This window comes from Ailuropoda melanoleuca, chromosome 8 (assembly GCF_002007445.2).
Source record: "Ailuropoda melanoleuca isolate Jingjing chromosome 8, ASM200744v2, whole genome shotgun sequence".
Classification (NCBI taxonomy): domain Eukaryota; kingdom Metazoa; phylum Chordata; class Mammalia; order Carnivora; family Ursidae; genus Ailuropoda; species Ailuropoda melanoleuca.
This window is the reverse complement of record NC_048225.1, coordinates 67,297,960-67,442,138: the sequence shown is the minus strand read 5'-3', so window position 1 is coordinate 67,442,138 and position 144,179 is coordinate 67,297,960. Positions and strand designations below refer to the sequence as shown.

Sequence of the window (144,179 nt, the reverse complement as noted above, 5' to 3'; positions counted from 1 at the left end):
CTTCGGGCCGCGCCGGAGCCCCGCCCGGCGGGAACGCGCCCGCTGCCTCCATTTTGCCTGCTCGGTGGGGACGTGAGGGGACGAGGGGGGGACCGGCCTCGGGCTCGCGGGCGCACCCTCCGCGCCTGCAGCCTCCGAAACGCGCGCCCGTGGGGGGCTGGGCGGAGCACCCGCGCGCGGCAGCGTGAGGAGGGCCGGAGAGCAGCTCGGAGGCGGCGGCGCGGGGCCGCGGGCGCGCCAGCCGAACCCTGGCCTGCCACGTTGAGCGGTGGCCCCTTGACGTTGTGTCAGTGCCGCACCGAGTCCCGGGCCCCTTCCTCGGCCGCTCAAAAGTAACAGCTCGTGTGTGCGTGCACTCACTGGCACACTCGCGGCAAAAACCCATCACACCGTCGAGGTAAACATCCTAGAAACGAAAGTATATCGCGTCCTTGTTTCCTTTCTGGGGAGCCGCAAACACCAGGTCACGTGTCACTTTTCCTCCGCCTGCAGCCAAGTGTAATCAACTTAACATTTACAAGTGCAGAAACCGGCCCCGAGGTAGTCAGTCACTTGTGGGCTAAAATCACGGAAAATCAGCGGAGAAACCGTGGAAACCGTGCCAAAGATCTACCTTTGGATAAGAGTAATGCTAGTTGATTTATTTATAGGGCTGTTAGGAGAGTCGGAAGTGTGTTCTAGATGTTTCCTTTACTAAGGTGGCCTAATTTTTTATTGTGCTGCTTTAAAAATAAAAGGTGCATCCGAAGGGAGTGATTACTTTTTTTTTTAAAGACTAATTTTAAAGGGTTTTATTTTTATTTTTTTAAGTTTATTTATTTTTGTTTTTTTTAGTAGTCTGTACACCCAGTGTGGGGCTCGAATTCTCAAGACAGGAGATCAAGAGTCACATGCTCTTCGGACTGAGCCAACCAGGCGCCGCTTTAAGACAAATTTCAAAACTTCCCCAGAAAACCAAATGATATACTTATTTACATAAAAATGGAAAAATCATTAGCATATAAATTAACATGTTAATTATGGATATATATTTTTTTAAGATTGATTAGGTCAGCACGAGAGAATGGATCATGTTGCAAATACAGTTTTTTCTTTATTTTCTTAAAAATAGAGCTTTTCTGATTTTTCAGTTTTCAAAAATACTTTTCTGTTTAGAATAAAGTCAGAGGAAGAAAGTTCTGTTCATAACTATAGAAGAAGTAATGACAAAAGCTGGATGTCATTCTTTCCGCTGGCGTATATTTAATGCCTATGGAAGGTGTTCTGATTAGTTGAGAATCAAAGGACTCAAAGGTGAAAAAGACAATCTCCTTTCAAGAAAGGTGAGATCAGTAAAGGAGATAAGACATGCAGGGAGGGGAGAGAACTGTAAGCTGGGCCCAGCAGCCTGTGTGCCAGACCTCTTTCCAGGTGTGTTATATCCCCTCCTGGTCTGTGGACACCAGTCCGAGCCTCCCAGGGAGCTTATCAGAAATGAAGAATCTCAGTCCCTGCCCCTGACCTGCAGAACCTGTCTGCATTTTAACAGATCTGTAGGTGATCCAGATGCACATGAAAGTTTGAGAGGCAGTGTTATGTGGTATATTTTATTTATTCTTAACAGTTTTATGAGTTGATTATAATTGCAGTTGGTAGGACATGATGAAATAACGCCATGTTGCCTGAGGGTAAACTAGCAACTCATTTGGCATTTATCATCTTTGTATGAACATAACTGCACTCCCGTATTTGATTCTCAGCTCTGAAGGTCGAAAAATTACACCTAACCAGTTCATCAGAATCAATCAAGATTTGGGGTTCCACTCAAGATAACTAATTAATTATGAATTCTGTAGGGGGTATGTTGATAACTTAACCGGAAAGCTGATCTCAGCAGTATTTTATTTTATGAGAATTAAGCTTTTGGGGAGGATGAATTTATATTTCAAAATGTCCTTGATGAGCATGGAATCACACAAAAGAAAGGACAGTTTTGGAGGATATATCCAGTACCCTGTAACCTTTAAGAGGAAAGGGACCATTTTCTTTTTTTTCTTTTTAAATTTTTTATTTACATTTAATTTGGTTAACATATAGTGTATTATTAGTTTCAGGGGTAGAGTTTAGTGATTCATCAGTTTCATATAACACCCAATACTCATTAGATATAATGAGCCCTCCTTAATGCCCATCACGTAGTTACCCCATCCTCTCACCCACCTCCCCTCCAGGAACCCTCAATTTGTTCCCTACAGTTAAGCGTCTCTTATGGCTTGCCTCTCTCTGTTTTTTCTTATTTTATTTTTAATTCCCTTCCCCTATGTTCATCTGTTTTACTTCTTGAATTCCACATATGAGTGAAATCATAGGGTATCTGTCTTTCTCTGACTTATTTGGCTTAGCATAATACCCTGTAGTTCCATCCATGTTGTTGCAAATGGCAAGATTTCATTCTTTTTGATGGCTCAGTAATAATCCATTGTATATATATACCACATCTTTATCTAGTCATCTGTCGATGGATATATGGGCTCGTTCATATGTTGGCTGTTGTGGACGTTGCTGCTATAAGGAAGGGGACCATTTTCTGATCTGTTACACTCGGTGTCTTGAGGTGGTGCCCAGCACATGGTAGGAACTCAATATTTACTGAATCCAGAATATTTGAATTAATTAAAGATGTTTATGTTTTAGCCAAAACATTACTTGCTGTTTCCTAAAAATCTATTCTATACCCAAAAGTACATATACTATTTTTAGTGTTCCCCCCCCCCCCCCACTCATTCCTACAGGTAAGCAATAAGCTTCTGTTATTTCTGGCTCAACAAACATCTTTTTTAAAAAGATTTGTTCATTTCAGAGAGAGAGAAAGAGAGAGGGGAGGGGCAGAGAGAATCTCAATTTATAGAGATGGAATGCCTATGGAAGGTGTTCTGATTAGTTGAGAATCAAAGGACTCAAAGGTGAAAAAGACAATCTCCTTTCAAGAAAGGAGGATGTGGGACGCTGGGCGCAGTCCCACGACCCATGAGATCGTGACCTGAGCTGATACCAAGAGTCGGTCGCTCAACTGACTGAGCCATCCAGGTGCCCCTCAACAAGCATTTTTTGAGAGCCGAAGTATTCACTGGCCTGTCTTTAAAAACAACAACTACAAAAATCCCCTTTGTAGAAACATACATTTATTTTATTTTATTTTTTAAAGATTTTATTTATTTATTTGAGACAGAGAGCACAAGCGGGCAGGAGGGTCCGAGGGAGAAGGAGAAGCAGACTCCCTGCTGAGCAGGGAGCCTAATGGACTCCATCCCGGAACCATGAGATCATGACCTGAGCTGAAGGCAGACGCTTAACTGACTGAGCGACACAGGTACCCCCCCTTTTTAAAAAAGATTTTCATATATTTTAAATAGTTCATCTTTAATCTTGAGATTTTTTTAAAGTTATAAAGGAAGATTAAGCTTCTGGATTTATATCTAGCTCTTCAACATTTAGGGAGTAATCTTGGTGAAAGTACTGAGAACATTGTTAACAAAAATTAGCTATGACAGGCTATTATGTTCTATTTATAATAGTTTCCAAAAGATTATATACACTGAAGTTGTTCTATTCCTTTGTAGCATTTTTGTGCTTTAACATAATTTATTTTTTCCTAGGGACGAGTGGGTGGCTCAGTCAGTTAAGCATCTTCCTTTGGCTCAGGTCATGGTCCCAGGGTCCTGGGATTGAGTCCTGCATCAGGCTCCTTGCTCAGCGGGAAGCCTGCTGCTCCCTCTGCTGCTCCCCCTGCTTGTGCTCTCTCTTTCACTCTCTCTGACAAATAAATAAATAAAATCTTTAAAAAATATTTATTTTTTCTTAGATTAAAAAATGCATATAGCTTTGTTAGCTAACAAAGAAAAGGAATTTAAATTTTAGAATCAAGTTAATTTTAAAAAAGTTAATTTTGTTTTACTGAAAGAATGTTTGAAATGGGGTAGCAAAAATTGTTTTTGAAGTTCTATGATTTCTCTCAAGTTTGCTCAGCCAGAACATTTTTTTCCTTTTCTTTCTGTTTTGTTTTGTTTAAATAGAGAATCAGTGTAATTGTTGGTTCTTTGAATCTTTTAATCTCATTGTTTCTATCTCTTTGAGAATTTTACATAGGACTGCAAAGAACTTCTGTTTGTAATTAGAATCATGTCTAGGAAACAAACTGCTTAGGAGTAAAGTCCTCTAACTTTTGGCAGGCCAAGGAGCTTTGGAAAGTATGTCAGTTTTTTTAGTAAGCCTCAGATACTTAAAGCTTGTTTTAGGATTTACTATTTTTGTGTAAAAATATTGTTTGTTTCTTTGCATTGCTTGGTAAAGTGCCTCCAATTCAACTATCAACTCCTAACTGGAGAGGTTTTACAAGTTTTTGTTTGTTTATTTCCTTGTATTGTGCCATTCTTTTGAAAAACCAACATTTGAAAAGGTAAGGTAAAAAACAAACTATAGGTGGATATTACTTGTTAGAAAGGGAGCTGTGGGTAGTACAGAGTATACTATGGAGTAGTAGAAAAGTGGAGGAAGACCTCAGTTTCCCCAGGCTCTGATCTTAGCCAAGATGCTAGACCTTAGGAGCCTCCAGTTCCTCAAATGTAAAGTGGGAATTATTTTACCTACTTCATAATGTTGTTATAATGGAGATGGTGTCATCTTACCCATCTTTATATCCCCAGCACCCACCGTGATGCCTCGCAGTAAAGAAATGCTGAATAAATAGGAAGGAAAGTGCTTAGCACATTCTAGGAAATAAGTAGCTATTAGTATATGTGTGGCATGGGATCTAGGAGTGAAGAAAAACTTAAATCTAAGTCTTATTAATTATTGATCACATATGATGCCTTCATGCCTATTTTGGGGGCCATTTAATAGTTTTCTCCCTAGATGGTTAACAGTCTAGGCAGAGACTAACTGAAGAAGAAAGCTAACTTACACTTAATTTACTTCCTCTAATTCAAAATAAAATTTGGAGAAAAACTGGACTGAAATTTGTCTTTGTACTTACCTATAAAAATCCATCAAGAAAATCCATACTTTAAAAAAGTTAAGTGGACAGTGAGACAGCACTTCACACCCATTAGGACGGCTACGATAAAAAATAAGTGTCAGCAAGGTGTGGAGAAATTGGAGCCCTCGTGTGCTGTTGACGGGCGTGTAAAATGGTACAGCTGCTGTGGATGATAGTACGGCAGTTCCTCAGAAATTCAGATATTGAATTACCACATGATCCAGCAACTCTACATCTGGCTTTATACCCCAAATAATGGAAAGCAGGGACTTGAATAACTGTTTGTACACCCATGTTTGTAGCAGCATTATTCACAGTAGCCAAAAGGTAGGAGCAGCTCAAGTGCCTGTCAGTGGATGAATGGTTAAACGAAATGCAGTATAATCACACACTGCAATAGTATTCATCTTTAAAACAGAAACAGATTCTGACTTAATGCTACCACAAGGCCGAATCTTGAAGATACTATCGTAAGTGAATTTAGCCAGTCACAGAAAGATGAGTACTGTATGATTCTCCTTACATGAGATACCTAGAGTAGTCAGATTCATAGGAACAGAGAGTAGAATCGTGGTTCCAGAGAGAAGGGGGAAAGGGAAGTTGTTATTTAAGAGGAATAGAGTTTCAGTTTTTGCAGGATGAAAAGAGTTCTAGAGATGGGTTGCACAACAATGTGAATGTAACACTGCTGAACTGTGCAGTGGTTAAGACGGTTAACTTTTTATGTCTGTCTGACCACAATTTAAAACAGATCAAATGGAAATGTTGAGTACATCCAAAAATGAAAAAAAAAAATTGGCACTTTTTTTTGGAAGGCAATTTGGAAATTCATGTTAAAAAATGATATCCACATGCTTTTAAAAAATATACTCCTGGGTATTTGTTCTTAGAAATATATTCTGAAAAAAAAGTGAGAAGTAAAAAATAATTATTTTAAAGTTATTTATAAATTTGAAAATATGGATAAAATCTACTTGTCCAACAAATGGGGGATGCAAAATAAGTTGTTAGATATTGATTTATTGAACTGTAGCCTTTTAAAACAATATATAAAAATTAGATGTGTAAATGGGTAAAGATTATAGGAGAACACAGGAGATGATATCAGGGTGGTTAGATTTTCAGGGGCATTCATTTTTAAAAGTCTCACTATTTAATTTATTTATATGTTTAGAAAGATTTTATTTATTTTATTTTATCTATTTATTTGAGAGAGAGAGAGAGCCAAAGCAGGGGGGAGAGGGAGAAGCAGGCTCTGCAATGAGCGCGGAGCCGAGGTGGGGCTCTATCCTACTACCAGATCACAACGTGGGTGGAAATCAAGAGTCTGGACGCTCCACCCTAAAGTCTCACTATTTTAGTGTAATTGCTACAAAAGCTTTAAAATCCTAAATATCCTAGATATTTTATCTTCTAGATATAAACTATTTTTATATTTTAAAATCTGTACCCTAACTATGAATTATGCTTACCTGTTTATGAACACGTTTACCACATCCTGTACTTGACAATGCTTTGTAAACCTCTAGTATGGATTTTATAGATATTAAAAGTGTAATAAAATAATTTATTTTTTAAATGCAGCAATGAATTTGGACTCTAAAACCTGGGCTTGAATTTGGATCCTGCTTTTTTCAGATTTTGCTTGGGTGTCACTTAATTTCTCTGAACTTCAGTTCAAAGAGTTCCCAGTCTAATGAGCGCTTAACTCTGAAGTGGGCACTGGACTAAATGTTTTTACATGAATTAAGTCATTTAATCCTTCCAACAAACCTATGTGGTAGATGCCTTTATTAATATCCTTTCTACAAATGAAGAAACGGGCTCAGTGTCAGCCACAGCAGGTAAGAGTTTGGAAGTCATCACTTCTATTACTACAAACTGGAAGAAACACTTGGTAATTTTGGCAAATTCCTGGAGGCTGCGTGAAATACCCTAAGAGTGAGAAACTCCCTGGAAGCCTGTAGTCCTAGGAGATGCCTCACACTTTCTTGGGTTTTGCTTCCAGGAAACCTACCAGGTCATCTGGTAAAGAGCCAAGAAAGACCCCTTGTTGCTCTAGCAGGGGGAAGGGGAAGGTAAACATTTTGAAATCTCCTGGGAGCCTTCTGCATAACAAAGACCTTCTCTCTGGGTGGAGAAGACTTTACCAGAGCTTTGTACTCCCTGCCTATGTTTAACCAAGTCCAGTCCCCTGGAGCATTCCTATCTCATCTGAGGGGGCTGGGAGAAGCTAAAAAACACTTGTGAAGGTTACGGCCCAGAGACAAGCCCAGTAGAAGACTGAAGTGAAATTAGGAGCTAGGATGCTTCCCTTCACTTACACTTTACCACCACGTCACAGAGTTGTACTACAGTGATAGTGGATTATAGCTGGAACGTGTGGCACACACTGAGGAGGGGTCCTCAGAGGAATCTGGCACCTACAGCTACAGCAAACATTAAGCACAGTCCTATTCTTAGCCAAATTGTTATGAAGTCTCTTGACTGTCTTAGTTCCTATTACTTGAGTGTTAAGTCTGACTTTCAACGAAAAATTAGAAGGCGTGCAAAAAGCAAAAACACCATCTGAGATCAAGTAAGCATCAAAACTAAACTCAGATCCGTGATACATATCTTGGAATTATCAGATTGAGATTTAAAAGAGCTATGATTAATATGTTGAGGGCTCTAATGGAAAAAGTAGACAACATTCAAGAAAAAATGGGTAGTGTAAGCAGAGACATGGAAACTCTATGAAAGAATCAAAGGGAAATGTTAGAAATCCAGTGCCACAAACAGAAGAATACCTTTGATGGGTCCATCAGTAGACTCAACGTATCTGAAGAAAGAATGATAGAACTCGATGATTTCAATAGAAACTTCCCAAACTGAAATGCAAAGAGAAAAAGAATGAAAAAAAAACAGCATCCGAGAGCTGTGGGACAATTTTGAAAGGTGTAAAACACATAATTGGAATACCAGAAGAAAAAGAATGAAAGAATGGAGAAGATATTTGTAGTGGTAATGGACAAGTTTTTCCCCAAACGCCCCGAGACACCAAAGCAGATCCAGAAAGTTAAGAGAACACCAAGCAGGGTAAATACCAAAAAATCTATGCCTAAGCATATCCTAGTCAAACTGCAGAAAACCAAAGACAACAAGAAAATCTTGAAAGAAGCCAGAGGAAAACAATCACCTTACCTGGACTTTGTGAGAAACCATGTAAGCCAGGTGAGAGTGGAGTGAAATAGTTGAAGTGTTGAAAGATAAGACCAGGTTATTTTTTAAATAATATTGAATAAGATACCATCCAGGGTCCCTAGCTATGTGGTGAAGCAAGGGCTCCATTCAAGTCTGACTCCAAAGCCAATGTCCTTAGCCTCTGTGCCTCACATAGAGAAGTAAAGTGGAAATTTATATAAGGAAGAAAATTTAAAAATTAAATAAAATTTACCCATTGTCTCATTATCTAGAGCAGTACTCAAACTTCAGTCAGCATCAGAATCACCGGAGGGTTTGTTAAAACATAGATTGCTAAGCCCCCAGGTTACAATTTCTAAACCAGTAGGTCTGGGGTGGGAGTATGAGAATTTGCATTTCTAACAAGTTACCATAGGATGGGGATGCTGTTAAAAACCATTGATCCGCAATCTAGAATAAAGTTTGCGATTTTAATGTATTTCCAGATTTTTTTTCTTGGCAGATTTGTTTTTCATTTGTTTCATGTAGTTGATAGTTGTATATAGTTTTATATCCAGCTTTTTCACTTACTATTATAAGCACTTTCCCATGTCATAAGTGTCTCTCAAACACATCATTTATAATAGCTGCATTCATCATTATTTATGGAATATATTTAGGTAAGCTTTTCCTGACTGTTGGATATTTAGATTGTTAACAAATTTTCTGTGCTATAAATAATGCTGCAGTCGTTGTTGGTCTACAGAGATCTTTTGACCCAGCTTTGATCCCCATCCTTTACTCCCCTTTGAAAAAATAATTTTCACTTAATCTCACCTCTTTTGGTTCTTACTAGGTACTAACAGAGGGTAATCTAATTTCTAAATTCTGAGTACCTTGTTGTGACCCTTTTATACTAATTCTTTTTCTTTTTTTTGTATTCTAAGGCACATAATTGCCAGAGTTTATGATCAGTGTAAGATACATTTTTGCTTATTTGTCTATCCTTTTATAGTAGAAACTCCATGAATTCAAGAGACTTCGTTTTTACTGCTGAATCCCTGGAATTAAGGACATGTGGAGGATGTAGTAGTCACTGAAAATATTTGTTGAATGAATGGATGAACCAGGAGTAACACTTAGAGTGAGGAAATTTAATGTTACCCTTCATAGTTTCATTATGGGTAAATGTATTTTTCAGTTAACCTTTAAAAAACATTGAAAATAGCTCAGAGCTACCCCCATTATGTTGGGAGAGGCACTCAGACTGGAAACACATATTTACTCTAACCTCATAAAAACTAGAATGACACTTCCACTTCACCATGGTGATCAAGCACACATGCTTATTTTTATCCTCCTTGAAACTCCACTAGAATGACAGTAAAGGAATTAAAAGGCATAGACCTACAAGGGTAGGGAGAGTGGGTAAGGAGATAATAGCAGTTTGTAAAAAGACATTGGGAGAAGAGAATAAAAAGAGATTAGGAGAGGACATAATAAATTATTAAATGGATGGACGAGTGGCCACTAGCCTAGCAGAACAAAAAGAAAGAAAAGTAAGTCTTAGAGGAAGGAACCAAAAAGGAACAAACCAAGTGGAGCTGTACTACCCTGGGGAGGCTCAGAACTGGCAGCAGCAACCGTCGCTGAAGGCATGTATGGGGCTAATTATGGGACATTTGGATTGAAGTCCTAGGCAAGTGGTTGGATCTCCCATCCCAGGGAATAACTAGGTGATCACTTCCCTCCGACTCATGCAGGGGGCACTCTGATTATTACTATTTTTTTTAAAGAGGTGGGGGAGGAGGAGAGAGAAAATCTTGAGCTGGTTCCCTGCTCAGCACGGAGCTGGGCATGGGGACTGATCTCATGACCTGAACAGAAATCAAGAGTCAGATACTGAACCAACTGGGCCACCCAAGTGTCCCTCTCTGGTGACTTCAAATCAGAGAGACAGGATTTAGGGATGCCAGCACTGTGGATGGTAGGGAGTGATGTGCCGTCATTATTAGCATTACCATCTTTGATATAGTAGCTGAAATATTATTAAAGTTTGTATGAAATTCAGTTATGGTCACATTGATTAAATCTTCTGAGTAGGATCCAAAATAATTAGCCTGAGTGGTTGTATGTCAAGTAGGTTGTCTAAGAGATGGGGGTTTGAAATTCTCAGATTTGCACTGATGATTACATTATAAAATAGTTGAAGTACTAAAAACTTCAAAAGAAAAGTGAAAGGGGATCCAGAGATTAAAAAAACCTCAAGTGAAATCAAGATAGAATGAAATTTCATATGAACTGGGATATAATCAAATGAGAGGGAAGGTGTCTCAAATATGACCTCAGTGTCAATGACTTTGAACAGTTAACACTTTGGCTGCCTACTTCCATGGCCAAACTGGAGACTGCCGTAACCTAGAATTGTGGCACCTCTGACATCTTAAATTCAGATATTTCATTCTTGGGTGGTATCTTAGTCAATATTGATTATTTAAAAAATAATTTTGTAATTTTTTGAAATAATTCAAACTTTGTGAAATAATTTCAAATTCACAGAAAAATTGCAAAAATAGCAGAGATTTCCTACATTCCCTTTACCCAAATTCACGAATTTCAACATTTTGCCTCATTTTTATCATTCTCTTGCTCATATATAATAATGTATTCTATAATATACATGGTAATATTATGTATATGATAACGTTATATACACGTATATTTTTTACTTGAAGCTGTAGAGAATATGTTACGTACCATTGTGAAACTTTATCCCTTGATACTTTGGTGTCTATTTGGTGTATACCTATAGAAAGGTTGTCTCTTCTGTAAAATCTCCACCAAGTTTAACCTAGAGACAGTCTTTTATTCTACAGTCCACATCCCGATTTTGTCTGTTGCCCCAGCTGTTGAGAGCGCCTGCGCTAGCATTGCCCGCCTGCCGCAGGTTTCGGTCCAGATCACGTACTGCACTGAGTGTCTGGCCTCTCGTCTCTCATCTCCAGCAGCCCATCAGTCTTTCTTTGTCCATCGGGGCCCGATTGCTTCAGAAAGGCTTTGAGTCATCTGCATGACTTCATGATCTCGTCTCTCTAATCCCCACCTCCCTATTCACTCTGCAAACCTTTCCACTTCGTATAGGGCAGAGAAGATATAAGCCATAAGATAGAAATCCTCTCAATTTTCCTGACACATACACATTTATCTGTACCTACCGGATTGTGTAAGCCTCTGAAATGGTTTCCTTGTTTTCATTTCCCATCCTGAAAATCTGGTGATCTGGTTATGAATCCTCTAACCTAAAACCCTGTACTGTTTTCCCATTGCCTTAGGACAGACAACACTAACAGAGCAGACCAGGATGCTTTGTTTCTCCAGGTCCGTTTCTGATCACATGCCTGGCACTGGCCTCCATGCATCCGACCCTTCGTCATAATGAACAGTTTGCTGTTCCCATCATGGCAGTGGTGGGCCTGTGCACGTAATGTTTCGTCATCGTGGGCTTCATTTAATAAATTGTGTTGCTTCACCTGACTCATGATCTCAGCTCAGGTCTTGATCTCAGGGCCATGAGTTCAAGCCTGGTGTCAGGCTCCACCCTGGGTATGGAACTTTCTTAAACAAATGGGGCATCTGGGTGGCTCAGTTGCTTGATTTTGGCTCAGGTTGTGGTCTCTGGGTCATGGGATTAAGCCCTGAGTCGGGCTCTGTGCTCAGTGGGGAGTCTGCTTGAGATTCTCTCTCTCTCTCTCTCTCCCTCTCCTTGCCCGGCTTGCTGTCTCTCTGTCTCTCTCAAAATGAATGGATAAATCTTTAAAAACAAACAAAACCATAAAGTCTGTAGTAAATCTTTACTGATTCAAATTCCAGCTCTGCCACTTAAGAGCTGGGTTACTTCAGGGTCAGTACTGATCTGTTCTAATTTCTTCACACGTCAACTGAGTATAGTGGAACCTGTTTCATATGGTGGCAAAGCACGTAGCAGACAGCTTCATGTGTAGTAAGAGCTGTATACATATTACCAATCATTACGTGCTGTGTCAGGCACTGCTCTACATTCGGGGAAGAATTAGATGTGGGCCTTGACCCTTTTAGAGATGATATTACTGTAAAGAAGAGAACCATAGTAACATAATTATTTAACTGCATTTGGGATAAATACTTCAAAAAAGTTCAGGGTTCCAGAAGAGGGACACTTAATTTTTTCTTCAGGGGCTTTGAGCGTGACACTCCCTCTTACTGGTTTTCAGCAAAAGGAATGCAAATTCAAAAGGCCAAAGCAATGAAGGAGGCTGGCTTATTAGCGGCGTTGAATGAGGGCCAGGGTAGCTGGAATGGAGTGACGTGGTGAGGAGTGATGGGAACTGAGGTTTGCAGAATAGGCCCAGGCCAGGCCTATTTGATGACCAGGTTGAAGGGGGGTGGGTGCTGATCTCTGTTAAAGAGGAAAAGGAAGCCATCAAAGTATTTTAAACAGGGAGATAATATATTTGGTTTATGTTTTTAAAAGGTCATTTGCTGGGGCGCCTGGGTGGCTCAGTCAGTTCGGTGTCTGCCTTCGGCTCAAGTCACGATCCCAGGGTGCTGGGGTGGAGCCCCGTGTGGGGCTCCCTGCTCAGCGGGGCATCTGCTTCTCCCTCTCCCTCTGCTCCTCCCCCCCCGCATGTGCTCTCTCTATCTCTCTCAAATAAATGAATAAAATCTTTAAAAAAATAAGGTGAAAAAAAGACATTTGCTAAATGAAAGCACACACGAAAGGTGGATGAGGAATAAAAGCAGTATGGCAGTTTTAAGGCAGGTGTTTTAGTGGTACAATGTCTTTGGATCAAGTTGATTATAAAATAAGAATTCAGTAAGAACTACTCCCTCCCCTCCTCAAAAAAAAAAAAAAGACAAATTGGGTTCTTGACTTTTTAAAAACAGAGTATCTCTGGAATAGGTACTGGCAGTACCTGAGACAAACAGAATAATAATGTTATTTGTACTTCTCGTTAATTAACCTTAGGGGCATTTCTTTACCTTCTTTGCTGTGTGTTTTACACAGTTCTCATGGCAGGGATTCCTCTTGGGACTTATTATTTCATGTTAATTTCTGTAGGTGGGGCTTTCAGCACCTTGTTAAATATTTAAATATGTATAAGACATCTTAGGTTTGGGGAAGAACTAAGCTGTACTATTTGTTTATAACTCTACTTGATAGAGATGCCTGGCTGGCTAAGTCATTAGTGTGTGTGACTCTTGATCTTGGGGTCGTGAGTTCAAGCCCCACTGAAGAACAAACAAAATACTCCAGTCTATAACCTTCAGTGATGTGACTTTTATTTTGGTTATGACAGCTCCTTCTGTATTTATTATCATTAGTTTCTTCTTTTGAAATTAAATGTAACTTTTTTGTTTGTTTGTTTTTTCTTTCTTTGGTTTGATTTTAATTTTGGTACGATAGCTAATTTTTAGCCTTTGCATTCCCATTGCTGAAAAGCAAATATAATGTCAAATTGTTAGCTTTGGTAGTGTCTAATATGGAATTTTTAAAATTAATTTTTAAATTTTAATTCCAGTATAGTTAATATACAGTGTTATATTAGCTTCAGATACACAGTATAGTGATTCAACACTTCCTACATCACCCTGTGCTCGCCAAGACAAGTGCACTCCTTAATCCCCATCACCTGTTTCCCCCATCCCCCCTCACCTCCCCTCTGGTGGGCAGAAGTGTGTTCTCTATAGTTAGGAGTCTGTTTCTTGATTTCTCTCTCTCTCTTGTTTTTCCTTTGCTTATTTGTTTTGTTTCTTAAATTCTACATATGAGTGAAATCATATGGTATTTGTCTTTTTCTGACTTATTTCGCTTAGCATCATACTCTCTAGCTCCCTCTATGTTGTTGCAAGTATCATGCTTTTTAATGGCTGAATAATATTCCATTATATTTATATGCCACTTCTTTATTCATTTATCGATGGACACTTGAGCTACTTCTGTAGTTTGGCTATTATAAATAATGCTGCAGTAAACATAGGGGTACATGTATCCCTTTGAATTAGTGTTTCTGTTTTTTTTGGGTAAATACCCAGTAGTGTGATTACTGCATTATAGGGTAGTTCTATTTATTAACTTTTAAAGAACCTCCATACTGTTTTCCAGAGTGGCTGCACCAGTTTGCATTCCCACCAACAGAGTATGAGAGTTCCTTTTGTTCCACATCCTCACCAACACCTGTTGTTTCTTGTGTTGTTGATTTTAGCTATTCTGACAGAAGTGAGGTGATATCTCATTGTAGTTTTGATTTGGATTTCTGTGATGATGAGTGATGTTGAGTATCTTTTCATGTGTCTCTTGGCCATCTGGATGTCTTCTTTGGAGAAATGTTTGTTCATGTCTTCTGCCCATATTTAATTGGATTCTATTTTTGGGGTATTGAGTGGTATCAGTTCTTTATATATTTTGGATACTAATCCTTTATCAGATATGTCATTTGCAAATATCTTCTCCCAGTCACTAGGTTGTCTTTTAGTTTTGTTGATTGCTTCCTTCATGGTGCAGAAACTTTTTATTTTGATGAAGTCCTAATAGTTCATTTTTGCTTTTATTTTCCTTGCCTCAGGAGGCATATCTAGAAAAATGTTGCTACAGCCAATGCCAGAGAGATTACTGCCTGTGTTCTCTAATAGGATTTTTATGGTTTCTAGGTTTTATGGTTTACATTTAGGTCCTTGATCCATTCTGAGTTTATTTTTGTGTATGGTGTAAGAAGGTCCAGTTTCATTCTTTTGCAATTGGCTGTCCAGTTTGCCCAACAGTTTGTCAAAGAGACTGTCTTTTTCCCATTGAATATTCTTTCCTCCTTTGTTGAAGATTAGTTGACCATATAATTGTGGGTTTATTTCTGGGCTGTCTCTTCTATTCCATTGATCTATGTGTCTGTTTTTGTGCCAGTACCATACCATTTTGATAACTACAGCTTTGTAACATAACTTTAAATCTCAGATTGTGATATCTCCAGTTTTGTTTTTCTTTTTCAAGATTGCTTTTGCAATTTGGGATCTTTTGTGGTTCCATACAAATTTTAGGACAGTTTGTTCTAGTTCTGTGAAAAATGCTGTTGGTATTTTGATAGGGATTGCATTAAATACATAGATTGTTTTGGGTAGCCTAGACATTTTAACGATTGTTTTTCCAATCCATGAGCATGGAATGTCTTTCCATTTCTTTGTGTCATCTTTAATTTCCTTCATCACTGTTTTATAGTTTTCAGAGTACAAGTCTTTTGCCTCTTTGGTTACGTTTGTTCCTAGGTATCTTACTGGTTTGGGTGCATTATAAATGGGATTGTTTTCTTAATTTCTCTTTCTACTGCTTTTTTGGTAGTGTATAGAAACTCAGCAGATTTCTGCACATTGATCTCATAGCCCACAACTTTAGTGAATTCATTTATGAATTCTAGTAGTTTTTTGGTGGATCTTTAGGGTTTTCTTTATATATAGTATCATGTCATTTGCAAATAACGAAAGTTTTACTTTTCCCTTACCAGTTTGGATGCCTTTTGTTTATTTTTGTTGGTAGCACCTAATACGGGATTAAAGAGAAAAAGGAATTACTATATAATGATGTAACTTGCCTCTACCTGGAATATCACCAAATAAAGTGCATTTTATATTATATTGATATATTAATTTAGTTACATTTCTTTTATAATAAATAAGTCTTCTGTATGTTTATGTAACCTAATGGAGTAGGAACAACTAAAAAATGTAAAAAATATATTTTTAAAGGAGTATCAAATATACTTTTATTTAATATTTTAAGAAAGATGTTTTATTTAACCTAATATAAGAATTATGGTATTAAAATATATATAGTATTATATAGTAATTACTATAATAATATGTAGTATTACAGTGAAATTTCAACAGATTCCAGTATTGTTTATGACTTCATGGAAACTAATGCCAGTAATTCTGAGTGAAATTGAATTTTTGCCAATTTTCTCTTTCTATGTATGTTTCATGTGAATGAATAATAGAAAACTAGTTTCTCTCAATTAAGGAATTGAACTAATTTACAATTGCACCAAAACCCGTAAGATACCTAGGAATAAAGCTAACCAAAGAGGTATAGGATCTGTACTCTAAAAACTACAGAACACTTATGAAGGAAATTGAGGAAGACACAAAGAGATGGAAAGAATTCCATGCCCATGGATTGGAAGAATAAACATTGTTGGGTTTTTTTAAGATTTTATTTATTTATTTGAGGTGGAGAGCGAGAGCAGAGGGGAGGGGCAGAGAGAGAGGGAGAAGCAGGCTCCTCGCTGAGCAGGGAGCCTGATGCAGCTTGATCCCAGGACCCTGGGATCATGACCTTAGCCACTGGGATCATGACCTGAGCTGAAGGCAGATGCTTAACTGAGCCACCCAGGCAACCTAAGAATAAACATTGTTAAAATGTCTGTGCTACCCGGAGCAATCTACACATTCAGTGCAATCCCTATCAAAATACCATCGACATTTTTCACAGAGCAGAAACAATCCTAAAATTTGTATGGAACCAGAAAGACCCTGAATAGCCCTGGGAATGTTGAAAAAGAAAACCAAAGCTGGGGCATCACAATGCCTTACTTCAAGCTATATTAAAAAGCTGTGATCATCAAGACAACATGGTACTGGCACAAAAACAGAAACATAGATCAATGAAACAGAATAGAGAGCCCAGAAATGGACTCTTAACCCTGTGACCAACTAATCTTCGACAAAGCAGGAAAACATATTCAGAGGAAAAAAATCCCTTCTAAATGGTGCTGGAAAAATTGACAGCTACATGCAGAAGAATAAAACTGAACGATTCTCTTACACCATGCACAAAGATAAACTCAAAATGGATAAGAGACCTAAATGTGAGATAGGAACCCATCAAAATCCTAGAGGAGAACACAGGCAATAACCTGTTCGACCTTGGCTGCAGCAACTTCTTGCTACACACGTCTCCTAAGACAAGGGAACCAAAAACAAAAATGAACTATTGGGACTTCCTCAAGATAACAAGCTTCTGCACAGCAAAGGAAACAGTCAACAGAACTAAAAGGCAACCTAAGGAATGGGAGAAGATCTTTGCAGATGACATATCAGATAAAGGGCTGGTATCCAAGATCTGTAAGAAACTTAACAAACTCAACACCCAAAAAACAAATAATCCAGTCAAGAAATGGGCAGAACACATGAACAGACATTTCTCCAAAGAAGACATACAAATGGCCAACAGACACATGAAAAAATGCTCCTTATCACTTGTTGTCAGGGAAATACAAATCAAAACCACAATGAGATACCACCTTATACCAGTTAGAATGGCTAAAGGAAGCAACAAGTGTTGGCAAGGATGTGGAGAAAGGGGAACCCTCTTACACTGTTGGTGGGAATGCAAGTTGGCACAGCCACTCTGGAAAACAGTGTGGAGGTTTCTCAAGAAATTAAAAAGTTCATAGCAGCAATGTCCACAATAGCCAAGCTGTGGAAGGAGCCTAGATGTCCTCCAACAGATGAATGGATAAAGAAGGTGTAGTTCATACATACAATGAAATATTACTCAGTCATCAGAAAGGATGAATACCTACCATTTACATTGATGTGGATACAACTGGAGGATGTTATGTCAATTATGTATTAAGTCAATTAGAGAATTTATTAAGTCAATATATTAAGTCAATTAGAGAAAGGCAATTATCATAAAATTTCACTCATGTGGACATAAGAAATAATGCAGAGGATCATAGGGAAAGGGAGGGAAAACTGAATGGGAAGAAATCAGAGAGGGAGACAAACAATGGGAGACTCTTGACTCTGGGAAACAAACTGATGTTGCAAAAGGGGAGGTGGTGGGGGGATGGGGTAACTGGGTGATGGGCATTAAGGAGGCATGTGATGTGATGAGTACTGGGTGTTATATGCAACCGATGAATCATTGAACACTACATCTGAAACTAATGATGTACTATAAGTGGGCAAATTGAATTTAAATAAAGAAAAAAGAAAACTTAGTTTCTCTCAATCAAATCTTTTTCTGAGATACTAAGCAACTTCCCCAAATTAGAAAAACTTAGGAATGGTAATGGGTAACTTTGACTGAATATTAAGTAGAGTTCTGATAGTACCTTTAGAAATGACCTTGTGAAATATATATTCTTGATATTGTCCTTTTTACAGGTGAGAAAAACAGACTATCTGAGCAGTTAGGTAACTTTTTCAAAAGGTGACAGTGCTAATAAGTGGTGGATCTGTTCTTTAAACCCAGTCTGGCTCTAGAGTATGATCTTAACCACACCGTGCTGCGATTTAGAAATGGTGGCAAAGCTTGTTCAAAGTAAGATGTTAACAAAGTTTTTTTTAAATTAACTATAGCCTATACTTTATTCAAATTTCTTTAATTTTTACCTGATGTCCTTTTTCTGTTCCAGGATACCTTTTGGGATACAATGTTACATTTAGTTGTCTCCTCAGGCTCCTCTTGGTTGTGGCAGTTTCTCAGACCCTTCTTGTTTTTGATGACCATTTTGACAGTTTTGAGGATTAGTGGTCCACTATTTTGTAGAATGCCCCTCTGTTGGAATTTGAATGATGTTTTTTCATGATTAAACCAAGGTTATGGGATTTGGGGAGGAAGACCACAGAGGTGAAGTGCCATTTCCCTAACATTCCATCAAGGGTACAGGCTCTCAGTTTATGTCACTGTTGACGTGTTGCTGGATCATTTGGCTGAGCTAAGTGTTTGCCAGGTTTTTCCACTGTAACGATACTCTTTTTCCCTCTTTCCCATACTGTAGTCTTTGGAAGGAAGTCACTATGCAAAGCTCATCCTTAAGGAATGGGGAGTTATGCTCTGCCTCCTTGAGGGTAGAGAATTTACATAAATTATTTGGAATCGCTCTGTGCAAGATATTTGTCTCTTCTATTTATTTGTTTACTTGATAATTTATATATGTCAGTATAGACTCATGGATATTTATTTTATACCCTGGGTTATAATCCAGTACTACTTTATTTTGTTGCTCACATTGTCCCAGTTTTGGCTATTGGGAGCTCTTTCAGCTGGCTCCTGTTTCCCTTTAATATAGCACCATCAATGTAATTTTTTTTTAAGATTTATTTATTTATTTGAGAGAGAGAGCCAACGGAGGAAGGGGCAGAGGGAGAGGGAGAGGGAGTATCTCAAGCTGACTCTCCACTGAGCACAGAGCCCAACGCGGGGCTCGATTCCAGGACCCTGAGATCATGACCTGAGCTGAAATTAAGAGTCAGATGCTGAACCGACTGAACCACCCAGCCACCCCTGTAATTTGTTTTTTTGAAGTATTTCCTTATTTTCTGGCAATAAGATACTCTGGGCTCATCCTTTATATTTCTTGCCCTAGTATTAGGACCAGCCATTTCTCAAAGAGCCCTAGTTCCTTTTTTTGGAGAATGGTACTAGAAACCGAGATCTGGGAGGTAGGCTTGCTCACTGCTACTGGAATGTTACTGCTTCTAGGTGCTCCCTGCTGACAGATCAATAAAATACGTGTTCCCACTAACCTGTGTATATACATGTATCTATAAAGATTTATCTGTGTAGCCATCAGTATCGACATTTAGCTGAACGTGAGTTCATAATGGCATCTCCAGCTCCAATCCCATGGATCATTCCAATCTACCATTGTTTATCAGTAAATTTCCACTTTTGCAGTGAGAAACCTGGCTCCCGCCACACACCTAACATTTACTGTATTGTTCAGTTCCAGTATACATGTATAGCTGGGTCAGAATTGTTAACTGACACCCCTGTGGGAAACAACATTATCAACTAGAGCACAGTCTTATGTGCAGTTCCTTTTGCTCTTAGTCTTACATATCCCATCATTTCCAAAGTTACTTAGGTCAGCATTTTCCCTCCCCCTTTTCCTTCAGTGAGATAGTTTCATACATTTGTCATACAGGTAGTTTCCTGGGACTTGGCACTGCCTTGACCTCCTAAATGATTTTCATTTTAATTGGCATACCTTAAGGTTCACTCTTTGTTCTATGGGTTTTGACTAATGCAATGCCATGCATCTACTGGAGGTAGTATTATACAGAATAGTTTCACCACCCTAAAAAATTCCATCACTTATTCCGTTACCTTCTTCTTCTTCATGCCCTTGACAGCTACTCGTCTTTTTCCTGCCTCTATTGTGTTGATTTTCCAGAATGTCATGTTATTAGAATTATACAGTATGTAGCCTTTCCAGACTGGCTTTTAGCAATATTTAGTGTTTCAACATGTCTTTTCAGGGCTCGATAGCTCTTTTTTATCTCTGAATATTGTAGTGCATGGATGGGCTACAGTTTATCTATTCACCTATTGAAGGACATCTTAGTTGCTTCCAATTTTTGGCAATTATAAGTAAAGCTTCTGTAAACATTCAAGTGCAGGTTTTTGTGAGGACGAAAGTTTCAACTCACGTGGGTAAATATCAAGGAGTATGACTGATGGGTCATGTATGTTAAGACTATGTTAACCATTGTAAGAAATTGCCAAGCTGTCTTCCAAAGTGGCTACACCGCTTTGCATTGTCACAGGCAATGATGAGATTTCCAGTTGCTGCACACCTTTGCCAGCATTTGATTTTACCAGTTTTTTGGATTTTAGCTATTCTAATAGGTGAGTAATGGTATTGCATTGTTGTTTTAATTTTCAGTTCCTTAAAGACATATGATGTTGAACTTCTTTTCATGTTTGTTTGCCATCTGTCTATCTTCTTCGGTGAGGGATCCGTTGAGAACTTTTGCCCGTTCCCTACCCCAGCTTTAGTGAGGTATAGTTGACAAAATGATAAGACATTTAAAGTGTGCCTTGAGATGATTTGATATATGTATACATTGTGAAAGGATATTTCTCATCTAGTCAGTGATCACCATCACCCCCTTACATATGTGTGTGTCCATCTGTCTGTCTGTGTGTACATGTGGTGAGAACGCCTGTTTTTTCCCCAAAGAGTTATTAATTTATTAGAGAGAGAGAGAGAGCACGAAAGAGAACGTGCTGAGGGACAGAGGGAGAGAAATCCTCAAGCAGACCCCCTGCTGTGCGTGGAGCCCCATGCAGGGGTTGATGCCAGGACAGACATGACCTGAGCCAAAATCAAGAGTCAGATGCCTAACTGACTGAACCACCCTGAGAATGCCTGTTTTTAACCTTTGGTTGTTAGTTTCCTTCTTGTTGAGTTAATAAAATAATTTTTAATGGAGAAAAGTATTAGTCTTCCTGATTATCGTTCTGATTGCCTCTATTGAGAGCTTGTTTACTATGAACCAACTTTATGATTGGTTCCTTTTTTAAAGTGATAATCCTTTTATATACATTATTACATTTATTTTCATAACAATTCTATGAGGTATTCTCACTTTACAGGTGAAAAAATAGGCTAAAAGAAGACAGGGCCTGTTTGGTCAGCATTATCCTGTTACCTGCTATTTAAACTTAATGTTCCAAATTTCTAGAAAATTATGTAAACGTTTTAACATTGATTTAAAATCAGTAAACAAGAATCCATAAGGGAACTGTGTTTTTCTTCACTTTTGGTGCTTTTCAAGTCTTTTTCATGTAGTTTATAGGGAAAAAAGGGGGGGATTTTTTTTTCTGGTTTTCATGGTGCAGAAAGGAAAGAAAGTTATGAAAATTGACTTTCTGATCTGATTAATTCAAGAAGAAAATTGGTTGGTTTTCATAGAAGGCCTTTCACATTTTTGTGACTGTGTGTTTCAAACCACAGAAAAAACAGAGATAGGAAGAACTGATGGGGAGCTGAAAACTGCAATAAGCTTTCTTCTAAACCATAAAATGTAGTTGACAGACATCTTTTTATAGACACGTCTGTGATTGCACACTTTTTTTAGGCTTGAAAATTTTTTCATCGAGGAAAACCTTTCTGTAAAATTTATAAAAGCTGTTTACAATAAAATAGCACACTATAACAAGACAGAAACCTACCCAGCTCACTTTGGAACTCTGTTGGACCACATTTCCATAAAAGAGTAGACAACAGCCACAGTAGAGTACAATGAAGGCTTTGTGTAGTGAGGAGAAGTTTTTAAATACTACTTCCAAAGTAATTTTTCAAACCTTGAATTCTTTATAAAATTGAGAAAGTGACAAATGCAGATGAGAGAGGGAAGGAAAAGGAAAACTAACCTGATTTAGCAAAATTTGTTAAACAACTAGGATTACAGAAATCAAGGAATGAGTTTGACACAGTCCTCATATTAGTTAATGGTTACCATGCAACGAATTACCCCCAAACCCAGAAGCTTAAGCCACCAAACACTTACCATTTCACACAGTTTCCAGATGTAGCTTTAGCGGGTGATTCTGGCTCAGATTTTCTTACAAGTCTGGGGCTCGCTGACATGGCTGTTGGCAGGAGGCCTCAGTTCCTTAATGGTTGTTGGCCAGAGGCCTCAATTTATTGATATACAGGACTCTCCATAAGCCTTTTGAGTGTCCTTATAACCTCGCATCTGGCAGAGAGAATTGTCTGAGGGACAGGGAGACAGAGGTCAAGCCTGAAGCCACAATTTCTTGTATAACCCAATTTCAGAAGTGACATACCATTATTTTTGCCATATTTTTTTGGTGACATGAACTAACACTGATATGATATTGGAGGTGACTGCATAGTAGTGTGAGTAGCAGGAGGTTGGAGTCATTGGGAGCCATTCCGGAGGCTAGCCAGCACAGTCTTCCCTCAGGCTCCCGATGAGCCGCATCCCTCCCACATGGAGCATACACGCGCCCGCTTCCAAGGACCCCCAAAGTCCCATCGCGTTACAGCATGAGAGAGAAGTCCAGAATGTCATGTCTAAATGGAGTCTTAGGTATGGTGAGGCTCCTTGGCGGTGGCTCCTGAAGTGTTGCCTCTGGAGTGGATTCTCTCGAGCCGTAGACCTGTGAACTAGAGACAGCGATCGGGCCCTTCCCCCCAACATGCAGTGGCAGCGTAGGTAAAGGATAACCTCCACAGACACTTCTACAAAAAGGGGGGGAAATGGGAGGCACACAGGAGTTACTGGTGCATAAAAGCCAGCAGGACAAATGGTGGAAGGTTCTTGACCAGGACCTGGTTCGACTGTTCACAAATGATTCTAGGTGGTTTTTAGCTCTATTGTCTGGGCTCTGTCTACCCTCTCTCTCCTTTCTGAGGAATAGTACAGGTTTTCAGGGGAGTACTTTTCTTTTCTTTTTTTCTTTTTTTTAAAGATTTTATTTTTTTATTCGACAGAGATAGAGACAGCCAGTGAGAGAGGGAACACAAGCAGGGGGAGTGGGAGAGGAAGAAGCAGGCTCACAGCAGAGGAGCCCGATGTGGGGCTCGATCCCATAACGCCGGGATCACGCCCTGAGCCAAAGGCAGGCGCTTAACTGCTGTGCCACCCAGGCGCCCCATGGGGAGTACTTTTCTAAACCGATTTCCTGCTTACAGAACTTTGGGGAGTCCAAAGACTTTTTTCGTTTTGGACTGTCTGTCCTCTGTCAGTCCAAGATGAAGGTGTTTCTGGAAATATAATAATCTTAGAATCTTCATGGGTCTCCTATGAATCTTGTCCTTTAGACAAAAGCCCATACCCAACTTTATTTGAAACAAGCCATTCTCTCCGTTGGGCCTTTGCTGACATAGCCGAGAAACATGAAACCCTACTGTTTTATCAAAACCGTCTGTGGGACACGCCCTTGAACTCTTGAATTTTTTTTTGCCATTTTGAAGGGTGCCTCGAGACACTATGTTTGATCTTTCTGAGGTCTTTTTTTTTTATTTTTATTTTTTTTAAAGATTTTATTTATTTATTTGACAGAGATAGAGACAGCCAGCGAGAGAGGGAACACAAGCAGGGGGAGTGGGAGAGGAAGAAGCAGGCTCATAGCAGAGAAGCCTGATTGTGGGGCTCGATCCCAGAACGCCGGGATCACGCCCTGAGCCGAAGGCAGAAGCTTAACCGCTGTGCCACCCAGGCGCCCTGATCTTTCTGAGGTCTTAACAAAGGATTTTATAGCCAAATACTCTGTTTCATGGTTAGACTGTGTTTTCCTGGCAGTGCCCCAAATTCGATCTTTGCCCAGAAGCCATTTCTTATCTTAGCATCTATTGCCATCTGGAGAGGCAGGGAATTTTCGCAACTAGAAATTCCTGGCTCCTTTTTATTTAACAGGCTTTCCTTTGGGTTATCGTCTTCCTCTTGCATTTTATTACACGCAGCCAGAAAGAACCAGGGAGCACCTTCAATACTTTTCCTAGAGATCCTTTTATCTAGACCACTAAGTTTATTAGCCGTGTTTTCTACTTTCCATGTTAATAGGAATTTTTCTGCAATTCATAAAAAAGGTCCCCCTTTGTAGTTGCCAGTGTGATTTTCCTCATTTTCCTTTAAGCTCTAACAGCCTACTCCAAGGCCAGCACTACCTGACTCCAGAGCCTCTCTTGAATTTTTAGGATTTGTTTTGTAGCATCTCACTTGCAGGTACCAAAATTCTGTATCATCTATTACTGTTTTCTATTAATTATTAGAGATAGAGATAGAAGGGAACAGAGAGAGACAGAGAGACAGAGAGAGAGATAGACAGTGAGACAAAAGCCTAACACTAAAAGTGATGTACCACTGCTTTGCCGTTTTCTATTGTCACAAGATGAGCCCCAGGATAATGGGAAAGGTTGTTTGGCCTGTTCCTCCTGCCTTTAGGAATTCCATAGTCCAGTGAGGATTTATCAGTGCCTACAGGTTCCAGGCATCGTGTGAGACTATCACATGCTGTTCATCTTGTATATACACCCCTGAAAGGAGCTGCTTCCTCCAGTTGAAGCTTAAAGAGATCAAATAGCTTGTTTGAGAACTCATCAGAGAACATAGATTTGAACCTAAGTTTGGGGGAACAAAAAGACTTGGGAGCCTGGGCCTTGGGTAAGAGAGTGGATAAATATTCCATAGGATTATTGTTTTTGTTTTTAAGCATGAATTTTCTTTAGTATACTTTTGTTCAGCAGTGGCTTTGTGACTTCTGTTTCATGTGTGGACATCTTTGGCCAATTATATTTTCTTGTAATTCCTTCTCCACGTAGCTCTGACCTTCTTTACATGTCCTTTTTCATCCTTCTACCGATTTTCTTCTCGTCACTTTCCATGGAGTCCTTTGGAACTTCAGATTTAGTCTGCCGTGAACAGTCCTCTTTACAAATCCTCTTTTTCTAGAACATTTCCCACACCTCTTTTTCTTATTTAACCCTGGCTTTCCTTCCGGAACATCACTTCTTTTGGTGCCATCTTGAGTAAGGGCTATTCATTCTCCCCTGTCTTTTTGTCTTCATATAATAAGTTGAATCGGCCCACGTCTACTTCCAAATTACTGCTCTTCCATTCTTTTATTTTTAATTAATTAATTATTTTATTTTGAGAGAGAGAGAGTGCAAATGGAGAGAGGGGCAGAGGGAGAGGGAGAGAGAGAATCTCAAGCAGGCTCCACGCCCAGTGCAGAGCCCAATGCGGGGCTCGATCCCAAGAACCTGAGATCATGACCTGAGCAGAAACCAAGAGTCTGACGCTTAACTGGCTGAGCCACCCAGGCGCCCCTGCTCTTTCATTCTTATATAACAATTATTTTCCTTTGAAATTTATCCCATCTTACTCACCTCTCTTTGTCACTGTCATTTATCATCTCTCTCTAACTTGCTCTTTGTTGATCAGAGTCTTTGGTACTTCCTGAACAGTTTTCTCTTCATCCCAAATTCCTGGTACCATCATTCTGGGTGAGTTCAGTGACCGGCTAGACCGCTCATCCAGCACACTAGTTTCATAATCCCTTGTCCTTTTCAACCTCAGTGACCTTACTTCCCACTCCTTTTCAACATCCTGTTCTTCTGGCTAAATCTAACAAGCCACATTGAAATCTTTGCTCTTTCTCTCTGTCGACTGACTACAATCTCCTAGATTTCCAGTGGTGCTCTGCTTCCTTCCATATAAAATACTTGCTATTGGGGGCACTTGGGTGGCTCAGTTGGTTGGTTATGTGTTTGACTCTTGATTTTGGCTGAGGTCATGATCTCAGGCTCATGAGATCAAGCCCCATGTTGGGCTCTGTGCTGGGCATGGAGCCTGCAAAAGATTGTCTCTCTCACTCTTCCTTTGCCCCTCCCCCCTCTAAAAAAATAAATAAAACACATGCTATTGAGTCTTACCAAGACCTCTAGTTTCCTTGATCCTTCTCCTCTCTTTCCCACTCCCAGTTTATCAAACAAAACTGATTCTACCTAATGTAAGAAGAAAAGGAATTTATTAGACAATAGCAGGGAGCTCACAAAACAGGCAAGAACCCAGAAGGTTCAGCGTCCTGTACTACAGCTAAAGTAATGATATAAGGACAGTCTAGTTACTATGCCACTGCTGGTACCACTGCCCCTGGACCACTGCTACTAAATTCTTGCTGTTATTGCTTCCATCAGCCCCATAGGTAATTTAAAAATTGTCCCTCATTTTTGTATTAGCTCCTTAAGATTCAAAATCTTGCACAAGAACATCTGATTGGCTGAGCCTGCTTCACATGCCTGTTGCACCAGAAGACTGAGAGAGGGAAGATCTTGCCTCTTCAGCTTACTGAGTGAGAGGACATTGCATTCTGCTAACATACCCAACAGAGATTCCATCCAAATAGAAGAGTATTTGGATCCTGAGTGCCAAAAAATGAAGAAAGAAAATAAGAGGAAGGAGAAGAGGAGAGGCGGAAAAAAAAGGAGGAAAGGGAAGAGGAGGAGGAAAAAGAGGAAGGAGCGGCATCCATGGTGTCTCCTTTAGCCCCCTGCTGGCTTGGGGATGGGGGGCCGTGTGGTTAAAGCTGTCTGTTCCAACGTCAGCCTCCTTAGTCTCAGTAGATGATCTTGCTTTGTATTTCAAAAATGGTAGCCATAAGGCCCAACCCCTCAACTTGTTGCTTCTACCTTAAACCACACTCTCCTTTCCTGCTGTCCTTTTTATTTTAATAAAAGAGCTAGCTGTTCCTGCTCTTGTTCAAGGCTAATTTTCTCATTTGTATTCATGATCTCATTCACTCTTGTCTTCTCCAGGACTTTTCTTCATTAATTAAGCCTTCCTTCTCTCTCTCTCTCTCTCTTTTAATTTCTTTAAAGTAATCTCTACACTCAAACTGGGGCTCAGACCCATGACCCCAAGGTCAAGAGTCAGACGCTGCACCAACTGAGCCAGCCAGATGCCCCCCTTCTCCTTGTTAAGATTACTTATTAATATCTCTTTTATACCAGACATTGTTGAATACTAGAGATATAAAGATGAATTTGATACAGTTTTGACGGATTTAGTATTTAATAGGGAAAAATAGACACAAAGAATTGGTTGTAGAACAATTATTTAATCATAATCAGAATTATTTGTGTAGTTTGTTTACTTTCTGGTTGTCCATTAGGTTGTTAACATACCTTTGTTTTCTGCTGTGTCTTCAGTGCCTGGTACATAGTTGGTGCTCAGTAAATACTATTGCACGAATGATGAGAAGGAAGCATGGGGTGCTCGGAATCGCAGAGGGGGGTGGTTGGCCCAGTCTAGAGAATGAAAGAAGGAAGGTTGGGTGTGGGAGGGGGAGGACGGATGCTCGGTGTGGAGGAACTGCAGGAACAGCATCTTCAAGGTTTAAGGTCAGCAGGGAAAAAAATGAGGTGAGCCTACCAGGCAGAGACGGGAGCAGGAACAGGGGAGGGAATGAGGAGAAGGTGGGTGGCTTGAGCAGTTAGGTGTTAAACAGTTATTAACAGTGAACATTTATGGAGTATTTACATACATATTCTAAGTATTTTATATGTATTTTCTCATTTAAATACAGTTCTGTGAGTAAGATATTATTCCCATTGTAGAGAAGAAAAATAACTTCAGTTCTTAGGGAAACTAAATAACTTGCATAAGGCCACCTAACCTGTAAAGGTTAAAACAGGGATTTATTTTGGGTTCTTTCTGGCTCCAAAGCCTGGTGTTCCTTAAAACTACCCTGTTATGCGAATGTAGTGGTTCTTAAACTTGGCCACTCGTCAAATCCCCCAAGGAACTTTGTAAAAATGCAGATTCCTGGCTCTACCCAGGATACTGAATCCAAATTTCCAGGGGCAGAGCTTATAGATACATACTGTTACCAAGCTCTTGGATGCTTGCCGTACAACTGGCCCGGTCCTGGTTCTCTCATCCCTGAGAATCACCGCATGTGGTGTCCAGAGCCAGGTCATTGATTAGACCGTGGAGATCCAGTATTCCTAAGGGTCGTTGACTTCATCCTGCAGGTAATGGGGGAGTTTCTGAAGGGTGTTAGCTGGAAAGTGCTGTGCTCAGATACACATTTTTGCATACCACTTTGGCAACAATGAGAAGGATGAAGTTGAAGGTACAAGATTGCAAGCAATAAAGAACATTTATCTTTAGATTTCTGCCTTCACTGATTCCTTCTTTTTTGCCCACAAACATTCTCAAATCTCTATGCATGTTTTTCTCATAGTCCTGCCAGTCTGTCAATTATATGAGTTTCCTCTTTTTCCTTGTTAAATTCTTTAAAGAAACAGCTGTATTCAATGCCAGGTTTCAGTCAGGTCAAAGAATACTACTGCGTACGTTCTTTGTTACTGCCTCACCCTTAGCAAGCCAGCTTCCACTCCATTGTCCTATGCTTTCTCCAGGGTCATCTTTCATTCAGTAAATACTTACTGAATGTTATTTGCAAGCATGGTCCTTTCTCAGATTTTGGGTTGAAATGATTATACCTGGGATCTAAGAAAGCGATCTAAAGGACTAGAGAGAATGTGCCAGCGGCGGAGTAATCCGTCAACAAAGTGTCATGTGCCAGCCTGTTCCAGGGCCAGTAGCATGAGCAGATGGACCACACGCAATTGTAAGTCAGAGGAACCTCCATCTGAAGATAGATGAAGGGTCTGATGCAAGATTACTTTAGTTTTGGATAGGCTGAGTTTGAGGGGGTGGGATTTGTAGGACAAATATGGGACTATCACTTGGGTGAGAAAGGGCTTAAAGCTAGACAAACAGATGTGGTAGGTCGCAACATGAAGTGGTAAGACTCGGTGCGTTCTGCGTTAAATTCATGAAATGTTTTTATAATAATTTGTATCTTTGTAGTTGTGTATATCTTGAAACAAAATCTTCTGCTAAAGATGGCAAATATATCATGAGTGGTTTAGTTTATCTTGATGTGCTAGGGTTCAAAATGACACAAGGATTCAACTTGACTTTTAGATTTTGATCATAATCGGATGAGAATCTCCCAAATGGTTGCATTTTAGTAGAATAAAAAAGTACTCTTTTTCTTGTATATTTTGTGTACTCCTTCCCCTCATTTTCTGTTTTCAATTCAAGCTGTATGTCCCTCATTTTATTATTTCTGTTCACGCTATTTTTCTTTTTATTGCTTTATTCCCCACTAAGTTTTCTCAATAAGGAATGAAAATCAACCTATTTTGTTTGTTAAAGTTTTGCATCAAATTTTTACTGCTTTTGGTTTGTTTGTTTGTTTGTTGTCGTTATTGTTTTGAAATGTTTCCTGAAGTTGAGTAAGCGGAAATGTAATCGGACTTGTTTGCAAACCTTCATGTCTGGGTAGAACTCTTCAGTATCGTTGCACGACTATAATTTTTAAGACCCTATGAGGGGAACATATTGAAAATAGGCCATAAAACTGGCCATAGTTGGGGCAGTAGTATCTTCAGTAGGAAACAAAAATTTAAGATGCCCACGTCCTATTGTATTATGTGCCATGTATTTAACGTAAAGTTAAACAATTCTTTGTGCCTTTTTTTTTACAACTATATACAAGTATTAGGAAACTTATAAACATTTCAAAGATTCAGAGCTTTTTATGAAGAATTACGTATATATCAGTCTTAAATGTCAACTCTATTATATGATATTTATAATCCAAGCAGTTTTTCAAAGCAATGAGAAGTAGCATAATGCAGTTAAAAGAATAGAATCGTTGAAGCCACAGACTGTGCTTGACTCTTCAATTTCCCACTTACTAGGTATTTGTCAAGTCACTTATCTGACTTTCTAAGCCTCAGTAACCTCATCTGTGAGGTAAGGATATTAATGGCTAGTCCAGGTGATTTTTGTGAGAAATAATAATAGCAGCTCCCATCTGAAAAGCATTCCTATGTGCCAGGGTCACTGCATACATTGTTTCTCTTAATCCTCAAAACAACCTTGCAAGGTAACTGCTAGTATTATCATTGTTATTATTATCCCAACATCATAGAAGAGGCAACTAAGACTTAGGGAGATTTGGTAATTTGCTAAAACTACCAAAATTACCAAATTTGGTCATTTGCTAAGAGTTTGAGTATTCAAGGCGCCTGGGTGGCCCAGTCAGTTAAGCATCTGACTCTTGATCTCAACTCAGGTCTTGATCTCAGTCGTGAGTTCAAGCCCCGAGTTGGGCTCCATGCTGGGCATGGTGCCTGCTTAAAAAAAAGAGTTTGAGGAGTCAATCTGGTTTTTTTTGGGGGGGGGGAATTCAGACAGTTTTGTCTGACTTCAGAACTTTAGCTTTTTTTTTTTTTTTTAAAGATTTTATTTATTTATGTGACAGACAGCCAGCGAGAGAGGGAACACAGCAGGGGAGTGGGAGAGGAAGAAGCAGGCTCCCAGCCGAGGAGCCTGATGTGGGACTTGATCCCGGAACGCTGGGATCACGCCCTGAGCCGAAGGCAGGCGCTTAACGACTGTGCCACCCAGGTGCCCCCGAACTTTAGCTTGTAAATGAAGTCATCCCAGATGTCACACTTAACCTTGTTTGTGGCATACAGTACAAGTATTAAATTGGTTTGTTCAGACGTTTCCCACACCTGTCCTGGAAATGAAGCTGATACGCCCATCTTTCCAATCTTAGGATACAAAGTAAAGGTGATCTCCGAGTTACAAGTTCCCAATTAACATAATAAAAATAGCTTATGTTTTAAAGTTATGGCCAAGCACTACACGCCAGACACTTTACACATAATATTTCATGCTCGCAGGGGCCCTCTAGTATAGGTAACTATCACCATCATCATTTGACTGTTCGGAGACACGGGCACCGAGACGTTGAGGAACTTGCACAGGGTCACGCAGCAACTGGCAAAGCTGGGGTCTGAGCCGTGAGTCCAGCATGTGGGCCACATTATTTCTATATGTGTCGGAGAGCACAGTGCCTAGTGGCTGCTCAACAAATATTTATTAATTGCGTAAAGGAATGAATTAAGTTACTAATGCATGAAGCAAGCATGACCTCTCCTTTACCCTTCTCACACCAGGCCTTCCGATAGTAACTAACTTACTGGTACCACCATCTGAAATGATCCGAGCTACTGTTCCTTCCCCATGATGCTCTTCCTTCTTTCCACTCAAGAATTACATAATTGCTGTATCCAAGTTCTCACGTTTGGCTAATACCGTGGTGTGGGTTTCTGGTTACGGAGCCTTGGAGAATGAGGCTGGGAACTTGCCCTGGGCTGTTGTGGGCAGTGCTTCTGTGTCCCTCTGGTTTATTCATTTGCTTTCTTATCATTTGCACTAAGCANTCATTCATATAACATTTTATCGAGCACTAAGCACTTGGTGTGTGTCTGCTTTGATGCTTATGACGCTGTATATCCTAGTGATACGAGAGTGTTGAGAACAGGTGAGGCCTCTGACTTCATTGAATTTCTGGTGTAATGGGGGTGGGGGAAAGAAACAGTCAAGAAATTAGAACGTTTTGGGAAGCAGAGGGTGGGGTGGGGATGTGTTCATCCTGTCCTCAGGACCACTGTAAGAAATCCCCTGATGATCTCTGTCTCCGCCTGAGTTACCTTCACAGCAGCAAGAGTGATCTTCCTTGATTGTGAATGTAGCTAGATACTCCCTGCTTTATAAATCTTCAGTTGATATCTGTTGCCATTAGGATAAAATCCAAATTCCTTTAATGTGCCTCACACAAAAAAAGACCCCTTGCCTACCTTGCATTCTGTCTTATAGCTATATATCAATATAAGGATATTTAGGAGCTCAAACTTGAACTTCTCCTCATGTTTTTTAGTTTCTTTTTTGAAACTGCATTGTAGTACAATTTTGCTTTTTGTCATTTTGAATTATTTTTTAAGGAAGAGAAAAAACTGATAAAGTTAATGTAAAGGATATAATTTTTTTAAAGATTTATTTTAGAGAGGGAGAGAAGGAGAGAGAGAGCATGTGAGCTGGGGGAGGAGCAGAGGGAGAGGAAGAAAGAGAAAGAATCCCCAAGCAGACTCCCCACTGAGTGCCAAGCCCCATGTGGGGCTCCATCCCAGGACCTTGAGATCATGGCCGGAGCCAAAATCAGGAGCTGGCTGCTTAACTGACTGGGCCACCCAGGGTCCTATAAAGGGTGTAATCTTTAAAAGCACACCTAAGAAGTAGTACGTCGTAAGCACCCCCCCAAGAATGCAGAAGAATGGGGGGGGTACACAATAATCAAAGAGTGTTCCTGTTTATTAACACTCTCAAAAAATACTTATTTTACCAAAATAGGGAAACCTTCAGTCAGTATACAGTATACTTAAAAATTTATAAGATTGTTTGAAATGAGGCCTGTATCGTGGTAGTTTCTTTCCTGGAAACTTGTTAACTGGAATTTCTGGTATAATTTCACCATCTGACCATCTTGTAAAAGTGCTTATTTCCACATATGGTCATTCCGTTTTTTGCTATATGGGCATTCTATAAAAGGTAACATTTTCTAGAACACCTGCTGAACATGACATTTCTGTGAAATTTAATATGTTATTGCTAATATTTTCCCCCAAGCTTGGCAAAATTGCATACACCTTACTGAAAACTTACATATTCATTTCAGCTGTATTTAATTTTTGAGATAACACTTTTGATACTGAATTAGATGTAACCATGAATAAATAGAATTACTTGGGTTATCAACCAGTCATTTTCTCATATATGTGAGGGTTATAGTTTAAACATGTTCTGTGGCAAGAAGTTGATTATTTCTAGAGCACATTTATTAATTATGGCTTTATTTCTATTAACATGTTATAACTTAAGAGTTAAGTATAAATAAGACTGTGCTTTGTGAAGAGGGACTGAATATGGATTTTTAAGCATTTGTTAAGACTTCAGTAAACACATTCTTCATTAATGGTGCTTATAGTTGTTAATACAGTGTTTCTTAGGAACAAAAAGAAGTGATCAGTCTTTAAAGTAGAGAACAATAAAGCAAACCCCAATCCATGACCACAGAAGCGTGTTTCAGAGGGGATCCTTTCATGGGTTTGAAAGGGCTGACTGACTCTAACTTCTCTTTCAACTTAGATCCTGCGGTTTTTAATTGCTCTTTTTCTCTACTGACGTAACTATGTCGTCCACCAAGCACTTCATGGAAATTTCTCAAGGTGTGCATAAAATCTTAATCTGTTGTGTGTTAACCAATAACTAATGAAGGTATAATGGACCACAGTTAGTACCAATTTATAATAATTTACATATATACAAGGAGAGAAAAGCACTTAGATGACCAAAAGGCTTTTAAAAATTACTGATAACACATTTGATCACTCTAATAAACTTATAGATAAAAAATATATTTTTTAAAATAGAATAACTTCCGCAAGTATCTCATTTGTTATAGTCTAATACTCCTCAAGATTTTTTCTAGATAAAAGCTATTTTTTCATGAAATATTTAAAAATCAGATGCATTTTTGATTGTTATTTTGAAATGTTGCTTTGAGCAGTGTAAGTTGCCAAATACATTTTGCAAACGTTCACGTCCATTACTGGAAAGACATATTGTTATACTTTATTTGAATAGTTTATATTTTTACTGACAACAAGGGAATTTTTTAAAGCTTTCATTAAGTTAACATAAAATATTAATAGGTTAATATAGCTTTCTGACATGTTATCATGGTATTTTAGCCAAATACAAGGAGATAGGTCTTATATTTTGGCAAGAATGTACACAATCAGGGTGCATGTGTGGCTCAGTCAGTTAAGCATCTGTCTTCAGCTCAGGTCATGATCCCAGGGTCCTGGGATTGAGCCCCACATAGGGCTCCCTGCTCAGTGGGGAGTCTGCTTCTCACTCTCCCTCTGCCTGTTGTTCCTCCTGCTTGTGGTCTCTCTCTTCTGTCAAATAAATAAATAAAATCTTAAAAAAAAAAAGAATATACAGAATTAGACTTTTTTCTTTTTATGATGAAAAATGTAGTTAAAGAAGTCAGGGATAGTTAAAAAGAAAAACAGAAACACCAGCCAGAAAAAGGCACAAAGGGGAACGCAGTGCTTTAGTTTGCTTTTGGCTTATTGGTTGGCTTAACTACCTGGAACTTTGTCAGGTATTGAACTGATTTTGCGATTCTGGGGTTAATCCTCTTTATTCATAGTGTACAATCCCTTTTATATGTGGCTGGATTTGGTACGCCAGTATCGTGTTGAAGATTTTTGTGTTTATACTTATAAGGGATATTGATCTGTAGTTTTCTTCTGATGTCTTTCTTTGCTTGAATCAGGGCAATTTTGACCTCATAATAAATGATTTGGAAGTGTTTCCTCCTCTTCATTTTTGGAAGAGTTTGTAAAGGTTCCAGGTTAATTCTTCCTTAATCTATGCACTTTAGATGTGGCACCATATATATGTTTGCATTTTAAGCTTACAATTTGCAGCATATGGCACAAAAATGTATTCTACGTGATAAGTACCACGGTGAAGACAGGGTCTACAATATGGTGTGTAACTTTGTCTTTCAGTGTTGGAAAGGTAGAGTAGAATGCACATAAAGAATTCTGATGAGATTATTTCTCCCAAGTTACTGATTCAGCAGGGTAGCTAAGAACCTCTTACTAAGCCATCATACAGCAGTTTTTATTCAGAGCTAATATCTTTTGGCTGCACGTATATTAACAGATGATGGAAGGGTGTGAAATAATGGCACCGTATTTATCAGATAGTATTTTGGAAAACTCTTCTCTATCTCTCCTGTACTAAGGCTTTTGAGAATATTTCTGCCACTAAATTACTGCAATCCACAAGGGTTTTCTGGTTAATAGTTAAGCAGTCTGGTGTGGGAAGGTTAAGATTGGGAAAGGGAATTATCATAGACAGGGTTGAGAAACTTTGGGTTATTAATGCTTGAAAATAAGCATTATATGACTACAGTTTTTAAAAATACCACTACAAAATTTTAAGCAAACATTTTCATGTTGGGATTACTTGCCAGGGAAGTAAATGTCTGGAAATCTACCATTGAACTGCTAAGATGCTGCCAAATAAAATGTTTATTTTACAGGGATGCGTTTGATTTAATGCCAGTGTGTGTATTGCCATAATGAAATGGATTGCTTGGCCACTCGTCCCTAACAATAGGTAAAAAGTTGAACACATTGATAGATTAACAACTCTTCTTGCATCTGTGAGAGAGGAGCAGACACAGGGCAAACTGCTGCTCCCAAGATTGGAAAGACTGACAGGTGAATACAGAGAGTCATGGCTTAAGACTCCAGGGCAGAGACTCATAAGTAGAAACTGCTGTGGACACAAATCCTGGGTAGGAAAACCTGCACTGTAATTGATGGACTACTGGAGGTACAATGTGGACAAGTCATAGGGACACCCCACACTTTTATGAGTTTCACCTCCAGCAGCTTGACCAGGTTCCTATAGTAAATATCAGAGAAAAATCCCCTTATGCTTTCAGAAAGAGGGGGGAAAAAGAAACCATTTTGAAATACTCCAGAGCACTCTCAGACTTCCTGCTTCCAAAACTGTGAGAAAGACATTTCTGTTGTTTCTAAGCCACCCTGTCTGTGGTATTTTGTTTTGAAGCCCAGACTAAGACAACTAGACAAGAAAAGAAAAATAAAAGGTATACGGATTGGGAAGGAAGAAATAAAATGGATTGCCTTCATACATAAAATGTATTATTGGGATTCTTCTGAAGCAATTGGCATATTTTTATTTTTCATTTTTCAATAACTTTTTTGTTTTTTTTTAGACATACACACTACTCATTAGAATAAGGGAAATGTTTCCTTCTATAATTATCTTCTCTAAAAATTATAATATCCTTTTCTTTTTTATAACAGCTTTACTGATATACAATTCACATGCATACAATTCATTTTTTTGAAGTATGCATCCAGTGGTTGTTAGTCTATTCATAGGTGTATGCAGTTATCCCCACTGTCTTTTTTATTTTATTTTATTTTATTTTATTTTATTTTATTTTATTTTATTAAATTTTTTTGAGAGAGAGCGTGCAGGCGTGCATGCATGCACACGCACAAGCCGGGGGAGGGGCAGAAGGAGACTCTGAAGCGGCCTCCACATCCAGTGTGGGGCCGACTTGGAACTCGATCTCAACCCTGAGATCATGACCTGAGCTGAAACCAAGTGTTGGGTGCTTAACTGACTTAGGCACCCAGGCGCCCCACCACTGTCAATTTTAGAACAATTTCATTAGAGAGGTTAATTATTTAACTTTCATTCTTATAACTTTTTTTAAAGCCGTTTTAACCATTTTCATGTGCATAGTTCAGTGGCATTAGATACATGCACGGTGCTGTGCAACCATCACCACTGTCTATTCCCAGAACTTTTCATTGTCCCAAACAGAAACTCCCCAATTAGATAATAATTTCCCATTCTTCCCAGCTCCTGGCAACCACCACTCTATTTTATGTCTCTATGAGTTTGACCATTCCAGGTAATTCATGGAAGTGGGATCATTCATTATTTGTCCTTCTGGACCTGGCCTATTTTACTTGGCTTAATGCCTTTAAGATTCATCCATGTCGTAGCATGTCAGAATTTCCTTCCTTTTTAAGGTGAAGTAATATTCCACATGTGTGTGAGTGTGTGTGCGTGTGTGTGTAAACACATTTTGTTTATGCATTCTTCTATCAGTGGACATTCGGGTTGTTTCCACCTTTGAGCTATTGTGAATAATGCTGCTATGAATATTGGCAACGAGTATCTGCTCGAGTTACTGCTTTTGGTTCTTTTGCATATATATCCAGAAGCAGAATTGCTGGATCATATGGTAGTTTGATTTTCAATTTTTTGAGGAACTTCCATACTATTTTCCACAGTGGCTATACCATTTTACATTCCCGCCAGTAATAGATAAGGGTTCTATTTTTTTCCACATCCTCACCAGTACTTGTTATTTTTCGTTTTTATGATAATAGCCATTCTCATGGGTGTGAAGTATCTCTTTGTGGTTTTGATTTGCATTTATCTAATGACTAGTGATATCGAGCATCTTCTCATGCACTTACGAGCCATTTGTATAACTTCTTTTGAGAAATGTCTATTCAACTTTTTCGCATTTTTAAAAATTGGATTGTTTGTTTTTGTTGTTTGGTTATAGGGGTACTTTATACAGTATGAATGTTAATCCCTTGTCAGATATATGCTTTCCAAATGTTTTCTCCCATTCTGTGGGTTTTCTTTCCCTCTCTTGATCGCATCTTTGATGCACAAAAGTTTTAACTTCAATGACATCCAGCTTATGAATTTTTTTGGTTGTTGCCTATGACTTTGGGGATCATATCCATTGCCAAATCCAATATGATGAAGATTTTTCACTGTTTTCTCTAAAGGTTTTATAGTTCGAGCTCTTATATTTAGGTCTTTGATTCCTTTTGATTAATTTTTGTATGGTGCAAGGATCCAACTTCACTCTTTTGTATATGGATAACCAGGTTTCCCAGTACTATTTATTGAAAAGACTGTCCTTTCTTCCTTCAGTGTTCTTGGCACCCTTGTCAAAAATCAGTTGACCATATGTGAGGGTTTATTTCTGTGCTTTCTATTTTATTCAATTGGTCTATATATCTGTCTTTATGCCAATACCACAGTGTTTTGATTACTGTAACTTTGTAGTAAGTTTTGGAATCAGGAAGTGTGATTTAACTTTGTTCTTCTTTTTCAAGATTGTTGGGTCCTTTGAGATTCCATATGAATTTTAGGATGGGTTTTGTTTCTGCAAAAAAAACGCCACTGGAATCTTGATAAAGATTAGATTGAATATGTGCATTGCTTTGATAGTATATTGATTTGGTAGAGTTGTTGTAACAAAATGCCATAAACTGCATGGCTTAAACAACAGAAATTTATTGTCTAACAGTTCTGGAGGCTAGGAGTCTGACATCAAGATGTTGGCAGGATTGGTTCCCTTCTGAAGGTTGTAATGAAGAGTCTTTTCCATGCTTCTCTCTCATCTTATGGTGGGTAACTGGCCAGGGTTGGTGTTCCTGGGCTTTTGCTGCGTCACTCTGATACCTGTTCATCTCCACTTGGTGTTTCTGCTCTGTGTGTATCTGTCTCTCTGTCCACATGTCCCCTTTTTATAAGGACACTTTTTTTTTTTTAAGATTTTATTTATTTATTCGACAGAGATAGAGACAGCCAGCGAGAGAGGGAACACAAGCAGGGGGAGTGGGAGAGGAAGAAGCAGACTCACAGCAGAGGAGCCTGACGTGGGGCTCGATCCCATAACGCCGGGATCACGCCCTGAGCCGAAGGCAGACGCCTAACCGCTGTGCCACCCAGGCGCCCCTATAAGGACACTTTTATATTGGAGTAGTGACCCACCTACTTCAGTAGGACTTCATCATTGTTAATAATTACAATTTCGATGACTCTATTCCAAATAGGATCACATTGTAAGGGTAGGGGGTTAGGACTTCAACATATGAATTTTGGGGGCCACAATCCAAGCTTATAATAAGTAGCTTAACTTAACAATATTAAGTGTTCTTGTCCACAAACATAGGATGTCTTTCTACTCATTTATGTCTATAATTTCTTCCAGCAATATTTTGTAGTTTTTAGCACACAGGTCTTTCACTTCCTCGGTTAAATTTATTCCTACATATTTTATTCTTTCCAATGCTACTGTAAATGGAATTATTTTAAAATTTTCTTTTCAGATTGTATATTCAGTAGAAATGCAGCTGATTTTTGGGTGTTGGTTTTGTGTCCTGCACCACTGTTCATTTCCTTTATTAGCTTCTGACAGTTTTTTTCATGGTATTTTAGGGTTTTCTATATGTCATGTCATAAGCAAACAGATAATTTTACTTCTTCCTTTACAATTTGGATTTCTTTTATTTCTTCTTCTTGCCTAGATCTTCTGGCTAGAACATCCAATCTTATGTTGGATAGAAGTGGTAAAAAGAACATCCTTGTTTTGTTCCTGATCTTAGGGGAAAAGCTTTGTCTTTCACTGTTGAATATGATATTAGCTCTGGGTTTTTCATACATGACCTTTATCAGGTTGAGGAATTTGTCTTCTATCCTTAGTTTTCTGATTATTGTTATTATTATAGGATGTTGAATTTTGCCAAATCCTTTTTCTGTTTCGTCTGTAATAATTATGTGGGTTTTTCCCCTTCTTCTCTTAATGCAGTGTGTAACTTTGTTTTGGGCTTTTTTTTTTTTTTTGAGTATGGTTGACACAAAATATTACATTAGTTTCAGGTGTACAATGTAGTGATTCAACGAGTCCACATATCATACTATGCTCATCCCAGCTGTAGGTACCAGCTGTCACCAGGCAATGCTGTTACAATCCCATTGAGTATATTCCCTATCCTGTACGTTTTATTCCCATGACTTATTCATTCCATAAGTGGTAGCCTGTATCTCCCACCCCCCTTCACTGATTTTGCCCATCCCCCACCCTTCTCCCTTCTGGCACCCATCTGTTTGTTCTCTGTATTTATAGGCCTAATTCTGCTTTTTGTTTGTTTATTCATTTCTTTTGCTTTTTAGATTCCACATATAAGTGAAATCACATGGTATTTGTCTTTCTCTGTCTGACTTACTTCACTTAGCATAATACGCTCTAGGTCCATCCATGTTGTCACAAATGGCAAGATCTCATCCTTTTTATGGCTGAATAATATTATAATATAATATAATTATATAATATTATATATATAATATATATATATAATATTTTGGCTATTGTGTTTATATATGCATATATAATATAATATACATACCTTTTTATGGCTGAATAGTATTCTATTATATATATAATATTTTGGCTATTGTATATATATACACATATAAAATATACATATATATAAATATAATATCTTGGCTATTGTAATATATATGTGTATATATATTATATCTATATATATATCTTGTCTATTGTAAATAATGCTACCATATACATAGGGGTGCATGCATCTTTTTGAATTAGTGTCTTGGTTTTCGTTGGGTAAGTACCCAGTAGTGGAATTACTATAGTAATGTGATGTATAACTTCGATTGATTTTTATATGTTGAACCGATCTTGCACTCCTGGGATAAAATCCACTTGGTTATGATGTGTAATCCTTTTAATATGTTAATGAATTTGTCAACTACTGCATTTTGTTGTGTCTCATTTTGCTGTAGGACCTTAATCCTTTCCTTGCCAATTTCTTAGCAAACAGATAATTCTGTTTTATACAAATTGTTCTATAATGTAGTAAACAATTAAACACCACCCAGTTTCATTATATGAAAGAAATAATATAACTCTGATAATAATACCCAATAAAACACCAAAAAGGGAACCTCTGGAATGTCCATGTCCATATGAGGCATGGATTATTATCTCATTTCCAATTATTAACTATTTAGAAAGCATTTATGAGCTTTTAGTGTGTTCCAGGCACTGTCAAAGTTATTCTGAAGGTGCTTACAAGTATGGAAGGGGAAACAAACTAACTACCATAGTGTTTGATACAGTATTACGATAGAAATGTCCGTCAGTGCTACAAAATTACATTAGAGGGTAGTTTCCTGAAAAAGAGGATGAAGTTAGCCTTCAAAAAAGTGTGTTGCTCTTAAACTGCCTTGAACAATGAGTAGGAGTTAACCAGAAAAAAGGAGAGTTCCATACAGAAGGACTGTCTAAACGATGACACTGTGAAAAAGCATGATGATTAGAAAACTACAAAGATTTCCAAATGGGAGATCTGTATAGGAAAGTGTTACAAAATGACATTTTTTAGATAGATGGGGCCCAGTTCATAAAGCATTTTGTGGGCTTGGTTAAGGAGTCTGAGTGCATTTTTTTTTTTTAAGACCCCAGGAATCATTGAAAGATTGGTGTCACACGAACAAAATTTTATTTTAGAAAGATCATCCTAACAAAGTGTGGACTGTGGTTTGAAGGATGGAATGGGAAGGGAGGGAGAGGAGCCTGAAGGCAGAAAGACAGGAAGTGACTATATTAATCCAGGCCAGAAGTGATGAGGGAATGGAAGGAGAGACACAGATTTCAGAAGTGTTTCATACAGAGAATCAGAGGGTGTTGATGATGAAATAGGACTGTAAGGATGGGTTGTTGGAAACTGAATTAGTTGGGGTGTGAAATTTGAAGGATGATGATCAGAGAATCAATAGAAGACAACAATGAGAAGGAGTCAGTAGTAGGTGCCACGTCCCAAGGAATGAAACTTACGTAGTAGCTTTCAACAGGATAAAGCAAGGAAGCTGTCAGGCAAGTCCAGGATGTAGGGAACTTTGTAAGACATTGCATTGCCTGAGCTCTTCACCAAGCTAATTTCATGACGGGAAGGAGAGGAGGTTAGGGAAGGATGGGGGACTGTTTCACTTTAGAAGAGACCAAAAAAACCAAAACCAAATGTGGTACACAGATTTTGATTAGAGTTTAGGTTGAAAAAGCTCTAAGTGACAATTATGGTACAGTTGGAGAAATTTGAAAATGGAATAGTTGTTTGATGATTGTAGTGAATTTTTGTTAATTTTAAAGAATGTCACAGTTATATTGGGGTTATGTAGGAGAATGTCCTTATTTTTAGGAGATGCATGCTGAAGCACGTAGGGACGAAGTATTGTAATGTTTACTATTTATTTAGGGACAGAGACAGAAGGAGGATGAACAAATGACAAAATATTAGCAATAGTTCAATGCAGGTGGTGGGTATAGAGTTGTTTACAGTTCTAAGCTTTCAACTTTTGTGGGTTTTTTTTTAGTTTAATTCCAGCTAGTTAACATACAGTATTGTTTTAGTCTCAGGTGTGCAGAACAGTGATTCTCCACTTCTGTACCTCACCTGGTGCTTATCACGACAGGTGCATTCCTGAATCCCCGTCACCTGTTTCACCCATTACCCTACCTCAAGCTTTTGATTTTTCTGAATGTTTGCAATTTTTCTTAATTAAAGGACTTGGAAAAAATATGACAGGCTAGGAGTAAGGGACTGTGAGCAGCAATGGGGAGCAAAATATTGCTAATATTCGTTAAATCCCTGAGATAGTTGACGGGGAGAATGAGTGGTGCATTCTCAAAGGACTTAGAAAGGTGATTACCTTAGGGTAGTGATTCTCAACCTTTGTCACTTCCAAACAGGAGCATGGAAAATAATATTTGTATGGCATATTGGGGTAACAACTGGAAAAGATTTGAGGCATCCACATGGGGCTTAATGAAAAAAATCATGGCATTTCCTATATGATTTTTAAAAGAAAACAGTATTAGGAAATTTGTAAATGATGAATTTATATATAGAAAAGTTCCAAATGTACTTAAACATTTTTAATGAAGAACTTTAGCTTGCTTCCCAGAATACTTTTATTTCTTTATTTATATTTTTTTAAAGTAAGCTCTATGCCCAAAGTGGGGCTTGAACTCGGGACCCTGCGATCAAGAGTTGCCTGTTCTACCAACTGAACCAGCCAGGTGCCTCCCCTCAGAATACTTTTTAATATCAGATTTTATGCTTTAGTTTTTGATAGTCTACCACCAATGAGAAGCTTTGTTCAAACAAAAGTATAAAAGCACTTTTCTCAAACATTAAAAAATAATAACAATTTAAATTATATTTATATAATCTAAGAATGTATCCTTTAATTGACATATATAATATAGAAAATTTTGTAACAATGTAAACTGTTTTTTAATTCATTTGAACTTTCTCATATCAGTTTATTTATAGGCATGTGTTGTTAGAGCCAGGTAACAGGCTACGAAAGGGCACGTCATCTGCCGAGGGGCAGAAGTAGACCATTTATGTGAACATAAAGATTTGGGGCTGCTACCTAGAGCCATGAGTCCCCCCAGTCCCTGATCACAATGCTCCTTGGAGTGCATTTGGTATACGGCTGCTATGGGAGCCCATGTGGTAGATCACCATGTTGGCAATGTGGGGCAGTGGGTGTCTGCTGGCATTTGTGGTTCTTGCCACCTGTGCAGACCAAGGGGCATGCCATCAGATCCTGTACTCCTCTAAGTCTCCTTCCTGGAAGCCCTGGAATAGATACTCTCAGCTGTGTGACCTCATCTGGCCACAGTGAAAGATGAGAGGATCAGTATTTTTGGCACCCCTGTCGTCCATTCACATCTTGCTAGTAACGTCCAGTAGGTGAGGATTCCTGAGTTAGGGAAGTCCCAGATTCCAATTAAGGCATTAATTATTCCTGACAGATGAGAATTGGAAAAAGGAGATTCCATGATCGAGTACATTTGGGAAATGCTGTGTTAAAGTGAACAGGTGTCTTTACTGTAGGACATCCTGAAGACTTTTTTTTTTTTAAAGGTTTTATTTATTTATTTGACAGAGATAGAGACAGCCAGCGAGAGAGGGAACACAAGCAGGGGGAGTGGGAGAGGAAGAAGCAGGCTTCCAGCAGAGGAGCCTGATGTGGGGCTCGGATCCCATAACGCCGGGATCACGCCCTGAGCCGAAGGCAGATGCTTAACCGCTGTGCCACCCAGGCGCCCCGGACATCCTGAAGACTTTAATGTAGGAGCACACGTTGCAAGTCTCCAAGAGGAGACTTACAACGTTCAAGTTTGCCCAGAAGTGTTGATCATTGGAGTCTTTTATTGAGAATCATCTTGAGGAATGGGTGTGAAACAGAGCACGCTGTAGAAAATGTAGAAAATACCGAAAAGAAGGTATTAAAAGTTAGTGCCCATTCTTAATATGCAAAGTTAGATGTAGGAATGGAAGGCCTTCAGGTGTAAGTGATACCTGTTTTGGGACACAAGTCCCCACAAGGTTTGCTGTTCAAAGACCGGTGCTCGTATCTATTAGATAGTAATAATGTTTTTAAAACCAAAAATTATCGTTACCGGCTTTATGCATTAAAGTTGCTTTGGCAGTTGGTCAGTGGCGTAAGTCATGAAGAGGAAATAAAAAGTATAAATTTTGGGGGTGCCTGGGTGGCTCAGTTGTTAAGCGTCTGCCTTCGGCCCAGGGCGTGATCCCAGGGTCCTGGGATCAAGCCCTGCATCGGGCTCCCTGCTCTGCTGGGAGCCTGCTTCTTCCTCTCCCACTCCCCCTGCTTAGGTTCCCTCTCTCTCTGGCTGTCTCTCTCTCTCTGTCAAATAAATAAATCTTTAAAAAAAAGTATAAATTTTGGAAGAGACAAAAGTGTATTATCAGAAAACATAACTGAAAAAGGATTATAATTAATAAAAATTTTCAGGAAATAGATGCATATGGCATAAATAGCAGCAGCAAAACACTCAACATTGACCTCAACTGCCAGAAATTACAGAGTTTAAAAAAAGATTCCCTCACAGTAGCTACAAAACTCATAAAATACTCAGGCATAGTGTTCTTGGAGAATTGTATATGACTTATATGAGGAAAACCTTAATGTGCAGTGTTTAATTTAGAGATATAAAAAGGGGTATATATCTACTATATATCTCTTGATGTGAAAATGACATATTTTAAAATGTTAATTCTTTTTAACATATAGCTTCGCTGCAATAGTAATACAACTCCCCATGGTATTTATTTGGAATTTCTAAATTTCTTTTGGAAGAATAAACTGGTGAAAATATTAATGAACATTCCTAAAAAGAAGACCAAATCAGTGGCAACAAATAAAATAGTATGGTAATTGCATAACACTAGAAATGCCAATCAGAATGGAATCCGTAGAATAGATATTCAATAGGAGTGGTCTCCGCCAAATAGGACACCAGATCACGTTATGAAATAGGGGGAAATAAATCAAGTGCTTAGTAAATTAGAAATTACTAAACTAAGATTAGAAGTTAGTCTGGCACTTCGAATCAAGTCAAAATAAATTTCATATGTATGAAAGAGTAAAATGTATTTTTAAATTGTAGGAAAAAATAGAATTGAGTATTCACCAAATCTCCAGAAAAAGAATGATTTTCTCCCTCCTCCTTGGTCCTTTCAAAGCATGAATTCCTTTCCTTTCTTTTCCTTTCTTTCTAAATGTAATTATAATGTTTTCTTCACACCCATTGAATTGCCTTGCTTACACATTGGGCTGCATGGATCCTTTATTTAGACGCAGATTAAATGTCAGAACAATTCCCCTCGGCAGAATTTTTAGGTAGTATGAAAGTCACTTTTGCTTGACCTAGGGATGTGACAGCAGTGCGATATACAGCAGATTTTGCCCAGAACCGTCTGGCGTTGAGGTAGGCTGCCCACAGGGGGCTCTCTGTCTTGCAGAGCTCGTCAGGTGAGAGCTAGAGAACCACACGTCACGCATGTTGTAGGGAGTATTCACAATTCCAGTCAAGAGTTGAGCTGAACCTCCAGTATTCCTCCTGACCTTCTACCCCAGGAACAGCCAGATGGAAGAGGTTCATAGGGCGAGGTAGGCGGGCAAGGGTATGCAGCTTCTGTGCCTTTTCTAGGTGGGCCACTGTCCCCAGGACTTCCACATGGAAGGTCCTCAGAGGATAAGTTTCAGAAATTGAAAGGATAAGAAGAAAACTCATCTGATGTGACTACCTAAAAATAAAAGATAATGCACTTTTTAAATGACCTTAAAATTAAACAACATCATGATAAAAACCCTCAACAAAGTAGGTTTAAAGGGAACATACCTCTACATAATAAAGGCCATCTATGAAAAACCCACAGCTAATATCCTCAATGGGGAAAAACTGAGTGCTTTTCCTCTGTGGTCAGGAAGAAGACAGGGGTGTCCACTCTCACCACTATTATTTAACATAGAACTGGAAGTCCTAGTCACAGCAATAAGACAACAAAAAGAAATAAAGAGCATCCCAATCGGCAAGGGAGAAGCAAAACTTTCACTATTTGCAGATGACATGATACTCTATATGAAAAACCTGAAAAACTCCACCAAAAAACTGCTAGAACTTATATATGAATTCAGTAAAGTCACAGAATACAAATTCAATGTACAGAAATCAGTTGCATCTCTATACACCAGTAATGAAGCAGCAGAAAGAGAAATTCAGGAATCTATCCCATTTACAACTGCACCAAAAACAATAAGATACTAGGACTAAACCTAACCAAAGAAGTGAAAGATCTATACTCTGAAAACTACAAAACATTGATGAAACAAATTGAAGAGGACACTAAGAAATGGAAACACATTCTATACTTATGGATTGGAAGAACAAATGTTGTGAAAATGTCTATACTACCCAAAGCAATCTACACATTTAATGCAATCCCTATAAAAATACTAATAGCATTTTTTCACAGAGCTAGAACAAACAATCCTAAAATTTGTATGGAACCAGAAAAGACCCAGAATAGCTAAAGCAGTCTTGAAAAGGAAAAGCAAAGGTGGAGGCATCACAATTCTGGACTTCAAGTTATATTTACAAGCTGTAGTGATCAAAACAGTATGGTACTGGCACAAAAACAGACACATAGATCAATGGAACAGAATATAAAACCCAGAAATGAACCCACAACTATATGGTCAATTAATCTTTGACAAAGAAGGAAAGAATATCCAATGGGGAGACAAATTGTGTTGGGAAGACTGGACAATATGCAGAGGAATGAAATGGGACCACTTTCTTACACCAGAAAAAAATTTGAAATGAGTTAAAGACAAATGTGAGACCTGAAACCATAAAAATCCTAGAGAACACAGGTAAGTAACCTCTTTGACATTGGCTCTAACAACATTCTTCCAGATCTGTCTCCTGAGGCAAGGGAAGCAAAAGCAAAAATAAACTACTGGGACACAGGAAAAGATGCTCAACATCACTGATCAGAGAAATACGAATCAAAACCACAATGACATATTACCTCACACCTGTCAAAATGGCTAAACTCAACAACAAGAAACAACAGGTGTTTTCAAGGATGTGGAGAAAGGGGAACCCTTGTGCACTGTTGGTGAGAATGCAAACTGGTATAGCCAGTCTGGAAAACAGTATGGAGATTCCTCAAAAGGTTAAAAATAGAGCTACCCTATGAGCCAGCAATTGCACTACTAGGTATTTATCCAAAGGATACAAACATAGTGATTCAAAAGGGCATGTGCACCCCAATGTTTATAGCAGCAATGTCCACAATAGCCAAACTATAGAAACAGCCCAGGTGTCCAGTGACGGATGGATAAAGAAGAGGTGGTGTGTGTGTGTGTGTGTGTGTGTGTGTGTGTGTGTGTGTGTGTGTATGGAATATTACTCAACCATAAAAGAGAGTGAAATCTTGCCATTTGCAATGACGTGGATGGAGCTAGAGAGCATTATGCTAAGTAAAATAAGTCAGGAAAAGAGAAATACCCTATGATTTCACTCTTATGTGGAATTTAAGAAACAAAATAAGCAAAGAGAAAATAAGAAAGAGAGACAAACCAAGAAATGGATTCTTAATTATGGAGAACAAACTGATGGTTACCAGGTGGGGGATGGGGGGCAGTGGGATGGGTGAAAAAAGTGATGGGTATTAAGGAGTGCACTTGTGATGAGCACTGGGTGTTGTATGGAAATGTTGAATCACTATATTGTATTCCTGAAACTAATATTACATGGTATGTTAACTGGAATTTGAATAAAAACTTAAAAAATAAATAAAATGACCTTAAATTTAAAAAGCAGACGTCATCTTTGTGCATTGGCAGTGTGATAACCAGTGAGACAATATTATGACTAATTAGAACCTTCCCAATACTCCACACAAATTCAACTGTATTCAACTCATTGTATTTCAGTGAAATAAAAAGACTCACCAAGATGAATTGGGCAAGACTGCAGTAAAGAATAATTATAACAATGGAAAACTGGAATGTCTACAGTTAGAAGGTTGGCTAAATAAATTATGATAGAGCTCTATAATGGAATAGCAAGCAGTCATTAAAAGTGATACTGTAATCAATATTCTTTTGAGAATGCAAGATGCTCAAAGTTTATTGTTGAGCGAAAATTAGGAGACAACAGTAAGAGTCACTAACCCTGCGTGGTAGGATTCGAAGGGATTTTTACTTAATCTAAACTCTTTCTTACATATCCTTTTTTTTCCCTCTGGTAATCATGTATGATATTGATGATCAGCAAGGATATGAAACTGGTTTTAGTTTAGAAAAACAAATGCAAACAACAGACCTGAAAAATTGTTTGCAGTAATTATGACACGGGGTTAAGTCTTCATTATTTAAAGAGCACATACAAACTGCTAAGAAAAAAATGGAAGATCCTAGTAGGAGTGAGCAGAGAGCAAGAACAGGAAGCTCACAGCAGAGAGCAGAGGCCACAGACATGCATGTGGATCATCGTTCAGAACCACTTGTAATCAAGGAAGTATAAATTTAAATAATGAGATAATAGGGGTTTTTTTGGTTATTAAATTAGCAAAAGGGGTTCACTGCCATATTTTTTATGATAAAGAAAAATTAATATCAATAAATTGTGGTATATTCCTTGGGTACTGTTAAAAATTGAAGGTTACATAGGTTCTGTTGTAGCCTGGAAAAGTATAATATTTGAGTGAAGTGATTAGGAGTTATGGGTTTTTAAACTAAAGAGTACCAGCAGTTAGGGAGGTGGGGGGTGGAGTGTGGGAGAGAGTAGGATTCCTCAAGTGAGAAAGATCTGGTTCAGTCCAGCTCTGCCACTTGGCAATTCTGTGATCTTAACACCAGTTGCTTAACCTTTCTGAGCTTTATTTTATTTGTTTTGTTTGTGTGTTTTTTTGTTTTTTGTTTTGAGAGAAAGAGAGAGAGCGCGAATGAGGGGAGAGGCGGAAGGAGAGGGAGAGAGAGAATCCTAAGCAGCTCCATGCCCAGCATGAGGAGCTTGAGGCAGGCCTTGATTCCATGACCCCGAGATCATGACCCAAGCCGAGGTCAAGAGTCTGATGCTCAACCGACTGAGCTACCCAGGCGCCCCAGACCTCTCTGAGCTTTGCTCGAGACTTACGTCTGGTTACAAATGTAGATAGAGCACCTGACCCAGAATCTGGTACATAGTGTTTCATTCAGTAGGTTTCCATTGAGTGAATGAATGGTAGTTCTTAAATGATACATATAAAAATTTGTGTGTGCAGAAAGATTGGAGGAAAATATAGCAAAGTGATTAGTGGTTACACCTAGGGAATATGAGTTGATTTTTTCCCATTTTCTACAATTTGATGGTATTATATTTATAATTAAAATGAGTATGTGAACTGAATCTCTCCCTTTCTGGGTATCCTATGTTACTATTTGAAAAATAAATTTTGAGACTTGATTGCATTATTTTTCCCTTTATTCTTCCACCCAGCCATACACCTCGGAGTCAACCTCATCTGCTTTCTTTTCCTCTATCAGCAAGTCTTATCGTCTCTGCCCTTTAGAGTATATCCAGAATCCTATCATTTCTTACCATCTCCAACTGCTTCCATCCTTGTCCCTGCCACCGTGAGACTCTCTGTAGAATACTGCAGTAACGTCCTAACTGGTCTCTCCTTCCACCGTTGTCCCTTTCCAGTATATTCTTAAGATTGTAGCTGAAGTGAATATAAGCCAGGCCATGTCACAGCGCTGCTTAGAACCCTCCAGTGGTTCATCATCCCATTTAAAGTAGAAGACAAAACCCTTAAAGCAGTATGCAGAGCCCCGTGGAACCTGTCCTCCACCCCCAAATTCACACCTTTCTGACCTGATTTCCTACCATTCTGCCTCTGCGGTACTATTTGCCTAAAAACTCCTCCTGTAGATATTCATAAGGCTGGCTCTTTCTCCTGTGCAGGAGTCACCTTATCACTAAGGAGGCCTTTGCAAACCAACCCCCCACCCTTTCTCAAGATCCCCTCCCCCAAGCACTCTGTGTCCCTTACCTGCTTTATTTTTTCCAGCACCGCTTTACTTACAGTGTATTTTTACCAAATACGTATAAGCTTATATGTCTTCCCCAATAAAAACAGCTCCGTGGAGGTAAGGGTTTTGTCTGTCCTGTTCCTTGCTATAACGTTAGCACTTAGAATAGTGTCTAGCACCGAGTAGAGAGTCAATAAATGTTTATTGAATAAATGAGTTTTTCATTGTTTTTTATAAGTAAATCTTAGTCTCAAAACTAGTTTGAAAGCCCTTTGAGAGAGTGTGTGGTGTTGCTCTGGCATACCTCCCACCCCCCAACTTCAGCTCCCTCAAGCCCACAATAAGCGCAGCAGGTGAGCACACCAGTGAGCCACAGTCTGCCCATAGTGTTGGCTTCCTTCCGCCCCTTGGGCTGGGACTCTGCCCAGACTGCTGGAGGCAGAAGATAGGCTGTGTTGGACGCGTTCGGTGTCTGGATCGGCGTGGTGGCCCCATGACTGTGGACACACGTGAGCCCGTGACGCTGGACACACATAAAGTTTCCGTTAACGCTGTGTACTCAAGAGTAGGCAGCTCTGGTGCTGTGCTGTGTGTGTCTCGAGCCGCAGGGAGCGAGAGTCTGCCGTTCCTTGCTAACGGGGTGGGGTCTTGAGAAAGGGGTCAGGTGGTGGTTTTGGAAGGCCTCCTAGAGGAAGGCGAGCATGCTATGTGATGCTAAGATTAGGAACGTTCGGCACGCTCTTCCTCATTGAGAATTTCTAGCTCAGTGGCTGAGATTTTTGTTTTAAATTAGAAGGTCAAGTAAAACACTTTTTATTTACTTTGTCTTTTGCAGAGATAATTGCATCAGAATATCACAAAAAAATCAAGGACGCTTTTGAAGTGTTTGACCACGAGGCAAATAATACAGTGGATGTGAGGTTTGGCAATGTTTTCTTTGTTCTAATTCTAAATTACTGATACAACTCATACAGTGGAAGAGGGCGCTTGTCCTTTTTTCAGTCCTTGAATTTATTATGCTATCTATTTATTTGAGAGAGAGAGTGCTTGGGGGCACGTGAGCGGGGGGAGGGCAGAGGGAGACAATCTTCAACGAGACTCTGCTGAGTGTGGTGCCCGATGTGGGGCTCGATCCTTTGATCCCTGAGATCATGACCTGAGCCGAAAGCAAGAGTTGGACTCTTAACCAACTGAACCACCCAGGTGCCCCTTATTATGTGATTTAAGTTTTTTATTTTCCTGTGCTCTGTGAAAGGTCTTTACTATCGCTTCAGATCAATACTGATTCTTTACAGTCTGGTGAAAAGAATATCCACATTGCCCATTTCAGCCTGTAGACTGTAAGTTCTGTGGGGGAGGTAAACTCTGCTGGGGCATTAGTGCTAGAGACTTCGTTGGTGCTCACTAAATAATTGTTGAGTGAATGAACCGAATTTGCTTTTAAAATAAATAAGTATAGGGCGCCAGGGTGGCTCAGTCGGTTGAGCCTCGGACTCTTGGTTTCGGCTCAGGTGGTGATCTCAGGGTGGTGAGATCGAGCCCCGCGCTGGGCTCTGCGCTTAGTGCGGAGTCTGCTTGAGATCCTCTCCTTCTCCCTTTGCTCCTCCCGCTCATGCTCGCTCTCAAATAAATAAATAAATAAATCTTTACAAAATAAGATAAAATAAATAAGTACGTATTACCATCTATGAATTAGAAAGATTAATAATGCTTAAACAATGATGCACTCCCCAAGTAAAATAGCAAAAAGAACCCAAACAGAAGAACATGAAAGATGAGAGAGAGAGACATGACTACCGGTAGGTCAGGAATGGAGCGAAGGAGACAGAATAGTTTGAGACCAGAAAGGAAACAGAAAGGCAGAGGAGACTGTCCAGGAGAACAACAGAAGTTGTAGGACCCAGGCCGGGCACGTCACGGAGCGACCACGAAACCGTTCTGCCGGGAGGGTGGGCTAAGTGTGGAGCACTGGGCGGGTCACAGTCACAAAACTCAGAACGAGTACACGAGGCCAGCAGAGCCGGGGGAAGAGACAAAAGTGGAACTGGAAAGGAACAGAGTGAGGCTTATCCGCGGGTGCCGTCACTTCCAGGACTAGTCAAGGGCCCAAGTGCTTTAAACTTCAGCTAAACCAGAGGAACAGTATGTGATTTTATTTTATTTGTGACAAGTTGTCACTATACGTATTGTTTAGTTTCTTACACCAAAGTGTAAGGCACGAGGTATGATTGCAGGGGAGGAGACGGAGAGGAAGTCCAGTTCATTACTTTATAGTAGCACCTTGTAAAGCGTAGCTCTATACCTCGTCTGTGTTCATGGGCCTTACGGCAGGGGATAAGGGTGAGAATTTCGTTCCAGAACCACCGCCATGGTCGGCCTTGCGTGAGCCTTGGCTCAGCTATTGCCAAGGAAGTGCGCGGGTCACGTGCTGGGCTCCAGGTGCTCGGGCCACCGTGCAGGCTGCGTGAGTGACCCTGGAGTGTGAGTGTCCTCGGAGGAAAATGACTGGGTGGGGCGGTGGTGGTGGTGATAGGGTTTGGGATGGGGTGGGGAGCACGTATCTCGTGCGACCAAGTCCCTGGACGGCCTTTGCCTCAGACCCCTCGCTGAAGCTGCAGGGTTCTCCCGGGGGCAGGGGAGAGAGGGACTGTGAGAGAGGTCAGGGAAAGCCAGAGGAAGACCAGGAGAGCTTTATGAGAGAGAAGGGGTGCAGAGAAGAGAAGCCAGCGTTTACTCAAGGCTTGTGGGCCGGCAAAAGGCCTCTAGTTGGGTGCAGGGGACCCATGTATGTGACCTCATCTTAGTCTTTTTATTTGTGTGGTAAGAGTTGGCATTTCCAGTTTCTGGAAACAAAGAAAATGTAAATAGTTTGCTCAGGGTCATATCAGGGTTTTAAAATCCTAAGTCTTCTGCCGTGCCCCGTTGCCCGCTCCCTCCAACCCCCGTCCATTCCTCACCCTTCGCAGACCTCCTGGACCTCTTTCCTGCCTTTGGGCCTCCAGACAGGAGCAGTGAAAAGAAAACCTCCTGACTCTCTTAGAGCACTGATGCCAGGTCTTTTTTGGGTAAAAGGGCTAATTCAGGAAAAACAGACATGCTTATGGCATGCATCTTTTTCTCATTCAAAATCTAAAAATTTTACTGAGGCCCCAAGGGAAAGTGTATATTTTTACAACCTAAATTGTCTACTTTATTTTGTAAAGAAGGTTACAAAGAAAATTGGCATTATTTTTCTCACTAAAATATTAATGTTGTGCCTATTCAAAGAGTAGCAACAGGGATGGATGTAGCTTCCTAATCTTTATGCCTTCTGTTAATTTGTATGTTCCCATGCAGCTGGCATCCTTACCACGTACTCTTTATGGGACAGAGAAGCAAAGTGACTTGCCCAAGAGGGCACAAGGGTTAGCAGCAGTCAGAGCTCAAAGTAGTTCCTTCTATTTCGGCAGCTGCACAGCAGCCCCAGACGAGACCTTCGGAACGCAGGGACGGATGAGATCTGGTCCTGCCTTTCCCAGCCTCGCCCGCTCTTTATTGTAAAAACAGTAATCCAGCTATAATTTATTTTGGCATGTGATTAAAAGTGAAGGGCTAAATACAGACTTTTCCCCCTCCAAATTGCTAAACAGTTCATTTTATTTACATCATGAATCGTTACACCTACTTTATAATATGCTGCATTTTCTATAATTGAGTCTAATTCGGGCTATGTATTCTGATCTATTGCTTTACCTTTCATTCTTCTACTAGGTCAGTCCAATACTAATTGCTATAAATTTATTTTTTAAAAAAAGATTTTATTTATTTATTTATTTGAGAAAGAGAGAGAGAGAGAGAGCACAAGCAGGGGGAATGGCAGGTAGAGGGAGAGGGAGAAACAGGCTCTTGCTGAGCAAGGAGCCTAATTCCGGACTTGATCCCAGGACCCTGGGATCATGACCTGAGCCAAAGGCAGATGCTCAACTGACTGAGGCACCCAGGCGTCCCTAATTGCTATAAATTTAAAATGTGCTTTAATATCTGATAAAACTAGGCTCTTTATTACTCTTCTTCTTAAACATTTTAATTAATTGAAAAACGTGTAATTGAAAAAAAAACAAGACATGGAAACAACCCAATTGTTCATCGATGGATGAATGGATAAAGAAGTTATGGTGTGTGTGTATATATATGTATATTTAAATATATAAAATATTATTCAGCCATAAAAATGAGGAAATCCTGCTGCTTGTGACAACATGGTTGAATCCTGAGGGAATAATGCTAAGTGAAATAAGTCAGAGAAAGACAAACACCCTACGATTCCACGTATACGTAGAATCTAAATACAAACAATCAAGAAAACGAACTCAGAAGAAGAGATCTGACTTGTGGTTACAGCGTGGAGGATGGAGGGAGGAGCTGGTTAAAAGGTGCAAGCATCTAGTTTGAGCCCTAGGATGAGGGCTAGGGATGTAACGTACGACAGGGCGAGCACAGCTAACGCTGCTGTATGGTTTATGGGGAAGCTGCGAGGAAGGTAAATCCTACGACTTCTCATCACAAGACCTTTTTTTTAATTTATTTTTTAATTGTGTCTGTGTAAGAAGATAAATGTTAGTTGAACCTTTTGTGGTCATCATGTCCCAACCTCCATAAATCAAACCATCATGTATGCCTTAAACTTACACAGCAATCGATATATGTTGATTTTTTCTCAAGAAAACTGGGAAAAAAAAATAAGAATTGAAGGCAGAATTCTATGTAAAAAGTGGTGAAGAGAAACGTTGGATGGCGTAAGAGTCCAGAGACACAGGTAACGGCGTGGGTTGGGCAGGAGAGAGAGCTGTTCCAGAGGGGCTTCGAGCACATTGGCTGTGTCTCCCCTACCCTGTAGGCCTGGCGCCATTTTCCTTGTAGGACAGACCTGGACCCCCTTACGGAGGAGTTTTGTGGCGGTTACTCTCCCTTCTCCTTACCTCTGCTTTGCACGAATTGAAAGATTGAATTTGAAACTGTAGTACTATGTAAAACCTCATGAAATGGGTCCCTGCTGCTTTCCTCCTGGCTCCGAGGGGCAACCTTGGGGTCCGGAATCAGACCACCTGGGCTCCACTCCTGGCTCTGTGACTGAGTAACTTACTTTTTGCCTTCACCTCATAGGAAGGACCCTTCCAGGGGTCTGGAAAGTCAGAACCATTTTATAATAAATCTAAGGCAGTATTTGCTATTTTCATTCTCATTTTTTCACAAGTATATATTGGAGTTTTTGAAAAGCTACATGATGTGTGATATTGCAACAGATTGGGTGCCGAACCAGATATGAGAATCCAGCTGTCTTCTGTGAAGCCAGACATTATGGAGATTTGCAAACATGTAAAATGGTGCCATTCTTCTAATTAAATTTGTTCTTGTGGAAAATATAGTTATTTTTCATAAAATTATGTTATTTACCCACAGTTATAATGGATTTATTTATTATTTCTGAAGGAAAAATTTAAAGTATCTAAAGAAGATTTCTAAGTGAATATCTAAAAATTTTTCGAGGTTTAATTTCTAATATGGTAAATATAGATAAATACAACCCACATAAGGAAAAGCTTTCTGAGGATCTCTGTCATTTTTAAGAATGCAAAAGGCGTTCTGAAGCCCAAAATATGAGAACCACTTTGTCAGTGGACACTTTTTTAAAAGAGCTTAGTTATTTATTAGAGAGAGAGTGTGTACAGAGGGAGAGTGAGAGGGAGAAGCCGACTCCCCACTGAGCAGAGAGCCCGATGTGGGACTTGATTCCAAGGCCCTAGTTAGGGATCATGACGTGAGCCAAAGGCAGATGCTCAACCCACTGAGCCCCCCAGGCGCCCCTCAGTGGACATTTTTAAGCTCTTAGAACAATATTAGCTCAGAACAAATTAGTTTGGGATTTAAAACTTAGAAACAAATTAGGTATTATTAGTAGTAGTACACTTTATATTCTTGAAGTAAATAATTTAGAGTTGTTTTTCCTCTATTTACTTTAGATTGATAATTATACATAACAAACCTCTCATAAGAATTTTTTACGTATTTCTGTGCATTCTGCTTTGATCTTTTAAGTTTTGAAGTAGTTCATTTTCCTTGTTAGTTTTTGAGCGTTGGCACCTTGAAAAACACTGAGGCAGGTTTTTAAAAAATAACACTAATTGGGGGCATTTTAATTTTGCCTCATATAAAACCTAGAACATAATACATTTTGACTTATGTACATTTTCCTCCTCTGTGTTGAGATTTCAATCAATCAGACTGATTGAAAATCAAGTTTTTGAATAGATAATATATAGACACAGGATAAGATTCTAAAGGTACAAAAAGTAGTGATGGAGACATCTTTTTACCTCTAACTCATGGCTATCCAGTTCTTCCTTATTCTTTTTAAGATTTTATTTGTTTATTTATTTATTTGAGAGAGAGAGAGTAGAGAGTATGTGCACAAACGGGGGGAGGGGCAGAGGGGAAGGGAGAGGGACAAACAGACTCTGTGCTGAACGTGGAGCCTGACGTGGGGTTCTGTCTCAGGACCCTGAGATCATGACCTGAGCTGAAACCAAGAGCCAGAGGCTTAACTGCCTGAGGCACACAGGCACCCAATCCAGTTCTTCTTTGTTACAATTTTTTTCCAGGGAGAGTCCATGCAAATACAAGTGTGTGTGTGTGTGTGTGTGTGTCCACGCGTGTGTGTGCATGTGTGTGTGTATACACAACATAAAATTTAACATTTTAACCATTTTTAAGTGTATAGTTTAGTGACTTTAAGTACATTTACATTACTGCCATCCATCTCCAGAACTTTTTCATCTTCCCAGACCAAAACTCTGTACCCTTTAATTTTTTTTTCTAAAGATTTTTATTAGTCAAGCAGAGAAAGACAATTATCATATGGTTTCACTCATTTATGGAACATAAGAAGTAGGAAGATAGGTAAGAAGGAAGGGAAGAAGAAAGGGGGGGTAATCAGAAGGGGGAATGAATCATGAGAGACTATGGACTCTTGGGAAACAAACTGAGGGCTTCAGGGGGAGGGGGCTGGGGGAATGGGATAGACTGGTGATGGGTAGTAAGGAGGGCACGTACTGCATGGTGCACTGGGTTTATATGCAAGTAATGAATCATGGAACTTTACATCAAAAACTAGGGATGTACTGTATGGTGACTAACATAACATAATAAAAAATTATTATAAAAAAAAGATCTTTTATTTATTTGAGAGAGAGAGCATGAGTGGTGGGGAGGGGCAGAGGGAGAGGGACAAGCAGACTCCGTGCTGAGCGTGGAGCCCTATGCAAGGCTCGATCCCACAACTCCAAGACCATGACCTGAGCTGAAACCAAGAGCCAGGCACCCAACCAACTGAGCCACTCAGGTGCCCCAACTCTGTGCCTTTTAAACAGTAACTCCCCGTTCCTCCTGTCCGTTGCTCCTGGTAACCACTATTCTGCTTCCTGTCTCTTTAGTTTGACCATTCTAGGTACCTCACATAGGTGAAGTCCTACAACATTTGCCCTTTTGTGTCTGGCTTATTTCATTTCGCGTACGTCTTTAAGGTTCATCCGTGTTGTGACGTGTCAGAGTTTCATTCCTTCTTAAGGCTGCATAATACTCTACTGTGTGTATTCACCATATTTTATTTATCCACCCTCTGTTCATGAACATTTGGGTTGTTACCACCTTTTGGCTCTTTGAACAGTATTGCTATGGACATTGGTGTACAAATATTTGATGAGGTCCCTGCTTTCAGTTCTTTCGTTTGGTTCCCCAGCAGTAGAGTCGCTAGATCATACAGTCGTTCTCTGTTTAGCTGTTGAAGAAACCACCGTACTGTTTTCCACAGGAGCTGCGTCGTGTTACGTTTCTACCAGCAAAGCACAAGGGTTCCAATCTCTCCAGGGCCTCGCCAGCACTTGTTGTTTTCTGTTTTTCGTTTTTATCGTAAAGGGTGTAAAGTGGTATCTTGTTGTGGTTTTGATTTGCGTTTGGTTAATGAGTAATGCTGTCGAGCGTATTTGCTTGTGTACGTCTTCTGTGGCAAAATGCCTGTTTAAACCCTTTTCCCATTTTTTAAATTGTATTGTTTGTTTTTTTTGATGTTGAGTTATAGGATGTGTGTATATTTTTTACATAAGTGGTGAGAAACTAAATCTGCACTTTGCTTTTTTCACTTATCATAACTTTGTGATTATTACATAAGAGCTTCCTCATTTCATTATATGGAAGAAACATAATATACTGAATTAATCTCCTTTCAATGAGTATTTTGGTTTTTTCCAGGCTGTTGTTATGCTTGTCCATGTTGCTGAGAATCTCTTACTATGCATGGTATTTTGCAAAAGTGAGAATTTTGTCTTTAGGGTAAATTCTTGGACGTATATCAAAGTGCATGAATATTTTTGCTAGAGGCTGCTATATTGACAGTGTATTCTGTTACTTCATTTTATGAGCGTGCCTGTTTCCCTACTCTCTCTCAAACAAAGTTAATTATCAAACTTTAGCATTTTTGTTAATGTGATACATGAAAAATAGAAACTCAGTGTTAATTTTCACTTCTCTAATTATGGACATCTTTCTGTACGTCTAAAAGTGATTTGTATTTCCTTTTGTTTGAACTGGCTGTTCAGGGTCTTTCCCATTTTTTATTGAATTATTTATCTCCTTATAAAAGATCTTAGCCATAGTGTGTGACATGTATGCCATTTGTCTTTTGACTACTTTTACTTTCTGGTGTTCAGAAACTTTAAAAAAATAGTTAAATTACACACCATTTGAGTATGGATTTGATTTTTGGAAACAAACAAGTCATCAGAGTAGTTTTAATAGGATAAATTTAAGTTAGCCTGTATAAAGCTAGTATGGTAAAAAAGAAAAAACAACATTCCACAAGGAATGTCTCTACATAAAGAAGTGAATTAATTTTTCCATGTAGCTGATAAATTTAATTTGAATGTCTCTCAAATCTGAATCACAAACCGATCTAGTTTTTTGTAACGTATGTTCTTTCATCTTTGACTCTAAGAGAATAAAAGTATCCTAGAAGTCGGTAGAGTCAGTTGTTGGCTCTATCATTAATTTTTTTTACATTATTACAATATTATTGACTAAATTCCCTATTCTGTACTTTTCATTTCTGTTACTTATTTATTGTGTACTTAATCTCCTTCACCTGTTGCATCTACCCTCCTTCCCACCTCCTTTCTGGCAACCACCAGTTTGTTCTCTGTATTTAAGAGTCTGTTTGGTTTTTGTTTGCTTGTTCATTTGCTTTGTATTTGAGATTCCATATACAAGTGAGATCATACGGTATTTGTCTTTCTCTGTCTGACTCCTCTCACTTAGCATAATGCCCTCCAGGTCTATCCGTGTTGTTGCAAATGGCGAGATTTCATTCTTTTTTATGGCTAAGAAATATTCCAGTGTGTGTTTGTGTGTGTGTGTATCACATCTTCTCTATCCGTTCATCTACCGATGGACACTTGGGTGGCTTCCATATCTTGGCTGTTGTAAAAAATGCTGCAGTAAATATGGGGGTGCATGTATCTTTTTGAATTAGTGTTTTGCTTTCTTTGGATAAATACCCAGTAGTGCAACTGCTGGAACATATGGTATTTCTATTTTTAATTTTTTTGAGGGTCTCCATTACTATTTTCTACAGGGATTGCACCAATTTACATTCCTACCAACACTGCATGAGGGTTCCCTTTTCTCTCCTTCTTTGCCAACATTTGTTATTTTTTGTCTTTTGAGACTAGCCATTCTGATTGGCATGAGGTGGTATTTCATTGTGGTTTCAATTTGCATTTCCCTGAGCCCCTTTTCATGTGCCTGTTGGCCATCTGTATGTCTTCAGGAAAAAATGTCTAGTCAAGTCCTCTGCCCATTTTAATCAGATAATCTGGGGGTTTTTTGGTGTTCCCTTATATAAATCCTTTATATATTTTGGATATTAACCCCTTATTGGGTATATCATTTGCACATATCTTCTGCCATTTGCTAGGTTACTTTTCTGTTTTTGTTGATGGTTTCCTTCACTGTGAAAAAGCTTTTTATTTTGGCGTAGTTCCAATGGTTTATTTTTACTTTTGCTTCCTTTGCCAGAGGAGACATATCTACAAAAATGTTGCTAAGGGCAATGTCCAAGAGATTACTGTCTGTTTTCTTCTGGGAGTTTTATGGTTTCAGATCTTACATTTAGGTCTAATCCATTCTGAGGGGGGTTTTCTTGAGTATGGTGTAAGAAAGTGGTCCAGTTTCATCTTTTTTTGCATGTAGCTGTCCAGTTTTCCCAATGCAATTTATTGAAAAGACTGTCTTTCTCCATTGCATATTCTTGCCTCTCTATCCTCTTCTACTGACGTATGTGTTTGCTTTTGTGCCAGTACTGTACTGTTTTGATTACTATGATTGGATTTTTATGTGGCACCCTTTTTTTATTCATTTTCATCATACCTACATCACTTAAACCGCAGGAGTGCTGAGAGTAGCAAATGAAAAAATAGAAAGAATTTTGAAAAGTACATAAGGTCAGATCAAGTTATATATGTGTTTAACACTCCATTCTAATCAAGGCCAGAACGGACTGATCCTCAAGAACTTGGTGCCCCAAGGTGATGTAGGGTCCAATCCTGGAATAAAAGTGCCGGGTGTCCTCTTTTCCCCAGCTATACCCATCTGTGCCGTTGCTATGTTTCAGTGCCTTTGCAGAGTGACGTTATTGGTATTCTAGACTATTCTCTGTTTACTTTATTCTTGCCTCACTATAGGAGATTTTTCCTAGTATTTTCTTGTTGTTTTCTTAGTCTTTGGGCAAATTTTTTGCAGCCCAGCAGCCCCAGGTGTCCTCCGGCTAATGCAGTGGGTCTCTTTTTCGTTGCTGCCATCTCAGCTCAGCATGAGTCTCTGAGGCTCGCAACACCCACTGTTCATCTTTCACTGATAAGGAGACTTGAGTTTCTTAAGCAGTTGGCAGGAACTTTGAGTGTATTAGGTCGAAAATTCAATAAGAAGGTAATAAGAACCTCTTTGTGATGGATTAGGGATCACTCTTCCGAAGAAGACTGGAGGTACCATAAATATTATTTCTACCTCTTCAGATTAATACTATGTTTGACGATAAGTTAATAGCAACATTTCACAATACATTTAATCAGGTAGTAAAAATCGTGAGCAATACGAAGAGATTGCAGGTTCCCTCAACAATTATTATCTGAGAAAGCTTGAGACTCAAAAGAGCTTTTGAAAAACTGTGCAAGTCAGTGGGTCTGTATTTGTACGATGGAAAAACAGTGTAAAAGAGGAATGGGATCATTGGGCCCATAGACCCCTTGAAAGGGAATTAATTGTAAAAACAGGTCCATTCATACATGGTTCACACAGATGAGTGAAATGAATGATCAACTAGACTAGAGTACATAACTTGGATAAATTTCAAGAACAATGTTGAGTTAAAAAAATTCCAGAAGGAAGCAAACGTTCTGATACAATATATGTAAATTTTAAACCTACAAAATAATAGTGTCTTGTTTATGAGTACAATGACATGTACGGGAATGATAAATATTATCCTCAGAAGAGTGATGGCGTCTGAAGACAGAGGGGGAAGGGATGGAGAATGCTACTCCAGCTGTTTGCTGCCATGTTTTATTGTTAGGGAAAAAATCTGGAGCAAATGTGACAAGAGGTTAACATCGGCTAAATCTCAGTATTGGATAGATGGCTGTTATATTTTTTCTGTACTTTTTCTGTAGTATTTCACAATTAATCATAAAAATAAATATTTTTTCAAGAATGGTTTATACCTTGTCTTTTCACTATCTCACTTTCCATTGCTTTGTAAGAAACTGGTTTGCTTATGGGGACCTGGGTGGCCCAGTCGGTTCAGCGTCTTGAGTGTCTGACTCCTGATTTTGGCTCGGGTCATGTTCTCAGGGTCCTAGGATCAAGCCCTGTGTGTGTGGGGCGGGGGGAGGGGGGGCGGAGTTCTCTGCTCAGCCCGGCGTCTGCTTGTCTCCCTCTCCCTCTGCCCCTCCCCCAGCTCGCCAGCACGCATGGTCTCTCTCTAAAATAAATAAATCTTTAAAAATATTGGTTTGCTTATAATGGCCCTTTTGACGAACTGTGATTAAATAATCACTTAAAGTTTAAAAAATCATCCCAAATCCTACCTCCTGAAAGAACAGTGTTAATGTTAGACGAGTGTAGTTCTAGATGTCTTTTCATCCATGTGTGATAAGATACGTGGTTAGAAGGGTGGGGAGTTGATACCAAAGGAAGAGGAGGAATGGGAAGAAAGGAAAAAGAAAACATATGGAAGAAAAAAATCTAGAATATAATCTCCCTGAGGGCAGGACCTTCCGCCTGTTTTGCTCACTGCTGTATTACAGCACCTAGGCCTGTGTTTGGTGCATAGCAAGTGCCCAGTATACGGATATTTATTAAACGGATGAAGGAAGAGACTATCCTATAAAAATAAGATCACAATAACCATACTTTAAAACAATAAAAAGTATTAATTTTACTTGAATTAACAAAAGAAAATAAATTTAAATTGAAGAAATTCTGGAATCTCAAATGTTTCCTGGTCATGAGACATTATTTTAAATTAAGAGAAGATAATGAGGAAAACATTAAGAGTTTGTAGTCACTGTGTGTGTTCTTTCTTTTAATTTATTTTTTATTTTTTATTTTAGAGAGAGAGAGAGAGAGAGGGAGGGAGGAGCAGAGGGAGAGGGACAGGCGGACTCCTCACTGATTGCGGAGCCTGGCTCCGGGCTTGATCTCACAACCCCGAGATCATGACCTGAGCCAAAGTCAAGTGTCAGACGTTCACCCGACTTTGCCACCCAGAAGCCCCACACTGTGTGTTTTCTTAACAAACTACCTATTTCAAATATAAAAAGTGTCAGCTGACTCCCTCCTGTGGAGGATGCCGATATTAGCACTTTTAAAATTCCTTCCATTTTTTTCCCTCCCTCAGTCCCCTGACTTGTCTGACTGACAAGGTAGAGTACTCACACTTCGTTTAGTATTCACAAAATTTTAAAGTATATTTTGTCTGTATTTGAACGAACTTACTGCTGACCACCCTTTGGCCCCCATTCTGGTATTCTTTGATTTGTATCTGTCGTCTGGATTCCCTTGTCAGTTTTTTTTTTTTTCCCCCAGAGAGGACTGTTGGGTATTTTTGCAAGATTTTAGTGTTCAAGATGTTTGCTTTATATTGAACTACTTTGTACTGGAATGACATAAGCTTATGTCAGCATTGTGAACGGCTGCAAGGTGCACACCTTGCCATGTATGACTATACCATAATCTAACACAGCTCCTGATTTTGGCCATTTAGGTTGCTTATAATATGGTGCTACTGTTATGTCAGGGCTCAAGTTATTAATGTGGAATTGTTCAAAGACTGTAGCCCTTTCCCAGAATGCCAGCAGATAAATCCTGTAAGCCCAACATCCTTTCTCTTACTTTTTCCTGAAGAAGATTTTTCTCCTTTTTGGAAGATAGGGTGTCTTAATCTACATAATTAGGTTCTGAGAGTAGAATGGTGGGTGTGGTGGGGTGACTAAGAAACTGCTATAGTCTGAATCTTTATGTCCCCCCCCCCCACAATTTCATGTGTTGAAATCCTAACCCCGACTGTGATGGTATTAGGAGGTGGGGCCTCTGAGAGATGTTTAGGTCATGAGAACAGAGCCTTCGTGGGTGGGATTAGCCCCCCAACAAAAGAGACCTGGGAGCTAGCCTGTCCCTCTGCCAAGTGAGGTTCCGGCAAAAAGACGCTCCTTAGGGAGTACGTTCTCAGACGCCGGATCTGCCTGCACCTGGACCTTGGACTTCCCAGCCTCCAGCACTACAAGAAATAAATGTTAGGTGTTTATATGCACTCAGTTTATGGTATTTTGTTATGGCAGCCTGAACAGACTAAGAAACCCACTCTCACTGTGACAGGAAGAGGAGCTGGTCAAAGATGATATGGGGGAAGAAAGATTTGAGAGAAAATAGTGGATCTTGGTGACAGGATATGAAGGGAGCAATCAGTAAAAGGGATTAAAATTAAAAGTACATATTTTAGGGGTGTCTGGGTGGCTCAGTCAGTTGAGTGGCTGACACTTAATTTTGGCTCAGGTCATGATCTCAGGGTCCTGGGATCGAGCCCCACTTGGGGCTCTGTGCTCAGCAGAAAGTCAGCTTCAGGATTCTCTCTCTCTCCCTCTGCCTCCCCCCCCCCCGCTTGCCCATTCTTTCTCTCTCTTTCAAAATAAATAAAAAAATCTTTAAAAAAATTTTTTTTTACATAGATAATATATTTACATGGTTAAAAATTTGGAGAGAACAAAGTGCAGAGAAAAGTCTAACTCCCTTCCACCAGCCATCCAAGACCCCTCCGAAGTACTAACAACTAAAGTACTCATTTCTAGGAATCACTCCAGAAATATTCTCTGCACACACATATATTATTTTCTTACCCCCCCTTTTTTACTCAAATGGTTGCATAGTTCATTGTATGGTACTGTTCCCTCGGGATGGGATCAAGCCCGTGATGAAGTTCATTTTAATGACTTCTCAGTAGCATTCAGGAGTCCAGAATGGCTGTAGTTTTCCAGGTTATTCTTAGTCTAAGTGCATAAATGCACTAAGTTTTAGCTTAGTGGAGGGCATCAGAAAGCCCAGTAAACCGTATCGCAGGTGTCATAGACGGGAGTTGATTAATAGACTAGCACATAACAAACCAATAACTCTTGGATTCAGACTACCCTCTTAAGGGCACTTCATTTGCTGTGTGACAAAGAGGACCTTTTCTGTATTTAATAGCTTTGGAGGCCGACTTGCTTGACTCTGGATTATAGACATCGGTCTGTTGTGTTTCTTGTATTGTTCAGATTGGGGTGAGTTTGGTGTAGGCTGCACACATCAGGACCAGAGGCCAAGGAGTGCTGGTCTCAGGGAGTGTACTTCCTGGGGCCTCTGGGCGTGTACCCTCTGTGGCTTCCAGGTTCATATTCCTGCAGCCTCAACCCATTCCCCTTAACATAGGAAATAAAATTTGATAAAATAAAAACCAAAATAAAGTAGCGATGGAGCAGAGCGCTAACGTAGACAGTGTCAGGGGGCTTTCTGTTGTAGGCCTGTGGAGAGAGATTGTATTTGCTTAAGTCGCCATCGCCAGTTAAAACAGCTATGTCTAGGGAAGCAGGTCAAATGGTACCAAGAACCGGAACCTGCATGTTCGGGAACTCTCACAAGGACTGTGGAGTGTTCCCTGTGTGGTACAGTTACCCCCAAATCCTGATGAGGTTGTATGAGCCTCATATGAGGCCATTTCAACCCAGTATTTAGGCGGTAGTGCTACTAATTCTCCTTGTCCCTGGTAGTGCTCATGATTCAGGCCATGGTGGTTAACTGTGGTAGAGACTGGGTCGTTTAATTTGATTACCTGTCTTCCCGAGCGCATAGGTAAACCATAACTTCCACATCCCTTGAAGATAGAGGAGGCTGGGAAGGATGGTGTAGCTAGAGTTCTGGCCAGTGGAATGTAGGTGGTAGTGATGTGTGCCACTCTTGGACCCAATCCTTAAACACCTCCCACGTGTGGTCGTCCGTGTTTTCTTCCCTTCTGGCTGGACACATACAAGCAGAGTGACGTTGGAAGCCTTGTGTTGAAAATGATGGAACCACAAGATGGAAGGAGCTGGGTCCCTGAATGATTCTTTGGAGCAAAGCCATTCTTTGATCAGGAAAATTCATTTGGATTTAATAAAAGCCTCCATAAGCGTAGCAAGCCACTGGGTGTTGGAGTTTGTTGTAGTGGTGGCCATTATCCTCACAGAGGAGAACTCAAGGAAGGGTTTGGGGCCCCTAGATATCTTAGCAAGCTATGTCCTAGGGTGTAGTCGGTTGAAGAGGGCTGATGGTGAATAGAGGAAGAGCTGTCGTTGTTTGCTACTCCTGTCAAGCATGACGTGAAAAATGTCTCCCTTTGCGACTTACCCTACAAATCACAAACGATGGAGATCAGATATATTTGTGATTGCATAAAAAAGTCTGGGAGGTGTTTGAAATTGCCCCAGATCTCCTTGGGGGGAGTGAGGTGGGCAGTAGGGGTTAGTGACCAGTGGTTCCATGTCGTACACAGAGCAAGTGACTCCGTCCTGACCACAGTCCATTGCAGCCATGGAATTCCGTGTTCTACAAATTCCACCCAGAGGGAGCAGCAGAAACTTCATACCATTTCCTCTATAGAGATAGTACGGCCAGATGTCTAAATCTGTTCTTTCCCTGGGGGAGGTGAGAAAGACGGGACTATTCTGGATGCTATTCGAGTGGCTGTGAAAGGGAGATTTGGTTACGCTAGCAGGGTCCCAAGGAGCATGGGAATTCATTATTCGTGCCTTTGAGGGACTCCTAAACAAGTGTTTGGAAGTGTCACTGCATAATGCAGTGAGGAAACCAGGCCAAAAGCCAGGCTGCAAGTGCTGTAATTCGAGTCGGCTTCTGGTTAATTTAAAGGCATGGTAGCGACACCATCTCCCAACCCGTAGCCTTCTTCGGTTTCATTTTCTGAATTACTGAGAAGTGATACTCAAACATCTATCTATCTTTTTTTTTTTTCCTGAAAACTACCGGTGCATTTTGCAATAGTTTCCAGTCTTTCACTGAGAGCTCATTTTGGCCATCTTTCCTTCACTCACCCAACTCAGAAGTATTTTTGTTTTTTGCCAAGAGCTTATTTTTCTTTCCTCTCCTAAGTTAAAAACATATTGAAGACAAAGTGTATTTAATGTTTGGATTCTTTAATGTGCACAACATTGTCTTTTGTCTGTATTCAGTGCCAATCATATTAGCAGAGGGTGTGTTACTCATTTGTGGCGTTATGAGGAATGAGTGTGTAGAGGTGGGTTGGGGCCATTCAGTGGGTGGTCTTGTTTGTGCCTCTGGAGCCTGGATTTTGTTAGATAGGAGTAGAAATCCTTAAGTGCAGAGAAGTAACAGATTTGGGCTTTTAGAAAAAAACTGTAGCTATGGGATGGTAGATAGGTTGGCATGTAGACTGGAGCAGTGGTTTCCAGTTCTGAGGGCAACCCAGAAACACCTGGGACCTTCTCAAAAAACCCCACACAGAGGGAAGTGAGCAAAGACTTGAACAGGGACTTCAACAAGCTTTGGTGACACGAATTCCTTTAGTAGCAGGTACAAGCAAGGGTATAGGGCAAGAGGAATTCCCATGCTCTGCTCAAAGGAATCCTAATTAGAGGTTGGGGACAAAATTGGCTAACAGTGTGTGTGTGTGTGTGTGCACGCGCGCACGCGTGTGTTTGTGTGTGTGGTGGCCTTACAGAGCTGCCCCATTACCCAGATAGTCCAAGACTGCACGCAGAAGAGCAGCAGGACTGCGGCTCTCAGAGCACTGAGAGCTCTCCAACCTAAGGAGACCCAATGGCTCTCCTGAATGCAGGCCTAACGCAAAGCAGAAACAGGGAAAGTCTGCACAGGGGTAGGCATGGATGGGATGAGTGCCTAGCCACACATTCGCGGGTAAGTCAGCTTTCCTTGGCATTCACCCTGATCTCTGTGTTTTGCTGAGTTATCCTCTCCTTGAGGCAGTGAACGTGGAAGGCGGCTAGCCACCTTGGTTGGGGGGCGGTGGGGGAGGTGGGGGGAAGGGTACCATGAATTGGATGGAAAGGTTTTCATTGTTATTGCAAAATATCCCACTACATACAGGTCTTTCAACAAAAAAACTTCTCCCAGTGAAACCCCCAGCTAATTCCCTATCATTGTCTTTCTCTTCATAGCTAAGAATCTTAAAAAGAGTTCCCTTTTATTGAGAACCTTCACTCTGTTCATTCTTCATGTGCAATTTGTAATTTGACTTCTACCCAACCCCATTCCCATTCAAACTGTGTCTCCTGAAGTCAGCAGTTGTCTCTTCCCTTGTCTTCCATGAGATCACCTTCTCTTTTCATCCAACATCTCCAGTTCTTCCTTCTGAGCTCCTTTTGGGTACAACTCTGCCTCTGGATGACTTATTAATGTTCCCCCAAGAGGTTCATCCCCATCCCTCTTTTCACTTTATACTCTTTCCTGGGAAATCTCATCCACATCCAAATCTGGAGCTCAATCTGAAAAAAAAGTTTAAGAGTCTATAACAACTCTTAGGTCAAAGGAGAGATTTTAGGACAATGAAATTGAAAACTTCTGGAAATTAGCTATAATGGAAATGAGATATGAAAATGGAAATGACATTAGAATCCATGAGATACAACCAAAGAAAACTCATGAATGACTATATGAAACAAAATAAAAGCATAAGAAAATTAGTAGAATATTCAATTCAAAAAGCTAGGGAAAGAGAGTAAGCTGAGAGAAAGTGGAAGGGAGGGACTGGTGACGATAAAAGCATAATGGCGCTGGGAAACAGCGAAACGTTAGGAGCTAATAAATAAAATGAAAGACTGGTTCTTTCTGAAAGGTTAAAAAAAGAAAAGTCCCTGGCAATTTTTTTTTTTTTAGAAGGCTCGAAAAGGCACCAAAGACTAGGGTGAAATAACAAAACAGAGGAAATTTAAACATATCATGAGAGTCTTTTGTACAACACTCTACAAGCAAATTTGAAATTCTAGCTGTAAAGGGCAACTTTCTAGTAGAATATAATTTGTCAAAACTTGTATACCTGGACTGGAACACTTATTATCATTAAGCTGTCGATACTCCCCAAATCAATCAACTGATTCAACATAATCCCTATCAAAATCCCAGCTGCCTTTAAAATTTTTTTTCAGTAATCGACAAGCTAATCCTAAAATTTATATGGAATTGCAGGGGACCTAGATAGCCACAAACAATTTCAAAAAGGAAGACCAAAGACGAACTCACACTTCCCAATTTCAGTATTAAAAAAAGCTATAGCTGGGGTGCCTGGGTGGGTCAGTGAGTGCCTGGGTGAGTGTCTGCCTTCAGCTCAGGTCATGATCCCAGCATCCTAGGATCTAGCCCTTCTCCTCCTCCTGCTCCCCCTGTGTGCTTGTGTTCCCTCTCTCGCTAGCTCTGTCAAATGAATAAATAAAATATTTTTAAAAATTTTTAAAAAAGAATAAAGCTATAGTAAGACTCTGTGATACTGGCATAATGGCGTGAAGCTACCCATGTACTTCAATGGAACAGAGTTGAGAGTTTGGAAATAAACCTTTACATTTATGGTCAACTGATCTTCAATGAAGTTGGCAAGTCAATTCAATGGAGAAAGAATAATCTTTTCACCAAATGGTGCTAGGACAGCTGGATATTTCCATGAAAATAAATGAAGTTGGTCACCTGCCACATACCATACACAAAAATTATCTCAAAGTAGATAAGAGACCTACACTAGGATCTAAAACTATAAAACTCTAGAAGAAAACATAGGTGTAAGTCTTTGTGACCAAAGATTAGTCAGTGGTTTCTTAGATACGACACCTAAAGCACAAGTGACCAAAAGAAAAGAAATAGATACATTGGACTAAATCAGAATTAAAAACTTGTTTTTTACCATAAAGAAAATAAAAAGTCAGTCACAGAAGGGCAGAAAATATTTGCAAATCATATATCAGCATCCAGAATATACAAAGAGCTCTTACAATTCAATAATAAAAATACAAATAAGTCAATTAAAAAGTGGATAAAGGATTTGAATCGACATTTCTCCAAAGAACACATTTAATGGCCAATATACACATGAAAATGTGCCAGACATCATTAGTTGTTAGGGGTACAAATCAAAACCATAGAGAAATACTACTTCAGACCCACTAGGGTCGCTGTAATTTTTTTTTAATGTAAAATAAAGAATGTTAATGAGGATATAGAGAAATTAGAGCCCTCATGTGCTGCTGGTGGGAATGTGAAATGGTACAGCCACTTTCGGAAGCAGTTTTGTAGTTCCTCAAGAAGTTAAAACACAGTCACCCTATGTATGACCCAGCAATGTCACTCCTCAGCATATACCCAAGAGAGATGAAAAATCATGTTCACACAAAAACTTGCACATGAATGTTCATAGCAGCATTATTCCTAATAGCCAAAAAGGAGAAACTCAAGTGTCCATCTGCTGATGAATAGATAAACAAAATGTGGTGTATCTATAAACCGGAATATTCTTCAGCCACAAAGGGGAATGGAGAACTGACACATGTTACAAGGTGGGTGAACCCGGGAGACGTTATGCCATGTGAAAGATTCCGGACACAGAAGGCCATGTGTAGTATGACCTTTCTCGGAAGTGTCCATAGTAGGCAAATCCATGGAGAGGACAGTTGCTAGCGATCCTGAGGAGGTGAGGGGAGGGGGGACGAGGAGGGACTGCTAACAGGTTAGGATCCTTTCTGGGGTGACGGAACTGCTCTAGGATTAGGTAGTGGTAGTGGCTGCTTACTGTTGTGAATTTACTAAAAATCACTGAGTTATAGACTTCAAAAAAGTTAAGTGGCAAAAAAATAAAGCAAAACAAATGAACAAAAACTGGATCCCAGTAAAGATAGAAAATCTAAACGTACTAATTTCCATAGAATCGATAGGGAAGTTTTCAAAGAGCTCTCTCACTGAAAGACATCCATCCTGATGCTTTCATGGGAGAATTCTATCAAACCTGAAAAAAACTTTTGTATCAAGTTCTTCTAGAAAATAAGAAAAGCAGGAAAACTTCCAAATTCTTTTTTTGAGATAAGTATAATACAGATAACAATTTAAAAAACCTTCCAGAACAATCTTACTTATGAATATCTATATAAAGATTATAAGTGATATGCCAGCACCAAAATGCAAGATCATCTTAAAGCAAAATGGGATTTATTCCAGGAGTGAAAGAAGAGTTCTATGTTGGGAAGTGTATTAATATATTTAATTATATTAATAGATCCGAGAGGAAATATCGTAGAATCATCTCTATAGACACGCAAGAGGCATTCAACAGAATTCTACACACATTCATAATTTTAAAGACTCAATGTGTCGGAGTTCTGCGGAGAAACAGAAGCAGTCGGATATGTCTGTATCATCTATACCTACATCTGTATCTGCGTCTGTATCTATATATTTATATATATAGAGAGGGGGAAAGGCGATTTATTATAGGGATTTGCTCACATAATTATGGAGGCCAAGAAGTCCCATGAGCAGTGTGTGTAAGCTGGAGAGCCAGGCGAGCCATTGAGTCTCAGTCTGAAATCCAGGGGAACTGATGGTGTAAAGTCTGAGTCCAAAAGCCAGAAAAGCAGGAGCACCGATGTCCAAGGGCAGGAGAAGATGGATATCTCCGTTCAAGCAACGACAGCAAATCTGCCCTTCTTCTGCCTTTTTTTTTCCTACTCAGATCCCCAATCAGATTAGATGATGCCCACCTGCATAGGTGAGGGCACTCTCCTTTACTCAGTCCACCATTCAACTGCTACTCTCTTCTGGAGATGGCCTCACAGACACACCCAGTGATGATATTTACCAGCTCTAGGGGCATCCCTGAAGCCCAATCACATTGACACATAAAATTAACCATCACACTCAGTAAAGCAGATCTGGGAATATGTATATCTTCACGTGAAATATGTGTATCTTAGCCTAAAATCCAGTTTGTTTGTTTCTTTTCTTTCTTTTCTTTTCTTTCAGATTTTATTTATTTATTTGACACAGAGAGAGAGGGAGGCAGGCAGAGGCAGAGGGAGAAGCAGACCTGAGTCAAAGGCAGATGCTTAATAACTGAGCCACCCAGGCATCCCTCTAGTTTCTTTCTTTCTTTCTTTCTTTCTTTCTTTCTTTCTTTCTTTCTTTCTTTCTTTCTTTCTTAAAGATTATTTATTTATTTATTTATTTATTTATTTATTTATTTGACAGAGATAGAGGCAGCGAGCAAGAGGGAGAACACAAGCAGGGGGAGTGGGAGAGGAAGAAGCAGGCTCCCAGCAGAGGAGCCTGATGTGGGGCCCGATCCCATAACGCCGGGATCACGCCCTGAGCCGAAGGCAGACGCCCAACCGCTGTGCCACCCAGGCGCCCCCCTCTAGTTTCTTTCTTAATGAGGAAGGACAGTCAACATTTCTGAAAGTCAGGAACAAAATGAGAATACCCGTATTTGCCATTATTATTTAGTTTAGTTTTTTTTTTTTTAAGTAGACTCCATGCCCAGCATGGAGCCCAACACGAGGTTTGAGCTCACAACCCTGAGGTTAAGACCTGAGCTGAGATCAAGAGTGGGACGTTTAACCGACTGAGCCACTCAGGCGCACCAAATTTAGTATTGGAGGTTTTAGCTAACACAATGAGACAAGTCATGATGGAGGCATAAACATTGGACATGACATGGTAGAAGGTAGAAAAGATAGACGAGAGAAGGAGCACTGTTCCTGTTCGCAGATATGAAATCTCTAGAAAACCCAAGAGACCCAATGGAAGAATTACCTCAGGGAAAAAAAAGTCTAATATAAAGTAGTAGGAAATAAAACTAATACACAGGAATCAAGAGCCTTCAACTATACAATGACCACCTATATATAGGTGATATATAATGGAAGATAAGAAAGACCCATCTACAAGCTAAAATTTATAGACATGACATAAAAAAATTACAAACGCTAGCTTAGGGAAACCTGAAAGATATAAAAATAGACTTGAACAAATGGAAAGACATACCATGTTTTTTGGACAGGAAGACTTGAACTCCTAAAGATGTCAAGTAATCCTAAATCAGCTTACAAATTCAACACAGCCACAGTTAAAAAACCAGTTTCTGGAGATACACAAGTGAATTTCATGTTCATATGAAAAATAAGTAAACAAGAATAGCCAGGAAATTGTTAATAAAGAAGGGAAAGGAGGCAAGTTTAGCTTTATTTGAAAATAAAACATTACAGATCCTTTACACTGAAAAGAGTGTGGCATAAAAGACAATGAAAATAGAACAGAAAATCCAGAAATATTCCTGAGTGCATGCAGAGAGTTCCCTTATGAAATAGGGGAGAAGTCAGTTACTGTTGGTTTCGGCTCAGGTCGTGATCTTGGGGTGGTGAGATCGAGCCTTGTGTTGGGTTCTGTGCTCATTGCTCATCAGTCTGTTTGAGATTCTCTTTCCCTCTGCCCCTCATCCCTTTTGTGCTTTTTCTCTCTCTCAAATAAATAAATAAATCTTTAAATAAATGTGTGTGTGTGTATGTATATATGAATTTCTTTATGAACTTGGAATGGGGAAAATGACTCGCAACAAAATCCTAACGTTAAAAGATTGACACACTCAGCCTCATCACAAAAATTTCAAGCAAAAATACCTTAAAAAAAAAATCAAGAGATGAACGACTGAGAAAACGTTATATTAAAAATGGCTCATATCTCTGAGGTGTAAAAATGTTAAGTCTTTAAAAATATCTGATTAACTGGAACTCTCCATTCTTTGACCATAGAGAAAAAGGCATAAATTATTACTACAAAATAAACTTTTTATTTCAAAAATTTTAAATAAAAGTTATTTTAAAACTTAATCTCAGTGTTTCTAAAAACATTTTATTTTGAAATTAATCTTAGAGTTACAGAAACACAAAAAACAGTGCCCCGCGTTCCTGTGTCTCCTTTGCCCACCTTCTCCTAATGGTCATGTCCTAACTAGACGTTGCACAATTACCGAAGCGAAGATCTGGGATTTTCACCGGCTTTCCCACTACTGTCTGTTCTCCCTCCAGGAGCCAAGATGGAATCCTGGTCACATTGAGTTGTCAAGGCTCTTCAGTCCTCCAACCCGTGACTGTTCCCCAGTGTTTCTCTTTTGTGACGTTGATACTTTTGAGAAGTGCTGCTCAGTGATTTTGTAGAGCACCCCTCGGTTTGGGCACATCTGACGTGTTCTTGTTCACTGATCGAGGTAATGGCATTTTTAGCAGGAATACCGGAGGAGTGATTTTGTATTCTTCTCAGAGCATCATGTCAGGAGGTTCTTGATGTGATTAGGTCTCGATTACTGGTGATGTTAGCCTTGTTCACTTGCTTAAGTTTTCCCACTATGAAGTTATTATTTTTCCCTTGGTAACTAGTAAATATCTTGGGGGAGATACTGCAAGATTTTGCAAAATATCCTTTCTCCTTAAACTTTGCCCGCTGATTTTAGCATTCATTGATTGATCTTACTTGTAACAACGGTTACTGTCGTGTTTGCCAAACGGTGTTTCAGTGTTATTTTGTAAAAAGAAAACTCCAGGACCGTGAGCTTTTTGTTGGTTGTGTTTAGACAGTGAGCAGCCATTTGGCAATACAGAACTTGGAATTATTTAGACCTTTCACAATAATGGAAAATGTTTTAGTTAATGAATCTAGTAAACATTTATTAAACCCTTATTATAACTAAGACATCCATGAGAAATAGGCAAAAGCCACGTTTGTTTTGTTCCGCATTCGGGTCTTTTTCTCTGCCACTGCTTTTCACCTCAAATCACACTAACCACCTTGATTTGTCCTAAGATGACGTTATTGCAAAGAGTGCTGAACAGAACCTCAGGAGTCAGGCAGTGGAACCTCCTTCCCATTTTGCCCCATATACTGGTTATGTTCTGGAGCATGAGTCAAATGCCTTCTCCAAGTTCTAGTTTCCTGATTTTTAAAATGGGGAATATAATATGGATGGATATGAGAATTAAATGAGTGAATACAGATGAAAGTTCTTTTTAATTGAAAGGCATTTCTCAAACTGTAAAGTGTCTACAAATTCATGTATTATTCAACAGATATATACCGAGTCCCTATTATATGTGAGTTCCTTCTAAGTGTTGGAATGTAGCAATGAAGGACCTCTGTCCACATGGAGCTTACATTTTATTTTATTTTATTATTTTATTTTATTTTATGTATTTTTAAATTTAATTTAATTTTATTTTTAAAGATTTTATTTATTTATTCGATAGAGATAGAGACAGCCAGCAAGAGAGGGAACACAAGCAGGGGGAGTGGGAGAGGAAGAAGCGCTCATAGCGGAGGAGCCTGATGTGGGGCTCGATCCCATAATGCCGGGATCACGCCCTGAGCCGAAGGCAGATGCTTAACCGCTGTGCCACCCAGGCGCCCCTGGGAGAGAGAGAATCTTAAGCAGACTCCCCACTGAGGACGGAGCCTGACACGGGGCTCCATCCCACAACCCTGAGATCATGACCTGAACTGAAATCAAGAGTTGGCCAGTGCACCAGCTGAGCCCCCTGCAGCTTGCATTTTAGAGGGAAGAAACAGACAATATACAAGGGAACAGATTTTAGATAGTGATAGCGCTATCAAGTAAATAAAACAGGACAGTGTTACAACATGCTGTAAGGAAGGTAGAAGGGGATGATGCATTAGCGGCTGGGGGCATGGCGAGGTGGGAGGAAAGTCTACTGTAGACCTCTGATCAGGGAAAGTTTCTCTGGAAGTCATTTTTGAGCTAAGATCTTTAAGATCGGAAGGAGCCAGCCATGTGAAGAACTGGGGGGAGAGCGAATATAAAGGCCCCCTTAGCGTGTGGGAGCGGCGAGGCGGGCGCTGGAGACCAGGGTGTGAGACCGAGTCAGGGAGATTGGCAGGTCCACACCAGGTAGAGCCCCACAGACGTTATCAGTGCTGTGGGAAGCCACCAGAGGGTTCTATCATTTTCATTTTTTTAAAAAGATGGTTCTGACGGCTGGGAGAGCAGGTGCACACAGCTGGTGAGAGCCGAGACAGTGACTACATGTGGGTGACTTCCGTGGTCCGGGTGAGATGTGGTGGCCAGAAAACGGTGGTGGTGGTAGGCGTGTAATAGTCATTACGGTTATTGTCATGGGCCCGGATGTGTCCCCTGGAAGTGATGTCCCTAATGCCCAGCATGGCCGATTACAACCTGATTTGGCCAGAAGGTCTCTAGAGAGGGGACTGAGGTAAAACAAGTACGGTAGGGCGGGCCCAGATCCAAGCTGACTGCAGTCTTGTAAGAAGAAATGTGGACGCACTTAGACCCCAGGGACGCGTGCACACAGAGGACAGTGTGAGGACACGGGGAGAAGGGGCCATCTGTGACCCGAGGGGAGAGGCCTCAGAAGTAACCCACCTCCGGCCTGGCCTCCAGAGCTGTGAGCAAGTAAGTCCCTGTTGGTTCAGCTCCCGCAGGCTGTGGCGGCTCGTTGGGGCTGCCCCAGCAGGCTGATGCAGTCCTGAGAATAATGATGGTGGGGAGATTTCTTCCTAGCGGTTACCACTGCCTGACGCTCACGCATGGACTTGTGTGTACGTGCTTTCTCCCCCACTTGGCTGTCCAGGGTAAAAGTAAAGGTGCCACTAACTTATTTATTATCTGTGTAGCATCCAATAGTTTATAGAGCTTTTTTCTGAGAAACACAGGGGACGAGTTCTTCACTTGGGGGCTGCGAACTCTAGCACATAGGACGGTAGGAGAAATAACACCGTAACAAGTTAAAACCCAGAGCTTTTCGGAGAGCACCTTTTAGCAGTGGAAAAATGATCCTCACTTGATTAGAGGGCCCTTAAGGAAAATAAGCCTTTTTTTTTTGAGTAGAGCTCTTGTCTGAATAAGGAGGTTTAGCCATTTTTTCGGTTTCATTTCACAGCTTTGCAAAAGACGATCCGTCTGTGAAAACACCCTCTGTGAGGACAAGGTTTTCCTTTTGTTGTCTGCCCTGCCGTAAATGGTACCTGGCACATGGCAGTGTTTGGCAAATATTTATGAAATAAATGAAAATCGTTTTCAAATCTTGCTTTTGTTCCTTCTTAGACAGTTTTGAATTGCTTTCAACATTCCTTTTACTTAGCTGAATATCAGCTGTTCCGTAGAGGAGGTAAAGTGTTTTGCCTGCTCTTTTCCTTGGAGTTGGGTCCATTGTCCTGAGTCAGGTCTTCACTAAGAATGGTTTTGACCTTAGACTGCCCTTAAACGGAGGACTCACCACCTAGCTCCGTGGCACTGGCGCCACCTCGTGTCAGGAACGTGATACTGCACCCACAGAAGGCCTGCGGGGAACCAGCCTGGGCCCGGTCCCGCTTACTGTGCTTGAACTAAAGGAAGATGCCTCTATTGGGCAACTTACTGGGACTCGTGTTCTGAAGCGACTTTGTCCCCATGTTTACTACGTTATATACAGTGCCAGTGCAGAAACAGATTCTTAGTATCGAACCATGCAGGCCTCTGGAGTTGCTTTGTAGTTCTTATCAGTATAAGATAATATCCACTCCGGCAAAGGGAATGGCTCTGCAGATGTTAGACTTTGTATGAAACAGTTGATTTAATTGAGGTGTCATCAATTAAAAAAAAAGAAAATCCCATGAAATTAATTTAAAAGAAAAAAAATTTTCCAAAGGAAAAATGTGTTTTTGTGTTTGTGTTTGTTTACAAGGAATGTATTTAATTTGTGTCCTGTATGCAGGGCAGAACACTGAGTGGGTTGTTTGGAAGATGAACCTGTCTAGGGACCCAGGCCCAGGAGCTGTCTGAACGGAGTGGTTGGGTCTCAGGGAATCAGTGTTGGATCCACACCATGCTGACTTGGAACCGGCTCACAAGAGCTGATTGTTAAGTTCTGAGGAATTCTACATACTCACTTCTGTAAAAAGTAAATTGCATGAACTTACAAGGAAATTGTATTCAAAACCCAAGGCGCTCCCTTGGGCAGCACTTACAATGGCATTGGATGGAGGCAGAGATTAGCTTGACCCCCCGCACGAGGAAACTCATGAAGTCATCTATACTTTTTCAGGTTGTTCTGTATAAAATGAAGCAGGAATGTGTTTATGAGCAATGAAAAGTTACTAAATACTCAAAGTTGACCTCTTCTTATTGCAGTACCATGTTTTACTGTGACTTACGCGTGTGAGGCTGTTAGTACGCGCGTGCAAGGGGGGCCAGGGTGTGGCATGCTGGGGGCCCAGGGGGGCATCTCTCCCCACCTCCTCCCCCAGCTCCGGCAGCTTCAAGTTGGCCGCTGGGGTCTGTGGACTTGATGGAAATGCAAATGCTCCTAATCAGGGCTTTTCCCTCCTGAGGAGCCCGTAGGTCAGAGCACACCCACCATTGTACACAGATGACTTTGTTTCTGCCTTTTCTCCGAGCTCTCTTCCAAAAGCCGGACAAAAAGACTTCGGAAGGAATTACTAAAATTCAAAAACTATTTTAGTTTTATTTCACTACATTGACTTCAGGAAGTTTCTGATTGCTTTAAAAGGTTACTTTAATAATTGTAAATATTTTAATGATTTAATAATGTTACAATCGTTGTAAAATTTAGTCTATTATTTTTTAAGATTTTATTTATTTTAGAGAGGGAGAGAGCATGAGCAGGGGGAGGGGCAGAAGGAGAGAGTGTGTCAAGCAGACTTCATGCTGAGTGCAGAGCCTGATGTGGGGCTGGATGCCAGGACCCTGAGATCATGACCTGAGATGAAATCCAGAGTCAGATGCTTAATGGAGACACCCGGGCGCCCCTTAAAAGTTACTTTAAAATAATTTTCAATCATTTCACTTGATTCAAATTCCCATTTAGAAGTGAAATAGGTTAATCAGCCCTAATGTGGTGTGTAATTATGTCGCTTTATTTCTAGTTTTGTTTAATGTTCCAGTTGTCTACTATCTTTGTTATTTCTTATTTCTGAACTTCTGTCTTTTATTTTCACCGTGAAGATTTGGAATTTCTAATCCTTGTCTCTGAAAGCTACAGTTTCGCCTCCTTCTTCCCTTTTCCTTTTCGGTTCTCCTCCTTTCTAGCCCCCGTCCCTTTCTCAGGAGCTCATGGCCTCATGGTTTTCTGGCCTCCTGTTCTCTCTTGCCCTCTCTTCTCTCCGTTTTTCTTAGCACACTCACTGCTCCTGAGGCTGACGGTTAGCTCCATGGTTTCCTCCTTTATGGCCAGGACCCCAGCCCCATCCTGGCACCATCTGGGGTTCTGGAGGCCCACGTGACCCCTTCGCCTGCATTCCTGTGTTCTTGGCACCAGAATCCTAACACCAGAGGAGCTCTTGGGATTGCCCGTTCGGCCTTGTATTTCGGAACCTGTAAGAACAAGAGGAGCTCAGAAGCGGTTTTGCTTCTCGTGTAATTTCCCTCCCCTCCCTCCTCTTGCCGGAGCTGGTCACGGTCACCGTGCTGCCTTCCTCCCTGTGGGGTCAGGGATGAACAGGGCTCTGTCTTCTCCAGATACTTTTACCTCTTCTGAAGCCAAAATGATAAATGGTATATGCCTGATTGTTTTAAAGAGTTTATATGAGGCAGGGTTTCTGTTATCACTTCTTATACTGCGGTTTTCATTCCAAATGTGCTTATCTTTTGTTTTTAAAGTTCGTTTATTTTTCGTTATCTCTACATCCAGTGTGGGGCTTGAACTCGTGACCCCGAGATCAAGAGTCTTGTGCCCTAACGACTAAGCCAGCCAGGTGCCCACTTCTTGTTTGTTTTGTTTTTAATGAAAACTTTTAATCTAAACAATTTCACACTTACAGCAAGAGTAGGAGTGGCCCACGGAACTGTTGTGCGCGGTCACAGAGATGCACCAGTTATGAACGTTTGGCCGCGTTTGCTTTTGCCTGTGTTCTCTGTTTTATAATCTGTACACATACATAGTTACACTATATACACATTTACACATTTTATTATTATTTTAACTTTGCAGGGCTATTTGAGAGTAAGCTGTGGACATTATGACCTTTTCCCCCAAAATACTCCAGTGTATATCTTTAAGAACTAGAACATTCACGTCCATAAGCCACAGGTGTGTGTGTGTGTAAATACAGTCTTAGAATCAGAGCAGCTGGGGAGAACTTTAAGAGCGCATTCGGCTCCTTCCCCTGCTTCTTGCAGGTAAATTCTTACAGTACAAAATGGCTGTTTTCCAGGAGTGATAATCCCAGGTTCCAACCCCCTGGGGTTCCCCCACGTGACGTAAGTGTGGGAGGTACCCAGGCAGGGACACTTCTGAGGACATGCATGTGTGGCCCACCTAAACAAAGAGACCAACACTGTGCTGAGCGTGACCTGATCTGCCGGCCAAATCTGCCCCTCGGGTCATCAGTTTTGAGCCCTGGATCTGTCTTCAAGGCTCCTGTAGGGTGGAGCCTTGGCTTGCCTGGGTACAGTCAAGCTCTCCTGTAAGTCTCCTTCCTTGACCGGGTTTCCGAGAGGCAGTGGCATGCAGGGGTGAAGAGGGTGGGGTCCCACGGTCACGACTTACTGGGATCCCGGGGAAGTCAGCTAACCCTTCGGTGCCCCGTTTCCCTCATCGGTAGAATGCTAGTAGGCGGTCTTCCCAGGGCTGTCTTCAGGTGTGAGCCGGTAAGAATCTTTGAAGCGCTTGGGAGCAGAGCCAAACCCTGCGCCTCTGTGTGCGGCCAGCGCTCCCCTGCAGTGTGCCCGTGGGGTCTGCGGGGACGGCTCCTTCTCGAAGTCCCAGAGGAGCTGTCGGTTCCCAGCCAGAAGGTCAGCTAGTCCGCTGTCTCATGGTCCTGCCCCCTGGTCTGACCTGCAGCCCCCGCCCCCTGCTCCCGGGTGGTCACTGCTGGAATGCTGGGCTGTGTGTGGCCCCGGGCAAGTCACTGAATATCCCGGGGTTGTCTCCTTGTCTGTGAAATGGAGAGAATGAGCCCCCCTCCCCCCCCATGGGCTGTTGCGAGGAGTAGAGGCATCCATGGAGACCTAGTGTGAGCTGGGTGAGGGCTGGCCAGGAGCTGCAGGTGCCCCTCCAGGGCTGCCACTTGTCCCCCCGCCATCCGTCCCCCCTGCAGGTGCCTTCTCTCTGTCCACACCTGAGCCACTTCTCTCAGGCTCCAGGAATGGTTTTAACAGTGAGGTTGTCCTGCAACCAGGGGTCCAGGCCGGGGGCAGTTGAGGGGCCGTGGGAGGCAGGAGTGGGGAGGCTCACAGAGGCAGCACAGACTGAGTGAGTGGCGGGGAGGTCTGCGGAGCAGCTGGGCCTGGAGGGGACGGTGGGCAGGGGGCTGACAGGTGCAAGAGGGGTAGTGAGAACGAGGGCTGGGGAGGCCAAGGAAACGGAGGGAGCATGCGCGGAGGTGGCCGGGCGCCTCAGAAATGTCTTAAAGATCAGGAAGGAAGATGTCTGAGTGTTTCAGGGCGACAGAGGAGGCAGCTAGTAGAGGACAGGATGAAGATGCCCAGCGGGAGGCAGGTGTGTCCAGGACGAGAAACATGGCAGACGGGCTCACGAGTGCACTTAGGAGGAAGAAGACGGAGAGCCAGAGCGGGCTGGCTGGCTGCGGCGTGAGCACGCAGAGAAAGGTGCCGTTGCAAGCCAGGAGGAGGCTTCTCCCCAGAGCCTGGCCCGACCGCGCCTCGGCCTTGGGCTCTGCAGCGTCGGCACTGTGCCCGGTAATGCCGTGCCGTCGTCCGCGAGGCCGGGGTGTGGGCTCAGCCCTGTTCGGGGAAGCAGGGGACAGGTGCGTCCGCGGTGGGGAGCTTGAGGCAAGAGATGATGGATGGTGAGTCGAGCGAGCAGGGTGGAAAGTTAAGGGGCCCAGAATCTAGGATGGGGTAACTGGCCATTTTGAAGGGTTGACTGGGAATACTGAACAGCTGCGTGCAGGAGAATTAACTGCTAAACGCCGCTCGCGGGCCAGTTTGTAGGGAACAGGTGCGCTTGAGTTACCGTATTGTTCCTTAGGCCGTGAAGACGCTTTGTCTTTTCCTCTTAACGGCTGTCAGGACTTCGTGCTTTAGGGCTAGAGAGAAGCAGCTTGGTGCCTGGGGGACACGGCGCGAGCTTTGTTTTCTGTGGTCTCCCTCAGCAGAGTGAGGCAGTCTAGCTGGATTCACTCAGAAGAGGTGACGAGGGTGATCGGTCCTTCAGAGCGGAGCTGAAAGGGAGAGAGGAGAACTTTCTAGGCTGAAAGGAGGGACCAGCCACCCTCTGACAGGGAGCAGCCTGCCGGTGGTGGTGGCAGGACCTGGGGGCGGGGGAGGTTGTGTGCACATTGAGCGTCCCTCGGGAGCCAGGCCCTGTCCGGCCCTCTCGGCCCTGGTCTAGGCCCATCCGTATCCAAGCACCAACACCTCTTTCTCGTCCTACAGAATCTTCCTTGACCCCATGTCCCCTCCAGACATCTCTTCCTCCCCCCTTCACTTCACATGTCCATCCTCCCGGACCCAGTTCAATCAGATTCCCCACCACCTTCGACGGCAGCTTACCTCGTCAAAAATCACCGCTGATCTCCTTTCCTAAATCCAGTAGGTGTTCTCAGAACTTACTCGACCTTTCAGCAGCACTTGACACCAAGATGATGCCCACTGTCGCCATGTTTCTCCTTAGCTCCCTTGACAGGCCCTCTGCGGATCTGCAAAGTTCTCGCCTGGCCCTCCGTGGCCCCTTGCTCTGGGTCTAACACAGCTCGTGTTCCTTGGACTGCTGGGTCAGGGCCGGTCTCTGGAGGGTTCTTGCTGGACCCCTGGCTGGTTTCTCCCCACCAGCACAGTCTTCTCAGAGGGGCTCTCTTGCTTTGTTCCCAGAGCTGTCTCCCGCCCAGACCTTCTTCCCACTCACGCTGTCACAGGTGTCAATCTGGGGGTGGATCGTGCCCCACCCATCAGCTAGTGCCTTAGTCCTTCCCATGTCCTGGGTGTGGGCAGTGACAAAGGGCTCGTTTCAAGCTGGTGACAGTTTCTCGGAGAGGCACAAGGGGGATCGATTCCCTCGCTAACAGAGCACAAAGTAATTCTACTTTCCTCTCCACATACCTCTCTTCTCACGGCAGCTATTCCTAGCCGTTTCCAGAAATAGGGGGTATTGGATTTATAATTTAAAATGTTCTAGTAACCATATTAAAGATAAAAGAGAAACAGGTAAAATTAATTTTAACGCTATGTTTTATGCAATGCCGTATGTCTAAAATATTGTCATTTTAACATGTGTCTGTTGAAAAAATATCAACGAGATATTTGACATTCTTTATTCATACTTGGTTTCCGAAATCTGTGTGTATTTTACACTTACAGCCTCGTTTCACTTGGGCTGGGCACATGCCCAGTGCTCAGTAGTCAGATGGAGGTAGAGACCACTGTCCTGCATGCATGCCTGCAAGGGCTTCCAGGACCTCCCCCTCGCGNCCCCCCCCCCCCCCCCCCCCCCCCCCCCCCCGGTCATGCAGGGTGACAGCCTTTCCTCAGGTCCCTCTCATTCTGGACTTCCTGTGGTTCTCTGATGCACACAGAGAGGCCTGGAAGATTATGGAGGGGCTAAATCTGTGAATACTGATCAAGTCATGTTTTCGTCCCTGTCTCATTAACTATTGGTTCTAACGTATACAGCAGGAGATATTTAAATGCTATAGTTACTATGGTGGTGGTAGCCGGATTCATGGGACACCTTTAGGGACTTCTTGGAAGTATAGTCCTATAGACTGTTTCAGCGTCTAGTCCCACGATCATGTTCACATCCTGCCTTCATGAAGGATGGGGGCATGAAAAACAGGGCACATGTGTTAGGACTAAGGTGCTCGGGCAGGTAGGAAAGGAAGACATGACCTGTTTAGTTGACCCTCATTTACTGTGAAGGAAATCCAGTAAACGAAAATTAATCCCATCTTCCGAGGTTACTGACTTAGTTTTCCTCTTGATATTCATCCTGCAACCTCTTTAAGTGAAGAACCTAGACATTCTTATGTAAAATGTTTCCTCAGTAAAATAGGGAGTAAATAGAACACCACCGGTATTATCCAGAATGGTAAAGAAATGAAATATTCTAGCTAAGTGAATATTTGTGAAATTAAGTTCACATTCAAACACTACAACTTTAATAATTTTAAGTGGAGATATTTAATAATCTGTAACAAATCCTGTCTTAGCATCTAGAGAATACTGACTATAATTCATACTTAGGTCATTTGCTGAATTGAGTTACGTTATTAGGGGGCTGGGGAGTAACTAATATTTACGGAGTGGCTACTCTGCCACACCAGTATTCATATGATTTCACCTGAGGGTGTTCCCAGCGCAGCGCTAAGTATTTGCAGGAAGACGCTGTTTCACCCACCAGCCGAGCCCACCAGCCGGGCTCATGCAGCCGGAGATTAGCCTGCCCGGCCTAGCAGGGTGCGGAGCTGGAGTGTGAACTGGAGCGATCCGACAGTAGAGGCCGTGCTTCTAAGGACTCTGCCACTAATGTGAACTTCAGCACAAAGCTCTGTCCCTGTTTTACAGATGCAGAAACTGAGGCGCAAAACAGTTAACTAACTTAAAATCAGCTAGTAAGTGGCTGACATTTCTTTTTCTTACTCTTCCCTCCTTTACATTTTCTAGAACTTTCTGGGTTTGGGCTAAGGCAGGGCTTGCGTTTGCTAATCAATGCAAACACTTCTTTCTCCTCGGTTTGGTTCACTTGTCTGCCTTTTCCTTTCTCCGGAAAGTATCTTCTAGCCTCATGAGGCAGAACTTATCGAGTGACTTTGTTTGCTGGGCTACATCGGCCCTGAAGTCGTTTAGAGAGACACTGTGCTTGCTTTTCGAAGTTTAAATTCCGAAACTATTGACCATTTTTTCCTGCAGAGAGATCGGAACAATTATCAGGTCGCTAGGGTGCTGCCCGAGTGAAGGAGAGCTGCACGACCTGATCGCAGAGGTAAGCGGGCCGGCGGCAGGGCTGCGTGCGGTGGGTTCTCTGCTCCCCCTGCTCCTTGTACCTGAAAACCCTTCCCTGCAACTGAGCACATCTTAAGCTAATGTATGTGCTTGATGAAGACATTGGCGCGGCTTTGCGGATCGGCCAGCCAGCAGTTCTGCAACAACTCATATCCGATCTGGAAGAAATGGCTTTGACCAAGTAACGCAATGGCTCAAGTAAGGAGCCCACGTTAGATATTATTTACACTCTTTAAAATTAGTTGAAGAAGGGCACCTGGGTGGCTCAGTCCATTAAGTATCAGGCTCCTGTTTTGTCCCTCTCCCTCTGCTCCTCCCCCACGTGAGCTTTCTCTCTCTCTCCTTCTCTCTCAAATAAATAAATCAATAAAATCTTAAAATAGAATTAGTTGGAGAAAGGCCAGCAGATGCAGGGGACTATCTGCAGAGAGAACACTGACAGATGAAAGGAATGTAGTGAAGAATGTCAATTCAGAGGGGATAGAACAGGACGTAGAGACTGTAAGAAATTTGTATTTATTGAGGGGAAATAAAACTAACTTTTGGAACAAGTAGTACATATAATGAAATGATAAGAACTAACTTGACGTTGGGGCGCCTGGGTGGCACAGCGGTTAAGCGTCTGCCTTAGGCTCAGGGCGTGATCCCGGTGTTATGGGATCCAGCCCCACATCAGGCTCCTCCGCTATGAGCCTGCTTCTTCCTCTCCCACTCCCCCTGCTTGTGTTCCCTCTCTCGCTGGCTTGTCTCTCTCTCTCTGTCAAATAAATAAATAAAATCTTAAAAAAAAAAAAAAAAAGAACTAACTTGACGTTGACTGAGCGGTCTAAGACTTTTAAAAATGGTTACTTGTAATAGTGTAGATGGGTCTCTGGAGAGGACTGTCCCATAAAGCAGTGATGAGCAGCCCGAGACCAGAGAGCTTCATGCCCTGTTTGGTTTTCCAGAAAAGTGTCTGGTCTAACATCAAGTGCAGCTTTCAGTTCAACCAAGCAGAGGCCTGAAGGGAACAAAGCTACCCGGGCCCCCACCAGGAGAAGAATCTGTTCAGAGCTGCTCAGCTAGGGGTGTGTGTTTCAGTGGAGGCCAGGCTTCCAGCAGGAGGAGATGGGAGGCAGGCAAAGAAGTGGGATTTGGTTGATTTTTGTGCCCAGCACGGCATTGACTTGGGGTGGGTCACTTAACCTCTGTGTCAGTTTCTCCATGATGATACCTACTTCAAAGATAAATGAAGTAATGTATTGGAAGATGGGTTTTGAATCCTAAAGCACTATACACGATTAAGGAGCGGAAGATTGGAAAGACGGCTCCGTTGCACGCATATTAGCATCTTGGTAACTAAAAAGCAGGACCGAGTTTTCATTAGCATTTTAAAAATATTCAGTAAAGCTCAGAATCCTCACATTGTTTTTCCATTTGGGGATCCAATAAAGCTATTTTTACTCAGAGGAAAAAAATCTTATTTTTCCTGAGCTGGTCCTCACATTTTTTTTAAAAAAAAGGTGTTGATCACTGCTTGACAGTGTTTATCGACAAAGCTAGAATTTGTGCTAGGGAAATAGGAAAGTTGGCGCTGTGGAGCAGATAGAAACTGGAAGATGAATTTACAGTGAAATCATAATTATTGCATCTAATTCAGTAGAGTAAGTGAAACAGTAAGGAAAAATGCCCCTGGAAAGGATAGAAAAGCAGAACCTTTGGAGCCTAATTCCTTTTGTATATTTTAATCAGCAAACCACAACCTCTGGGCCAAATCCAGCCCACCACCTGTTTTTATAAATAAAGTTTTATTGGAACACAGCTAAACTCATTTATTTACATATTGTCTCTGGCTGTGTTCTCACTACGAGAGTGGAACTGAGCCCTTGCGACAGAGACCATATGGTTTGCAAAGCTTAAAATATTTACTGTCTGGTCCTTTGCAGCTGAGGTTTGCCAATCTTGATCTGTAAGTTTCTCTGCAAAGTAGAATAAGCACAGCGTCTCAGGTCAGGAGGTCTGCCCTCGAGTCCTGCAGCTGCCACTCACAGCTCTGCGGCCTCGCTTTCAAAGCACGGTTCCACAGCCACAGAGGGAAGCCAACGATAGTAAAGTGTGTCTTTATGAGGATCAAATCTGATAACTGTGAGGATTCATGTGTCGCTTGGACCCTCAACGTATATCTTGGTTTGTCTGCTCTGTAGGTGGCTTTCTACTGAAGCGACCCCCCCGGGTTAGAGCAGATCATCACTGTAGATGCTCGGGTCCCAATGTTTTTATTTTGTCTTTGCCCGTTTCTTAGACATATTGATGCAACCTTTGAAAATTACACACACGTTTAGGGCAGTTGGACCAGTAGGGGTCACTGTGCTGTCTAAGCCCTATATGTGTTTTTCTGTCCTTGTGCACAATTTATGCAAATTACATTCTTAAGAAGTTTTGGGCGTGACTGTCCTTTTTGAGGTTTCCCAAATAAGTGAGGGGAACGAAGCACATAGATATTCGTAGGTATCAAATACATTTAGAAAGTCTGAGCTCCACATAGTAAAGCTCTAGGGTGAATGTCTTATTGCTAAGTGCTCTGTAGTTTCAGAAATGAAACTATTTCTGCTTTTTTTTTAACTTTAAAATGCAATAACATGACAATGCTCTAAAATTCTTCGATAAAACATCAAAACCTGCGTGCAGGTCTCTAGTTGCCATCCCCTTGAGTTTTAGTCCAAGTACGTACTAAATCTCAGCCCCTCGATTCCAAAGAGTGACATGAGATCTGCTGTTGCTCTTAAAATAGATCGCTTAAAAATCCCTCGGCACTGATCCCTGTACTTCGTATCCTACGATTACCAACCTGCCCCAAACCTCGGCATGTTTGGAATATCACAACACTCAACAACTGTGGCAAGAGTTAATACCCCAATGTTATTGACATACAGGTTACCAAACAATTCTTCCTTTACTAAGAAGTTAGATCCTTCCAGGATCTTCCATGTGGGAGCTGGGAGGACACGACAGCATCTCAGGACCGGTGGGAAGGGTATGGAGAGGTCAACAGCCTTTGAAGTTCAAACCTTAGTGGGATTGTGGAGAATTTAAAGTAACTAGAAAGGAGAACTAAAAGACGTTTGGAAAATAAGACCTATGTTGGTAAGATTTTGACTTGTACAGTGGGTTTTTTTTTTAAAAGTTCAACTCATCAGAAAGGTATATAAATTATAAATGTGTACCCACTAACAGAGCCGCGATAGACATGAAGCAAAAGTGGGCAGATGAGAGGAAGAAACAGACAATTCCACCACCATGGAAGGAACTTACAACAGCCCTCTCTAAATAATTGCTAGAACAACTACATAAAATATCAGGAAAGACCTAGACGATCAACCACCTTTCCCTCTGGCCTAATTGATATTAATAGGACATACACCCACAAATGCAAAATAATGTTCTTTCCAAGAGTACATGGAATGTCCAATAGGATGGATTAAGTGCTGGGCCATAAAACACGTCTCAATAAATTTTTAAAAATTAAAATCATACAGGATATGTTCTCTGATTTTAAAAATGGAATTAAGGGTGCCTGGGTGACTCAGTAAAGCGTCTGACTCTTGATTTCAGCTCAGGACATGATCTCAGGGTTGTGAGATCGAGCCCCATGTCGGGCTGTGTGCTCAGAGTGGAGCCTGCTTAAGATCCTCTCTCTCCCTCTCACTGCGTCTCTCCTCACTGTTCCTGTAATCTTTCTAAAAATAAAAAATAAAGAAAAATTAAAATTAAACTAAAAAAATAAAAAATGGAATTAAGTTAGAGATCAGTTGAGAATAAGATAATTAGGAAATCCTTTAATATTTGAAATTAAGCAACCTACTTCTAAATAATTCATGAATCAAGGAAGAAATCACAAGGGGAATTAGAAAATATTTTGCCCTGAATGTTAATGAAAATACGGCATGTCTAACTATGTGGGATACAGGTAAGCAGTGCTTAGAGGCCAGTTTACAACTTTAAATGTTTATGCTGGAAAAGCAAAAAAGACCTAAACTTAATTATCTAAATTCTTATCTTAAGCTGGATAAAGAAGAGGTACATAAACCCAGTATAAATAGAAGAAAGAAAATTACGAAGAACAGAGATCAGTGAAATAGAAGACGGACAGAGAAAAATCACTGAGAGCAAAATACTAGTCTTTTCAAGTAAAATTGATAAACTTCTAGCTAAGGTGATCAAGACAAATTACCAACATCAAGATTAAAGGAGGGTTTATCATCCTTCAGGCATTTTAAAAGGATAATAAAGGAGCAACTTTATACTAATAAACCTGGCAACTTAGATGAAATGGACAGATTCCCTCAGACACACAAATTACCAAAACTCACCCAAGAAAACCTGGAGAATTTGAATAGCCCCATATCAATTATGAAAATTTAATTTATAATTAAATATTTTCCCATAAAACTAGAAGTTCAGATGGCTTTGCTAGCGAATTCAAACAGTTATGGAAGAAATAGCACCAATTCTACACAAAACTCTTTTTTGAAGCATCACAAGAGATAACACTAGCATTACTCTGGTGTCTGCCTTCAGCTCAGGGCGTGATCCCAGGGTCCTGGGATCGAGCCCCGCATCGGGCTCCCTGCTCCGCTGGGAGCCTGCTTCTTCCCCTCCCACTCCCCCTGCTTGTGTTCCCTCTCTTGCTGGCTGTCTCTCTGTCAAATGAATAAAATCCTTAAAACAAAAGCAAAGCAAAAGAAAAAACCACTAGCATTACTCTGATATCCAAGCCAGACGATCATATTACAAAGAAGAGCAGATGTAAAAAGTCCTTAAGATTTTACCAAATCAATTTCAACAATATGTTAAAAAGGATAATACACCATGAACAAGTGGAGCTTATTTCAGGAATTTAAGGTTAACTCAACATAAATCAATGTACTTTATTACACCAACAGAACAAAGTAGATGGAGCATATGATCATTTCAATAACTATAGGAACAGCATTTGGAAAAATTCAATACCCATGGAAGAGAAGAATACTCAGCAAATGAAGAATAAAAGGAAACTTGTCAAGCCTGCCAAGGGCAGCTATGAAAATTCAAGGCTAAAATCATACTCAATGTTTTCTATCTAAAATCATGAATGTGGCACAGATGCTTGCGTTCATCACTCCTATTCATCATTTACTTGAAGTCCTAGCTAGTACAATAAGGTAAGAAAAAATAGCAAAAGATACGCAGTTTGGAAAAGAAAAAGGGAAACTCTGTTTCATACAACATGATTTCTCATGTAGAAAATCCTAAGAGATTCACCAAAAAGCCACTAGAGCTAATATGTGAACTTAGCCAGATCACAGGCTACATGGTCAACATGAAAAATCAATTGTATTTCTATAATTAGAAACCAACAATAAGAAAAATGAAATAAGAACGCCATTTAAAAAAGCATAAAAATAGAATAATGAATAAATTTAACAAAATAAAGGCAAGACTTATGCGTCACAGACAGCAAACACTGTAGAGAGAAATTAAGAGTTAAAGGGATAGAACACAGGTTTGTGGATTGCAAAATAACATGAAGAGGGCAGTTCTTTGATTAATAGATTCAGTACATTTTCAATCAAAATTATAGCAAGCTTTTTTGAAGAAGTTTATGAGCTGATTCTGAAATTTGAATGGAAAAACAAAGGAGCTAGAATAACCAAGATAATTTTGGAAAAGAAGGACAAGGGTGGACTTTTACTACCTGATTACAAGATTTACTGTGACAAGTGTGATATTTGTGTACTGAGAGACCTATAAGCCAATGGAACAAACTGGAGGATCCAGGCATAGAACCATACTTACATCTTTGACAAAAGTGCCAAAGTAATTCAACGAAGAAAGGATCATCATTTCCATAAATTGTGTGGGAGCAAATGGGTATCTGAATAGAAAGAAAACAATCTTCACTCTTTTACTCCACACATACTATCCTAGACCTGAATAGATGAGCTTAAACTATTAACTTCTGGAAGATGACAGAGAGAAAACCATGTGATGTTGGGTCAGCCAAACATTTCTTAGATAAGACACCAAAAGCATGAACCATAAAAAGAAAAGCACAACAAACAACAAATACCTTCATTTATATTAAAAAATTTTGCCCAAATGACACAGTTAAAAACAAACTAGCAAATGCAGATCACAGATTGGGGGAAAATATTTGCAAATAATTTATTTGACATTGTATCCGGAATATATTAGCATCTGTTTTAACTAATATTAGGAAGGCAATCCACCCAATTTTTAAACTGGCCAAAGATTTGAATAGACATTTCATAAAGGAAAATGTATTAATGGCCAACAAGTACATAAAAAATGATGAACATTTTACCCACTGGGGAGGATGAAGTGCTTCCATACATACACGAGAATTTAAATTCTGAAAATATTAAATGTTGGCAAGGATTTAGAACAGCTATAACTCACACATTGCTGGTAGAAATGTCACTTTGGGAAACTGTGCCAGTGTCTTATAAAGATAAACATAACACTTATTATACAACCTGGCAATCCTACTGGTAACTGTTTACCTAAGAAAAGTGAAAGTCTTTGTCCACATGAAGACTTGTAACCAAATGTTCTTGATAGCATGAATCATAATAGCCCAAAACTGAAAATAACCTAAATGCCCATCAACTGGGGAATGGATAAATAAATACTATGGACCACTACTCTATTCAGTGATAAAAAGGAACAAAATATGATACACATGTGACATGGGTGAATTTCAACAAGAACATGTTAAGAAGTCAAACATGACTTCCGGGCGAGATGGCAGAGTAGCAAGACCTTAAGCTCACCTCGTCCCACAGATACAACTAGATAACACGCATATCCATGTAAATAACCCAGAAAATGACCCAAAGACTCGTAGACTCTCCCTGGCTAAAGAGAGAGAAGAGGCCACGTCCAAGAGGGTAAGAAGGGCAGAAACATGGTTGAGAGCCAAGTGGAGCTGTGGGACTGACCCTGGGAAGGGAGGGATGTTTTGGGCACAGAGAGGAAGGGAGCAGACCCCCACCCTCAGGACTGCAGGCACAGGGGACTAGTGCAGGGAAGATGAATCCCTATAACGTGGTTTTGAAAACCAGAGATTGTAAAACTGGACTTTAAAAAGATCCATTATACAGTGTACTGACACTGTATCCTGCCTTCAGATGATAAACTGACCCCTTCTCACCGCTTCCACACCCATCACCTTGGTCCAAGCCACTGTCCCATCTCCCTGAACTACCATGGTGGCCTTTGAACTCTCTGTACCTGTGCTTGGTCCCCTGCGGTCTACTTGTCACACGACAGGCAAAAAGGATGCTTTTAAAGGAGGTGAAGTCAGAGCCCGCCACTCCACTGCTCAGAACCCTACTTCTGAGGTGCCCAGCTCACTCTGGAAAAAGGCCCAAAGTCCTGTTACTCACCACAGCTGACAAGGCCCTAGGTGGTCAGGCCTGTCACTTCCTGCCATTGTCTTTGTTCACATCCTGGCTTCCTGGCTGGTTCTGACTATGTCCTGCATACTTCTACTCAAAGTCTTTGTTCTTCCCCTTCCCCTTGCTCTGGGCTGCTCTTCCTCCAAGTACCCACAGCACTTAGACACCTGACGTCTTAGATCTCGGCCAGAGGGAGTCCTAATGTGGCAAGAAAGCCTGTCGGAGGTGGTGTTGCCATCCTGAACTGCCTCATGGCTCACCGGTGCTTGTGACTCTGTATCCTCGGAGGTTTGATAGCAGATAAGATCTCTGATTCTGGCGAATCTGATTTGACAGTACAACCCTTTGTGTCTTGTCTGTTGTGTTCAGGATAATCCGAAGTTCTCGATTTATGTGTCTGTCTCTCACTCTGTCATAGAAACTCCTTGAAGGCACAGAGTTTCTGCTTCGTCCATCACTGCATCCTTAGCACTGAGAACAAAGCCTGATACGTTCTGGTTCAAGAACCAGCTCTACCATTTCCTATGGGCCCAGCAATATTCTGGGTATGATTACGTTTCTTACACTGTCTCTTCTTGCTCTTGCAAGACCTAATATCAGAAGAGTGGAAAATTCAGGCTTTCAAAAGCACCGCAGACGTACTTGAGATAAGAGTTGTACAATAGATCTGATTCATGGGCTCAAAAATTCCAAGTTTCCAGTAAGTAAAAGTAATTAAAAACTATTACGAGCTGGTAATCGTTCATTCATCAAATAATTATCAGGCATTTACCACGTGTCAGTTACCAGGCATACAGAGACACAGGAAAGCTGAAGAAACTCCATCGTAATTTGGCTCAAGATAGTTTCAAACACTTTGAAATTATGAACATCAAAAATTTAAATACAAAGGCATTGAAATATTTGAGATTGTGTTCAGTCCCATTGGTTTAGCTAAATGAAGAAACTCACCCACAAATGAATGTTCAGCTGCATTTTCTGTGGTCAGTGATTTAATGTTAAATTAATAGTGGTGAGAACCCTTTATGACATCAACGTGTTCGATATTCCCTTGTAACAGGCTAAAACAATGTAATGATTCTACTGAGTCATTTCCTGAATTTTTCATCTTGGATGAAAAATATCCTGCCACACCAGACATACCACAAGCCCCAAAGGTCCCAAATCACAGTTTCTCATTATTTTTAATTGGTTAAGTATTCTGAGAAATTTTCATCTTTGAAACCTCAGAAATGGCTGTCCAGTTAGTAGAGTAAAATCTACATAATCCACATACTTGTAAAGCGGCCTTGTCCACCCACCTTAACCTTAACTGCATCGTCCTGATTCCGGATGAGCCCTGAGATGTCGCGGCATTCAGAATCCAGCGGTGCCAAGCTTCTCAGAGATTGGGAAGGAGTGGGGGTAATTGTGTTCTGATTCTGAAGTAGGTGGTGATGTAAGAAACATTGTTGTCTCTGTTTTGCCGAAGCATCCTGGCATTGGAGAAGGTGGGAGGAGGAAGGGGATCTGTTCTAATCTGTGCTAATGTCAGGTGCCAGAGTTAAAGAATTATAGACTGATTGGGACGCCTGGGTGGCTCAGTCGGTTAGGTGGCGGACTCTTGATTTTGGCTCAGGTCATGATCTCAGGGTCCCGGGATCGAGCCCTGCCTCAGGCTCTGCGTGCTCAGTGGGGAGTCTGCTTGTCCCTCTCCCTCTGCTCCTTCTCTGGTTCTCTCTCTCTCAAATAAATAAAATCTTAAAAATAATTAAATAGAAGAATTGCAAACCAAGAGGTACTTTGGAGATTATCTATTAATGGCTACTAGCCATGACTTCAGAGATGGGTAAGTGGGGGGTGGGGTGTTGAGGGGATTGTGTTGTGTGAGGAATACATCTGTAGTTAGAAGGAAATCAGTGAATGGTGCTAAAGCAGCGATCAACAGCAGGAAACAAAACCCAGAGGAATCTGTAAAAGTGGTTTTCCCTCTCTTACATAAATACATAATATTTATAAATAAATGCATTTCATAATTTTATATGAAACAGCCATAACAAGAGACTAATATAAACTCTCATTTCAAATTTTTATTGTAATGTAATACATACAGGAAATTTCTAAAGAAATAGAGTAAAATCCTTTCTAATAATCCAGCACCATAATATGATCATTGTAATATTTTGGTGCACTTCCTTCCATATTATTTTCCTGTGCATGTTTTTAACATGACTGTAATCTTACAGTACAGTTTAGTTTAGCTGACATCTTCCCCCCCAACAAAGGGATAAAATAGGAGAATTAATGGCTTGACAACCACCGATTCCCCCTGTAGCTTCAAGGTGTAGAAACTCACAGCTGGAAGGGACCTTATCAATTATCTGGTTTAGCCACTTGTTGACTCTTAGCATTTCTGATGGTCCAGCCGAGAGATGATTCAAACTCTTTTTGAAACATATTAATAAGGGACTTCTAACCTGAAAGAATCACATATCCTCATTTTTGTACAACAGCCTCTGGAATGTTTGTAGTAAATAAATTATCTAAAGTAGGTGACTTTTTAAATTTTTCATTTGGGGGCACCTGGGTGGCTCAGTCGGCTAAGCGTCGGACTCTTGATTAGGCTCAGGTTGTGATCTCAGGGTCCCGGGATCCACCCCTGAGTCGGGTCCACACTGAGCATGGAACCTGCTTAAGATTCTCTCTCTCTCTCTCTCCCTCTGCCTCTCCTCGCTCATGCTCTCTCTCGCTCTCAAAAAAAAAATGATTTTTCATTTGTAAAGATAATTTTTTTGGCAAATGCCAATGAATTTTTGTTATTTTATTTCATCCAAGGTAGAGAAATATTTTCTAAATTGTACTGTTTTCATTTTGAAACATGGTTTATATCAAAATTTGAGTATGTGTTAGAGTCTAACTTGAAATATCTCATGGTTTTTGTTTTTATTTTTTTACTACAAATAGTTAAAAAATGGTATGTATATCTTACTTGGTGACCTGGAACTAGTTGAAAGGTAGGTGCTTTATAAACCGTCTTAACTACCGATATTATCTTGCGTTTGTGAAGCATGAAATAGTTCAATTTATTGACTGAGGGTTGTGTGACTGGGGAGAAATGAATTTTCACTGTGTGTTTTATTGCACCTACTCAGTGAGCTCGGCATTAAAATAAATAATGCTTTAATGAGAAAAGGGACGGCCTGATGATTTCACTATGGGAATGGGGGTAAAGAATTCTGGGCCGTGGTCCCATCAAAACACCTGACCCAATTACGGACAAGGTGGGCACTTCACCTCCCTGTGCCTGACTTCCGGATGCAAAACAAATTAAGAAAATGGACTTTTCGGGGCGCCTGGGTGGTTCAGTTGGTTAAGTGTCTGCCTTTGGCTCAGGTCATGATCCCAGGCTGCTCCCCCTGCTTGTGCTCTCTCTGTCTCTCTCTCTCTCTGGCGACGGAAGGGAGGGAGGGAGGAAGGGAAAGAGAAAAAGGACTTTTGCCAAAGTGGAGTGAGAAGCAGCATTTGCCTCAGGCTTTGAGACTTAGATAAATGTTGATATTTTGAAAAACCCACACCATAGGTATTTACTGAGCCTTCTTCATGCCGGGAGGAGGGGGCAGAGAGACTGGGGTGTCTGCAGGCTCCGTGGTGGCCTCCAGGATGGGGGCCCTTTGTGTGGCCGCGAAGCAGCGTGGTCTGCTCAGGCCGCCTGCTCGGCCCTGGTCCTCGGACAGGAGCGGCCCGGCGGATCGGCCCGGTCTGCCTGCGGACAGCTGCCAGCAACAGGAGTTCGCTCTAAGTGGTACTAGAGGGCCGAGCTGGGGGAGCTTCCTGCAAAGGGGGTTATTTCTGCATTCGTAAGTGCTGCCGAGGCTGCTTGCCAGCTATTACCTCCTTTGCAGCCCCTTGTCCCTCCTCGTGGCTGAAGCAAACCGGATGATAACTTACTTTGCTTCGTTCCTGTTGGCGGTAACAAGATCTGTCGGTTTGGTTGGGTTTTGTCTCTTGAAGAGGAGGGATGTGTTGGTGGCTGGCCGGTGCCCGCCCCCCTGTCCAAGCGGTCAGTCCCAGGAGGCACGGAGGGGGACAGCAGGTGCGTGTCCTGTCCTCTAGGCCGCGGCCGGGCACAACCACGGAGTGAGTGCGTTGTCGCCACAGCCCCGTGGCATTTACAGATGGAAGGCGGCACCAAACTTCCGAACGAACAAGTTAGGTCCATTTGGTGAGCAGGGAGGTTGTGCTGGAATTCCAGCACCAGAGATCGGTTCTTTCAGAGGAGGTGTCCTTGCACGACAGAGAACCAGGTGTGTGCGCTGCGGACAGACATCGTCATCACCATAACGACAGACTCACGGTTCACAGAGCCTCACGGCCCGTCTCAGCGAACCTCCCCGCAGTCGCGTCGGGTGGACCTGCTGCTCTCCCTGTTCCAGAGGAGGCCGGGAGGGAGGCTGGGACGGAGGCTGGTTAGTCAGAATCTGCTTGGTCTAGCATGGTGAATATATTGTGATATTTTTCCATGAGAAAGGCAACATCTATTTTTTTTTTTTAAAGAAACTCCCCAGTACAGAAGAGAAGTGGGTTTTCCCAGGGCTTTGCTCAGAGTGAAGAAATGGCCATGAATTCCTAGTCTTTTCCAACATGTCCTCTGTAACCTGGGGGTCTTCTTGAGTTCATTTCATTTTAAGTCGGTTAATTGAGTTTTTTCTTGGAGAGAGTAGGTCTGAGCTGCCTTATTTTCTCTGTATCAACTCTTGTAAAATCAGTTCTGAATTTCAAATATCTGCTTTGTTAATCTCCAGTTGGTAAGTATAGGGACTTAAGCTTGATCGTGATTCAAAGTCTTTGGGTTACGATGTGTCGTGCGTGCCGTGTGTGTGTGTGTGTGTGTGTGTGTGTGTGTGTGTGTGTGTGGTAGGGCTACTGTAACAGAGTATCACAAATAGCTTAAACAACAGGAAGTTACTAACAGACAGTTTTGGAGGTTAGAAGTACAAAGTCAAGGCATGGGCAGGGTTGGTTCCTTCTGGCGTCTGTGAGGGAAGGGTCTGTTCCAGGCCCTTTGCCGTGGCTTATAGATGGCTGTCTGCATGCGCACATGGCAGTCCCCCTGTGTGCATGTCTCTGTATTCAAATTTCCCCTTTGTATAAGGACATCAGTCATATTGAATTAAGGCCCACCCCAATTACCTCATTTTAACTTGATTACCTCTGTAAATTCCCTCTCTTTAAATAAATCACATTCTGAGGTACTGGGGGTTAGGACACCAATATACGAATTTGGGGAGGACAAACTGAACCCGTAACTCTCTCTCCTCTATCTTATGTATGTATCCCCTGTCTACACACACACACACGCACACACACGAATATAGTTCGATATGTGATATATTTCTATTAAATCTTAAAGGCATTTTAATATGTGGGTTGAAATAACCATTGAGCCATTATTGCATAACGTTTCTGGAAAGTAGTGTTTTTGTCCTGTCTTGCTATGGCCTCATAAAGTTAGCAAGCTTGTCTGCACCAGAAATAATAGAACCACATCTTATCCTCCCCTGTTTCCACTCTTGTTTCCAGATTTCCACAATTTATTTCTTTATCATGATAGAGGAATTACCATGTTTTAAAAATGACTTTTTAAAAAAAGATGTTATTTATTTGTCAGAGAGAGAGAGCACGCGCACGAGCACATGAGTGGGGGGAGGAGCAGAGGGAAAGGGAGAAGCAGGCTCCTCGCTGAGCAAGCAGCCCAGATGGGGGCTCCATCCCAGGATGCTGAGAGCGTGACTTGAGCCCAAGGCAGACGCTTAACTGACTGAGCCACCCAGGCACCCCTAAAAATGACTTTTAGAAAGACAAATGGAGTCCAAATAGAGCATGGAGTGTAGTAAATACTTATGTATTAATATCACTTCATTAATTATGACAACTTACCAACTAAAGTTGTACCATAGTGATCTAAGGGTTAACAACAGGGAAAACCAGGTAGGTGGTATAATGGGAATTCTGCACTATCTTTGCAACTTTTCTCTAAATCTAAAACTATTCTAAAATAAAAAGGTTTTTTTTTTTTTTTTAAAGATTTTATTTATTTATTCGACAGAGACAGAGACAGCCAGCGAGAGAGGGAACACAAAGGGGGAGTGGGAGAGGAAGAAGCAGGCCTCATAGCAGAGGAGCCTGATGTGGGGCTCGATCCCAGAACGCTGGGATCACGCCCCGAGCCGAAGGCAGACGCTCAACCGCTGTGCCACCCAGGCGCCCCATAAAATAAAAAGGTTATCTTGTTCAAAAGATTTTATTTGAGAGAGAGCGAGCGAGCAAGAGTGCACAAGCAGGGAGGAGGGGCAGAGGGAGAGGGAGAAGCAGACTCCCCGCTGAGCAGGGAGCCCCACTCCAGCGGATCCCAGGACCCCGAGATCATGACCTGAGCCGAAGGCGGATGCTTAACCAACTGAGCCTCCCAGGCGCCCCCAAAAGATAAAATACTAAAAAACCTTTTATAATATAAAATACTTTCTGGTATATATTAAACAGGTTATTAACACTGTGTATTAAGAACGGTCATATAGTTGTATTGTTTCTACGCCCTTGTGTAGACGTCCTTTTGTAGAAGGGATTAGATGTGGCCTCTAGAGGACAGTGTTGGGTCATAGAAAGATTTTCACAGTCTGCCCAAGATGGAGATGGATTTACTTATTTTTCTTCTTCCTTTGTAATCAGAAGTCCTCTGTTTATTCATTGTCCGTCTTTCACTTAAAAAAAAAGCCAGAACGTGTGCCTCCTCTGCTCTCCTGATGAGCCGGGGAGCTGCTGCCACGCTGTTTCTGTGTAGTTCTGGCTCTTCTCAGATAGACGGGGCCCAACGACTGTAGTTTCACCCTAGCGTTCAGAGCACCGGGGCCTCCTGGAAGTCCTGTGGGAGCCGGGGAGCATTCTGGAGCACATACTATGTGTTGTGAGTTCTCACGTGGTGGAGGGAGTGCTAGAGAGGTGAGTTCCCTTTGGAACACTATAAACCATTTGTAGATTGATGAGGACACTCATAAAATACAGAGGGGTTTTGATTTCTCAAGGTCGAGACTGTTCACGGTGATTTGTTGGGGGCAGGGGGAGAGGGAAACAAACCATTGCTCTAGCTTCTGGAGCATATTTCTGGAATAATCAGCATAGAAACGCACCATTTTAATTTAAAAATGATCCCTCCGAAGGTCGTCTCGTGGGATTGACATTTTCTTTTTAAGAGTCTCCTGGGGTAGGTGGTTACAGAGTGTGATTCAAGCAGATCGGAGCCAGATGAACATTATTTGCAAAATCTTGCTGCGTACGTAGCTGCAGCTGAAACAATTGTTCGTGTGTTGATGGGCTTAGAGATTCTGGAGTATCATTCCGTCATTAGATGGATGACGTTTTCTGTTGATAGTGGAGTTTGCGGGCTCCCCTCATACTAGGGGAGAGCATCCAGTATAAACACTGAAAAATAGTCATTTGCACGACAGTGTGTTCCCCTTAGCAGCAACTTACAGATTTCTCGTTTTTTTTGCTCAAGGAATAAATCTGTTAAAAGGTCCTCTATTGAATTGGGATAGATGAGCCTTATTTATTTATTTATTTATTTATTTAATTTTTTTTTAAAGATTTTATTTATTCATTTGACAGAGATAGAGACAGCCAGCGAGAGAGGGAACACAAGCAGGGGGAGTGGGAGAGGAAGAAGCAGGCTTTCAGCAGAGGAGCCTGATGTGGGGCTCGAACCCAGAATGCCGGGATCACGCCCTGAGCCGAAGGCAGACGCTTAATGACTGAGCCACCCAGGCGCCCCTAGATGAGCCTTTTAATAGGATTTTTGAAAGTGAGTGGAAAATTTACAGCTCCTTGTAAATAGCCTGACATGGAAGTTCAGATCAACAGTGTCTTATTCAGCCATACCATCAAAGTTGAACCTATGGGCAGGAGTCTCTCCATCTCATCTAACAGGGCTGGGTACCAAAATTTCTCTTTCTCAGGTGTAGTGTTCTCTTATTTAGTGTTGGGATAACAAAGTTCCATTAATCGTGTAGGCATTTAGTAATTATTACAGTGATTTGATATGCACTTTGGTCCTTGAGATATGATTGGTTCCCTAACCTGGTCCCTTATCCTGTGTTCCTTATCATAGGGAAAAGCATCACTCCATCCCATTTGTGCAAGTCAGAATTCTTGACTCCTCTCTTCTTTCTCATCCTTGCCCATAATAGATGCAGCACCAAGTTCTATTGCCTTTTTTCCTTCCTAAGATTGATTGATTTTTAGAGAGAGAGAGAGAGCGAGCGCATGCACACATGACCGGGTCGAGGGGTAGGGGGAAAGGGAAAGAGAAAATCTCCAACAGACTCCCTATTGAGCATGGAGCCCACATGGGGCTCGATCTCACAACCCTGAGATCATGACCTGAACTGAAACCAATTTGGACGTTTAACAGACTGAGGCACCCAGGTGCCCCTGGTCCTATTGCTTTTACTACTTAAATATTTCTTGAAACCATTCACTTCTCCCTCATAGCCATCACTCTAACCCAAGGTCTACGACAGCTGCTGAGCCCACCGCAGAAGCCGCCTTGCCCGTAACCAGTGTGATCTACCAGACCTTGAGGGATCTCCTGTTGGTCTTAGTATAACAACCAAAGCCACTTTCATGGACCATAAGATGCTGCAAGGTCGAGTGTCTGTCTCTCCCTCTAGCCTTATCTGGAAACATTCTCCTCCTTGCTCCCTACGCCCCCCAGCCTCCTGGCGTCCAAGGGCCCTCAGTTTCATCTACCTGGAGTCTCATTGCTGCTGGCTTCTACTCACACTTTATAAACAGCTCTGTTGTGATTTCTTCATGAGTGCCTTTCCTGATCTGGCCTAGAACTTTCCTTTGTTCTATACTGTAATAGACCGAAGCTCCTTCACTTCACTGTGTTTATAATTAGACACTTAGCTCTGTTGTTTTTTGGTGTTAATCTGTGTCTCCACTACCAAATAGAAACTCTATGAGCAGAGACCGTGCCCAAGAACACTCTTTATCAAATCCCTAGCCCTTGGCTTAGTGAAAAGGAGTTTCTCAATACACTTGTTGAAGTAATACGTGGCTATTTTTTATTGAAAGTTTAGGTAGAGGAAGAAGAACCCACTGGATACATTCGATTTGAAAAATTTCTTCCAGTGATGACCGAAGTACTACTAGAAAGAAGGTAAGAAGGTACGTGCAATTGTTAAGGTAAAGTAATGATCAGAATTATGTTAATTTCAAAACACTTGGCTTTTCACTTTGTATATTATACTCAGCCAAATCCTTATCCTGGGATAGCTTCCCTCTGACTTTTCACTATACTTCTGAACTGCCAGGTGAAATGTGCTTAGAAATATCAACCACATTTGTATTAATCTAATAAGCAAAGTGTAATTATAGAGCAAAAGACCACCAACGGCCTAAATCAACAGCATATTTATTATCTTGTGAGCTATCAGTGAGAATTCACCCTAATTCTTTTTCTAAGGAAAGTGTAGTGTTACCTTACCACAGTTGGTTTATGGTAGAGATTTTGTTTCCAACTAAGTTGATTTTCATAATGATGAAAAAGGCTAATAGGTATCATCACGTATGCCGGTGATTTTGAACTAAGTATCTTCTGTGGGTGTGGAGTGCTTTTGACTTCCAGCTCTAGAAATCCGAAGGGGTTTCCGTGAGGGAAGTATAATTATCCTTGCATATTAGCAGCTTTTATTTCATTTTATGTGATCATTTATTCTATAGAGACTGAGCTAAATACATGGCATTTGCTCCTTTTACTTCATAATTAGATACAGACCAATTCCAGAAGACACCCTTCTTCGAGCATTTGAGGTGTGTAAGCTCCAGATCTTATATATATTTAATATGAAAAATTCATCCTGTAGAATTTATTCACCAAACAAAAAGTATACTGTCTACCCTTTCTTTTCTCTTAGGTGTTAGATCCGTCGAAACGTGGATTTCTGACCAAGGAAGAACTAATCAAGTACATGACTGAAGAAGGTAAGAGCGATTTATTACTTACTTTATAACTGTGACTTATTTAAGTGATAAATCATTTAGCAACAATTACGGAAAAATTCTAGGGGACACTTTTAAGTCAATCATTCTGGTTCAAAGAGTTATTTACTGTTCCTATTATTTTGTTATTGCGGTGGTTTCTGCTTTGTGGGTGTAAGTGGACAAAGGGTAGGTTAGGGGAGATCGATTGTTGCCTTATAGGATTTTGTAACGTATAAAGATACTTCTGTAAATTGAAGTCACTCCATTCACTTAGACTAGTTTTCCGAATAAAAGCCATGCCACCTGGAAAACATGAACTGTCAATCATTATAAATCAATGCCTGTTACTAGATTGGAGATTTGAATTGGATTATATAAAAATTCCTTTTTAAAGAGCTTTTCAGTTGATGAACTTACAGATAATACAGCCTCCATTGAATGGAATCCACACAAAAACAGCTTTTTATGCTGGTGGAGCTCTATATTTGCTTTGAACTTGATCTCTACACGCGCATGCACGTGTGCACACACACAGACACTTATCTGTGCCTCCATGTCCTTGAGGAGCTCGCTCTCTGCTTCGGCTGCTGTGTGAGTTTGCTTTCCCCGAATGTTAGTGGCCTACTGCGCGTTCTCTCGAAACCATGCTCCTCTCGGTCACCTCCCCAGTCTCCCGTCCTTTGTTCAGTTCACTGGTTTGCAGATCGAGTCCTGTGTGATTCAGAGTTGCAGTCACTTAAGATGGAATCAAAAGTGCAGCTAATTGCAAGGAGGGGAGACTAACACTGCTTACCTCGGCGCAGCTGGCTGGACTGTGCCCACCTGACCCACAACGATGTGGGGCTGCAGGCAGCGAGGGCAAGAATGACATGGCCGTCGCAGCTGCCACCAAGCTCTTGTGACACTGTTAACAAATGTTAGGGGTTCACTTTGGTGGGAAGAGAATGGCTTTCAAGGCATCAGCCCCTTAATCCTAAGGATTAATTAAGGGGAGTGAAACCTGGATCATGTTAGGCAATATAATGAAGTCAAAATGGCCAGAAAGATCCCATTGTCACAAATATAGTTGAGGGGAGGGACACTAAGTGCAGTGAGAGGTACTAAAACCTCCATTTCTCCAGAGTATTATACTGGGAAAGGAAAAGTGACGTAAGACAATTCACAATATAAGACAGTGGATTCTCAGGATGGTAGACTTCGTGTGGGTGAGTTCCTGGCAGCAGGGGTAAAGTCTTATGCTCAACAAATGTGTGTTGAATGAATGAATGAATGAATGAGCAGAAGAATGAGGAACATGTGAAGGGGCTGGTGGAGAAATGCGTCTTGATCACACAGTGTGAACGAGAGCGGAGAGCAAGGGTGAGAGTGATATCGCGGTATCTCGGAGTCGGTGAGGGGAAAGGGCCCAGAGGGTCTTGCTGGCAAACAGCAGGAGACGAATCTGGGGAGATCTGTGGGCTGGCCCGTTGAGGCCTGGGCTCGGGGGCTGGCGGTCACCCTGTGGGCACCTCAGAAGCCTTGTAGGGTTTGAGAACACAGGCCTCATGGTGCAGGAGGGGCTGTTGCAAGGTCCGTCTGGTGCTGGCGGTTCGTCAAGGAGTGAGAGAGGTCAGCCTGGCGAGACCCGTCAGGAGGCTGCTGGGATTTGTGAAGCTACCCCAGTGAGGTCAGGCTGGTGGCGTCAGTGGGGATGGAAAGGAGAGAGAGCTGTAGTAGGACTGTTTACAGCGGGATCCACGGGTCTTGGGGGACAGTGGTGGGGGCCGAGGCTTTGACCTGGGTGATGGGTATTGTGCTGATGCTGCTGATAGACATGGAGAAATCGGGAAAACACTGCCGTGGGTACAATGTGACTTTTCACGGTATCCGCAGAATATTAGATTGGAAATATGCGTTCTGAATGCCCAGGATGTCACAGGACGAACATGACAAACCACACGGAATTAAATTCCTGCAAGATGTCCAGGCACACGTACGGTGTCAGACAGTATTTAGCAGCAGGGAAGGTCTCAAAAAGAATTTTTTTAAACAAACACATGTTGCCACCATGTGCCAGGCAACGTTCTAAATGCTATTTAAATAATAACACTTCTAATGCTCGTAACGACCGTATTCAATAGTCACTGTTATTATCACCTCCTTTTAGAGACAGGGAAACTGAGGCAGAGAAAGTTTAAGTGACTTGCCCAGCATTTGAATCCAAGCAGTCTGCCTCCCAAAATTTTGCTCTTAGTAAGCTATTCTCCTCCCATCCTTAATCTAATACTACGTATCTCCTTCCTTGCCCGAGGAAGCAGTGTGACTGTCTTCTGGATTTTACTGTGAACAAGGCCTTGTTCTGAGCAGTCGAGTGTCGTCCTTGAGTTCACGGACCTTGGGGTAGACGGCGGTGTCCAGATCCCAGCTCTGCCACTCACTGGCAGGGGCAGGTGGCCTCTCATCTGTGTGCTGGTGTCCTCTACTTTTTTTTTTTTTTAGATTTATTTATTTGTTTGAGAGAGAGCGTGCACTTGGGGAGGGTCAAGGGGAGAGGGAGAAGCAGGGAGCCCAATGAGCAGGGAGCCCAATGCGGGTCTTGTGTGGGGCTTGATCCCAGGACCCCGAGATCATGACCTGAGCTGAAATCAAGAGTCAGACGCTTAACCAACTGAGACTCCGAGGCGCCTCTGCTGTCCTCTCCTGTAAGTGGGGTGGCAATTCTTACCTCTACTGAGGTGCCTGGGAGGTTGACTTAGTTAACATATCCGAAGCAGGTCGGTCAGTATCTGACACACAGGAGTTCTCGATAAATGGTTGTTACCAGTAACCTTTTAAGGCCTTCCATAGTGCCCATCAGAGTTCATTGGCATGGACTTAGCCTTTAATTGGGTATAAGAAAGATTCAGAATCTGTCTCTGTAGGCTCTGAAGGCGTGCTTTTCTCGGGATGTAAGTATGGTTTCAAGAACACTCTCCCCTTGTTTGATAATCTATCATCATTGTCATCAAGGTCTCCATTTGAATAACTTCTGTAGTATGATCTGAATTCCAACGTAGAAAGCGTTGTTCATAGTGGCAGGTGACAAACTCACCTGGTCAGAAGAGGGAAGTGGCGATTTGGATGTTTTCGTATTTTTGCTTAATATCGGGACGAAGTTCTTTCTTAAGCAGTCGGCGGCATTTCCAGCGTTCTTCCCGAGTTTGCTTCTCAGCTTGGTGTCCAAGATGGTCCTCAGCTGCTGTCTGAATCCAGCGAAAGCCACAGATTTTCTGTGCCACGTTTGGTTTCATTTGACAGCAACACGGGCCAAGCTGTAACAAAGAGGGCTGTTTAGACACGGCGGCTGAATGACATCTGTCCTGGGCTCGGCTGGCATCACGAAGTTGGCCGGACCTGGTCAGCGAATATTCAGAGATACGGTTGTTACAGGTCAAGCCTCTGCTATCTGCCCTTCAGCAATTTTGCATTGAGACCGTGTGGTTCCGTCCTCACACCCTTGCAAACATAATTAGACTCCTAGAAAACTGGGACTTCGGGTGAATTCTTAGGCAATCCCAATAGCCTTAATTTAAATAAACAATGTCTTAATGTTCTCCTGCTGTGTTGGCTCAAGTGATTGATTTTATAGGTTGCTTGAGCTATGACGTCTGCAAGGTAAAATAGTCCAAAATCTGCCGGGGGCATGACAGCACACTCTTGGAATCTCTGGACTGGCGCAATGTGCTGACCCCAGGACCCTGGGAGGGGAGCCAGCAACCCAGCGGGGGCCTGGGCAGCTCCAGGGCAATGAAGCTGGCTGGTGGAAAGAGAAAGAAAACAATCAGAAGATTGTCAGTGATGAATCTCCCTTCTTGTCCTTCCCAGGTGAGCCTTTTTCTCAGGAAGAAATGGAAGAAATGCTGTCCGCTGCCATTGACCCCGAATCGAATTCCATTCATTACAAGGACTACATAGCCATGATGGTGGTGGACGACAGCTAGGCGCCCGGAAGACGTAATTTCTCATTGAAGGGATGACCGTAGAGATGGCCCGTCCTCGTTAATTCTACATCTTATAGTTCCTACATGTGCTATTTAGTGCCTGCTGACAACTATTTTGTGATACTTTGTTTTTAAAAGATGAGCACAAATTCATTGGGTACGTCTAGCCTTATGGAACGACCAACGGCTAATTCTTTTAAAGCTTATTCTTAAAAATATTTTAACATTGTCTGTGGATTGTTGTGGATTTTCTACAATAAAACCCCGATGACCTTCAGATTCATTAAGCTGATAGAATGAAGAATGACCAGAATGACCCAAGGTTTGGCATAGAAAGGTCTTGGGAGGGGGCAGAGTGACCACAAAGTGAGGACCAGCATCCACGTGGTGAAAGTAACAAACAACAAACCTTCAGCATCTGGATGGGGAGGGGGAGTTGTTGAAATGAATATTAATAATTAACCCCTTATGAGTGTCAATTACAAATCTCATTTGAAATGATAGTGACCCTAGTGTAAAAATGTAAGTGTGCCGCCCCCACACGCGTGTGACCATTTGCGGAGCAGCTCACGGACTTGAGGTCACTTAATCTAGAGACAAGAAGACTGAATGGAAATCGACAATGTGAGGAAGTGGCCATTCTCTTCCAGTCTTTAGAATTCTTAGCTATTCGAATCGAATTTAAATTTAAAAAAAAAAAGAATTCTTAACTATTCAGAATAGCTGTCGTGCGAATATCATTGTGAATACTGAGTAAGAATATTGAGAAATTGTGTGTGCAGGAACGACAGCTGTGGGAAAAGCAGAATAAAGTCTGAGCATAAGGAAACATGATGGAGAAAGACCCAGGGACTTACAAGCGGAGGGGAAAATAAGGTGAAGGAAAATGAATAATCTTCCATAACCTGTATATTCTTTCATGCACACACAATGATCTCTGTTTGAAGATGATCCCCCCGCCCCGCATGTGTGTGTATATACACGCATAAACATTTGATGTTGCTTACGATTCTTCCTCCTAGGCATGCAAGATGGGGGGCTGCTACCCAAGAGACGATTTGTCACTGTTTGTTCATTGGTTCATGAAACATTTACTGAGTGTTCTTAGATACTGTGGTGGAACTAGAGCTGCGAGGTGGCTCCATCCCTAACCTGTCGAGGTCATGATTTAGTGAGGGAGATCTACAAGTCAATCAGCAAGCACATTTCAGGCTGGGGCACATTTGGGGTGCTGCGGAAGTGCAAAAGAGGGGCGGCTCACTCAGCCTGGTGGGTGAGTTTCTGGGCGAGGAAAGGGCCTAGTGAGCAGTGAGGGCCTCTCAGATCAGGTGACATCTGCGGTAGAGGCAAGTAGCTTACTGAGCTGTTGGTAGGACATGGGGGGGGTTCCACGGGGGAGCAGCAAGTACAGACACACTGGGGGTGTCAGGAAACATGGAGCAGTCTGGGAACTGAAGGTAGTGCGGTATGTTTGGCATGTAGGAGATTTGGGGAGCATGATGAGAGAAGAAATTGGGGTGGTAGACCAGAGCTGTATCATTAAGGATATGGGGTTGGTCATGTAGTTCGGTTTTCGTGTTTGAATTTGGACATTTTCTGGAGATCACAGAGAAAGATCATTTGTGAATCATCTGGAAGATGATCTCAAAGAGTCGAGACTAGAAGTGGGGAGCCCAGGTGGTAAGGGACTTGGTTGGTGGAAGGGGCTAGGTTGGGAAAAGGCAAGTGGGTGGACAGTGGGTGGATGATAGAGCCATTTATTTCGCTGGGAAATCCAGAAGCAAGTCAGGGTTGGTGGGCAGATTCAGGAGTTTGGCGGTGGGCATCCTGGGATGGGGGAGCTAGTGAGACACCTGGGGAGACATCCAATCAGTTGGATCAGTAAGATGAAGATGTGGCAAGAGAGCTGGATTTTGGACGTCTCAGCATGTAAGTAATAGTTAAGAAAAAAAGTGGTAGAAAAGTCGTGGAAAGGAAAAAGAAGAGGGTCAACGAATGGCACGGGGGGTCGTCAGCATTTAAGGGAGGGCAGGGGAGGAGGAACCCACGAGAGACAAGGAGGAGAGGGTCACAAGGAGAAGCCGTGGGCAGGTACACTGAAGACGGGAAATGTCCACCAGTCGTAGCAGCAGAGTTCCCCGGCGGCCTCTGCAGGAGCAGATTCGGTGACCGACAGGGTGCAGGGTTCCGTGGCTGGAGGACCAGAGAGCCGTGGGAAAGTGGAGCGTGAGGACAGGGCTGGTGAGGGACAGCCAGGAGGAGGGAGTTATTTTCAGAAGAGCGGACACTCACGGGCGCACTTGTACTCGGGGGGCTGAGGGCCAGCACAGGAGCCAAAGACCCTAAGGAAGCAGGAGGGGCCATTCCAGAGCAAGAAAAGGGTTGCTTTGGGGTGGGTTGGAGCCTCAAACGAGCGTGTACAGCTCCCACCCGCTGGCCTCTTTCATTTCCAAACGAGGGAGAAGGTCGGAGGTTACAGAGCAGATGAGCAAGAGCCCACGTGAGGATTTTCAGGAAATCGTGCAGTATTTTGTTCAGTAAGCCAGGCTCAGGAACAACACGGTGGGTTGCTGTGTGGACTCAGGGTTTAGGTTTTGTCATCTGGGGGGAAGGAACCGAAGGGGAAGGCGGTTGAGGAGTCCCCCAGCGCGCTGGTGCAGGGACATCCGCGGAGCCCGCGTGTTAGGGACAGGTGCAGGGAGGCGCAGACACCGGGCTGAACGGGGCAGGGGCCTCCGGACCTCGACAGGCAGTGGCTCGTGGGCGGGAGGGAGGGGTGACTGTGCCCTGCCCGAGTGATAACCCAGTCTGCTGGAAATTTGACCTCACTGGGTCCCTCGGGTCGTCCCATTTAAAAACAGCGAATAAAAATGAGGATGTGGAATCATCACTTACGGAAGGTGTAGCGCCGGGAGCCGGTTCCCAGGGTTCCGCCAGGGTTGAAGCCAAGTGGAGAGTTGGCGTGGGGCTCACATAGCCGCGCGTGTGAGCATCGCCAGCCAGGCGGGAGTCTGAGCCCCGTGCCTCAAGGCCAGGGCGGAGCAGCACGGGGAGGGGTGCGGCGACCCCTCAGAGCAGGACACAGCCTGCTCGTGACCGGGGACACCCTGCCACTGCTCAGGAGGGTGGCAGGGACGTGAAAGGTCCTCCAAGTCAGTGCACCCAGGGCACAGCGGCCGGCACCAGCGTGCCGCGGTGAAGCATGTGCGGGTGCCCAGGGCGGGGACCCAGGCGTGGACTTGTTTGGAGCACGTGGGCGGCTTGGGGTTCTCTTCTAGAAGCCCTTGCCCTGTGTGACCCCAGCGGCAGAGGACCATGGTTTGGTGAGCTAGCCCTGATGTCTTCATAATCTTTCTGAGGAGCGGCGTCCTCCTAGAAGGATGCCTCAGGCTCGGGTACCCCCTTCTGGATTTCTCTCGAAAGTTCTGACTGATGTCCAACTTCACAGCCCATCGCAAGGAAATCCTGTCTCTTTAACAGTCATAAGAGTTAGCTTTTTGGGGGGTGCTTGGGTGGCACAGTTGTTGGGCGTCTGCCTTTGGCACAGGGCGTGATCCCGGCATTCTGGGATCAAGCCCCGCATCAGGGTCCTCCACTGAGAGCCTGCTTCTTCCTCTCCCACTCCCCCTGCTTGTGTTCCCTCTCTCGCTGGCTGTCTCTCTCTGTCAAATAAATAAATAAAATCTTGAAAAAAGAAAAAAAAAAGAGTTAGCTCTTTGGAACCTGATTCATTTATCTTTAGCACAAATTTGTCTGGCTTTTTTTTAAGGCCTCCAAAAAAGAGCAACACAGACTTCCCGCAGAAATCTCGTTTTATCTCCTAGTTGCAGAATAAATGTGGCATAGTCACAAAGGGAACATTTGTCTTTCTACTCAAACCATTTCGGTTCCTGTTTACCTCTCTCTCCCACTTAGCCCCCCGCCTCCAGTTGCAACCACAGGGCATTTTCCTGGTGAGAGGAGCGCTTGGTCTCCTGTGCGGGCTTTGCATGTCCTGGTGACCCCTGCCCTCTGGCAGAGCCTGCCACACCCCCCAGCTCGGCAGGGCTGCAAGGGGAGACAGCTTCGCCCTCCGCCTCCAGGCGGGGAATGCTGCCTGGCTCAGGGCCCCAGCACTGGCCTGGGATTCAGGAGGACCCCCCACTTCGATCCTGTGTTGTCTGTGACTCACTGTGGTCAGGCACTCCCCTCCTGTGCACCTGTGGCTGGAAAATAGAGCCCAGCTCTGCTTCTCCCGCCTTCCCAAATGTCCAAGTACCAAATGCTAAGAGACAAAGAGAATGTCCACGACAGCTGGCTGGTTGGGATTTTCACTGGCAGGATTATTTTCTGTGGCGTGGCATTCATCTAGATCTCTCTTCCTTCCTGCTTTTCCTCCTTCGCCTTTTCTAGTTGCTTCCAGGTGAGAGAGTGCCTTGTTCATGCTGCCAGTTTCTCGTAGAAGGTCAGTGTCACTACACTGCTGGATATGTTAAATAAGCAGAGAGCCCCCTGGTCACATACCTCCCCCCCACCTCGTGCTGGGCAGGACACCTGTGTGTGTCTGCAAGTTGGGTCACTAATCTCTGGCTTCAGGACGCCTGGGAGGGGTGTCTGTTAGAAACCTGGACTCCTGGGTCCCATCTAGACCCCGAAGACAGACTCTCTAGGGCAGTATTAGAGTGTGAAGTCAAGTGTGGGGTTTGGAGGTAGGCTCTGCCACTGACTGACGAACGACAGGGCCGTGGGTGCAGACATTTAACATTGCTGGGTCTCTGTGTCTTGATTTGCAAAGTGGAAAGAACACCGACCTTAGAGGGCTCATGGGAAAAGCAAATGAGATCATAAAAGTGAAAGTTCTTTAAAGGGTATAAGGTATGACACAAGTTTTGTTTATAGGAAATCAACTGGGGGGCGGAAGTGAAGGAGGAAAAGGAGAAAGGGGGGGTGGAGAGGGGAGAGGGGAGGATGGGGAGAAGGGGAGGGTGGGGGCGGGAGAGGCCCGCTGCCTGGGCAGGTGGGTAATAATGTATTTAATCTATGGGCTGAGGACGGAGAGCCCCCAGGAGACGGGCTACCCTGGTGCCGCTGATCGCAAGCTCTGAGGTTTACTTCTGGACTGCGAACTGAGGAGGTTTAGGCAGTATTTTGTCTTTCTTTTTTTAAAACTGCAGTGAGAAAAAATAAACGGTATAAAGTGAACCGTCTTAATCGTTGTCCCGTCAACAGTGCTGAGTGTATTTCCGTTCTCGTGAAGCAGATCTCCAGAACCTCTCCATCTTGCAGATTTGAGATTTTATGCCCGTAAGACGACGCCCCTTCCCCCCGCCACTAGCAAATCCCGTTCTGCTCTGTCTCTGCGACTTGGGCGACTATCAGGTAGTCGCCTCGCGGGAGTCCAGTCATACAGCACTTGTGCTTCCGTGACTGGCGTGGTTCACTCAGGTCCTCCAGGTTCGTCCACGTTGTGGAAGGTGTCGCGATTTCCTTCCTTTTAAAGGCCGGATAACACTCCCTCGTGCATACGTACCCCACTTTGTTCATCCATGGGGGGGCGTTGGAATTGCCTTTACTTCGTGGGGCGCCCGGGTGGCTCAGCCAGTTCAGCGTCCGACTCATGGTTTTGGCTCAGGCCACGACCTCAGGGTTGTGAGATCGAGCCCCACACGGAGCCCCAAGTCAACCTCCGTGCTCAGCGGGGAGTTTGCTTGAAGATTCTCTCGCTCGGCCCCTCCCCGCACCCGTGCGCTCGCTCTTCTCTTTCTCTCCTCTCAATAATAAAAGCTTTTTGACAAAGTGGTGTAGTAAATACAGGGTCCACCCGAAGGAGGCTGTGTCGGAATAGGCACACGTTTGAATTGCTTCCCCTGCTGGCTCTTGAGTAAGGCTGCTGTGACCGTGAGCGGACCTAGCTCTCTCTGCGGCCCTGCTTTCGTCATTTTGGCGAAATACCCAGAAGTGGGATTGCTGGATCTTTCTTCCTTTTTAAAAATTTGCCAGCAGTCATAGTGCTTTTAAAGTGGCATGAATTATTCACCTCACCTACTGGAGAAAACTCGCGTGCACTTGAGGAAACCGTGTTTTATCTTCGTCAAAACAGTCCACGAAGTTGAAAATTGGGGGCCAACTCCAGTTCTTTGGAGAAGGCGGTAAGATAAAATAGCTCATTCTGAAAATCCAGGCCGAGTTTTCTAAGGGTGACGGTGCAGCGTGGCTGATAACCCTTCCCTATTTAGTCTCCGGCTGCTCTGCATGAAATCCTGACCGAGGCCTCTAAGCATTTACCACTCAGTTTATGCAATTTATGAAATGAGTTGAGTATTACCTGACTTTAAGTGTAGCTTTAAAAAATCAGGGTTTGTTTTTGTGTTTGGAATGCTTAGTTTTTATTCTTATTTTTTATTTTTTAAAAAATATTTGAGAGATGGGGCGCCTGGGTGGCACAGCGGTTAAGCGTCTGCCTTCAGCTCAGGGCGTGATCCTGTTGTTATGGGATCGAGCCCCATATCAGGCTCCTCTGCTATAAGCCTGCTTCTTCCTCTCCCGGTCCCCCTTATCGTGTTCCCTCGCTCGCTGGCTGTCTCTATCTCTGCCAAATAAATAAATAAAATCTTTAAAAAAAAATATTTGAGAGAGAGAGCTGGCAGGGAGGGGGTGGAGGGAGAGGGAGAGGCAGGCTCCCCGCTGAGCAGGGAGCCCGACTTGGGACTTGATCTCAGGACTCTGGAATCGTGACCTGAGCTGAAGGCAGACGCTCCACTGACCGTGGCCCCCTGGGCGCCCTGGACACTTAGTTTTTAAACATCTTGCCAGCTGGGGTGGCTCCATTCAGAGCCCGGTTGCCGTCTCAGGCATGCTGTTCATGGGGGCAAAGTTCAGTGTTGGTGGGAATGAAGGTCAATCGATTTGCCAACTGGCCTCCTTGATAATTTACAGTCTCTTTAAGTTACTTTTCACGAAATCAGATGAGACCTGGTCACTTAGCTGATGAAGAGTTCTGCCCTTTTCTCGGCGCTGGTTTCTCCTGACAGCACTAGTGCTGTTTTCAATTCCAGGCCGCTTTGTGGGAAACTTTTTATGCCTCTTATCAGTTTAGGGAGGCTAGTTTTGTTAAAACCAGATAACATCTGTGAACGCTCCAGTTCACTGGGTACCCGTACATTTAGTAAAGAGTGAGAATGTGTAGGGGGCCGGGGCACCCCCGTGCTGCCCTCAGGACACCTGCCTGGCGTGTGACTCCTGACCCGTGGACGGGTGATGATGCATGTTGTTCACATCTGATTCTAATTTTGAGAATCTCCAGAGGAAGGGGTCTTTTGGGAAAGCAAAGTAAAACGTAAAATACTCTAAAAATTGTTACAGTATTTTTAAAGCAATGCATAGCTATTAAAAAGAAATTGGAAAATACCAGGAAGCAGAAAAGAAGAGAAAAACCAAGACTGTGTATCTTTTTTTTTTTTTTAAGATTTTATTTACTTGTCAGAGCGAGCACAAGCAGGGGGAGCGGCAGGCAGAGGGAGAAGCAGGCTCCCCACTGAGCAGGGAGCCAGACACGGGACTCGATCCCAGGACCCTGGGACCATGACCTGAGCTGAAGGCAGATGCTTAATTGACTGAGCCGCCCAGGCGCCCAAAACTATGTGTCGTTATATAACTTCCTCAGAAGTTCACGGTGGAGGCAGGTGGTTGGGGTTCTTGACTATAGGGACGGAAACAAGCCTGCCTAACCGAAGCGAAAGGGGATTATTCACGGGGAGGCAGAGGGGCTCACACAGCCCATGGGAGCCGGGGAAGGAGGCTCAGAGCAGACAAGAGCCAAGAGGGCTTCACCGAAGAAGCGAGGAGTAAGACATAGCAACCACCTCATAACTGGCACGGCCTGTCGAGGGTCGCTGTCACGGGGGCGACCTTGCATGGGCTCGGATCAGAGTCCTGGAAAAGACGGCTGGGGGCTGAGGAGTTCCTGCTCCTAGGCGTCCGTGGAAGGCAGGCATCATCCCAGGGATCATTCATCCACTGGCTACCCCCACCTGGGGGAGGAGAAATAAATAAACACAACAGATATTTATGACCAGGTTCATGTGACACATGCTACTATGTGATCCGTACTTCAATACACCATGAACAATTTTTCTGTGTTAATGTATCTTCACCCAAAATATAAATTTAATCACAGAATGGTGTCTAATTGTTGGGCTCTGTTGTAATAACTTTACCTAGTTCCTTATTCCTGGTCATTTAAATAATTTCCAATTTCTATTACGATAAATTGTTATGAACATCTGGGTAGTTAAATCTTAATTATTTGCTTAGAATACATTCCTAGAAGTGGAGTGGTTGAGTCATCTTTAAAGAGCTGGGGACACCCCTATTTATAAGCGTATTGTTAAGAATGCATTTTCGAGCTATTCCAGAGAAACCCTCAGCATTTTTTTTGGTTTTTAGTTTTGTCCATTTGATAAGCAAAAAACAGTATCTATTGATTTTTTACATATCTGTGTTCCATTGATGACTTGAGCTTGCTTTTTTTTTTTTTTAAAGATTTTATTTATTTATTTGACAGAGATAGAGACAGCCAGCGAGAGAGGGAACACAAGCAGGGGGAGTGGGAGAGGAAGAAACAGTCTCATAGCGGAGGAGCCTGATGTGGGGCTCGATCCCACAACACTGGGATCACACCCTGAGCCGAAGGCAGACGCTTAACCGCTGTGCCACCCAGGTGCCCCTGATGATTTGAGCTTTCTAAAGAACCGTGACAATGTGTGCTGGAGGATTCAATTGGATTAGCTCCAAGAGGCACCAAATTTGAGCCATTGCAGACTGTTTCCAGCCAGCCAGAAACGAGAACTGCCCCCCACCCCCCGCCCCGGGTGCTGTGAAATGGAGCCCACAAAGTGCAATATTATGGCAAAATCCCAATTCAAGGGGTGCCTGGGGGGCTCAGTCGGTGAAGCGTCTGCCTTCGGCTCAGGTCATGATCTCAGGGTCCTGGAATCGAGCCCTAGTCGGGCTCCCTGCTTGGCAGAGAGCCTGCTTCTCCCTCTCCCTCTGCCCCTCCCCCTGCTCATGCTCTCTCTATCTCAAATAAATAAATAAAAATCTTAAAAAAAAAATCCCAATTCAGGAAGTACACTTTCACTCTGAACAATTATCACTTGGAGGAGGTGATGAGTAAGAACGAGCCACTGTCCCACAGAACAGTTGGCAGGAAATGTCCCAAGTATTCAAGCAAAGAAATAGGAGCCGGGGAAATAAACACTCAAATAAGGGGGAAGAGTGATCACCGAAGCCAGAACGGGGGCCCAAGTGGCCATCTCCGCTACCAGCATCCTGAGATGTGATCGCGAGTCCTGATGCAACTCGTCTGCTCATTCAGCCGATGTTTATTGAATTCCGCATACGTGCCACACACTGTTCTGGGCACCAGTGGCACCACAGTGAATGAGACCCAGTCCTTGTCCTTGAGAGGTTTCAGCCTTGTGGGGAAACATCAAGACAAGCAGTTACACCAAGGAATAGGTGATGAGTAGCGTTAGCGAGATGCTTTGGGATCAGAGCAGAAAGCCGCCAGCTCTGCGTGTGGGACTCCCGGAGGGCTTCACAGGCGAGATGATGGGATGAACCCCAAGAGGTTTCTGTGCTCCTGTGGGTATTGCTGCTAGTACTGGATGGGATAGAATGTTCTGGAATGAGATGGCTTGAAGCTCATGCTAAAATAGCTTTACAGCATGGCTCAGGGGAAAGAATGGACCTGCTTCTGGGATTCCACCTGTGCCAGGTGCAGGACATGTGACCTGGGAGAGGTCACTGGATGGGTCTCTGCCTCCGTTGCCCAGCTATAAAATGGCAGTCGTCATGTCTACCTTGTAGGGATCCTCGGAGCACTGAGGGCTTGGTAAGTATCTGGCACTACAGAGTGCTCAGTCGGTATCAGTTGAGGGACGAATAGAAGTATGTTCTTACATAGGAAGTCTCTTAGAATAAATAATGAGGTTGAGTCCAGGTCCTTGGAAGATTTATGGGAATCAGGAAGGCTGTTTTCCTAAACTAGTGACCTCAGGAACTTTATGAAAAAGGGCAGACATGTCGTTTTAACTTCATTCATTCCACATTTAGTCAGATACTCTGTGTTCGGAACTGCTCTAGTGAACGAAACCAAGTCCCTACCCTTACAGAACATGGCTTCTAAGTTGGGGAGACAGCAGTGAGACAATCAATCTATATGTTACACAGGGATAAGCACTGCAGAGAAAAAGCAAGGATGAGAGGGTGTTGGGGCACCGTTCCAGCCAGGGCCATACGAGGTGTCCTCTCCAAGGAGGTGACATCTGAACAGTGACCTGAAAGAAATGAAGGAGTATTGGGGAAGGGCATTTGCTGCAGAGAGGACAGCAAGTGCCAAGCGTTTGGCGGCCTGGAGGAACTGCAAGGAGGCCACAGAGGCCGTGGTAGCCTGGGTAAAGAGAGGGAGGCAGGCCCAGAACGTGAAGGGCTGCATAGTCTGGGAAAGGACTTTGGATATTTGCTAACTGTGAAGAGAAGCCACTGAATGGTGTGGAACCAGTCCGTGGCCCGTCATATGGGATTTGGCTTCTCAGACAAGGGTGACAATGGTAGATGGGGTGAGAAGTGGTTGGCATCGGTCCATTTGGGAGGTAGAACCAAATGGATTTCCTGATGGATCGATGTGGGTGGAGAAAGAGAAAAATGTCAGGGAAGACCACCAGGTTTTGGCCCGAGTGACAAGGTGCCAGTAGTCAAGCTTTTGGGGGGAATGGAGGGTGCAGTGGGGTACGTGGCAACATGGAGAAGCCAACTAAACACCCAGGCTGGTTGTCCGAGCCTGGAGCCCAGGGCAGAGGCTATGGTTGAAAGAGTCAGTGTGTGGTGACTTGAAGCCGTGGGGTTGGGTGGGATCACCTACGAGGGCAGCGGGACAGGGAAGAGGAGGGCTCTGAGGTCTGAACCTGGGGGCAATCCAAGTGTAAGATGGGGAAGAGGAGAAAGACACAGAGGAAACGTAGTATCAATAAGATCCCGGATGCCACTGTGTCCCCACCCACCAGTACCACTGAGGGCCTCTGTCTAGACCCTCACCCAGGTCTTTCTTTTCAATGGGCTATCAGATTCCCTGAGACAATTTGAACTCACCTAGATTGGAAAATACTGCAGGTAGTTTGTGTCCAACTCAACGACAGCTCCAAACATTTTACTTGCTTGTGAAATCCAAGAATATCCCTTCTTGTCACATTCTTGGTGAACTATCGCGATCCCCATGATTTCCCAATTTCTTTGGAACACTCATGATCTTCAACCCTGAGTGGAAGGGAGTCAAGAGCAGTCAGGGCCCAATTAGCACTGTTGGGGGCTAGAAATTGTGGGGGCTAGAAATTGTAGGGGCTAGGTCTAGCTGAGCCACTGTGGTGGCTGCCAAAAGTAAGCCATTAACAAAAATTGTGCATCTAAAGGTAAGCACGAAGAGATTTGGGGTTCGTGGTGTTTCAGTATCAGGAAGGAATTAATGAATAACGTGACCCTCGGGCATGAAAGATGACAGTCACAGTCTTGTGCCTTGTTTTTCTAAACCAAGTCTGACTCCCAAGTACCTACTGTCCCGTCATACCACAGGTATGACAATGGTTAAATTGTCACAGGTACCAGGAGCCCTCAGCTTACCTGTGTCACGCAAGAATCCGGCACTTATACGGAACCTCTAAAACCCATGATATCTGCCATGACACGACCATCGCTTCTCATCCCCTAGCACCCCCTGAGAAGTCCTGTCATCTTCTCAGCTTGCTGTATGGGAAACTAGAACAGCCCTTGTGAAGAAACCAGTGGGAACCTGAGCGCCGTCTCTGCACATGGAGTTTTCTCCACACGATGGGTGTTAAGACTACACAGTGAACCCTCCTGTGTGCCCGCCCTCCTCTGACCTTCCCCCTCCCCAAGCCCAGAGACCCCACCTGCTCTCTCCAGACCGTTCAGCTGTTGGCTTGTTTGTGTGAACGCTTTTGAAAGCAAAGGCCTTTTGCCTCTGCCCTGTTTGCAAAGGGAGCGCCGGTTCTCTGGGACTCAGCACAGCTTGCCAGGAAGGGGTGGGTGGGGAGGAGGAGAGAAGGAATCCCTTTCCTGTTTTTTTTGTCTCTTAACAGCAGTAAGAATAATAATAATATTAACAAAATAGTAACTTCATACATTACCCCACCAGGCTACAATATACGTGTTTTTTGTAAAATGCTTTATTATGGATCGTTCAGCGGGCAGAGTACAGCAAACCCCCATGTCCATCGTCCTGAGCAGCCGTCACCTCAGGGCGAGTCCCGACTCCATCGTCAGGCCCTGTCCTCATGCTCATTATTCTCCGACGGACCCAAGACATGATCTCACTTCATCCATAATATTCTCAGCATGCATTCTTTTTTAAGATTTTTTTTATTCATTTGAGGAAGAGAGAAGAGAAAGTGAGCAAGAGCGTGAGAGAGGGAGGGAGGGGCAGGGGCAGAGGGAGAAGCAGGCTCCATGCTGTGCAGGGAGCCCGATGCGGGACTTGATCCCAGGACCCTGGGGTCATGACCTGAGCCGAAGGCTGACACTTAACTGACTGAGCCATTCAGGCGCCCCTCAGCATGCATGTTTAAAAGATAGAGATTCTTATTAAAAAACATAACCACAATACTATGATTACCCCTAAAAAATAGAAATTGCTTAGTGTCATCAAATACCCAGCCATGTTCAAATGATCAGTTTCCCATAAACGTAATGAGAGGCTTTGAAAAAAATGCAGTTTGAATTAGAATTCAACCAAGATTGATTGTATTGTGGCTGGTTGATGTGTTTCTTAAGTTTCCTTTAACACATATTTTTTGTCTCCAACCCTTCTTCCTCCCCCCCCCCGCCCCCCGACACATAATTACTGAAGAAACCACGTCGTTTGTCCTGTTGAGTTTCCCACCGGCTGGGCTTGGCGGGCTGCGTGGGCTGTGCAGTTGAACGCATTCCTCTGTCCTCTCTAACCCATAAATTGGCAGTTGGATCTGGGCTTGATCAAATTCCAGTTTGATTTTTGGGGACACAAGATCACTTTGTAGGCATTGTGTCCTTTCGTGAAGAAGTGCGTGATTCCTGGTTTTCTGTCTGGGCGTCAGTGCCGTTATTGACGAACGCTAGGGTTATTAATACATTGGGGACTGCAAAATCGGGACAGTTTACTTCTAGCCTTCCTTCTTCATTGATTAGTTGCAATTCTTCTTTAAAGGAAACTATTTCTCATCTACTGTTTGGTTACCCAGTGGCACAATCCTACAAGAAAAAGGATAAATGTTGGGAGGGTTTAAAAAAATTTTTTTTACATCGCCAAAGGCAAGAGAAATAAAAGATAAAATGAACTTATGGGACTTTATCAGGATANAATGAGTTTTGTTTGCATTTTAGCATTGTCGTAAACTTACGTGTGTTTGTCATAAACATGTGTGTTTGGTGTGTTGCCCCCCATTGCATTTCTTCTTGTTGATCTCACAGTTCCCCACTACACTTAGTGGAAGCCTCTTCAGGTCGGCATCCGAGAGCTTCCTGGGTGTAAGGTATGAGGTGTTTAAGCTCATTTCCTCCAATATTTAGTTTTTAATGACGTGTTGTCGATCCTTGGTGACCTGAAATTGGGGCCAACTCTGGACCTTTCCTGATGGTGCGTGACTAGGCAGTATGCAGAGGAAGAGAGGTTTGGTTGGCCCCGACACCTGTTTCCACCATGGCTCTACGCGGTAGTGCCACACACAATGCTGCTTACATGGGGATCGGAGAACCTCCAGGATGCTCTATGAGCAGCCTGGTATCTCCTGACTCTAGAAGCTAGGTTGGAAAACACGGCTGGGACCTGAGGCCAAAGCAGGGGCCTCCTGTTTGGCTTGAGACAGGAGTCTCCGGGGAAGTCACGGGTGCAGAAGCTTCTAATCCATTTTTGCAGTCAGCGTATGGGGAGGCCGGCCCCGCACGAGCAAGGAAGTCTGTAAACACTGCTTGGCTCGCAGGAACCCGTGCCAGGAGCGGGATCCGCGGAAGGAGAGGCGGGGTGAGGACGAAGGGCCGCTGCTGGAAGCCGGCAAGGAGATGGTGGCAAAAGAAGCACATTCTTGGTCTAAAATCTAAACACGGACCTAAAAGGAAGGGTGGCTCAGGGACAGGACAGGGTAAAAGAGGCAGGAGGGGCAGGACGCTGAATACACAGGGCCAGGGACAATGGTCACCTGGCTCACAGAGTCTTTGGGGGGACATTGGAAGATGGAGGGGTGCTTTGATGGAGAGGGTGGGCAGAAGTACTAACGGGTGGAGAACAAGCAAGCTTACGTTATCCTGGAGGGGCCTTTGTAAGGCACCGATCACCCGTTTGGGTGATTCAAAAAGGACTTTCTAATAAGAAATGCCAACACAAAAAGAATAGGATAAATGGACCCCGTGTCTCCATCACCCACTAATAGCCAGTCTTGCTTTATCTATTCCTATCTACCCCACCCCTACTCTCACCCCTACTGGATTTTCTCTGAACCAATTCCAGACATCATGTCATTCCGTCTGAAAAGGCTTTGATATTATCTATAACAGATAGGAACCCCTCCCCCCTTTTTTTCCCACACCACCATGAAACTCTTATTATAACTAAAAAAAATTTAACACTGATTCTTTATCTGATACATTGTCGTTGTTCATCTGTTCACAGTTGTCTCGTAAATGTCTTTGTACTATTGGTTTGTTCCGATCAGGATCCCAAGGAATCCACCCACCGCATGGGGTTGATGTGTCTTTCAATCTCTAACACTCCCCTCCCCTGTTCTTGCCGTTTACTTGTTGAAAAGCCTGGTCACTGGATCTATAGAATTTTCCACGTTTTGGGTTTGTCTGATTGCTTTTCTGTGGTAGCGTTTGACATGGTTTTCTATTCCCTTACTTCCTGTAGACCAATCGTTAAACCTAGAGGCTTGATCAAGTTCAAGGTCAGTTTTGGTTTAGTTTTTGCTTTTTTGCAACTTCATTGGAGGTGGGGTATTTTTATGGCCTTCTCTGCGAGGCACATGCTGTCTGAATTGTCTCTGTTCATCACGTGCTCGGATCCAGTTGCCATCAGAACCAGTGAATATAAAGTTCCCCGTCACCCTTTCCCTAATACTTGCCTAGAAACATTATTTATGAGGAGATGCAAAATGGTGGGTTTTAGAAATGCTGTTATTCCTTCTGCATTTATGTGCTGGAATTCCTCTGTTAAGGATCATTTTCCTTGGAGGCGCCTGGGGGGCTCAGTCAGTTAAGCATCTGCTTTCGGCTCAGGTCGTGATCCCGGGATCCTGGGATCAAGCCCCGCATTGGGCTCCCTGCTCAGCAGGGAGCCTGCTTCTCCCTCTCCCTCTGCCTGCTGCTCCCCTTGCTCATGCTTTCTCTCTCTGTGTGTCATAACTAACTAACTAACTAACTAACTAACTAACTAACTAACTAACTAACAACTTTTTAAAAAAGGATAATTTTCCTTGCTGGATTGTTTGGCTTCCTGGAAATGTAGTTTGAACAGCAAAGGTATGGTGTTTGCTTGGTTCTTTAATTTTTCAAAAGAAACGTTTCTTGATTTCTTTTAAAAGCATGCATTTTATTTTTATAATTGTGCATGTTACAGGTGGGGCTTGAAATTGCCTGTGCCCTTATGGGAAGTATGGGCCGCCACCTGTTGGGTGTCCTAGCCGAAGCTGCACTGGGTGCCATTCTGCTCACCTGATTAATTTCTGGTGCTTGGCAGGGTTTGCATTAGGGGTAACTGCTATTTTTGTCACAGTGAATCTATCTTTTTTCATGTGGGTGGAAGTGAAAAGTTTGGACTTGGCTTGATTTAATAAAGCTGTTGCAGATTGATAAGCATGTTTCGAACATCCATAAGACTATGAAGGATGAGTTAGAGCCGGTACTTATGTCAATGATAATAGTACAGCAAGAATTCATAACAATCCTGAATGTGTTTCTTCCCTAGCTCAACACGTAGAAATAATACACTAACACACACGTATTTTAGCATATTTTGATACTTAACATATTTAAATTATGCATTTAAAATAATGTGTATTTTATAATAAGAAAACCACGCACACAGCTCAGATGTGCTTCTTTTTGGTGCTGTGTCTTCCGTTTTAAATTTGGTCATCCAACAACACACCCTGGTTACCGCGCAGTGTGGAATTGTAAGCCAGAGAGACAGTTAGTAAATTTCTGCAGTTATCAGGATGGACCAGACAGTTTCTAAATTCCCTTAATGCAGGAATTCATATGGCACAGGAAATAGAATTACCTCCAAACAGTTGTAACCTAACTCCAAAGGAAGGTTGCCTTTCTAAAGCCCTGATGGACATTACTCGTTTACATGGTAACATCAAGGCCTCGCATCCTTGGAGCAATGTAGCAATAGCTTGAGCGGGCACGCGCCAGATACAGAGAGGGAGAAACCATGGGCCCGAAAGACAGACACGGGGCCCCATCAGCAGTGGCTGAAAACCGTGCGGGGAGGAGGGGGATCAGGGGGTGGCTCCTGGGACGGCCTGCGGGCCCGCGTGTGCCCCTCCGCCCCCCGAGGAAACCGAGAGGCCTGCAGGATGCCAGGCAGAGGGTCAGCTAAGGTGTTTTATCGGCTTTCTGTACTTGCACATTGCCAAATGGAGGTGGGGTCAAGTCAAGGGGCGGGAAAGCAGTGTGCGTGCATGCAGGTAACAGACCGCACAGTGCCATGTGGGTCAGGGCATGCACCCCGTCACTGACCTCCTGCAATAAAAACGAAATCAAAGGCTGCTGCAGGTGTTGGCAGCTCTTCTCCAAGTTCCTTCCCCACCCCTGGGCCTCTGTCTGATCGGAGGACCTGGCCTCTTATTTGACAGTCTTGCATGCTCTCAGCAACCCCTCGCCAAGGGCAAAGGACTCCTCCAGGACCCGGGCCTGCCCCACTACCGTCTCCACGCTGCCCCCTCCTGGCTCGCAGGCCCCTTAGTTCCTGGTCGGGGGCTCCGGGGCAGGTTCCAGAGTGACCCTGAGTCCGAACACCTGCTGCCAGCAGCCCCCGCCAGCGCCGACTGGGTCACCTGTCCTTACCTCCTAGCCTCCTCCTGCTCTGCTCCCTCCTGCCACCTCCCTACCTGTCTTCCTTGGTCCTGCATTCTCCTTCTTTTTCTCTTTATCCACCTGTTGATTTCTCTCTGAGCCCGATGGTACTCAGGTCTACCCCTCTTTTAAACGGCACCTCCCTTCCCTAGGATGCATGCCCCCCCCACCACCCTGGTCTCTCCCCGCCTTTCACTGCTGGCCTGCTGAGAGAGTGCCAGCCCCTCCGAGCCCACCTCTGGTCTCTCTCTGGCCCTGTGGCCCTCGGTCTGGGGCTGCTGGCCTGCCTTCCGCCCTCCGCTCCCCCTGCAGCCGCTGACCAGCTCACCACCAGCATCCCAGTTGCCAGTTCCAGCCTTAACCTGTGTGAGTTCACTGCAGTGCCCTACACTTGCTGGATTCAAAGACCTGTGCTCTCCAGATCCTCTCCCCTCCTCTATCCCCACCCTCAAATATTCATGTCCCCAGGAGCCCAGCCTCAGCTGTCCTTTAAACAACTCCCCTTCCCGCCTGCCCAACCCCTCGTAACCACCATTCTCCTTCCTGTTTCTGTAGGTTCAGCTCCTCTAGGACCCTCCTTATAGATGGAATCCTACGGTATCTGTATTCTTATGACTGGGGTATCTCTTAGCACAGTGTCCTTGAGGCGCATCCACGCTGGAGCATGTGATGAGATTTCTTTCCTTTATACAGCTGAATAGTACTCCATCCTGGGCACATACCCCGTTGTGTCTAGCCGTTCATCTGTTGATGGACACTTGGTTGCTTCCAGCTTTTGGCGCCTGTGGATAGCACTGCTTTGAACATGGACCTGCAAATGTTTCTTCGCGATCCTGCTTTCACTGCTTTTGGATGTGTACCCAGAAGTGGGACTACTGGATCATATAGTAATGTGTAGTTTTTTGAGGAACCACCATACTGTTTTCCATAATAGTTACTGTCATTTTACAATCCCATCAACAATAAACAAGGGTTTCAATTTTTCTGTTTTTTTTAAAGATTTTATTTATTTATTTATTTATTGAGAGCGTGAGCAGGGGGAGGGGCAGAGAGAGAGGGAGAGAGAATCTCAGGCAGACTCCATGCTTCAGCGTAGAGCCTGATGCGGGGCTCGATCTCACGACCCTGAGATCGTGACCTGGCCCCAAATCAGGAGTCGGACTCTTCACTGACAAGCCAGCCAGGTGCCCCCAGTTCTTCTGTTTTTGCCAACACTTGTTATTTTCTATTTTTTTAAAAAGATTTTATTTATTTATTTATTTGACAGTGATAGAGATAGCCAGCAAGAGAGGGAACACAAGCAGGGGGAGTGGGAGAGGAAGAAGCAGGCTCATAGCGGAGGAGCCTGATGTGGGGCTCGATCCCAGAACGCCGGGATCATGCCCTGAGCCGTAGGCAGACACTTAATGACTGAGCCACCCAGGTGCCCCCTATTTTCTATTTTTTTGATAGTAGCCATCCCACCACGTGTTTTGATTTGCATTTCTCTCCTGATAAGTGATGCTGATCATTTTTTCATATGCTTATTTGCCGTTTGTATATCATCTTTTGGAGAAATGTCTATTCAAGTCCTTTGCCTGTTTTTAAATTGGGTTATTTGACTTTTTGATGTTGACTTGTAGTTCTTTATGTAGTCTGCATATTAACCCCTTATCACAGATAAGATATGCAAATATTTTCACCTATTTTTAGGTTGCCTTTTCCACTCTGTTGATTTTGATGCACGAAAGTTTCCAAGCTGGAGAGAGTCCCACTTGTCTGCGTTTGCTTTTGTTGCTTGTGCGGGGCATGTTTACAGAACGTGTTTGAGTCACACAGCTCGCTGGCTCATGGCCACAGAAGGGCGATAAGAGGAAGTACTGCCATCTTTGTTCCTTACCAGGCTGTTGAATTGGGGTTTGCTGGGTTTTAGTGTGGACGTATCCTCCCTAAAATTGGAGGAAAAAGGTTCTTATGGGGCAGAAATTTCCACCGGGTCCGCTCTAATAGACCAGCTTTAGATTGTTGAGAAAAGGATGCTTTTCCTTTTTAAAACAACAGCCAGTAACTGCACGCGCAGCCTTGTAGGAACCTGTCGACACGGGTACTGAACCTGCTAGTAAACACGTCCGAGGAGAGCACAGACCGGAATACTGCAGCCTTTGCTGCTGAACATACCTGTGTCATTTGCTTTTTGGCAAAAGGGGATAATGAGAAGGAGCAGTNTAAAACAACAGCCAGTAACTGCACGCGCAGACTTGTAGGAACCTGTCGACACGGGTACTGAACCTGCTAGTAAACACGTCCGAGGAGAGCAAAGACCGGAATGCTGCAGCCTTTGCTGCTGAACATACCTGTGTCATTTGCTTTTTGGCAAAAGGGGATAATGAGAAGGAGCAGTGAAGGCCGTAAAAAGGCAGCGGGGAGACGGCCCTCCCCTTCTCTTCACTCTGGTCCCGGGTGTTTGTCTGGCACTCACGTGCCCTGAGTTGAGACCACCAAGTGCGTCCGGGCAGTTGGTGCCAGGAACCAAGAGTGACCAGTGCAGGACGTCAGCGCCCAAGCCTCTGCCCGTCTGCTGACCGCAGGGTGACGTGTTTGTAAAAGTCCGGCTCACCACCCCTCAATCCTCCACAAGCCATCCGCAGAAAGGAGGGAGCTAAGAGCGGTCTCTTCACAGGGCACGTGGACTTTTCCAGGGCCGCAAAAATCAATCGACTAACGAAGGCTACACGAGTATCTTTTAGTTTCCCGGTATCGAGGGATCTTGGCTCTTTCTTACCTCTTGAAATGTTTCCAGTGCCTACTTTGTTTGCCTCTCTTCTCTTCGCTCTCATAAAAGACAGCCTTTCCCTTCTGACTCTGAAATTCCCTGTGTAAACAACGTAACACCTTTTGTACCTGAGTCCATCCAAGGGAACACAGCACGAGAGCTGGGGGACTTCTCGAAAACCCTGTGGCCGCCATCAGGGAATCTGAAAGAATGTGAATGATCCTGTTGCTTTAAGTATTTCCTTTGAGCTCATCTGTAACATTATTGGCGTTTAAAAGAGGTACCTGAGGGAGAGAAGATTACTGAAGATTTTACTGTATTTGTGCATTCCTATGCTTAGAGAAATGTGTAAAAGTAAAGATGTGACTTTAAACTTTTTCATAGTTTTTTTGTTACTGTGGTAAAATATATACAACACAGAATTTACCATTTTAACCGGTTTATGCACACGATTCTGCAGCAGTAAAGTGCATACACATTGTCATACAACTGTCCCCACCACCCATTTCCAGAAGTTTCTCCTTCCACACTGTAGCTCTGTACCCATTAAATAACCACTCCCTGTTCCCTCTTTATACTTTTTTGAAAATGATTTTTACTTTTTATTTTTTTAAGGTTTTATTTATTTATTTGACAGAGCATGAGTCGGGGGAGAGGCGGAGGGAGAGGGAGAAGCAGACTCCCCGCTGAGCAGGGAGCCCGACATGGGGCTCGATCCCAGGACCCCAGCATCATGACCTGAGTCGAAGGGAGACACTTAACCACTGAGCCACCAGGTGCCCGTAGAATGATTTTTATAATAAAAACTTATATTTTGAAAAAGAGGATATATTTTATCTTGATCCATAAATAATGTTTGGTCTTTCTGTTATGCTTCCAATTTTATTTTTCCTGTGAAATGTTTCCCTCACGAAAGCTCATTACAGTCTCTTCCAACTGAGCTAGTCAAATGAGAAATGGTTTTTGAAATGCCAATTTTATGAGGTTTCCTGTAAGGATTCAGAGAAGCCAGTGAGAATTTATCTAGAGTGACTCTCAGTGATCTTGACCCAGTCAGTGTTGAGATCAATCACAGATTTTGTCCATTATATGAACTATATCCTTGTATTTCTTCGTTGTTTTTTCATTTTTGTTTTCTTTTTCTTTTTTTAGGGATAAAATCTATTGTTTGTACTTTTTAAAAGAATTTTAATTCCAGTGTAGTGAACATAGAGTGTTATATTTGTGTCCAGTGAACCATATAGTGATTCAACACTTCTGTATATTGCTCAGTGCCCGCCAAGATAAGTGTCCTTTAGTCTTTCAATTTTCTTATATTTGCTTCAGTGCCATGTATAAGGCCCATTGTTGGCTCTGCATTGTACCGGGCACCAGGGAAAGTATAAAAGTTGAAAATGTGGTTATCGCTTGGAATAATAATGCGGTTATCAGGAAAAATGCAATAGAAGGAGGACATTCTGGTCCTCCATTGAGAGCTGGCTACAGAAAACATGATTTCCAGTTAGGAACATATGATATGAAATCGGAGCTGAAGTCTGGAAATAGAGTACTAATACTGATGATGATATTAATATGTAACAGTCATTAAGCACTTACCATGTGCCAAACACCACACTGGGTGCATTCCTCACACGATCTTGTGTAAGCCTCACAAAAACTCTACAGTAAGTTACTGCCGGTGTCCCCATTTTACAGTGCAAAAAGCTGACGCACACAGAGATTTGGGGCATGGTGCTGGGGTGCAATGAAAGGGAGATAGGCCGGACTCCAGGCACAAAGCGTGACATTCACCATCATTGTTGGAACAGCCATTGATACGCCATTACATCGTTCAGAACGTCTGGTCTGGAACTAAAGGAGGTGAACTTGTGTTCTTACGTTTTGTTTGTCGTTGAAATGAAAATCAAAAGGGAACATTGGTGAAAAGACCATCTCAGTTTTATAATGGTCTCTTGTATCACATCCCTCATTGGTTTGCAGGCCAGGGTTCTTTTTTTTTTTTTTTTTTTAAAGCCTTGCTAGGCTGCCTCCAGATCCCCTCCTGGATGCCTTTCCTGTGGAAACCACCTTGCAAAGCTCCGTCGTTGACCATCAGCCCGTTCCTGCCATTGTTCATGTCAGGCTGAGGCCTTGTTCCAGACGAAATCCAGTGATGCCTGGAGGAGAGCTGCCTGATTGATTGCATGGTCAGGTTTTCATTTCTTAAAAATGTACTCAGGGGAGATGCTATCAATCAGCTGATGTAAATTATTATTATTATTTTTTAAAAGAACTATTGCCCACTCTTGAGCTATGAGGGAGGAAAGTTCCTTCACATCCTCCCCCCCACACCTGCCAGAGATTCGGGGTGCGCTCTCAAGGCAGGAAGGGCATCTGGCAGGACCTGGTGATAGCTGGTCCCCCCAACCCCCCAGCCACTTTGAGGATCTTTGTCTTAAACTATAGACGTTGAAATGAATGTTGTCAAAGTAACATAAACACTGGTCTTGTAAAAAATAGTTTATGCACTAACTACACAGAGGACCCGTACAATAAAATCCTGGCTCTTTAATTCCTTATTGTGTGCTGTGTGGTATAAAATATTTTGTTTTTATCTCCCTTCTTGTGGCTAATACTTATAAAACCAGCAATGATTTTATCTGACATTTAGAAATATCAGTGTTAAGAGCCTCTAAACCCTGGAAAGAAAGTTACTGTTTTTCCTTATTCTTTTCTCCAATATTGAGAAGTTCCCAAACACATCCAGTGTCAAGCAATTTGCAGTCGGCCTGTTGTTACTTCATCCAGCTTCCTTCCGTCACCAAATGACAACAACAGAACTAAAGCACGTCCCCTTAGCCTGAAATCTGCCTCAAATGGGAAAGAACGGAGGCTGGGGGGGCAGGGAGACGGACTCAAGCAAAAGCCGCAGGGATGGTGCGTGAGAATGACAAAAATCTGAATATTTTTGGAACGATGGGAAGGGGCTGCCTGTTCCATTTTGACATTATATTGACATCTGAACTACCCTCGAGTCAAAGACATCCTGCTTGTGCCGGGAGAAATAGACGAGAAGGGAATTAGAATGAACTATGGCACCTACTATGCATTTTTCGAGATAGAAACTGCAGACCAGTCAGGAAGCCGTGAACAAATCCGGAAGGAGAGGAGCCGGGAACAGCATGGGCTGGGCTGCTGGGGAAGCCAGGTGTGGTGGCGAGGTTTCCAGAGCACCCTCGAGGTTCACCTGCAGCCTCCTCTACAGATGGGGAGAGACCTTCCAGGGCTCCTTAGGAACTAAGGGGAAACCCGCAGCCAGAAGATGCTCCGAGCGGTACGGTCGTGAACATCAGGGTGTGGCGCTTTGATTTCTGGCAGACAGGATGTAAAGAGAAAATCGTGCCTGCATGCGACGGCTGGCAAGCTTCTCTGCTTAGAGACGGCCGTGACTCAGCCGCCTGACGAGGAGCTGGGCAGAGCTGGCAGAGAACTGGGCGTGCTCAGGTTACCCATGGCTGTGAGACGTTGGCAGAGCACAATGCGTGCCTCTGGCTATTACGTGCAGGTGGGAGCTTCCCACTTTGCTAAAGCCATTGCTCTTCCCGTGATCTACTGGAAACAAGAAGAGAAGCTATGGCTAGGTCGACAGCTGAGGGCAACCTATTTGCAATTCACAGGCAAAATGAATGAGTAAATAAACAATGCGAATTCTGGACCAAGGCGTAGTCACGATTTTTAGGTTAAATAATTTCTCGTTCTGCTGTTTAAATGATTGTAGCCAACCGTACATTTAAATGTAACACTAAGGGCTTTATTAACCCCAATTTCCTCCATCAGAAAACAACATATGAGAAATTGAAGAACTAATTCCTTTTCCTAATGAAAGTGACCATTATGAGTGAGGAACTGACCCAGTGTGAATGCCAGAGGCTCAGGGAAACGCTGGTGGCCATTCGGTTCAAGAAATAAGGTTGATTGTCAATGTAAAAATACAAAATCGTTGAATTCACCTCTAGAATGAATATAAGTGCACTTGGTACAAAACTCAAAAGGTGTAAAGGCTCATAGAATAAAAATGAATTCTTCTTTATAAACTTGGCCCTCAACCACTCAGTTCCCACCCCACCCCCTCCGCGTTCACCAGTTCTCTGGAGTTCTGTGTAAGTGTGTGGGTGGGGCGCCTACTGTATGCAACTGTATGCATCATGCTTTTCCACGACGCAACAGGTCCTGCACGCCCAGTTCATAAATATAAATACCTGCCCCACTCACCATCTGCCTAGCGTTCTGCGGCACGAAGGACCATACTTTATTTCACCAGTCGCCTTTTAAGCAGGATTGACTTCTTTTCCAATCTTTCAGTAAATCTGAATTCTTTTGCAGTGGATGTTCTGGTCCATAGGTAACGAGACCCCAGCTTTGTTGTTATTTTCATTTGCCTGCTAGGTTTTGGCTCATCCTTTTATTTTCAACATGTTTCAAGCATTTTGGGGGCTGGGGGCTTTCTCTTGTGTACCCAAGTGGTGATTGTGACATTTCCAGCAACTGCTATAAGTTCCATTTTAGATACAAAGACACCTGTCACCTAGTACAATGCGTGGAAGGGTCCTGAGCTGGTTTCTCAGAGGAGAAGTTGCCTAGTGGCTGATAAATACACAGTGGGGAACGATGCGGTTGGGTAGGTAAGTTAAGGGCAATGTCAGACTTGGGTCACTCTGATTTGCAGCCCACTAAACCTGAGTTGGTGTGGTGCCCGGCCTTCTACAAAAACCAAATGGTGCGCTTGTTGATAGGTATGATGACAGTCGGCTCTACTCTGGGTTTATCCCGCACAGACTTCTGTTTTCTAAATATTTAGGGCAAATACAAATCAAAATGAATTTTGCCAATGACATTTTTCCTTCGTTTTGAAAACTTTTATAGATTTTTTTTATAGCCATGAAACCCGTACCAATGTTTCATTAAGTAGAGTTTTCAGGAAGCTTTATGCCCCTTTTTATAAACGTCTAGCGAAGAAACAAGTAACATAAAGAGGAAATAGTAAAGTGCAATTTTGCGCAGGGTATATACTCCTCTATAGGAATGCCTGACTCAAGATGGGATCTTTGCTGTTCCCCTAAAGAGGTATTAATTGGCTTGTATCCAGAGCAGTCCAAGAGTTGACCTAGCTCAGTCTGCACCCCGCCCAGGGCGCGCAGGTCACCATGAGCACCTAAGGGTTGCTTCTGTTTCTTTGGGTTGACCCCACCTTCAGACAAGCTCTTCCCTCACGTTCTCAAGATGGCTGATGGTAGTTCTGGCCCAGATGTATGGCCTGGAAGCAGTGTTTCTATCCCTAGTCATGGGTTGGCGTGGTGAGAGTGAGTTACTCGGGGGCACGTGACCCCAAGTCAGTATCAGCCCATTAGAAAACCAGCTTTGCAGATGTTCATGTGCCCTAGATTTCGCCCTTCTGAGGTGTACGAATCAGTGGCTCTTAGCATATTCATGGGTCGTTGTTCTGATGACATTGTCATCCTCTCAGAAAGAGCCCTGTGCCCATTAGCATTCCCCTTGTGTCCTCTCTCCTCTCCCCCTGCAACCAGTCATCTGCTTTCTGCCCTGATGGATTTGCCTTCTCGGCAGGCTTCGTACAAACGGAATCCTACCGTATGTGGCCTTCTGCTCTGGCTTCTTTTACTTCGCGGGATGTGTTCAAGGTCCACCCCCGTTGTAACGTGTGTCAACTTCGTTTCTTCTTTGGTGAATAACATTCCGTGGTGTGGATGTGGCGCATTTTCTCGATGCCCTGGTCAGTTGGTGGTGTGTGTGTCGAGCCCGCGCTCTGGCTGCCTCCGGTGAGGCCGCTGGGAACAGTGGTGACTTGAGCCTGCTTTATAAAGTGCCTTCAGCACAGCTACTGAGGGGGGGTGGATTTCTCACTGGCTGTCTTCGCCTGCACCCCAGCCGCCCCCCCGCCCCGGGGTTTTGTCCCGTGCAGCTGGGTCAGGGATGTGCCATCGGCAGACACGACCAAGGCTGCAGGGGAGTGTCTGTCCCCACGATCAGCCCAAGTTGGTGGGGGATGTGCCGAATTCGAGATGTCCACCGGCCATCCAAGTGGAGACGTCTAGAAGAGAGCTGAACCAAAGGTCTAGGGGGCCAGGGGGAGTCAGGGAGTGTGGCAGCCCTCAGGAAATGAACACCAGTCCGAGCCTCAAGCCCGGATACGTGCATGGACTGGGGGGAGCAGACAGATGTGAGGACTGAGGGCTGGCCCCGGATGCTGGGAGGGGACGGGGAGGGAGCCTCCAGGGAGGCAGGGAGCGAGGGGTGCGCAGCTGAGCGGGACGGCTGTCTGCAGCAGGGGCTGGCCAGCCAGGCCGGGGTAGCGGTGCTGGGCCTCAGGTGGGAGCGCACCATCGGGAGGGCCCCTGTTTCTATATATGGCATCGTTGCGAGGAGGGATCCAGCAACCGGGAGGTGATAGGAGCTGACACTTCACGAGTCACCACGTGGTAAAGAGCGGATCCCCGAGAAGGGTAAATCAAGAAACAGCAGGAATAGCAGCATTCGCACATTTAGAAAAACAGAGGCAGATGCCTCAAGATGTTCCGAATGGCTGTCCTGGAGGAGGGGGCGCGGGTGGGCAGTGCAGGGGTGCAGCCCGGGACTCTAAAGAGATGCCTTTGGGTATTCTGTGCCCAGCACCCTGTTGGATGAGGGAGGGAGGGAGTTTCTTCCATAATGAAAACCTAAAGGACAAAAAAAGCCCCCTACACCCAGCCCACACTCCACACACCAGCCCCCCACCCCCCCACCACACACCAAACCCCCCAGAACCCCCACAGCACACACGCCACACACACTCCCACACACCAGCCCTAACACACACACACACATCCCACACCCCCACACATATACCACACACACCACACACTACACACCATACGCCACACAGAGACCCCCCCCACACCGTACACACACGTACACACACACATGCTATGCCCACCCCACCACCCACATACCCCACACCACACACATACATACGAGCGTGGTGATTTCTAATGGTGTGTTGTGGGGGTGAGGGCAAAGAGAGCCCTGCTGTGGTCGTGCGGCTGGCCGGGGGGTGATCTGCCCCCGGGGACCCCTGGTTTCATGACATCCTACCTGCACTGCTAGGACATTTTACTCTTCCTTCCCTAAGCTCTTCTCTGGCTCAGGGAGAGAAAACCAGAGCCCGGGAAGGGGAGGAACAATGCAGGCTCCTGGGGTGTGAGAGGGAAGGAGGTAACTTGAAAGCTCGTCTTTCTCCCAGGTTCTAAGCCCTCTGCTGGACTCCTTTCTGCTGGAGTTCCGTAGGGAGAACAGGGTGACACCTCCCCACCCATCCCTGCCACCCCATAACCTCCCCAGCACATCACCCCCTGCACCACCCAGGCTTGCAAAAGACCGCATGGCTTGTCTACTTTGGAAACCTAGAATTCTTAGAAGACCCACAGAAATGCATGTGGAAGATGGCTGCCATCACTGGGTCTCAGGAGAGAAAGGGTGAGGGGGAGCTGCATGGGGTGATGGGCGCTAAGACTCTAGTGACAAGATGGGGAGCTCTGTGCTTGATTTCTGTGGCTTTTGCTCCAAATGAGAGGTTTTGGCTCTCACAGGCAAGGGTGTGGTACACCCGGCATTCATCATGGGAGCTCCCGGGGCGGTGGTCCAGAGGTCCCAGAAAGGGAGGTTGGGCATAGTGACACCACCCCCAAACCAGAAAGAACCAGAAAGAAAAGAGAAAGGGAACTGCCCTGGGCTGAAGGTCAGTGTCCCTGCCAGTGCATGGGTTGGAACCGAACCCCCGGGGTGAAGGCGCAAGGAGGCAGGGCCTTCCGGAGGCGAGCGGTCACCAGGTGGCGCCCTCAGACACAGCGGGGCCCTGACAGGAAGACCCACCCCGTGAGGACGCAAGGAGAAGCTGGCCCTCTGCAACCAGGAAGAGGGTCTCCCCAGAAGCTGGCCGCACTGTTGCCCCAGTGAGGGACCTCCAGCTTCCAGACCCTGAGAAAGAAGCCTTTGCTATTTAAGCACCCCTGGGTGAGGTGGTTGGTTATGGCGGCCCACATGGGGACAGGGACCACGAAACAGGAGGTCAAGTGAGCAGAGACAAAAGGAAACGATTTAAAAGACAGGTGGGGAGGAGATAGGGCTATACACACACACACACGTGTGTGGTGTGTGTGGGTGTGTATGGTAGGGGCGTGTGTGTGTGTGCACGTGTGTATAGGGCCTCTCAGGAAGAGAGGAGGCTGGTCCAAGACCTGGGTTTGGTGTCGTTTTGTGGACTGATACCATGAATTAATGTTAGCTTCCTGGGGCTGCCATAACAGATCGCCACATGCCTGGTGCTGGAAATAGCAGAGGTGTATTCTCTCACAGTTCCGGAGACCTGCCGTCCAAACCAAGGTGTTGCCAGGGCCATGCTTCCTCCAAAGGCTCTAGGAGGCACCTGCCTGCCTCTTCCAGCATCTGGTGGCCCCAGGAGCTGCTCGGCTTGTGGCAGCACCTCTCCAGTCTCTGCCCCTGCCTTCTGAGGGCTTGTCCCCCACGTTTTGTGGTGCGTGTGGGTCTCAGATCTCCCCTTCTCTTCTAAGGACACCTGTCATTGGATTCAGGGATCCCCCCAAGGCCAAGATGGTCTCATCTCCAGATCCTTAACTTAATTACATCTGCAAATACCTTATTTCCGAATCGGGTCACGTGCGTAGATGGGGGGCACATCAGGACTTGCACATGTCTCTTTGGGTGCACAGTTCATCCCACTATAATTAATTACACGGTTTTGACTTAAATACAGGGCATTCTCTAGAGGGAGACTTTCTCAGGAGTATTGCCCCAAATTTAAAGTTCTCTTTTGTTTTGTTTTATTTTTTGTCTCTGCGAAAAATAAATAAATCAAATGAATGGGTCCATAGAAGATATTAAAAATCTGGAGTATAACTGAGAAAAAACAGGACAATTGAGAGCCTGATGGTGAGTACAAGTCTACGATGGAAGTTAGGAAGTTTCCCTGTGATCTCACTGGGTTCTGGGAGGGATGATGTGTGGCGGGCACATTGCAAAGAAACAAATACGATGGTGACATTTTCAGGAATCCCTGTGCTGAGCGATTTTCTAGTTGAGTATTTGATTCAAATAAGTGATTATCCCATCTGTTCATCGATCGAGCATACTCTGAACCCTAAAAGACAGAGGTCAGGTCCTGTGAGTGGAACCAATCGGAACATGGCTGAATGGTGTCCCGGGAGAGTTCCTGGTCTGATAGGAGAGAAGGACCTTCTCCCAGGAGCCCACACGGGACAGCCATGGGGATTTGGGGAAGAAGACAGGGCATCCTGTTGGAGGGATCAGGGAAGGGCTTCCTGGAGGAGGTGGCACTGGGGCTGTGCATTGGTGGAGGGAGGACTGAATACATGGTCGTGGAAGAAAGGTCATTCTGGGCAAAGGCAAAAACAGGTTTGAGTGAAGATATCATAGTGTGTGTGTGGAGTAGTCCATGGTTCAGTTTGGTGGGACGTTAGAGTCCGTTGGAGGACATAGAGAGCTCAAGTGGGGCCAGCTCACGGAGGGCCTCCAAGGCCAGGCAAAGGAGTCTATTGTGCAGACGCATCCTTCTCAGGAGGGCAGTTTGAGAGTCTCCAGGGGCGGATATAGTTGGAAAGAGCTCCTCCAAAGGGAGCACCCCGCTGGCCCAGGGTCTGAGGTCCTGGACAGTGGGAACCATTCCAGCTCTGGGCAGGGGGTGATTCTGTGCAGCTCCTTGTAAGACTGGAGTGGGTGAGACCAGACGCAGAGTCCCACAGGGACGCACGAGCTCCTCCCCAGCCTGCCAGCCCGCCAAATCATACCTTCTAGATGTGGCCTGCCAACAGGGCTGACTCTTGGAGACATTGTGCTGAGTGAAATAGCAGTCACAGAAGGACAAATGCCGCTTATAGGAGGGACCTGAAGGAGTGAAAGCCACAGAGACAGAAAGAAGAATGGTGGCTGTCAGGGGCAAGGGGAGGGGAAATGGGGACATGGTGTTCAATGGGGTCAGAGTTTCATTTTGGGAAGGTGAAAGGTCCTAGAGATGGAAGGTGACCATGGTCGCACAACAGTGTGAATGTACTTAATGCCACTGAATGGTGCACTTAAACATGGCTAAGCTGCTAAGTCTTATGTTATGGGTGTTTTACTGTGATTAAAAAAATATAGACCTACATATAGATTCCAAGGGAGCCCAGAACATGGCCAGCAAAGACCACGTCCATGGTCACCAGCCTGGGCCAGGCTGCTTTCATCTCTTCTGTGCATTATTGTAATGGCATCCACCTGGTCTCTGCTTCTGCCCTGGCCCCCATCTCTCTATTCCAAGTGTCATCTGCTCAAAAACCTCTAAGTGGCCTTTATCTCACTTGGAGTAAAAGCTGAAGCTTTACGTGGCCCACACGGCCCTGCTGGTGGCTGCCTGAGGCCGCCTCGTACTATTCTCGTCCTCTGCAACCATGTGACTTTTTGTCGTGAGCTCCCCATTCAGGCCAGCACACTCCTGAGTCGGGGTCTTTGTTCCTGCCTTTCCCGCACCCGAAGTGCTCTTCCCAGAGCCACATGCCTTGCTGCCTCGCTTCCTTCAGGTTTCAGCTCAGATTTCGCGGTAGCGAGGAGCCTTCCCCAACTACCCTATAAGATAATAACGGCCCTGCCCCTCCCCACACCATCTATTCTGCTCGCCCGCTCTTACCAACCCCGCCATATTTGTTCATTGACTCCCACTTGGTCGCCCCCACTAAAATGTAAGTTCCAGGAGGGCGGGTCATCTTCTGTTTGGTTTGCTCTCATATTCCTAACACCCAGAGGGGTGCCTTGCTTGTCTTAAGCGTGGAATGAATAAATAAATAGTAAATAATTATGAGTGTGTTGAGACTTCTTACTTTGTAGGCAGTGAATCAATCAGGGAAACAGAACCCACTCGTCTCGAGGAATGATGGTCTTGCAAAATCGCTGGAAGGGTTGGGGTGCCAAGGGAAGGGAGAGCCATCAGCCGTTGGCCCACACTAGCTGACAGAGAAACAGGAGGTTTCAGAGCCAGTAGGACCCATTGCCAGTGTCACAAGGCATGAATTCCCTGGGAAAGGAGGCCCTCATGAAAGTCCTGTCACCATGTTTGTCTGCTCCTGAAGGGGGAGCCACACAATGGCTTGTATCTCCTCCATCTTCTAGATGTCACTTGAGTGCTCTGGTTGGTGCAGTCGGTTGCTATTCTGGGAAATGTAGTTCCCAGGCTTCCAGCCCCTGCCATTAAGGGGGAATACAGAAGAGTAGAGAACAGAGCTGACGTCCCATCGACGGCAGGGAATGTCTACCCTCTTTGCTCTTCCTCATTCGTTCTCTTTAGTGAAAGAGTTATTTCATGGATTGCAGTCTGTCAGGCTTTGTTGTCCCCTGTGGTAGGAATGTTCGGCCTCAGATTTTCAGAAGGTAATGATTCTAAGCTAGAATTTATGGAGCTATCTATGTCTGCACTGTACTAAGCCCTTCATATAAATTACTGAATTTAGCCCTTGTGAGGTAGGCATTACTATTTACCCTCATCTTACAGGTGGGAAAAGAAGAAATGGAGGCTGTGTAACTTGTCCAAGGTTGCAAAGCTAGAATTTGATTTTGGAGTTTGGGTTTTTAACCCTTAGATTATACTTTCCTGCACAGAATGTAAACACCCGTCCCGGGGACCGCAGCTACGTGAAGGCGCACGAGGAGGAGAGGGGTTTGTAAGTCTAGGCGAATTTGTTAATAAGAAAGAAAGAAAGACTACCTGAATGTAATGCTCGGGAGCCGGAAAACACCAGCCAGGGGTAGGGCTCAAGGAGCATGTCCCATGGGCTCAAGGAGTCTTGGAATAGCATCGTCCCGTGGTCACTTCAGCAAAGAAAGAGTAAGTAGAGAAAAACATGATTTGTGATTTGGAATTCGAATCCTCTCCGTGCCACTTTAGCTTCTTTTTTGGTGTTGGGCATATCATTCAGCCTCCTTGTGTTTTGGGCACCTCATCAGTGTGAATGAAACAACTATGTTAAGCTTCCCCATCGAAGACTAAGGGCGGGGGCTCTGCTCGCTCACTCTAAATTACTCTGAAAATCCAGCTGTTACAGAGTAATGTCCTACGCAGACGCAGAATTGAACATTGGACTAGAAGATCATCCAGGTGTCATTTAAAACTCATCAGCGAAGGAGGACAGTTACACAGTCTGCTAGATTTTGCAGTCATTATCTTTACCTTGAAAGCTTGCCTACACTTTAAATCCATCACTTTAAATTTTAATCTCCTCGAACGAGTATGTGTTCCTGTCTTTGTTCTCACCCCTTGAAATGGACTCACTGAAAACCGTTTTGTTTCACCATAGTTATTTTTAGACTTTATACATATTCTGGTTGCTTCGGTCTTCACTGTTAGGTGATTTCTCTTAGATTCTTTGACTACTTTTGGTCATACACTACGTTCCTCTTTTGGGCTGTAAGGCATTCAGAACACAACGCGGTCTCTGACGTCATGTTTGAAGAGAGCTATTTCGCAGGAAAAGCAAAGCACTCGAATACCAATACACATTCACTTCCACCATAAACACGTATTAGGAGCCACACCCGGAGCTGTCCTGAATGTTAGGGACAAAAACATTAAGGACGTGGCCACTGGCCTCTAGGAGCTCACAGCGGGTATTGTGCCCATAATTTTGAACTCTTTTTTTTTTTTTAAAGGTTTTTAATTTATTTATTCGACAGAGATAGAGACAGCCAACGAGAGAGGGAACACAAGCAGGGGGAGTGGGAGAGGAAGAAGCAGGCTCATAGCAGAGGAGCCTGATGTGGGGCTCGATCCCATAACGCCGGGATCACGCCCTGAGCCGAAGGCAGACGCTTAACCGCTGTGCCACCCAGGTGCCCCCATAATTTTGAACTCTTAAATGCCTGTCTCAGATCTTAAGTTGGATGGTCTTAGCAACCATCTTGCACCCCAGCATTGCATCGTGCCTGGAGAACTCTAGGGTTGCTGGGGAAAAGGGCAAATGGAAGCAGACCATGGACAGCTCCTGCCTGGTGATGTTGTCATGCAGCTGTGTGCTTGACGCTGGGTGATGAGGGATGGGGGGAGATAAGCCCATGGTACCAGTGGATCTGTAGAGAATGCCGTGACTAAGCTGGACTCGTTGGGAAAAGGTTCCTGCAAGAAGTGGGCCTGTTTTACTGTAGCAAAAGTTTATTTTTAATTTTGAGCCAAATTTCTCTCACTTGTCTTTCAGGGAAAACTGCTTTCTAATTGTCAACCGTTCCGCGTCTGGAGTTCAAAATCCACCTCCTTGATGTTGGAAGTTTGATGCCTTTGGCTTGCTTTGTGCTTTTTGTTTTCTCACACTTCTGAGACTCGGCATTTTCACACATCCTCTCACTTTCTTCGGGAGTGTTGGCAACACCTCTCAATTTAGCACGGCTCTGCATTTCATGTGTTGCTGTTTACTCCTCCTTAAAGATCATTCGTTAAGATGATGACTAACGCCAGAGCCAACACTTGGTCCCAGGCCTCCCTCCCTGTCTGAGGACTGGGGACCCTCCATCACAGTTTGTAGCTTGGGACTTGGATTGTACTTTTTTGGGGGGGGATTGGGTGGGGCAGAGGGAGAGAGAGAGAATCTCAAGTAGACGCCAAGCTCAGCTTGGAGCCTGACGTGGGGCTCTATCTCGTGACCCTGAGATCATGACCTGAGCTGAAATCAAGAGCCCATCATTCAACCGACGGAGCCACCCAGGTGCCCCTTGGGTTGTGCTTTCAATCCACATGCCCGTGTTCATCTGAGAGATGAGATTTGTAAGATTTGCTACAGGAAAATTTTGCTAAAATAAATATCTGGCATCTCTAGTGGGCTCCCTTCACCTTCCAAATAAGTGAAACTCTCCAAAGGCAATCTGGTACCCGACCCACGGCTTTGGCGCTCTGACGCCGGGGTGTGTGTTCCTCCTCCATCTTCTGAACCTCCTTCTCGCTGGACGGCGTTTTTCTTTCTCTTTGTCAGCGTTTGTGGCTCTGGGCCGGTAATGAAGTTGGTTCTATGGAGGCCAGTTGAACCAAAGCTATGCGGGATTTCTTCCACGGGGAACAGAAGCCTCTGGTTTTTCTTATTGCTTCTTTGGTTGCTCGTGACTCAGTCCTCAGCAGCAGGGGTTTGGAAAAGCTCGCTGGAAGGACCTAGCGCATAGTAGGCATTTAATGATGACCAGTTTTGTTCGTGCACTCTGGGCCTGGCTGTCGGCATTTACCCTGCCGCCTGATGTCATATGGGGAGTCAGGTTAGCCAGCGAGGCATCGGCTGGGGTTTCTCTGGGCACATCGTTCTTCTCCTGGGACTTGGTTTCTTCATTCTTCATGTGGGAGTGAGAAGGCTGCCTCCCTCACAGGTGGCTGCAAGGAATTATAAACCAATAAAGTGATTGCTTAGCATATGGCTGAATGTCAAGGGCAATATAAATGCTTAATCTCATTTATTTAGTAGTAGTTGGGTGGCCACGTGAATGTTGCTGTGGAAACCATAACTCCTGAATTCCCTGACACTAGTCTGTGTTGTTGTTTTTAAATGAGGCTTTAAATTTAAATCCTGTGATTTAAAAAAATATATATGTATATTAGAAAAGTAACAAGAAGGATCACAGCATGATCTCAGTTTCAGCCCTTTTTATGGAAACAGTGTGAGCTGTCACTGTCCCCCCACCCAGGAGTGTCTGTCATCCAGTTACTCTCACTGGATCTCTCTTTTTGTTCAAGGTCATGTCTCCCATCCATTCACCCACACACTTACCCAGCCACCCAGCCACCGCCCCCCTAACCAAGCCCCCATCCACCCACTCACCCACCCATTCATCCACCCACCTACCCACCCATCCACTCCCCCACTCACACACTCCCTTACCCGTACACCTGCCCATTCAGTCACCCATCACCCATTCACCCACCCATCCACTCACCCACCCATCTATCCACCCACCCACACACCCCCTCACCCATACACCTACCTATCCATCCATCCATCCATCCATCATAACTGCATTTCCAGCTCATGAACTGGAAATGAGACGAAACCTGAGTAACTCAGAACTAATGGTTTTGCAGGGAAGGCACAGCACTGAGAGGACATCCTGGGTGATGGGGACAAGAGCAGAATTTGTGCAGCTGGTGCAACCAGAGGCAGAGGCAACAAAAAGTGTGGTTGATGTGGGAGTGGCCGTGTCAGCAGTCTAGAAGAGGACCAGAGGCTCCTCAGTGCTGGTACCTAGGGCTCCGGCGGCACACAGCTGGTAGACGTCCATTGAGGGTGCGGCAACTACAACACTGGTTAGAAACATTGGTCTTGATTTTAAGTCCTCATTGGAGGAACTCCTAGAATCCCACACCTCCTGTAAGTTTCTCTCTCCTGCAAACAGGGTCTTCATGTGGGTCCCCTTCCTTCACCATGGTCTTCGAAGCTCTTCCCTGGGCTGTGTGTGCCTCTCTGCCCATCACCCCTTGTGGCTGGCTAGTGGCTCCCAGTCACTCCTGCACCTGCCGGGGCTCACATGGCTTAGGTGCAGACAGCCCCCCCCCCACCTCCTCCATGACCTTGCTCTGACGGTTCCTTACTGAGATCCTAATACCACAACTTTTTTTTAAAGCACACATTCCCAGTTTGGTTTCTGACCCCTCATTTCCCACCAGCAGTCAGCCAGTGTCTCCTGATGCCCTTCCCAGTGTTGGGGTCTGCTCTGGCTGATGTGAAAATGCTTGCCGTGCAGGGGCCCCTGATGTGGCACACAGGGGACCCCTCTTTCTGGGGATTCTGCTTCAGAGGGTCACTGTGGCTGGATCTCTTCGGAATCAAACACACCACCTTCCTCCCATGTGCCTTGTGTTGGGAACACTATTGCCACTTTTTCTTGTCCTGCTCACTGGCTTGCAAACCAGCATTGACACCGCCACCTTCCTCCTCATTTCCATTTAGTCTTCAAGCCAAGCTGGCCCAGGGCTGATGGCCCAGAATGGTTTCCTCATTTCTATCCCCTTTTGCCTCTTCCACCACTTTTTTAAAAGCAGCTTTCTTGAAATACATTTTAAATATAATATAAGTTACCCAGCCTGGGTGGCTTAGTCAGTTAAGTGTCCAAGTCTTGATTTTGGCTCAGGTGATGATATCAGGGTCATGAGTTCGAGCCCTGCATCAGGCTCTGCACTGCGCATGGAGCCTGCTTATGATTCTGTTTCTCCCTCCCCCCCCACCCTGCTCACATGCTATAAATACATACATGCGTACATAAGAAAAAGTCATCCTGTTCACACGCACACTTTTGTTTTTGTTTTTGTAGATGTACCGGTGCGGCCATCCCATGAAGTTGTCTCCTTCACCCCGTGAGATCCCTCAGGCCGGCTAACCCCTGCCCCTCCCTGATGCCCAGGCAACTGCTGATCTGCTTTCTGTCTCCACCATTTGCCTTTTCTGCGTATTTCATACAGAAGCTGTCCTACAGCGTGTGGTCTCTCCACTCGGCCTGTCCATCCCCTCCCTCACGAGCCACTGACACTTAGGTTCTTTCCACGTTGGGGCCATTATGAGTAATACTGCTATGAGCAAGTCTGCTATGTGCAAGCTTTTGTGTGGACATACTCTTTTTCCTCTTTGTTTTTTTCCCTTGGGTGGATTCTTAGGAGTAGAATTAATGGGGAGGACAGTAATACCCTATTGAACTTTCTGAGAAATTGCCAGAATGCTTTCCAGAGTGGCCACACCATCTAATATTCCCACCAGCATGCCCAGGAGCCCCCATTTCTCCACATCCTCCATGATCGTTGCTGTTGTGTCTTTTCGACGTCAGCTGTTCCGGTGGTAGCTCATTTCCACGATGACTGATGATGTTGAGCCTGGTTTCGTGTGCTTATTGAGGTATTTGTCCACTGTTTTGGATGAAACGTGTTCACATCTTTTGGGATGTGATTATTATCACATCACATCTATTTGGGATTAGATTATTTTCTGATGATCAAATTAGAACATCTCCTTTTGCTTTTTTACCTCCTAACGGGTGGGCCTATCTGGAAAAATGGCACCCTTGTGACCTCCCTGTCCCTCGTCTGATGTCGGTTCTACATTTTCCTACTCCATGCTCCATCTTGCCCCGCCCTGTCAAAGGCTCTTTCCCCAGGAGCCCCTCGCTGCCCCCTCCAGGGGGAGTACTCCACCCTTCTCTGACCTCCCCTGACTCTGTTTCCTTTGTTGTGCTGGGCTGTACTTGACCTGCCCGTAAGCTGAATGCTGTTCTAGAATTTTTAAATAAAATGGTTCCCCGGCACCCATGCAATGACAGTTGGCCCTACTCTGCCCTCAGTTCATCACAGCAGTCATCCAACTGGTGTGGTTTGGTTTTACTCCGTGTCCTGGACTGTCACAGCCTTACTTCTACTTGTTGCCAGCCGGCATGGCACCTCTGTTCCTGGCTCCTAGCTCCTGGCTGGGGACCAAAGAAGGCTCTGGGTTTTTTCCTGGGCACCCTCCCTTGGCTGGATCCGTGTCTTTGGGCAAGTCACCTCACCTCTAAAGAGCTCTGAGTTCCCTCTCTTATAGTCCAAACTCCAATTTTAAGAAGTTGTATAGATAAATGAAGTGTGATTAGTTTTTTCTTTTTTGGGTTAAGTGCTTGGAACACCTATTTTATTATAAAATATTGAATTACCGACATTCTCTACTCATTTCCCTCCTTGGCTTTGTTTGGTTTTTTGTCCTGGCCTCAGCTAAGCATGAAGGTGTGTGTGTGTGTGTGTGTGTACGTTCCTGGAGTGTGTGACCATGGGTGTTTGTGGGGCTGCCCTCTCCTTTACCCCCAGCTCCTTGTGACCCTTCCTAAAAACCAAAACTTGCTCTGATTACTTTTCTTATTTCAGTAATCTTTTTTTTTTATAATAACAATATTACATTTGTCTCTGCAAACAGAATTGGAAACTTCCAGAGACATTTTATACTCTTAATGTTTTGATGCT

At 43.2% G+C, this 144,179-nt stretch overlaps 1 protein-coding gene across 3 annotated transcripts; it reads left to right on the top strand.

The window, feature by feature from the left end:
* The first annotated feature begins 33,377 nt into the window (after window positions 1–33,377).
* EFCAB2 (EF-hand calcium binding domain 2) lies at window positions 33,378–106,516 on the top strand. 3 transcript variants are annotated; one of them, XM_034666626.1, is made up of 7 exons: window positions 33,387–33,624; window positions 51,102–51,186; window positions 84,777–84,849; window positions 101,425–101,504; window positions 102,115–102,157; window positions 102,262–102,328; window positions 106,172–106,516. In XM_034666626.1, exons 1-7 carry the CDS (start codon window positions 33,588–33,590, stop codon window positions 106,285–106,287), a joined length of 501 nt encoding a protein of 166 aa, XP_034522517.1. In that variant the 5' UTR covers window positions 33,387–33,587; the 3' UTR covers window positions 106,288–106,516. The 3 variants fall into 3 exon arrangements, with proteins under 3 accessions (XP_034522518.1, XP_034522517.1, XP_034522516.1); XM_034666627.1 differs by lacking the exon at window positions 84,777–84,849 and having other exon boundaries at window positions 33,378–33,624; window positions 51,102–51,181; XM_034666625.1 differs by lacking the exons at window positions 33,387–33,624; window positions 51,102–51,186 and adding an exon at window positions 78,698–80,374.
* The last annotated feature ends 37,663 nt before the right edge of the window (window positions 106,517–144,179 follow it).

Coding starts and splice junctions, on each gene's coding strand:
- EFCAB2 (XM_034666625.1), top strand. CDS start 80,214: ATGTGTGGCCCACCTAAACAAAGAGACCAACACTGTGCTGAGCGTGAC. Junction 102,158..102,261: donor CCCTTCTTCGAGCATTTGAG/GTGTGTAAGCTC, acceptor CTTTTCTCTTAG/GTGTTAGATCCGTCGAAACG. Junction 102,329..106,171: donor CAAGTACATGACTGAAGAAG/GTAAGAGCGATT, acceptor TGTCCTTCCCAG/GTGAGCCTTTTTCTCAGGAA.